The 110279-nt window shown below is 47.8% G+C and overlaps 9 protein-coding genes and 2 pseudogenes across 10 annotated transcripts in view; 10 read left to right on the forward strand and 1 right to left on the reverse strand.

Annotated features, from left to right (window-relative positions):
• The first annotated feature begins 20228 nt into the window (after positions 1-20228).
• On the forward strand, positions 20229-28584 carry si:ch73-233f7.1 (uncharacterized protein LOC100537710 homolog). Its single transcript, XM_061686297.1, has 4 exons — positions 20229-22748; positions 27211-27269; positions 27378-27505; positions 27787-28584. Exons 1-4 carry the CDS (start codon positions 20232-20234, stop codon positions 28116-28118), a joined length of 3036 nt encoding a protein of 1011 aa, XP_061542281.1. The 5' UTR covers positions 20229-20231; the 3' UTR covers positions 28119-28584.
• Positions 28585-33521: 4937 nt separating this feature from the next.
• On the forward strand, positions 33522-35933 carry pcdhb (protocadherin b). Its single transcript, XM_061686632.1, has one exon. The coding sequence runs from the start codon at positions 33522-33524 to the stop codon at positions 35931-35933; it is 2412 nt and encodes an 803-aa protein (XP_061542616.1).
• A 2640-nt stretch (positions 35934-38573) lies between these two features.
• LOC133408128 (protocadherin-10-like) lies at positions 38574-41215 on the forward strand. The gene has a single exon (XM_061686633.1). It carries the CDS (start codon positions 38747-38749, stop codon positions 41213-41215), a length of 2469 nt encoding a protein of 822 aa, XP_061542617.1. The 5' UTR covers positions 38574-38746.
• A 251-nt stretch (positions 41216-41466) lies between these two features.
• LOC133408129 (protocadherin beta-16-like) lies at positions 41467-47737 on the forward strand. Its single transcript, XM_061686634.1, has 2 exons — positions 41467-44058; positions 47661-47737. Exons 1-2 carry the CDS (start codon positions 41604-41606, stop codon positions 47735-47737), a joined length of 2532 nt encoding a protein of 843 aa, XP_061542618.1. The 5' UTR covers positions 41467-41603.
• A 311-nt stretch (positions 47738-48048) lies between these two features.
• On the forward strand, positions 48049-50712 carry LOC133408130 (protocadherin alpha-C2-like). The gene has a single exon (XM_061686636.1). It carries the CDS (start codon positions 48247-48249, stop codon positions 50710-50712), a length of 2466 nt encoding a protein of 821 aa, XP_061542620.1. The 5' UTR covers positions 48049-48246.
• A 3057-nt stretch (positions 50713-53769) lies between these two features.
• On the forward strand, positions 53770-56458 carry LOC133407991 (protocadherin alpha-C2-like). The gene has a single exon (XM_061686414.1). The coding sequence runs from the start codon at positions 54032-54034 to the stop codon at positions 56456-56458; it is 2427 nt and encodes an 808-aa protein (XP_061542398.1). The 5' UTR covers positions 53770-54031.
• Positions 56459-59667: 3209 nt separating this feature from the next.
• Positions 59668-66679, forward strand: LOC133407990 (protocadherin alpha-C2-like). 2 transcript variants are annotated; one of them, XM_061686413.1, is made up of 3 exons: positions 59669-62518; positions 63497-63533; positions 64768-66679. In XM_061686413.1, exons 1-2 carry the CDS (start codon positions 60098-60100, stop codon positions 63506-63508), a joined length of 2433 nt encoding a protein of 810 aa, XP_061542397.1. In that variant the 5' UTR covers positions 59669-60097; the 3' UTR covers positions 63509-63533; positions 64768-66679. The 2 variants fall into 2 exon arrangements, with proteins under 2 accessions (XP_061542396.1, XP_061542397.1); XM_061686412.1 differs by lacking the exon at positions 63497-63533 and having other exon boundaries at positions 59668-62518.
• Positions 66680-69830: 3151 nt separating this feature from the next.
• Positions 69831-71528, forward strand: LOC133408131 (protocadherin alpha-8-like; annotated as a pseudogene).
• Positions 71529-72530: 1002 nt separating this feature from the next.
• LOC133408135 (protocadherin alpha-8-like) lies at positions 72531-75126 on the forward strand (annotated as a pseudogene).
• A 3215-nt stretch (positions 75127-78341) lies between these two features.
• On the forward strand, positions 78342-81658 carry LOC133407522 (protocadherin alpha-8-like). Its single transcript, XM_061685510.1, has one exon. It carries the CDS (start codon positions 78888-78890, stop codon positions 81258-81260), a length of 2373 nt encoding a protein of 790 aa, XP_061541494.1. The 5' UTR covers positions 78342-78887; the 3' UTR covers positions 81261-81658.
• A 28187-nt stretch (positions 81659-109845) lies between these two features.
• Positions 109846-110279, reverse strand: part of LOC133408136 (protocadherin beta-14-like) — a 2028-nt gene continuing 1594 nt past the window's right edge. The window contains exon 2 of the mRNA XM_061686643.1: positions 109846-109916. Within this exon, the coding sequence (XP_061542627.1) occupies positions 109846-109916 (71 nt within the window). The remainder of the gene's footprint in view (positions 109917-110279) is intronic.

Here is a 110279-nt window from a genome sequence, read left to right on the forward strand (position 1 = left end):
CGTTCTTGGGGTTACAGTAAAACAAGCGTCTAATGACACCCACTGTAACCACAGCAAAAGAAGGAAAAGGGAGGGGAAGTTGGGGGGTGCGGAAGGAGGGGTGGGGGGGGGGGGGTGGGGGCAGGGGTGCGCGCGTCACTATAGCACTATAACCCAGGAAATGCTTTGGTTGGCCACAGGGTAATTGGGACTGTCCCATGTAATTTAGGCGGAGAGGCAGGCAAGTCTGGCCGCACGCTCGCTGCACTTGTCTCCGACTGGCTGTTGGTCAACCGCACGGCACCGCAGATGTGACAAAAGGACGGAGGGGGGGGGCACAGGGAGGGGGGGCGTGTGGAAAAGGAGATAAGGCTTCAAGTCTGCCTGCAAGAGTGGAAGCAAATGTGTGTGAAGAAGGGGAAAAAAGCAAGCCGAGTGAAGTGAAAATGTAGCGGTCAAGAGTAAGCGCGTGTGTTTGCGCGCGTGTCGCAGTTTGAGCCGTGAAAGTGTGACATGTGCATTAGTTCTCCCCCGGTGCAGGTTCTCCTATGCTGAGGCAGATGGAAAATAGGAAAGGGGATCAGGGCGAATTCAGCTTAGTCAGGTCTTCTGCTCCAGCAGTGTACTCATCGCAGTACGCGAGTGTGTGTTTTCTGTCGGCTCCTCTTCACAAGCCGAGCTCACTTTAAGTGGGACAGACAGCTCAAAGACCAAAGACTTCTCTGTTTCGTGGGCCCAAACCACAGGTGTATGTTTGCGTGTGTCTACTCTCAGTACATTTCTGTTTTGGTGTGACTAAGTTCAAACGCGGTGCCGAAGCATCTGTACGGTACGCGTGTCGTTTTGGGGGGACTGCGGTGGAGCAAGTGCGTGAGTGGTAATCACTCGGCGTGTGTAGCGTGCTAGGAAACATGTAACCGGGCCCTGCGGCGCCTGCGACGTCTGCCTTTGTGTTTGTTGTGGCTGCTGTGTCCTACCTGTCTGTCTGTGAAGATTTTTGGGAATTAATGGGATTAGATGGCTTGTCCCGCATGTCGTCTCCACGTGTGGGTTCTGTCTGACTGTGTTTTCTTGGCGGGTGTGCGCGTCTGAGGGTGCGTATCGAAAGTTACAAGAATGCGTGTCTGCGTGTGTGTGCGTATGGCAGGCTGCGGGGTCACCGGCAGGTCCTCATCTCTCCAGACCAGACCAGACGAAAAGGAGGGGAGCGGCGATGCGAGCGAGGCGGTGCGATCCGGGACATGGCCTTGGGCTGCGACTAAATGAAAAACGAAACGGCACGGGGCCTTAAATCTTTGTAAATCGGAGACTGACTTTACTATGCTAATTCCAAAACACACACGGAGAAGACTCGAAACAGATCTTCCTCTCAACAGTACCCGCTGACCCGCTTTCCTGATCAGGTTCAAACTCAATCAGGTAAGCAGTCAGGTAAGCAGCGAAGGCGATCTCTCCACCGGTGGCCCGTTGTGGTTTATTTGTCTTTCCGATGCAGCTCAGTTTCTGTGATGAATCGGTGACGACCTCTCAAGCGCCACAATTTACTGCACTTTTAAGTTCAATAAACACATTATTTAGCGAGTGTTGTTGTCCCTTGCCCCAGATTCTTGTGCAACAGTAATATGTCTAACAAAGCACAGATGCTGCATCAGCCTGGAGACATACTGTAGGTCTGACTTACACAGGGAAAGACAGGGTGTGGGGGGGGAGACTTTTAAAGAATGTCCCATCTTTACTCCGTGCTTGCTGCTGTTGCGCGTCCTCACGTAGCTGCTGCCAAAGGCCGGACCAAGCCAAGAAACACTGACCTTCCTCTCCCTATCCCGATTAGCTACTCTCAACATGCACTCAAAACGAGGCACCAGGACAAAAGCCAAGCTAAGAACCACCGGCCTAAGTGTGGTGTGCCACGGTCCACAGATCTGGAACCGTCGCCATGCTACTCTACAAACCGGCCCATCTCTCTCCATCTTCAAGAGGAACTATTGCCCATGTATTTGTAATTTGCTTGAACCTACTGACTGGGATCGATGTCCTGTTTTGTTTTGCTTTGTCTGTGAAGTTTTCATTGCATGCGTATCTATTGTTGTTTTGTCTTTTTTGTTCTGTGTTAAATGTCCTGAGCCCCGAACCCAGTAAGCCTTGAGTCGTGTCTTTTTTTTTTTTTGTTCTGCAGTATAATTTTGGGCATAGCCTGGTGCTGATCTGTGTGCAGCTGTATTGCTTGACGTGTGTGAATAAACTGAAACTGAACATTTTGTCTATCCTACTGAGTCCGTATCCAGTTTTCGGGGCAGAATTTCAACTGTGTGCACGATACAAGATGAAGAAAGACAAATGAAAGGGCTACAGCCAATGGTAACGTGGCGGTTGTAGTGGCAACCCTTCCCACCAATTCATGATGTTAAACGGCAGACAGTCTGACTAGCTGGTGATGATGAGTCCGAGTTGAAGTCAATCTTTTGCGCTGAAAAGTCAATTCAGATATTTGTTTATAAATACAGTACATTATACATTTTGGAAGTGAATTGCAGGACACGTGCAAAGACTGACAGCTACCTGTATGTAGTACTCCATTGTTCTTCATCATTTCAGTTTTCCTGCTATTTTTGGTGTGGCTAAAACGCTTTTCGCTGGCCTAGCCGTTTAGAGCGCCTCGTTGTCACAACATGAAAAAGCCCCGAGACGATCCAGTGGAATATATTCCAGCCACTGGAAGGCATTAAGTGGATATGTTTTCGCAACTCAAACATGTAGTTATGTGGAGGCGTGAGAAAGATGCTTGGAGAAAGATGATCTGACGCAGCGTGACGCTAGAGCGGCTGGGTAACCATCAGGCTAAGTAGCCAGCGGGCTAGCTGGAAAGGCGGAAGCTTGGTCTGGTGCGGCACCGACAAGTGCAAAACAGACCGGGCAGGATTCCACTTGTGGCCAAGGTACGGCGAGGGATCCTGGCTAAAGTAAGCCATTTTAATCTCAAAAGAAAAACCTTTCTGTACGGTGACGCAGCAGCTAAAATGCATCAATCAAAATGTGCCAGTGTAATTTCTCACCGGTTCAACAGATAATCGAAGTAATCAAATTGGATTTTTTATTTTTTGAACAACTATTTCAGAATAGCGCAAGGAGTAGCGATTTCATTGTGATTCGTTAGTGTCGGTACGGATAGCGGATGGGGATTTTCAGAGGACGAGTCTGAGCGCTAGATACAAATGACAATTCTTGTTGATCGGTCAATGAAATGCAGTGTATCTCTCTCCACCCGATAGGGTACTATAAGAACAGTTAGTGTTACTGCCCAGCAGGGATTGCCAAAATGTAATTCATAGTTTCAGTTATTTTAGTTCTCTTCACATCTTTTGACAATGAAAACACCCGGAAAAAATTCAGGACATACCAAAGTGCAGTGCCTGGTGGAAACAGGACTAAGCAGACTTGCGAGCCCATTGGGCAGAAGTTACGGTTACGTGTTATTTCAATAAAAGACAGACTCTCAAGAGATAAAAATTCCAATGTAAGTGCACCAGTCGAGCAAACAATGCCAAACCTCAGCACAGCTGGGAAAGTCCAATCTGACTCATTTGAAAGTCGACAGAGGGAGAAATAGTGCTTCAGTGTAAACATGACTGGAACTGCGCTGGCCAGTTGCTCTCATCCAATAGGATGGTTGCATGATTTATGTTACAAGGTTTTCCTTTTTATAGGTAAAAAAAAAAAAGGCTAGTTTATGGACCAGACAGAGTTATGACAAGGTAGAATAGAACAACTTTTATTCAAGACATAAAAGGCATAACTTTCCACAATTTAGTCACAAGGCTCAAGTGGCACTAAGTTGCAGACATAGACAAAAATACTGATGCAAAATCCCGAGTTGAGAAAAGAACAACATGTGAAGCCAAAAAGGTTTCTGGTATGACCCGAAGAAGAGGGAAGTAAAGGAAGACAACGTATATGGCGGGTTGAAGTTGTGGCGAGCAGAGGCACTTGGATTTTGGAAGCATTATGGCCCTGAGTTATGGAACAGCCTGCCAGAGAACTTCAGGACTGCAAGAGACTGTTGAAGTTTTGAATGTATGATGAGGCTTAAGACTCCATTTTTTTTAGTTTGGCTTTGAATTGATTTCTTATATTCTTTTGAATCACCTTTTCTTGGGATGTTTTTAAAAAGAGGCTTGAGATGAAGTTTTTTTTTTTAAATTTATTTATTCGTGTAATCAGCATTTCTTTTTGGCTCCAGTGTTTTCCTCTAGTGGGCCTCCAAACTGGGTGGTGGTCCACCTGTGGAAATGTTGTCCTGGGGCAGGGGCTGGGGGGGGGGGGCGCTGCACAATGTGTCGGGTCGACCCAAGTCCTTTGTTGTGGTTTGGGTGACAGTGATGTGATGTTTGCTTAAAATGTGCAATTCTCTTTGTTTTATGTTTAGTTTTCCAGTAAACTTTGCGAGGAGTGGCAATAAACAGCTTGACGCTGTATAAAATCAAAAAAGCTTGACGCGAGCACATGGCCTTTTTTTGTTCACAAATTTTTCACTATCTGCCAAACTGCTGCTTGTTGTAAAGACAAAAAAAAAAAAAAAAAAAGGAAATGGTCGAAGACAGCTCGCACCCCGAAAAACTATCCAGTCGAGGTACCACTGGATATGTATATCGGACGGAGGATTTCATACATGCAGAACTAGTAGCAGCATAACTGCGCGAGCGACTTTACGTAGTTACATAGTAACGGTAAGTAGGATTGGTGACACGGTTCATTTTCAAATGTGTTAATGTTTTTACTGAACTGTGGGCGTGCCTTTCCACTGTCGTCTAGTCATTCAGAGCAAATGTCAGCACGTTCCCCCCCCCCCCACCCTTGTTCAACTTGGCGAACAAAAGCCTCAGTAATAGTAAAGTTTGCGGCACTGTGCGACGCACAAAGTGTTGCCATCCATCCCCCTGTGGAGGCGTTCCTTCTCATCTCTCGCTCCCTCTACTTCATTCTATGTCCTCTTCTTCTTTCTTCTCACGCCAAACATGCCCAACTGTGGCCAATTAGCATTTTTCACCCTTTCTTCTCTTTCATTTTGTCCTCTTTTCTCGCCTCTGTTGGTTGTGTAAATTAGAGTTTGAGACACATTTTGGGCTTTTTCTCACTCGGTCCCTCTCAACATGAATAAACCTGCTGGCAATTAAACATTTATGACACTGGCATACCCTTGTTTATCACATGGCACTTAGAAGTCTCTTTCTCGCTCTTTCCCACACATTCTCTCACGTCCGTTCGCCTCTCACCTGCCTTTATCTCGTTCTCCTCCACCCGTTGAAGCTTTGACGCTGTCATCATGTTTGCTCTCTTCTTCCTCTCCCCATCTTTCCCTCGAAGCGGAATAGGGGAATGATTAGCGAGAACACATTCCGATTTTCCTTCCACATGTTGCGGAAATAAAACGCCCGGGTGCCCGTAGCATGCAGGACAACTATGCCAGAGAAGAAGTGATGTGTGTGAGTGATGTGTTCAGAATGATGAAAGAGAACAGGGGTTAAAACGCAGAAGACAATTAGCGGCCCTCGCACAGCTTCAATCCGAAACCATGTTCCGTGTGAACAATGTTTGCAACTGTTTGTCGGACACACACTGCGGTTTATCAATGTGTGGGCAATCGTGTGTGCTGCGTGTTTTCGGTTGCGGGAACAGATGTGCAACACGGTGCGATGAAACCCGACGCCCCCACCCCCCCCCCCCCACCCCCCCCCCACCCACCCACCCACACACACACACTTCAGCATCAACGACGGCAGCCCCCGCTCCTCTATTCTTGTCCTCCAAACCCGCCCAGAACTCTGCTGTGTTATAAGACACATGTGGAAACAATTCCGTCAATGCCCTGAGCAGGGTAGCCCTCTCTCTCTCTTCTCACACACACACACACACACACACACACGGGGGAAAACGCACACACATGCAAGATACACATTTATTTCACACTCTCATACTGTGCAGACATACCATCATACATGTGACTCTCATCCATCCCCAGTGGAAGTGCTCATTGCGGGGCATTTGACCATGTGTCTACTCTGCTGTGATCCTAAACTGCTGTCAGCTTGTCGACACTCAGTTTGTAGCCCTGAGGGTTTTTTGGGGTTTTTTTTTTTGGGGGGGGGGGGGGGGGTTTCTGAGAAGGTGAGCGTGACTCTCAGAACAAAATGTGCAGCATAGCGGGGACATTAGCCAGATTTGGGGGACGCTGTAACGTGCTAACGCTTGCCGAGGACAAAAGTAGATAAAAGGCTCCTTGATGTTCAAGGTGTGTTGACACGCACACATTTAGCTGTCAAAATAAGAAGACTTTCTTTTTTCTAAGGTTCACCAACAAGCAAACCTTTTCATATCAACGCAGAGTATGCAGACGACAAAAAAAAATGATTGTCTGTCTGTGCAATGAGGGTTGGTCCAACCAAGGCAGACGGCTCCTCATTCATCAAATGCAATGAAATTCCATCCGTTCATTTTCTATACCACATATCCTATTCAGTCACAAATAGGCCAGAGCACATCCCTGACATCCCGGTTTCAGCTTGGACTGATGACCAATTAATTGCGCCACTTGTCCACTTTTACTCGGCTCACTTTCAGGAAGGTTAGTCCATCGCTTCATAATTGCACATTGCGAAAATTGCGACAATAACGTAGGACTGAACACATCCGATGGACTAAGACGCTCTAAAAAAAAAAAAAAAAACGGAGGAGATGGAGGCGCTTCTGTAATTACGTCGCAGAATGCGAGACAGTTGGTCGCCGTTGAAGATCCATTCGATTCCAGATGAGACTGAGAAAAACAAGAAAACAAGCAAAGGGGAGACTGTGGAGTATATTACTGCAGATTGTGGACACATACGCAACATGGTAAGATACTGTCTTTATTTTCGTCATTTGTCATATATACACTTGTACATCTCCCACGTCGCAACACCGTTCACCAGCAAAACTAGCGGCCAAAGGTCGACTACCCATGAAAACGGGTTGCAAAACGTTCAGTCAGGTGTGTCGGCGTCTCAGTGTGCGGAAGGCCAAAGGGTTCAAACACTATACTGTACACAGAGCAGGTTTACCAGCGCACGCTTTACACATTAAAGAGACGCAAACGACCCCGACAGCAGCAAACACTCCAACTGAACCGCGGTTCCATTGTTGAGCACGCGAAGGTGCGAAAACGTCCTTTCTGATCAAAGTTCCTAGTCGGGGCCGGCTCGGGCTTGTTCTGGATCATCCCTAATTATGTCGCAATAGACCGAGACCTCTGGGGGATTTTCCCATGATGTTTTCGCCTTGTCCATCACTTGTTATACGTGCATGTCCCAATAATGACGCCGCTTCGCTTAGCAGGTAATTCGACCTCCCAAGAAACAATAAATCCCACCGTGTGAATTATTACGACTGTTATCACCCAGGTTCGTCGCTAGGTTTTATGGACAGGCTTGCTGAAGGCCCCATATGAGGCGGCCTCGCGACGCTACACTCATCACCTGTGCCAAGAACGAGGCTGATGCTTGTGTGTGTACTGTATTTGGTGGATTCTTGGTTCATTTGGAAGACTATGCATAAATTGCGTTACCGATTTCTTTGCGGGAAGAATGAACCCTGTATTATTTGGTGGAGTCCAGATAATGGTGTGAAATCCAGAAATGGATCAGTGGAGCGGTCCACCTCAGATTCAAATCGGCAGCCATCCATATTCATAAATGTCATCGACTGACATAATGATCTGTGAACCATGACGTAACCAATCAAGAACGATGGAAAATCAAAGTCAACTAGAGTGTGCTGCACTTTGTTAACAGTTGGCCTTGGCGGAGGTCTGGTCCCTATTAAGTGACCTTCTAACAATCCCTTTTATTATTGTTGTTGTATCCTTTGTTTGGAATCTGCTGTGTGCGTGTGTCTGTAAATGACACTCAAATGAAGAGTACGGTTCTCGAGTGCAATATATTAAAATATGGACATATATATGGTTCAGTCAGAACTTTGTCACGCTGCCCTAAATTTGTCTCATCTGTGCAGCTGAGAGTTAATGCTGAGGTCATCAGACATGTGAATCGGTCCACATGTCCTTGACTTATACTTACAGCTAAGACTGACATTAACGTGCTAACAGCAACACAATGAAAAGGGACAAAACCTGTTTAATGCCACGCTTGCATTCCAGAATGTTTCCAACAATCGTAAAACACCGACACAGATTTCATTATTCCACGAAACGTAAATGTCCTCTTTCAATGCCGAGCAATTACAACTGTTTCACATTACAACATTGGATGCTACGTTGTGACGTTTAGCGAGATGGTTTACAAAAGCACAAGGTTAAAGCGCATAGTTACACAGAAAATGAAAACATTCACTCAAGCGGTAAGGCGCATGATTTGAGTAGCAGTACTTGCATACAATAGTATTAGAAATACAATAATGTGTAGACTGCAGACCTCCGACAAGGTTGAAAAGTTAACAAGAGTGGGAAAACATGGAGTTGTTTGTCGGTCCATTTGTCTGTTTGGCGGTCAGCTGCCGTAATTCCTGTGTCCGAAAATCAAATTGCTTCTTCGCTGATCCCCGGTTTAGTGACGCTAGCGCCATTTGGAAGCCAGAAGGGTGGAATGGGTCGAGAGCGCAAATTCTTTGAACTCATTCACTGTCGTGCACATTCATATAATATTCATCAGCTGGAATCCAACCGTTTACTGCCACCGACGTACATATTCGTCAAGTAAAATTTCAACGCGTAGGTCTGGGAAGAGGGTCTCCACCAGCTCGTCTGTGAAATTCGGGTTTGTAAACCAGTGTAATGACTAACAGATTACCTGTAGATGGTAGCATTGCATCGCTTTGCATTTGAGATCAGCACAGCTTTTGAGTGCAAGATAAGGATGAGAGGGGGAATCTCATCTCGTCACGACAGTTACGAGGGAGGAAAATGGCAACGTGAGAAGTCGGACAGGTTTCGGCTCCTCAGCCTCGAATAGAGTATGTTACAAAGAGAGTACGTGCCACGGTAGGCAGTAGAAAGTGTGCGTTGCGATTGGGAGAAAATATGTCATAGTTCATCAAGTGAATGAGTAACGCCATGTAAAAAAAAAAAAAAAAAAAAAAAATCACTGATGTTCAATTCGAGCCAAGCATTTCATAGTTTTATATATGTAAATAAATGATTATTTTGCCATCAAAAGCCCATTCTCAGTCTTGCTTTTTGTTGTTTTATAGTGTGAAGTGTCATAAAAAGCAAAAACTATTAGCCTCAAAGTCACTGTCCTGCCTGCCATGTTTCTTTTCTTTTTTTGGTCAAACCAATCTATGTTCGACTGCTGATTACTAACAAACAGAAAAAGGTGGACACAAACTTGTTTTTCTGGTGGGAGTGCTGACTCCCTCTTTGCTAGATTGGTTGCGTATATCATCACAGAGTACAATATTCTGTGAGTCTTGAAAGACGATCGTAAAACGGCTGCCAAAATGTGACGATTTTTGGCTTGGTACGCAAGCTACACCTCCAAACTTAGTGTCGATTTTTTTGGGGGAATCCTGCTAAATAACAAACGCAATCAAAGCAATACTTCCATTCCATTTCACATTTGGCTGAGGTCATAAAAGAGAAACATGAAGGTTGTTTAACATTAACCACAACAACACTCATAAGATTTTACAACATCATGAAACTTTACGTGGCACAACTATTGGATATTTTATTTTTGCGTTTTGTGTTTTACGTAATAAAATGGAAACCACTAACGCACTAATTGAAATGAGATTCCTTTTTATGTTCAATTAGAATTTACTGTTTGGTTCTGTTGCCGCTGTGACAATAGATTTCCTGATTCCAGCCAAGAGTGGCCTAAAAGCGCTTACGCAAGAGCGGCCGGATCCCAGCTGTGCGGAAAGCAAGCCCGTGGGCTGGTGCTTCCAAATAAATGTTGCCTTAAATTTAAAAATAATGAGTTGGACAGGAAAGTGCGTGACACCAGGCAACTTTCAACACAAAGGCAAAGTACATGAGATTGCCTGTAAAAGAGGCAATCAAGTGAACGGTAATGTCCACGTATGGTATCAAGTGTTAAACGCGGTCAACGTCCCATCAGGAGAGCGCAAAGGCTGCTGGCTTGTTGTTGATATGGCCAAAGTGCAGAAACAAGCCCATTTCTGTAATTTAATATTTTGCTGCCTTCACATCTGGAGCTGCATGTATAAATGGAAAATAGAGGGGTGGGATATGACACGGAGAGAGGGGAGGAGGAGAGAGAAAAAAATAAACCCTCTTCTCCAGTGCACACATTTCACTCACTCACTACTCACACTATGACCGCATGTAACGTCGACAGTACACGCGCACGCGCACCACGCACGCAAACACACGCACCAGGCATAGTTGCTGCGTGCACATGTACTTCTTGTCTTTCATTTTCTCTCTCTCAATCAGACTCTTTCTCAAACACACACACGCGCGCGCGCACGCACGCACGCACGCTCTGGGGTGACTGGTGCTGTAAGTTGGCGTGAGCGTGGAGGTGATCTGGGTGTGATTACTGCTTGGCTCCCCGACAGCTCTGATGATGACATTCAGCGCTTTGAGCTCCTCTGGCCTGGGCGAGCTCCAAACACAACCAGGCCGTACACTCTCTCTCTACCTCGCAACCATGCAGACATGTAGCCTGGATACTGCAGCAACACACACTGACTCCGGTGGAACTCTGTTGCGGGTGTCTTTGCAGCAGGAAGTACTCCTAAAGTACGGAGGGCACACACTGCATGCTGCGTAGTCGCCAACGTGTGTCGTGTGCAATCCCAATTAGCGGTGGGCCCGACTCCCCAGATCGTCGTCATCATCGTCTTTGTCCTCGACGGCCATCAAGTCGTTCCTCGCCGCTTTGATGAAGGCGTCCACACCAACACGCGCGCAGCCTCGCTACTCTCCATCATTAGCATTCTTTCAGCTGGAGAAGAGTCAGCGCTTTTGTTTGCAATTACAGGGGTTTGAAGTGAAGAATTTTCAAGAAGGGAGATGATGATGGATGGGAAAAGGAGGGGAAAAGCAGAGGAGGTCAGAAGAAAAACACCAAGCGGCATGTCCGTGACATATTAGTCACATTTTACCGTAATTGTTGTTCGACCCCATTCCACACTTGTTTAAAAAAAAAAAAAAAAAAAAAACGATGAAGAAAAAAGAACTAGTTTGGGAATGTGCTCTGCCGTGGATGCCTTCCAAGGTTTTTTTTGTCTGGTGAGTTCTGTACAAAGGGCAAAAGGAGCTTTGTGGCTGGCTGGTGTGGCTTTGAAAACATGAGCACTGTGGGCAGAAGAACGGTGCGCCTCGTAAGCCCGGAGCTTCGGCGAGGATTGACCCCATCAAAGCCGTGAGCCGCTAAAGAGCCGTTTCCGTTTCCCTCAAATCGCAACAAATCCCTTCATGCAAAATCGAAGATAACGCTCACGGGAAAGCAACACCTTCCTTCTGGACCCGAGTATCTTCGCAAAGAAAAACACCTGACGGACGCAATGGCTTATTTCTTTCTAGTCCGACCTGAGGAGGACACATGAGGAAGTCACCACCTGTCCGGCAAAAAGACGACATTTGTTGGCGTGGCATTTGGCACCCTCAAGGGTAAAAAAACAAACAAACAAATAAAAACACAACACAACACAATACCTCGTAGACGTCTGATACCCAAGTGAGCAAGGTGAGGTCAAAGTTGAAGGATAAGGTGACATTGGGAGGAAAGAGAGACACAACACCTGACCTGTCAATGACCTGTCATTTCCATCTTGCCGCCCATTTTCATTTCCTTTTTATTGAACTGCAACGGCTGGACAAGCGTGTTTTCGGAGAGCGGGGTGAAGCACCCGGAGAAAGCCACAAAAGCACGTGGAGAGAACACGGACTCTCCACATCGGAAGGTCGGAAGCCAGGTTGACCAGCAAAAACGTCTGGAAGCAAAATGCCTCGAAAGTCACGCAAACCTTCAGGACCTCAGTTCGGCAAGCATCTAATGATTAACGCCGCGAGCGTCGCTTTTCTTTGGGTTTTCGCTCTCGCTTATTCCAAAAGATGGAGCGTTTCCATGTCTGACGTCGAGCGAGACGTCAACGTATCGCGTACCGTCCGTACGAGCTCAGTTCGGCAAACATCAAGGGAGCCACTCTTGCAAGATACTATTGTTTTTCTTTGGATTTTTCTGGGTTTTTTTTAGCTCATTCCAAAAAGAAGGAGAAGCCCGCACAAGTGGTTTTTGAGAGACGAACAAGGTGATAACAGAGGAAATCGGGAGAACCTTTGAAACCGTGAAACGCTTTACAGTGGTGAAACGCAATCACTGACCAGCGGGGAATTTCAACGGCGACGTTGAAACGGTGACCTTGATGTCGCCACTGAGCCGCCAAAGATGACAACATTCAATGTCTTGGCTTTGTTCGTTTTTAGATATACCATATTATATTTTATACATAATTCACTTTTGCCCGGAGACACCAGCCATCAAGAAAACAACATTTTAGAAAGAATCATGCCATCAAACTGTAGACATGCTCGTTAGCGTAGCAACACAGGAAGTCCGCTATCTCGTATTCTGCGTTGGTCACGTGACGTTCCACTTGGAGCGGATTCATCAAAGGTTTCGGGATGGCGACACTTTGACCCCTTCATGGAAACGATCATCGCTACTCCCACTCTTCACTTTTGAGAAATTGTCGAGAGCAAAATCTGAACAAACCGCAGGCCGACCATCGTTCGACCTTGGAATTTCTGTCGTACTTGATTACGCCGACCATTTCAATCGGAGAGCACTTCGACCGTATAGAATTGTCCAATTTCTGTAAAACCATGACACAACTGTCACTCCCGTAAAGCAAAACGCGCAAACACGCTCGCTCGTGCGAGCGTTGCGCGCGACCCACGTACGTCCTCTCCTGACTCGCCGTCCTGCCCAACAGGGAGTGTTTTTACGGTATCCAAGGGCAACGGCAAGCCAGGGCGGGGGTGGCTGATGTGGAGAGGCGGGGCTGCAGCCACACTTTCGACTCCTATTTGTTTGCGCGGCTGATTGCTATGCGTGCGTGTGCACGTGTGCGTGTGTGTGTGTGTGTGTGTGCGTGTGTGCGTGCGTGCGTGCATGCATACGTGTGCGTGCGTTTGTAGCGTCCAAGCAACGCTTGGAAAGTGTTGTTGTCAACAGGCTAACTGTTGCTGACAAGCACACGCTGACTACTGGAGTCAAAAAGTTAAACGCACTCTATGCTCCTTTCACTCCCCTGAGGCCCTCTTTCTTTCTCTCTCTCTCTCTCTCTCTCTCTCTCTCTCTCACTCTTCCCATTTTTATTTTCTATATTTTTCTCCTTGCTGTCATTCCCTCCTGCTTTTTCTCTCCTTCCTGACGCTTTCCTTCTTTCTGCGCCCTCCTCCCTCCTTTCGCCATCTCTGATGATTTTAGCAGAGGTGTGACTCATTGGGCATGGAGCCACAATGTCAGGTAGTGAGGGGGTGGCAATGAGGTGGGGGGAGAGAGAGAGAGAGAGAGAGAGAGAGAGAGAGAGAGAGAGAGAGGGGTGAAGAGTGGCGTTTTTTTTTTGTTTTTTTTTTGAAGTGGTGAGGAATAGTGTTGGGGGGGTCATAGATATGTAAAACTGGGAGGAATGTGCAAGAGGGAACGTGTGAGAGAGAAAGAGGGAGACTTGGGAGAGGGAGGGGTGTACAGTCAGCACAAGGAAAACATAAAAAAAAAGGAGGGAAATGAATAATTTGATGGTTTCCGTCACATTTTAATTCCCCCCCCCCCCCCCCCCCCCCCCCCCCCCCCCCTCTTTTTCTTGCTCATGTTTTGGCCTCGGGGCACATTCTGTGAGCTGACCGATGTGTTTATTTGAAAACCTCTTCATGGGCACAACCTCATTCATGACTTTTTTTGGGCTTCAGAGACGGTAATTAAGTGGCGAGTCATTAATAAACACCAGAGAGGTGTGGAGGCAAAAAAGACAGCCGGGATGAGTGAGGAGGTGGAGGAGGACAATTTGCTGAAGATGGGATTACATACAGGCACATTCATGTTCATGTAACGTGTCAGTCAAGTGCGTTGTGGCCCCCAAGGCCGGGATTCTCCGCCTTGGCCCGCACACCAAACGCGCACAAGCACACACTTTTGACTCATATTAATAACAATGTTCCATTTTTTTTTTTCTCCTTGTGATGAAACATTATAATGAATGATTTGCTCTTGCGTGCCCCAACATTAAGGTCGTCCTCGGGACACACACAGACACACACAGACACACACAGAGCCACACACGCGAAACAAACAAAATCGCTTTGGATCATTTCCTATGCGACAAAAAACATTTTGAAATTGGAGCCACTTGAAAGTCAACCAGTGATGTTGTTACACTGTGTTGTATCGCAATAAAAACAATTTCTGCGGATTTTCGATGATCTCAGTTTGCTAGTTCGACCGATGTTGCCTCCAAATCAGTGAAGTTCAAAGCGTGCCCAAGTACAGTTCAGTTGTATTTAACTTAGGACAGACATGCACATACAGTATACTGTGCCGGGAACTCGGCTCCTCCCTCAGCTTCTCAGTACGGCATTAATATTAGTTGTTCTTCGCAGAGGATAAAGGATATACGCCTGTGAGTTTTGTTAGATTATCTTTGTACATGTGTTTGCGTGAGGATATCTGCTGCTTAGGTGACAACGCCGTCAAATACATGCTAATTGTTAGCCCGTCTTGCTGTGCTGTTTCCCATTGGATGTCAGCATTGAGTTAGCTGCAGCTATGTCACTGTTTTGAATATACTGTGGTTTGCAGCGACGGCCTTCAGAATCTTCTCTGCTGGCCTAAACATGATCAAAAGCACTGACCTACAAGTACCACTTCATGAAGTTATTAATGAATTGTTATTCATATTTATTACAACATAGTATTGTGCAACATATGTCATTTCTTTAATTTATTTCCAACAGTCTTTTGTCTTCATTTCATAGCGTGTGTCTTGGCTGCCGAGTTTCCAGTGGCGTACAGTACCGGTATAGGTCAAATGTTTTTGTCCAATCAGATCACAGTTTCACACGCATCCACAAACAGACACACACAGACACACACACACACACACACACACACCATTGAAATGGTCATTTCATTTTTGAACCAATCAGATTTTAGATTCAACACCGTGCGCGTTTTTCCGTCCTCTGATTGGTTCAGCCAAATAGTCTGTTTGCCCTTCTGATTGGTTGAGCAGAAGAAGCGCATCAGATCGATTATCTGGGGAAGACGATGTCATGCATGATTAAAAGAATCAAGATACAATTGACTTTGTGAGGCTCATTGAAGCAACATAGTCGCTGTCTTGCTTGTTTCAACGTGGAAAATGATTTTTTGGGGGCCCACTTTCAGAGGAGTGCGTGAATTCAACATTTATCTAAGTGCAATTTTTTTATTGGACGTTGCATGTGCAAATACAGTTGAATTGTATCTGAGTCAAACGGCATCGTTTTTACAGTGGCTTACGGTAATATGAAACACACTGAAGGAATGAAACATCCGTCTCGTTTGGGAAGAACACTTGGGCCTACTGTGCTACCGTACTTTATGGTGCAGGTTCATGGAGAGGCAAGTGTTTTTTGTCGTAGTATTGGGTGTCAAAAGGTCGAGAAGCTTTTGAACGTCCCTACATCAGACTCCTTGATTATTCCTCGTCACCCTGCATGAGAAGCAGAGAAAATGTTGAGAAGGATGTGAGGCATGATGACTCAGGTGTTGCAACTCTTGACGATATTCTCTCACTACTGCCCCCATCAGGTCATCTTCTCCACACCGAAGGCCACACCGGGCGTCTTGGCTCCCTGCTTCGGACAGAACACCGGCGGGGGTCAACGGTCAGCACTGCATAAGGCCGGTAGGCGGGTCACCCAAATACGAGGCTTTTTCACTGGCTTACGTGCGTGCGTGCGTGCGTGCGTGCGTGACGGAGCGGGGAACATCCTGATCTGGTTATGACGCAGCCAATGAGGAGGATCAAAGTCATCCTGATAGATTGCCATCACCACTCCCACCTGTTTCCTCTGGAATGCGCTCCTCTCGCCAGCGTGCGCGTGCACGCGCGGCGCGCACGACTGTTATGTCTATCAGACTGTTTAGGTTTCCGCATGTGTGCCCGACTTTTGCATCTGTTACCTGCTGGAGGAGAAAAACTTGTGAATATTTCTGTGTGTGTGTGTGTGCGCGCGGTCTGTTTCAACACGTCTGCAATTTGCGGGAATTTTATAATCTGGAGCTGGAATATGTGCTCATGTCTGTGTCTGTCTCGCCCTCTTCCTCCTCGTCCTCCTCGTCCTCCTCGTCCCCGTCCTCGTCCTCGCTCTCGCTCCCTGACAGATCCAATAAGTGCGGCGGCTCGTACGCGCCAACTCCTTCGTGTTTGTCTCCTCTTTCCCCCGATTCCATCTTGTGCCCACAAGCGCGATGCCAGCTCGGCGACGGACGCTCACACATGGCAGACATACTTCGCAGCGGCGATGCACACGACATGCGCACACACTGTCTCTGTAGGCCTCTCGGGTTGCTGACATTTTCCATTTTTGCGCATATAAAGTATCCTAATAATAAGAATATGAGTGGGTGTGACAGAGCGAGCAAGGGTCCATATTCACTGCCACTGCCAGCCTCCTATTCATCTCCCCCCTTCTTCGAGGGAATCCGACCTTCAGTTTACACAGCTGAGGTGCATGTGGCCCAAAGCCTCCACGCTCTCTCTTTTCCTCCCTTTCCTTTTACCCAGTGCGTCCTTCATTTTCCTATCACCTCGCTACTTGCTCTGCTGCTGGCTCTTTCACAATGTCCTCTCCACGTTTCTTTTCTGCTGGTCTCCTGTCCTCCACCTTCGAGAACCATTTCACGCTTTTCTCGGCGGCGATGCGTGGGCCTAGCTTGCTCTCTTCTCTTTTGATTAAGGCAGATTTCCGCTGTTTATTCCCCCCCCCAAAAAAAAAACAAACAGATTTGCATGTCATCCCCCTTCTCTCTCTCATACGGTCCGCCAAGGGCATCCAAATAGTCTCTGAGTGACACCCGCAGCACTTTAAGCGCTGGACAAAAACACGAGGACAAGATAGTGCGTCTGCTCACCAGATGTGAAGCTCAGCCAGTGTTCAGCGGGACTGAAGCAGACTTCCCTTCCTTGGTCTTTAGCTCCCTCTAGCGTATCGTCAGCGTCATCGCAAACATTCTTCACCGCACCTGGGAAGAAAGGTCAAGGTTCAACCTACCCTCAATCTACGATAGTTTTGAAATGAGTTGGGAAATGTTCAACAGAACACTTGAGGATTTAAATGGGTCTGGTTTGTTACACGAAGTAGGCATTTAATTCAAAGACGCCAAGCCTTTTTCAGCATTATTTCTTCGAAAACAAGCAATGTGAGGTCCGACTACAATTCTGCAGGTTGATAATGAACACATATACGCTACATAATAATTAGCCAGCAGATTTTTTTCAATAAAACGTTGCCTTGGAGCAACATTGTACCCTAAAGTTGTCAAGGTGCTGTTGTATCACATTTTTGGTTGAAAATCTATGTGATTAAAAAAAGGGGGGAAACGCCCAAAAAAAAAAAAACGTACCCGCCCTGACGTTACCTCGAGATTCGAGGGGATTGACGATGACGAAAGAGCATGACGTCATCGAGTAAGAAGTGGCTATGTCCATTAAAGCCAGAAGATGGCGGTCTTGCATCACGGATGAAAACAACGTCAATACATTTTATTTCGTAAGATTCATTGAGGAGTACACACTTTTCTTACTGACGAATGGACATTGGATAGATAGATAGATAGATAGATAGATAGATAGATAGATAGATAGATAGATAGATAGCTAGCTAGCTAGCTAGCTAGCTAGATAGATAGATAGATAGATAGATAGATAGATAGATAGATAGATAGATAGATAGATAGATAGATAGATAGATAGATAGATGGATAGATAGATAGATAGATAGATAGATAGATAGATAGATAGATAGATAGATAGATAGATAGATAGATAGATAGATAGATAGATAGAAGCAACGTTCACACACATGAAATCCGATTACCAACCAACAACGTAAAAAAACAAACATTGCATGTTGGGAAAGTAAATATTATAGTCCAATTATGTTACAGTAATAGTTCCTTCGTCATCATACAAGTAGTCTACCGTGACTTTGGTTTGGACTGTCTGCTTTGAGTCAAGTAGCTACACGACAGTGCAGTGCAGTGGAGTAAGTAGTACTTCATTTGCATGTCAGTTCCAATGAAGGCCGCTAGGGGGGGCCATAGGATAAATAGAGCCACTCGGGCTCGCGCACCGGTCAGACAGATGAACTATGAAGTCTGTAAGGAAGTAACTTCGTGAAGAAAATGACCAAACAACGCAATCTGATTTTGAAATGCTTTCGGGGGGGCGTCGCACTCGTGTGTGGCCACCTGACAATGGTTCCGTCCCGGTACCACATGAGTTCTGGCGTCGGCCAGGTGCGCGGCTGCGCGGATCCCGGGAAAGTCATGCCCGTGTTTGTGTGCCACAATGCGTCTGAGAGCGGCTTAACGCTCCGCGCAACGCATGCTAATGGGAGCGCCGCTCGCAGCGCTTCGGGATTATTTATCACAAAACATTTGTATTCTTCCGTCGGAGGACCCTTGATCCCGGATAGCTGCGCACTAATCCTTCACTCCGGTAATTAAAAAAAAGAAGGCACAGCAACGGAAGCGGTGCTTTCCTCCCGCTCTCCCGCTCCTCTGTTTGCAGAAATGTAATCATTTCTGGAGAAGCTTAACCATCTGCTTGAGGTTAAGTCTGCAAGCTGATTGTGTGTATATATATATATATATATATATATATATATATTATTTTTTATTTTATTTTTTTGTTGTTGCTTATTTAAAACTGGGGATTGGAGAATTTCACGAAAGGGAGGGCTGGAGGGAAATCGCTCCAGGATATCTCCCGCTGTCATTTGTTTGAAAGCAGCCGCAAGTCATTGTGTTGAGCACTTGAGGTCTGTGTCGCGATACTAGTGCACGGACGAGATGTGCCCTGATAGCAAATCCTTGTGAATTTGCTGCCCTTGACCTTGCATCTCGCTCGGGGCCCAGCCGGCCCGAGGAGAAACTTCCAGATTGGAAGCCACGAATGCACATTTGCATTAGGATGCCGCTCGTGTCCGTGTTGATCCACAACGGCGTCCTTTTTTTTTTGCTTGGGCTCTTTGCTTCAGTGCTTCTCGAAGTGGCCGCCAGCATTACACGACCAAAGCATCCCTGCAAATGTGGACGCACAGCATTAGTGTCTTTTTGTTTTGTTTGGTTTGTTGGTTTGTTTGGCATTTGTTGTGAACAACATGAACCTACACGTCAACACGACATCGCTGCTAACACGTCATCTAGGAATGTTGGAAACCAAACAATAATACCTGATTAGGGACAAATATGATTAAGGCTTCATGACAAGGCTTTTATGTTGATTATGTTGATACATGTCCAAGCCTGCTTATGTGGATTAAAATCTTGTAATGCGCATTTGTAGCGCTCGATGTAATAGAAGTAGCTCCCCCTCACTGTCACTTTCACGACATCCCAAAAGAAGCTCAGACGTGTGATTAAAGTGCAATATCCCTTCGTAACCGTTTGCCGTGATTGCGGGTGGGGGGCTTGATTCATGAAAGGAACGATGGCACTTTTGGTTGAAGGCAACGCTTTGTGTCCTCCGTAGACAATTTGCCCTCCTTCATCCGAATCTGGCTCTGACGTCTGCTGTCAAATTTCCGCCTTCTCGTCTCTTGAATGGGCCAGTGGAAGTGACACGAGGGTGGGAAATGGCTAAACGTCGACTCGACAGTCATTCGAGTCGTAACAGTCCGCGTCCGCCAATACGGAGATGCCCGCGACCCCCCCTCGCCCCTTCTTCCTCTCTCTTTGTGTAACACCCCCCCCCCCCCCCCCCCTCGCACGCCTCCCAGCCGGGTGTCTAACATGCACAGTGGAAAATCAAAGTGCGAGCCTTCCCAGTTCACACAGCTCCCGTGTCGCGCGTGGTGCGCCGTCTTGCCTCACGCGATCCGCGGAGTCGCTTGCAAATATGTTACAAAGTTGCATCTGAAGACCACGCCGGATTATAATTGTTTTCTTTTAAATTCAAACACTTCATAATGCGTATTTTCTATGACGTCCGACTGAGGTGACTTTTTTTTTTTTTTTTTTTTACTAATGGATCCCTGCAGGCTGTCCAGATGCAGCTGGGCGCCGGTGACCGGGCTGGCGATCTGCCTGCTCGTGTGCGCCTGCGTCGTGGACCTGGTGCTGGCTCAGATCCGCTACTCCCTCCCCGAGGAGCTGGAGCACGGAGCCTTCGTGGGCAACATCGCGGAGGACCTGGGCTTGGATGTGGCCAAATTGTCCGCGCGTCGCTTCCGACTCGTGTCCGGAGCCAAAAAGCAATATCTCGAAGTGAACTTGGAGAACGGGATTTTGTTCGTCAACGAAAAGATCGACCGAGAGGAGCTTTGTGAGCGCAGCCCGAGCTGTTTTCTGCACCTCCAAGTTGTCATCGAAAACCCCTTAGAGCTGTACAGAGTGGAAGTGGAGATTTTAGACGTGAACGACAACTCCCCCGCTTTCCCTTGGAGCGAATTCAACCTCGACGTCACCGAGTCGGCAGCGCCCGGCTCCCGCTTTCCGCTGGAGAGCGCGCAAGACCCGGACGTGGGCAGCAATGCTCTGCGCTCCTACCAGCTGGGCGCAAACGAGCACTTCCTTCTCAACGTCCAGACGCGCAACGACGGCAGCAAGTTCGCCGAGCTGGTGCTCGACGAGCCTTTGGACCGGGAGCGGCAGAAGAAGCACCGGATGGTTCTGAGCGCTTTTGACGGGGGGTCGCCGGAACGCTCCGGAACCGCCGTCGTCACCGTCACGGTGCTCGACGCCAACGACAACGTCCCCGTCTTCGATCGCGGCGTGTACCGGGCCAGACTGGTGGAGAACGCGCCGAGGGGGACGCCGGTGCTCAAACTGAACGCCACCGACTCGGACGAGGGCTCCAACGGGGAGGTGACCTACGCCTTCAGCGGACACGCGCCTCTGAAAGTGCGCGAGCTGTTCAGCGTGGACCCGTACACGGGGGAGATCCGCGTCAAGGGCGTCGTGGACTACGAGAAAGCCAACGTGTACGAGCTGTACGTGCAGGCGAGGGACCGGGGCCCCTCGGCCGTGGCCGTGCACAGCAAAGTGCTGGTGGACGTCGTGGACGTCAACGACAACAGCCCCGAAGTCATCCTCACGTCCGTGTCCACGCCGGTGCAGGAGGACGCGCCGCCGGGCACCGTCATCGCCGTCATCAGCGTCACGGACCGGGACTCGGCCGAGAACGGGAACGTGGACTGTCAAATCCCCAGCGACGTGCCCTTCCAGCTGCACTCGTCCTTCACGAACTACTACACGCTGGTGACCAGCGAGCCGCTGGACAGGGAGGCGGTGTCCGAGTACAACATCACGCTGACGGCGCGCGACTCGGGCTCCCCGCCGCTGTCCACCAGGAAAACCGTCCCGGTGCAAGTGTCTGACACCAACGACAACCCGCCGCGGTTTTCCCAGCCCTCCTTCACCGTCTACGTGACCGAGAATAACGCCCCGGGCGCTTCCATTTGCACCGTGACCGCCTTCGACCCCGACTCCGACCAGAACGCCTATCTGTCTTACTCGATCGTCGAGGGTCAAATCCAGGGCATGCCCGTGTCCACGTACGTGTCCGTGAACTCGGACAACGGCAACATTTACGCACTGCGATCCTTCGACTACGAGCAACTTCGCAACTTTCAGATTGTGGTGCGCGCTCAGGACGCCGGTTTCCCCCCGCTGGCCAACAACGTGAGCGTCAACGTTTTCGTTTTGGACCAGAACGACAACGCGCCGATTATCGTGTCCCCGCTGCCGAGAAACGGCAGCGTGGCCACGGAGGCGGTGCCGCGCTCCGCGGATGCCGGTTACCTGGTCAGCAAAGTCACGGCGCTGGACGCGGACGCGGGGCAAAACTCGCGGCTGTCCTACCAGGTGGTGCAGGCCACGGATCCCGGACTGTTCAGCGTGGCGCTGTACACGGGCGAAATCAGGAGTTTGCGCCGACTGGCGGACAAAGACGCGTCCAGACACAGACTGGTGATACTGGTGAAGGACAACGGGCAGCCTCCCCTCTCCGCCACCGTCTCCGTTGTGCTGACGCTGGTGGACAGCGCGCCCGAGTCCTTATCCGACCACGGGGACCTGACGCTCAGCCCTCAGCCCCCCTCCAACCTCGCCCTCTACTTGATCGTGTCTCTCAGCACCGTGTCGCTCATCTTCCTCGCGGCCATCATCGTCCTGGCCGCGGTCAAGTGCTACAAGGACCGGGAGACCCCGAGCGGCTACAACCTGCCCCCCTTGGCGCGCTGCTGCTGCGGCGGCTTCCAGCCCGAGCCCCCCCCGGAGGTCTTCAAAAAATCCAACCTCAACCTGCAGATTTCCTCCGCAGCCAACAAAGTGCCCACCAACTGCGTGGAGGTCAACGGAAGCGGCGGCCTGACGCAGCCTTATTGTTACAAAGTGTGCTTGACCCCGGAGTCGTCCAAAAGTGACTTCATGTTCTTGAAGCCGTGCAGCCCGGCGAGCACGCCGCGCAACAACGAGGCGAAGAGCGCGGAGCACGCGTGGGGCGCGTCTGTCAACAACGGAGCCCCTAACCCCCCGAATGAGGTATGCAAACAAAAACATCGCAAAGGTCGCGTTCAGCACTCGGATCGTGCGTCGTTAGACATTTCACAAGAGCTGCGTATGGATATTTATTGCAACATCGGCGCGACTAATCGTTGCCTGCGTTTGAAATATTTTACACGCAGAAATAAAAGGAGACGAAGATGCCCGATTAGCTTTGAATGGACACGTTAATGCGCCCTGATCTCAATTAGCCTGCTTGTGACGTCGGTATATGGGCTGGAAATGAAGTCGGGGCAAGAAAAACATGATTCATTTCATTTAAAAAAGAAACACATACATCATTCTCAATGCCTCCTCCACCAGTGTGACCGCTCTGGATAAGGGAGGAGGGGAGCAGGGTAAACTAAATTGCTTCCCGAACACCAAGTCAAGGGCAACGGGCAAGGTGAACGACAATTTTGATGTATTCGTCCGCCGTTCTGTCCATTTTGGCGCAGGCAAGGCGGCGACGGCTCACAATTTATATGGGACAAATCTCCCCTCCGGCCATCCCTCAAGGGCACCGTGGACACAAAGAAGTATTATACTACACCCAATGTGGCGTGTTCACCATGGGGGGGCTGCTGTCCATTATTGATGAAAAATGGCAAATGTTCTGTTTTTGGAGAGGACACCGGGAAGGGAAGGGAAGGGAAGGGAAGGGAAGGGGGGTGGGGGGAGCAAGGACACGGCTGGACTGAGACGTGGCCCGCCTGTAGATGGGTCCCTGCCATGTCCTGCGGGTGCAAGGAGAGACTAAGATGTGAAGTCATATTTATCAGAAGGGGAGGGGGGGAGAGGCGTTCGGGTGGAGTGGGGGCGCAAGCAAGGACAGAGGGAATTCAAGGAGCCAGGATGTACTGTTTTCTAATTCCAGCAGACGGGGCAGGAGACCGTTAACGTGTGCGCGTGTGGTCATCACGCGCGACACCAGACTCCACCAGGCAGGCACACTGACAAATGTCATTTCGGTCACGGGCACAGCAGTGCTGGCCACAGGAAGGGGCGGGGGGGATGGGCCGACGAGGTCACAGGGGGGTCGTTACGCAGGTCCCCGAGGAGAGCGCGTCCCTCTGTAATCGTTAATTGGCTCCCTGATTCACTCAGCCGGGCACGCGCGCTCGGCCAAAAAAACCTACGCGCGCACACGCAGACGTAGGTCGGCAGGACGCGTCGTCCGATGACGAGCTCAAGTGTCGGGCGAGGCGAGCGCACGGAGCGCAGAGACGGCAGATTGATGGCGCGCACGAGCGTCGTCGGTCCGGACGACCTCGAGTGACCGCCGAAGGCTCCTCGTTATGGCAAAGCTTGCTAATGCAGTCGAATGTTCGTGTAAAGTGCGTGCACGCGGAAAGAAGCAAAACAAGGATCGTTTTTCTTCATTTTCTCTTTGGCGAGCTTCCCTTTGATGATTGAATCGTGTTCCCTTCCATCCCGCCGGGCTTCTAATTGGTTTTCTTGCTTGCTTGGCAAGGGCCACGCTTAGAATACAGATTCTAAGAATAATTATTGTTATATCAGCACGGTTTTATGTCCCATTCTCCATGTTACAGCAACTTTCAGTGAATTAATAGAGTCGGGGGAAAACAAGTCTACACACCCCTATTTAAATGCCAGGTTTTTGTGAAAATGAGACCCAGATAATTAACTTCGAACCTTTTCCCACCATTTATGTGGCCGATAACCGCCGCTACTCAACTGAAAAAAATGTCAATATTTTCAAGAATTGGAAACAAACCACTGATCTAAGGGACGAGTGTGGACACCCGCTAATCGGGGATGTTCAGAATGGACCGATCACGTTCAAATTCATGTTAAGCACACAAACCCCAAATAAAGTTCAGATGTTCCGGTCGGCTTTCCCTGACATTTCGGCACAAGCCGCGGTTGGGGGGGAAAAAGGCCTTTGAATTGATGCATTTCTGAACATTTCCATTCATCCAGGTCATTTCATTCTCAGGGCATTGAGTCGACCGCAACTGGGCTGTTCTGTTTGTCTTAGAAGATGTTTCGCCTCTCATTGGAGCAGGCTTCATCAGTTCATGCAACGAGGTTTGGTAGTCAGCTAGTACGTCCTAACTTCTTCTAAGACAACACAATCCTTTGAATTCGCTTAAATCGAACGTGTACATCGATTGCACGTGACTGAAATCTGTTAAAATAAGATATATTACGTATATATACGTTCATTCAAGGATTGCTTGAGGTATGTTCACGTAGTTTTAATACGATACGGCTCGCAAGCAGGCCACAAAACGTTATCTAGCCTAGCAGGCTAGCGCTAGCGCTTAACGATTGTAGGTAAACATGACGGCGTTCTGTCGAATCGTGCTCTAAAGGTTCGGTACACATTGGTCTGTGCGCGTGAATAAATGTTGACAACAGCTTCCAAGTACGTTGACAGCAGCAAGTGCGGGAGGCGAAGCGCCGGTCACAAGACGCAATCCGATTGGTCGATGTCAAGGTGCGCTGTCGGAGAGTTGTCGTTGATATGTCATACTGCACGGAACATATCCCAAAAAATCAAACATGCGAGACTTTTCATTTCGGCGTCGTCGTGCAAATCATCGGTCGTGCGTTAGGTCACACGACAAGACGTTTTGCCGTTCCCGATCTGGGAAATCGGCTGCAGTAGCTCATCGGGCCATTATCGGGGGTTAAAATCCTGTCGTCCGATCTAGGCATGAGACAAGTTAGATTTGACAACGAAGGATGTACAGTTGGAAACAGCATTCAAGCCTTTAGACCAAAAAACAAAAAACAAAAACAAAAAGGCAGGAAAAGCCTACTCGAACACCAACTTCATTTGGGGTAAATTCTGTCGATGGTGTGTGGCCACTCCCATTTATCATGAATTTGAATGCGATTGGTTAATTCTGAACGCAGCCACTTCCCAAATGAAAAAAGGGCATAATGTAAATAGTTTAAACATGACGTATCTCGGCTGCATTTCTGTAGATCACAAAAACCTGGCATTTTGTGTAGACTTTTTATATCCGATGTACATAATTAGAGACTCAGACCCGTAAAAAAAAAAAAAAAAATCACATGGGTGCCCTATTTCTCCGATCCCGCAGCGCCACAGAGGACACAAGCAAAACGAAGTGACGGACAAAAAAGCTGAAGGCAAAATTGCGCCGCCTCGTCTTTGAAAATTAACTTCTAGCAGACGTCCACACGAGGGCAGCATTTGTCCATTTACCATTTTCAATGCCAGCTGAAAAACAGACCCTGGACTAGTTTCTCGTCAATTACAGGGCACATACAGAAAGAAACAAACATTCACACCGTCGCCGAATAGGAACTGAAATCACCTAAGTGAACCACTGCACCATCAGTGACGATGAGTGAGCAATAGAAACAAGGATGCTCTTTGTTTAAAGACCCACCAAAGACGCCCACAAAATGTTTTGTCATTTTGAACACAGAGAAGTGTCTGCCAAATTTGAATGAATACAAATATCAACAGTATGTTAAAAAAAAAAAAAAACAACGCTGCGAAATGATGAAAAATAAGGCCCTGCCTCGAGCTGCAGGAGCGTGTGGGCGAGTCTGCTGAAGGCGCTGGAGACAAGCCCTTCACCTGTCCATCAAATGCGTTCACTGTGCGTGCCTGTAGTCAACTACCGGATAAATAACACGTGCCTCTGTAGTTAGGGTTCAGAAACGGTTAACTTGGCCGTGTGTCTACTATGTGGGGAGACCCACACGTAACGACGGAGCTCCTCAGTTTGCTAGCTGACGGGCTAGCGAACGGAATCAAAGTTAACCGTGTTGTGTGGATCGACTTCTGGCTTCTGGAATGCGGACGCCGCGGTAAAAACAAAACCAAAACTGGAGAAACAGGAGAAAAAAATGTCATACAATGAAAGGCAAACATATCTTATCCTGGTTTGTGATTATTTGAGATATTGTATCGTGATGATGATGACGACGATTACGTTTTTGCTCAGTCAAACATTTTGAAATTGGAATGAATACCTCAAGCCGAACCGACGCTGACTTTGCTGCTCGCTCAATTTTGTGACTTTGCGCAGAAAACTTGACAGCTTTTATTGCGTCCTGAATAATGCAAACTAACACGCCGACAATCGCTTTGTCATTCCTCCTCATCGACTTTCTCAAACGAATAGAGATGAAAATACAAAATCAGCCAGAGGTTTTCATTCAACGATGTTTATTATTCTTTGCTGTCGTTTGCAACGTTGTAGAACTGCACCGCATCATACTGACAGCTGTTTAACCCTTGAGTTGCCGAAAAGGCGAAAAAAAAAACATACATAAAAATAAATAAAAAATACTAACATCAAATTGCAAACAAGGCGTGTGGAATGTTGTGACCGATAAGTGGACGATTTTAAAAGGACTTCACCATTTATATTACAGTACACGGCAGTATCTTATTATTATTATTATTATTATTATTATTATTATTCTTTCTTTTGTTTTATTTTTTTTACAGCTGAAGCAGCCAAACACAGATTGGACCCTCACAAAGAATCAGAATTCTTCCATCAAAAGGTAACATTGTTATTTTGTTGTTGTTGTTTTTGTTAAACCATAAACGTATTATGTGTGTGTAGCCAATAGATATTGAACTCAATCATTAAATGTCCATCTTGTCTCCAGTTACAATTCGATCAACATGGATGGAACGCTAACGCGGAAGGCCATGCACGCCGACCCGGAAAACTACGTCACGTCCGCGGCGCCCGGACAGTACTGGACGTGGGGCACTCGCACGAGGGCCGCGAAGGGTACGACCAGCCAAGTTGAATGAGAGGAAAACGTTCAGTGTGGAAAACACTCGGCAACAGTCGGCCCCGCCGTACAATCGCACACCTGCGCCAGAGCTGAGAGCTGGTTGGAATATTTTGCCAGTCTCGGACTGCCAAATAAAGAAAGTTGAATGAGTTCCTCCAGCTGAATTGCGCATTCTTAGCTGACGTAGTATTGGTATCGCATTAGAATGTGAGTGCAAATGAATACTGAACTGCAGAATCGCTCCTAATTCCTGGCCACGTATCTTGTACCGCAGACTATAAGATGTCTCCGTCGCCCGGTGGTGTTACCTCCCGGCCGTGGACTCCTCGGCGCACCCCTCCGCCCCAGCGGCAGCAGCAACCTACGAACCCCCCGCGGCCGCATCCGCATCCGCATCCGCATCCGCAGCCGCAGCCGCCGCCTGACTACCACCACAACGTCTACATCCCCGGGACGCCGTCGGGCTTCTGCACCCTGAGGCCCGCGGCACAGCGCAGTGACTTGGACGTCCGTAACTCTTTCTCCACCTTTGGCAAGAAGCGGCGTCTCCAGATGTCCCCCCAGGGGGAGGCCGCCATGATCAATAACGACCTGTACAATGACTGACGTCCCACGGGCTGCCCGAGCGGCTGATCGGAGCGATGGATCACCCGAGATGAGGCTCGTCTGTCAAACGAACGGCTCGTGAGTGGCGTGATATGCGAGCGCAATGCGAGTTCAGGACAAGGACAAATCGTGAGCGAACATCTTGAATGCTGAAGGGAAGTGGATTTTTGTGCTTATTTATGTGACGACCTGTCTCGATGTCTGTTTTAATTTACTCTTATTATTGCTGTTAATTTTTAGACAATCAAACAGGAGGTGCAGATGTGACTTCCAAATTAGAGAATATGATAAGCGTCAGTCGGCAATTGCTTTGCACATCTTGATGTATGGATTCATATCGTTGGGTTTTAAGAATATAGAAAGTGTTTTTTTTTTTTTTTGTATGTATGTTCATCTGCTAACACGTGACACACAAACATCAAAAGATGAGGAAGACTCCTCACACATGTACTGTAAATACATTTAATGGAAATAAAGTATTTTTTTGCATTCCATTTCTTTCCCAAAGGACGATAAACAGGAGAGTTTTGTTCGTCGAGGTTTCATTTCCTGGGGTCAATTATTTTCAGGGGGAATCTTTTCGCCTTGGTAAGCTGTTTTCCGCCTAGATGAATAAATACACTAACATGCTAACATATGCTAATTGGAGCGCTTGCATTTCCCTTTGCCCACAGAGGACGACGGGGCTTCATTAACGGAACAAACAAAAAGTCCTCTCTTGAAAATGTCGCTTTAGTGAAGACGTACGAGTGGCGCGAGCGCTCCAAATGCCACACCTGGATGGGAGTTGAGGGGCCCACAGCTGCTTTCTCTCCTTCCGTGTTGCCCTTTTTACTTGTTCATTCTCGGGGAAATTGTTCCGCAGATGACACACGGCTACCGGCCAGGAACAAAGCAGGTTTAATTAGGTCATCGTGTGGCTCAGACTGAGAATAATTCCGTTAATAAGGAAAAGGGAGTCCATGGAGAGCCGCGGAAGGAGCCGGGCGACCTTCCCTGGTGGGAGGCGATTCAGAAGGGGCATTCGATGTAGGTCAGATATGATGACTGGATATGCAGTAGGGTTTCTGATGCAAGATATCCCTTTCACCTTGAGTCAATGCGTTCATTAACTATTAAAACTACCGACATATTTCCCTTTAAGGATCACGTCACTGACATTTTCCAAGGGTCGTGAAAAGTCGAACAAATGCCGAATAAAAATCAAACAAAATCGATGACCGCGTCGGTGGAGAAAAGCTGTCCGTTGCAGTGGTGCTGAACTTGCTCGTGGCCGTTGGCCGTTTTCCTCTCGGCACACGCAGCGCCCCCGCTCGCCCACCAGAGGGCGTATGTGTTCAACGTTCGATCCAGAGCGGGAGCAAGCGACGTCAGTCACGTGACGAGCGTCTCCGTCTGTCGCTCACATGCGCGCAGAGGAAAAAAAAGGAAAACCGTGTCGGCAGTGAAACGTAATACGGCAGAAATGTACAACTAGCAGCGCGTTTATTTGACTGCATTCGCTATCGTGTGTCATGCAAGAACAACTATTTAAGATTAGTTCAATTTAACTACTAAGGCTATTTTCTATGTGAACATAGCGGGTTGAGGAATACAGGCTCAAACACGGCACTTCACGCATTTGTCACGTTGCTAAAAGTGCACAGCACGTAACATTGCATTAGAAAGGTACAGCCAAGTGAACAGCAGATGGCGCCGTTGAGTAAGAATCCCGAACCACAGCGCTTGCAGAAGAGCCAAGGGGAGAACTGATCTGTTGCGCTCACGCTCATCATTTGACTTGCTCAAAGTATTCAAGTTCAGGTCGGGTCCGTGCAAATCCGATTTTATTCGGCTCTCGTAACACACATCAGGCAAACTGTTATACACCGCAACAAAATCGCAACGCTTGAGTTGGGGGATGGCGACCCTCACGCCTGAGCCGCGCTGCCCACAACTCAACACATAAATATAGAGTGGAACCCAGCATTTATTCAAAATAACCAACAGTCACCTCACTATGGTGAAAAAAACAAATAAGTAAAAATAAATAAATAATAATAATAATAATACAAATAAAAGGATACCTCAAAAAATGTCTGTCTAAAACAAAAGTATCAACTCAGCGGTCACACGGAGAAAAACAATATAAATGCGACCAAAGAAGCCTAAATGTGCACACCTGCATGCACCCAAATATACACTTATGTCAAATAATCATCAGAATAATTTGACTGCAATGATTTCTTCAAATTCTTGTTCACTTTAATTTCTGGTACCACTCAAAGGTATATTGCCGAGCAAAACAAAAATCAACCTGAGCCCATAATACTTTTTGTCCTATTCGACATGCTCCAGCTTTATTGTCTTTGGGGTGATTTGAGTTGCTCTTGCGAAAACCATGAAAAATGGCGAGAGCTCAGCTTTTAAATTCAACTCTTAGGAGCTATTTTTGCTTTCATCATTACATTTGTACAAACACATTTTGTTTGTACCACACATGAAGGAACAAGAAACAAAATAAACAATTGGGTGGCGTAATCATTCCCCCCCCCCCCCCCCCCCATGACTGTCTATGGACATTCACATGGTGGATATAAAAAGTCAACACACCCTTGTTCAAATAACAGGTTTTTGCGATATATATATAAATATATATATAAAACAAACTTTTCTCACCAATAATGTGACCTCAAACCTGCACAACTCAATTGACAATTGGTTTTTAATCTTTTTAGAGGGGGAATTAAAAATAAACTACTTCAATAATGTAGTTGCATAAATGTGCACACCCTCTTCACAAATAGCCAATCACAATCAAATCCATGTTAATCGGGAGTCAGTACCTTCCCGCAGGTGGTTGGACCGGCATGGTCGCGCCTTTGGCCACCCCCCAGCTGCAGGAAGGTGAAAGGTCACTTCTGTGGCAGGGAAAGAGCCAGAGCTGCTATGTGAGCTCAGAGACCTTTTTTATTTCAATGACAGGGATCCAAATGTCGTGAGAATTTCCATATTTACTGGGCAATGCAACAGAAACACGATGTTTTTGTTTTCTTTTTTGGGCTAAAATAGACACAAGGCACATTAAGGTGAAACTGCTCTCCGAGTAGTTTGGAGACTAGACTGGACTTTGTTTCTCTTTCTGGATTGACTCCAATGAAGTGGCCGGAAAAAAAAACACGGCAGGAAAAGTCGCACAGTAGTCGTCAAGTCTGCTCTTATGTTCAGAAATGTGATTTCGAGGTACGAACCCCAATTCCAATGAAGTTGGAAATTCGTGTAAAACGCAAATCAAAACAGAATACAATGATTTGCAAATTCCTTTCCACCTATATTCAGTTGAATATCCTACAAAGACAGACTATTTAATGTTCAGACTAAAAAAAAAAATCAAAAAAAGTTCCTTTTTTTGTGCAAATATTCCCTCATTTTGAATTTGATGCGTGCAACATGTTGGAAAAAAGGTGGGACAGGCGCGTGTTTACCACTGTGTTAGATCATCGGTCCTTTTAACAGCACTCGATAAGCGTTTGGGAAGTGAGGACACGAATTGTTAAAGCTTTGTAGGTGAAATTATTTCCCATTCTTGCTTGATGTGCAACTTCAGTTGCTCAACAGTCGGGTGTGTCTGTTAGCTTTCGCTTTGCATGTTAGAGTTTTAACTTGCATTTGGGGATGGAGCAACCAACTGTGTTAACTGACAATGTTTTGGTGAAGTGTTCCTGAGCACACAGGCAGGCAATTTCCTTTACACAATAATGTTGTTGTCTTTTTGTTTTTTTGTTAATGCGGTTCCACCTGAGGGGTCAAAGGTCACGGGCATTCAATGTTGTTTTTCAGCCTTGTCGCTTCCGTGCAGAGATTTCTCCAGATTCTCAGAGTCGTTTGATGATATTACGGTCAGATGATGAAAGACAAAGTTTATCAGCATTGTCTTTGTAGTGTATTCAGTTGAATAGTTGAAAGGGATTTTCCAACCATTCTATTCTGGTTTTATTTACATTCTACACAATGTGCCAACTTCATTGGAATTGCGGTTTATAGATGATGCATGTTACTTACCATTTCCAACTATGTTCATTTAAGACATCTTTAGATGGTTAATAAAATAATGTAAGGACAGAGATACTATTTCATGTACTGTATTTTGAATAGTCTAATCTTCGAATGTTCACCCTGGTGTTCCATCTAAACCGTTTAGCTTTTTTAAGTCAATGCTTCAATATTGTCAGTAAAGTACAGTGGACATAGAAAGTGAATTGACACAAGGTGTCGGCAGTTTGTCTCGGGGCTGTTTTGTCTGTTCGCTGGTCAACTGTCGCACCAATTGACAACACACGTTATTTCAAGACTTTATGTTCACTTTTACTGTAAATGTGACCTGAATTATTATTTTTTTTTGGGTTGGGTCACCTGTCAGTGTTGTACTTTATATGTACATTGTATGAACTCTAAATTCGAAATGACACAACGTGAAGCTTACGTACTGGGACTGCTCAAGCACCTAAAAAGGAATTAGCATTTGTATTAATAGCCTGTTAGGTAAACATAACCCTAACGTAACGGGTTGATAGGATTTGTTTCCATTTAAATCAGCCATTGCTTTGAATCAGCCCATTTTAGCTGGAGCGAGCTTTTCATACACACACTCAAAAAAACACACACATTAACTTAGTACACAAAAGTTGGTGTTTAAAAATGGTAGTTTATCATCATAACTTGACTCTAGTGGATGTTTGAGAATAGGACATACAGGTTACGATCCTAAAACTTCCACACACGTAAAAAAGCAGAAAGAAAGTTTGCCGTCAGCCAAATAGTTTTTCTCTTTGGTGTTCCCTCCAAAAGAATGATGCCACATTCAGAAAGTGGATTGATGGGAACTATTTTTTTGGGAGGGCAAAAAAAAAAAAAAGACTGCCACAAACTAACGGGCTAGAATGCGGGAAAATGGGATCATGTTTTTCAATAATAATCATTTGAGTTATTTTAACTCAAGTATTACGTTTTTTTTTTGGAAAAGGCACCAATAACTAGGAATGACCCCTATTAAAAAGCATTGCCTTCATTCCAAAAGGAGACATTTCATTTCGTCAAAAGGAGTAGCAGAAATGTTCAATTTCAGCAGCAAAAGGAATTACAGCTGTGGAAAGGAGCGGAAATGTCAACTGTTAAGCTGGGCCCTCGTACCGCTACAGTGGGCCTTTTCAGCCACATGGTGTCGCTGTTACCCTGTACTGTACTGTAGAAGCAGAATACATCTGAGCCACATACACATCTCCACACACCCGTCGTAAAGGGTGGACACATGTCTTTCTTTTGCATCCGATGTTCCTATTTGGAACAGTTGTGCTGCTCTTGATAATATCTTCTCATATTTAGAAACATAAAGGACATTATTCCCCCTCAAAAAGGACGCCAGTCATGCGTGATGCGGCACAAAGGATGGATTTTTGGACGGGGGTCTTTGTGTTGTGTGCGGCATGGCCGGCTGCTTTGTCCGTGACACGCTACTCCATCCCCGAGGAGATGGAGAGGGGCTCCGTGGTGGCCAACCTCGCCGCCGATCTGGGACTGGAGCCCGGAGGCTTGGCCCAACGACAGGTAAAACTCGATATTTTCCACAACAAAAAATATCTGGATGTCAATAAGAAGACGGGGGAGCTGCTCATCATGGAGACAATGGACAGGGAATATCTTTGCCCCTCCAAACCAGTCTCCTGTCTCCTCAAGCTTGACGTGATAATAGAAAGTCCATTGCGCATCTTCAACATTGAGCTGGAAATAACCGATATAAACGATAACGCGCCGCATTTCAGACGAGATAGAGTACAACTGGACGTGTCTGAGTCGGCGACGCCCGGCGAGAGATTCTCCCTCCCCAATGCGGTGGATCCAGATGCGGGCACGAATACGATCAAAACCTACAAACTCAGCCCCACTCAGCATTTTACCATTGAAATCCAGACGGGCACAGACGGAAGTCAATATGTAGATTTAGTGTTGACCAGATCTTTGGACCGGGAGGAGACCGCGGTCCATAATTTAATACTCACGGCAGAGGACGGCGGTAGTCCAGTACGTTCCGGTACCGCGAATATTATCGTGAGAGTGCAGGATACCAATGACAACCCGCCTCGATTTGACGCGCAGATTTATACAGTAAACATGACGGAGAATTCGCCGATCGGGACCACGGTGATAAAGCTCAACGCTACAGATCTCGACGAGGGGCCAAATTCCGAGCTTGTGTACTCCTTCACGCTTTACACGTCAGAAAAAACCCAAGACGCGTTTGCCATGAACCCCAGCACGGGCGAGATAACGGTGAAGGGCGCCGTGGACTACGAAGACATGACGTTTTATGAGATGCACATCGAAGCGAGGGACCGAGGCTCGCATCCGCTCCTGGGCCAGTGCCAAGTGGTCGTCCACGTCACGGACATGAACGACAACTACCCGGAAATCACGCTTCAGTCTGTTAAAAACACAGTGAAGGAGGACGTGCCTGTCGGAACTGTCATCGCCCTGGTGGCCATCGGCGACAGAGACACAGGTGACAATGGGAAAGTCGATTTATTCATTCATGACTCGATCCCTTTTGTTTTAAACAAGTCATCAGACAGACCAATGCATTACCAGCTAATTGTGTCCAAAACTTTGGATCGTGAATCAGTGCCGGATTATGACATCACACTCATCGTGAGAGATTCGGGAAGACCACCATTATCTGATAACGAAACGATAACTGTGCATCTGCTGGACGTGAACGACAACGTGCCGCACTTCCCTCAGTCCTTCTACAGCATCCGCGTGCCGGAGAATAATGCTCCCGGCGCCTTGCTCACGTCCCTCAGCGCCTTCGACCCCGACCTCCACGAGAACCAGTATCTGGTTTACTTCATTGTGGAGAAGGAGATCGCCAACACCTCCATGTCCATGCTGTTCTCCATCAACCCGGAGAACGGCAACCTTTACGCGCTCAAGACCTTCGACTACGAGATGGAGAAGGACTTTCTTTTCCACGTCGAGGCCAGAGACTCGGGTTCGCCTCCGCTCAGCAGCAACGCGAGCGTCCGCGTGGCGGTGGCCGATCAGAACGACAACGCTCCGGTCATCGTCTCTCCGTGGCGGGCGCACGGCTCGGCGGTGGAGGAGAAGATCCCCAGATCCACGGATAAAGGCTCTCTGGTGGCCAAGGTGATCGCCTTGGATGTGGATTCCGTGCACAACTCGCGCATCACCTACCAGTTCCTGCAGGTGAGCGACGCCTCCTTGTTCAGTCTGGACCAGTACAACGGCGAGATCCGCACCACCAGGATGTTCAGTTACAAAGACTGGCGCCACCAGAGACTGGTGGTGGTCGCCAAGGACAACGGGGAGCCCGCTCTCTCCGCCACGGTCACCATCAAGCTGTCCACGGTGGAAACGGCCGCCAAGGCCTACTCGGACGGCGGCGGGGCGCCCCCGGAATACGACATCTTCTCCGACCTCAACCTGTATTTGCTCATCGGTCTGGGCTCGGTGTCCTTCCTGCTGCTCATCACCATCTCGGTCACCGTCGTGCTCAAGTGTCAGAAGGTCGAGCCCGGCAATATGGCTCCTCCGTGCAGGAACAGCGTGATCAGCGAGAGGAACTCCACCGTGGCGGATTCCACTCTGGTGTCCAACGACGCCTACTGGTACAGTCTGTTTCTAGCCGAGACCAGGAAAGGAAAGCTGGTGGTCAGGCAGCCCGCGCCCAAGGGCTCCAGATACTTCGTGTCCAGTATTCCCAGGAGCGCGGCCGGGTCCGCCACCAGCGACTCCGCCCCTTCCACCTTGCAGGTAAATTAATTTTGAAACTTTTTATATGCTGTTTGAACTGAGGCAATGGATAGACAAATAAGGTACATAGTTTTACCGTCCAGGTACAATTTCTACTTCTGAGAAACAAAACAAAAAATATCACACCAACCCGAAAAACACTACCAATAATAACAATAAATGGGAAATGGACTGCACTTATACAGCAAGTGGCCAAAGCATTTTACAAAGCCTCACATTCACCCATTCACGCAAACATTCATCCACCAATGGGCAACTGTTGCCATGCAAGGCGCTGCCAGGCCCACTGGGAGAAAACTAGGGTTCAGTGTCCGGCCCAAGGGCACTTCGACAGTGGACTGTCAGAGCTGGGATTCCAATCGGCCACCGTTTGGTGACTGGACGACCCGCTCGAACAGCTGAGCCACAGACGAACACTAACAAAAAATAATCAATAAATGAATAAATAATAATCAAATAATCAACGATAATCATAATAGGTCACTGATAGCGTGCAGCGATTCTCGACTGGTGGGTCGAGAGCCAATAGTGTGTCACAAACCCATATTGGGTGGGTCCGCGACACATGCGACGCATTTAGTATAATATTATGTATTCTTATTTAACGTTTTCTGCTATATTACAGATGTACCAAATTCCCACCGGGAACATTTTAGGTACGAGGCAGGAAGTGTCGCTGCCTCGTGCTTTTGCCACTAATTTACGCCGCAAACAAATACGGTCGCAGCTCAACCTCGGCCAGCGGACGTCATGGCGAGCAAAGTGCTTTTGGTGGTGCGAAGTCATTGGAAACGACTTTTGAAAACATAAAATGCTCGATGTGTTGTCAGAGACTCTTTTCATACAAAACACGTGCACTCTTGTTGTCAGCTGGGATAAAAGTGGGTGGCAACTTTGCAACAAAAGGAAATTGCAGCGGTGAGGGATGCCGTCAAGCTGAAGAAGGAGTCCTATTGGGCCTTTTTGGCCTGTGGGACACCTGAGGCAGCTGACGGGTACCGGCTGGCCAAGCGGAATGCAGCTTTGGTGGTCTCTGAAGCAAAAACTCGGGTACGGGAGGAGTTCGGTGAGGCCACGGAGAAAGACCTCCGGACGGCTTCGAGGAAATTTTTGTCCACCGTCCGGCGTCTCGGGAGGGGGAAGCAGTGCGCCATCAACACCGTGTATAGTGGCGATGGGGCGCTGCTGACCTCGACTCGGGACGTTGTGAGCCGGTGGGGAGAATACTTCCAAGACCTCCTCGCGGCCACCGACACGCCTTCCCGTGAGGAAGCAGAGTGTGGGTTCTCTGAGGCGGGCTCTCCTATCTCTGGGGTTGTGGTCAAAAGCTCCTCGGTGGCAAGGCCCCGGGGCTGGATGAGATTCGCCCGGTGTTTCTCAAGGCTCTGGATGTTGTGCGGCTGTCCCGGTTGACACGCCTCTGCAACATCGCGTGGACATCGGGGACAGTGCCTCTGCATTGGAAGACTGGGGTGGTGGTCCCCCTTTTTAAGAAGGGGGACCGGAGGGTGTGTACCAACGACAGGGGGATCACACCCCTCAACCTCCCTGGTAAGGTCTCTTCAGGGGTGCTGGAGAAGAGGGTCCGTCGGGAAGTCGAGTCTCACATTCAGAAGGAGCAGAGTGGTTTTCGTCCTGACCGTGGAACAGTGGACCAGCTCTCCACCCACAGCAGGGTCCTCGAGGGTGCGTGGATGTTCGCCCAACCAGTCTACATGTGTTTTGTGGACTTAGAGAAGGCGTTTGACCGTGTCCCTCGTGGGTCCTGCTTCGTGAGTATGGGGTACCGAACCCCCAGATGAGGTGGCTGGGGCATCTGATCCGGATGCCTCCCGGACGCCTCCCCGGTGAGGTGTTCCGGGCACGTCCCACCGGCAGGAGACCCCGGGGACGACCCGGTACGCGCTGGAGAGTCTCCGTCTCTCGGCTGGCCCGGGAACGCCTCGGGATCCCCCTCGGACGAAGTGGCAGGGGAGAGGGAAGTCCGGGCGTCCCTGCTGAAGCGACCGCCCCCGCGACCTGATCTCGGACAAGCGGAATAAAATGGATGGATGGAAATTGCAGGTGCCAGGGTGACAATAATTGCGAACAACTGGTGCGGTCGGCCATTGGTCTCACTTCCGCGTATGTTCCGTTCCACTCGGTGATGGCGTGAATGTGAATTGTTTTTCTGTGTCTACATCCGGTGTGCCCTGTGACTGAGTGGCAACCAATTCAGGGGGTCGTCTGCCTTTTGCCCGATGGCAGCGAGGATTTAGGCCACACCTCCTCTCGACCATGAACACAAAAAGCAGGAGAGAGAGAACGGGTGGGTGGATGATGATGATGAGGATGATGATATTTACATGGCCCGCAAAAATGCAATTGTGACCTGCAAGTCATGAATAAAAGTCACTAAAATGTAACGTGGCGAGTATCCATTCAAAAAAGAGGTCGATTTTTTTTTTAAATGATGAAAACATCACCGAAGTCATTCAAGAAAGACAACTTTGTCTTATGAATTCAACAACCGCTGCCCGTTATACCCGACACTGTCCATAAAGATCCAAAAGGTGGCGCTGTGCTGCCTTGTTGTTCTGCGCCATCCTTCCAGTTGCCAAATGCGGTGCCAGCGATCGTTGGCATTTTTGGAAAGAGGGAATGGGAAAAGAGGAACAGCTCCGTGGTGCTGAAATCCGCACGGGAAACGCACACGCGCTGGATCGGCTCCATCTCCGATGAAACCTGTTTTCACCGTGTTTGCGTGAACATTGTGGCGCGTCTCGGCCATCAACTTCCGAATCACGTGCCGTGGATAGGAAATCGGGGACTTTTCCGAGACAATGGGGCCACACAAAAGGTACGTGCACCTCATCGTGTTGCTTTACACGGTTCGCGTTTTGGCTTCCGTGACGCATTATTCCATCCCCGAGGAGCTGAAAGAGGGAACCGTTGTCGCCAACCTTGCGAACGATCTCAGCTTGGACGTGACGAGTCTGATGAGAAGAAAGGTGCGCGTCGATATCATCGCAAATAAAAAATACCTGGATGTGAACAAAGAGACTGGAGAACTGTACATTTTGGAGAAGATTGACAGGGAACATATTTGCACGACTAAATGGACATCATCGTGCTACCTCAAACTGGAGGTGACGCTGGAAAATCCACTGCGGATTTTCAACATCGAATTAGAAATACTCGACATGAATGACAACGCCCCGCAGTTCAGACGAGACGCCATTCATTTGGATTTATCCGAGTCCACTTCAGCGGGGGAGAGATTCTCTTTAAGCAACGCAGTCGATCCGGATGTCGGAAGCAATTCAGTGAAAACATATCATTTGAGTGAAAGTGCACATTTTAATATTGAAGTCCACACTGGCAGAGACGGATCCAAATTTGCAGATTTGATATTAAAGAAGACATTAGACCGGGAGCAGCAGGCTGTGCACAATTTAATACTGACGGCAGTAGATGGCGGTGCGCCCCCGCGTTCTGGCACAGCGAGTATTATTGTTCATGTTTTAGACAACAACGATAACGCCCCTTTGTTTGACAAGTCGATCTACAGTGTCAAAATCATGGAAAATGCTCCCATTGGAAGCCTTGTTATTGATCTGAATGCGACTGACTTGGATGAGGGCTCCAATTCGGATTTAACGTATTCCTACAGTTTATACACGCCTGAGAAAACACAAGAGACTTTTCATTTAAATCCTTCGACGGGTGAGATTACTGTGAAGGGAATGTTGAATTACGAAGCGTTTCGGATTTATGATATGGAAGTCATAGCAGCAGACAAAGGAGTCAATAGTTTATCAGGCCAGTGTACAATCAAAATTCAAGTCGAGGACATGAATGACAACCACCCCGAAATATCGATAAAGTCATTCCGAAGTCCGGTCAGTGAGAATATCGCCGTGGACACGGTGATAGCAGTGGTCAGCGTGAGCGATAAGGACTCGGGCGACAACGGACTGGTGGATCTGCACATTCCACCAGATACGCCTTTCCGACTGAGGGAGTCCTCCGACGACTATTACCAGTTAGTGGTTTCGGAGCCCTTGGACCGCGAGAAGGTTCCGGAATACGACATCACCTTCACGGTGACCGACAGAGGCTCGCCCCCGTTAAGCGACAACGATACCGTGACCTTACAGCTGCTGGACGTGAACGACAACGTGCCGCACTTCCCTCGGTCCTTCTACAGCATCCGCGTGCCGGAGAATAACGCTCCCGGCGCCTTGCTCACGTCCCTCAGCGCCTTCGACCCCGACCTCCACGAGAACCAGTACCTGGTTTACTTCATTGTGGAGAAGGAGATCGCCAACACCTCCATGTCCATGCTGTTCTCCATCAACCCGGAGAACGGCAACCTTTACGCGCTCAAGACCTTCGACTACGAGATGGAGAAGGACTTTCTTTTCCACGTCGAGGCCAGAGACTCGGGTTCGCCTCCGCTCAGCAGCAACGCGAGCGTCCGCGTGGCGGTGGCCGATCAGAACGACAACGCTCCGGTCATCGTCTCTCCGTGGCGGGCGCACGGCTCGGCGGTGGAGGAGAAGATCCCCAGATCCACGGATAAAGGCTCTCTGGTGGCCAAGGTGATCGCCTTGGATGTGGATTCCGTGCACAACTCGCGCATCACCTACCAGTTCCTGCAGGTGAGCGACGCCTCCTTGTTCAGTCTGGACCAGTACAACGGCGAGATCCGCACCACCAGGATGTTCAGTTACAAAGACTGGCGCCACCAGAGACTGGTGGTGGTCGCCAAGGACAACGGGGAGCCCGCTCTCTCCGCCACGGTCACCATCAAGCTGTCCACGGTGGAAACGGCCGCCAAGGCCTACTCGGACGGCGGCGGGGCGCCCCCGGAATACGACATCTTCTCCGACCTCAACCTGTATTTGCTCATCGGTCTGGGCTCGGTGTCCTTCCTGCTGCTCATCACCATCTCGGTCACCGTCGTGCTCAAGTGTCAGAAGGTCGAGCCCGGCAATATGGCTCCTCCGTGCAGGAACAGCGTGATCAGCGAGAGGAACTCCACCGTGGCGGATTCCACTCTGGTGTCCAACGACGCCTACTGGTACAGTCTGTTTCTAGCCGAGACCAGGAAAGGAAAGCTGGTGGTCAGGCAGCCCGCGCCCAAGGGCTCCAGATACTTCGTGTCCAGTATTCCCAGGAGCGCGGCCGGGTCCGCCACCAGCGACTCCGCCCCCTCCACCTTGCAGGTATGTGTCAATTTTCTTAAAAACTGGCTGTCATTTTTTAAAGTGCAAATGTATTTTAGTTTGCAATTGTATCACAAATGATCTAAAAAATACATATAACAGGTATCAGCAGATTATAATAATTTTAATTTAAAATACGGTACGTTAGCATCAATTTCACTTTCCCAATTTCACTTATTTCACTTGTTAAGTGTTGGGAAAACAAAGGGAGGCGCTGTTTGACCAAGAGAACGGCCCGTGACGCCATGACACTGATGCGTCTCTGTCAGGGCGGACGGGGAGAAAAAAAAAAAAAAAAAAAACACCGCGCAGTTGTTCACTCTGAGATCGGACCCATCGGAAGAGGAACGAGACAGTTACGTTCAAGCCGCTAATGAGGGTGAAATTTAAGGGTAGTGCAGTTTAAGACCGTGTGAGCGAAATGACATTATAAATGGGATTCCAAATAATTTGTCTGAGCTGAAGTCATATGGAACGGCACGCAACAATGGGGTCCGTTTTACTGATGCGTTCTCTGAAGAGGTACGTGCTGCTCTTTGTGCTCTTTGCCTTTGTTCCTCGCGCACCGGCTTCAGTCACCCATTATTCCATCCCTGAAGAAATGAAGGAAGCAACAATAGTTGCCAACATTGCAAACGATCTGAGCTTGGACGTTAAAACACTAAACAAGAGGAAGATGCGGCTGGATATTATTGCAAATAAGAGATATCTGGACGTGAAAAAGGAGACTGGTGAGCTGTACATTGTGGAGAAAATTGACAGGGAAATCCTTTGTCCTACTAAATCATCAGCCTCATGTTATCTTAAACTGGAGGTGATTTTGGAAAACCCTGTGCGAATCTTTAACATCGAGGTGGAAATAATGGACATTAACGACAACGCCCCTCAATTTAGGAGAGACGCCATTCACTTGGATGTATCTGAATCTACTCCGAAAGGAGAGAGATTCTCTCTCAGCAATGCCGTCGATCCCGACGTTGGCAGTAATACAGTTAAAACATATCATCTGCGTGAAAGTGATACATTTGACATCGAAGTTCTAACAGGGAGAGATGGGTCCAAATTTGCTGAATTAATATTAAAAGACACATTAGACCGAGAGCAGCAGGCTGTGCATAATTTGGTATTAACAGCAGTAGATGGCGGTAAACCTCCGCGTTCTGGGACTGCCAAAATTATAGTTCAGGTATTAGACAACAACGATAACGCCCCTTTGTTTGACAAGTCGATCTACAGTGTCAAAATCATGGAAAATGCTCCCATTGGAAGCCTTGTTATTGATCTGAATGCGACTGACTTGGATGAGGGCTCCAATTCGGATTTAACGTATTCCTACAGTTTATACACGCCTGAGAAAACACAAGAGACTTTTCATTTAAATCCTTCGACGGGTGAGATTACTGTGAAGGGAATGTTGAATTACGAAGAGTTTCGGATTTATGATATGGAAGTCATAGCAGCAGACAAAGGAGTCAATAGTTTATCAGGCCAGTGTACAATCAAAATTCAAGTCGAGGACATGAATGACAACCACCCCGAAATATCGATAAAGTCTTTCCGAAGTCCGGTCAGTGAGAATATCGCCGTGGACACGGTGATAGCAGTGGTCAGCGTGAGCGATAAGGACTCGGGCGACAACGGACTGGTGGATCTGCACATTCCACCAGATACGCCTTTCCGACTGAGGGAGTCCTCCGACGACTATTACCAGTTAGTGGTTTCGGAGCCCTTGGACCGCGAGAAGGTTCCGGAATACGACATCACCTTCACGGTGACCGACAGAGGCTCGCCCCCGTTAAGCGACAACGAAACCGTGACCTTACAGCTGCTGGACGTGAACGACAACGTGCCGCACTTCCCTCGGTCCTTCTACAGCATCCGCGTGCCGGAGAATAACGCTCCCGGCGCCTTGCTCACGTCCCTCAGCGCCTTCGACCCCGACCTCCACGAGAACCAGTACCTGGTTTACTTCATTGTGGAGAAGGAGATCGCCAACACCTCCATGTCCATGCTGTTCTCCATCAACCCGGAGAACGGCAACCTTTACGCGCTCAAGACCTTCGACTACGAGATGGAGAAGGACTTTCTTTTCCACGTCGAGGCCAGAGACTCGGGTTCGCCTCCGCTCAGCAGCAACGCGAGCGTCCGCGTGGCGGTGGCCGATCAGAACGACAACGCTCCGGTCATCGTCTCTCCGTGGCGGGCGCACGGCTCGGCGGTGGAGGAGAAGATCCCCAGATCCACGGATAAAGGCTCTCTGGTGGCCAAGGTGATCGCCTTGGATGTGGATTCCGTGCACAACTCGCGCATCACCTACCAGTTCCTGCAGGTGAGCGACGCCTCCTTGTTCAGTCTGGACCAGTACAACGGCGAGATCCGCACCACCAGGATGTTCAGTTACAAAGACTGGCGCCACCAGAGACTGGTGGTGGTCGCCAAGGACAACGGGGAGCCCGCTCTCTCCGCCACGGTCACCATCAAGCTGTCCACGGTGGAAACGGCCGCCAAGGCCTACTCGGACGGCGGCGAGGCGGCCCCGGAATACGACATCTTCTCCGACCTCAACCTGTATTTGCTCATCGGTCTGGGCTCGGTGTCCTTCCTGCTGCTCATCACCATCTCGGTCACCGTCGTGCTCAAGTGTCAGAAGGTCGAGCCCGGCAATATGGCTCCTCCCTGCAGGAACAGCGTGATCAGCGAGAGGAACTCCACCGTGGCGGATTCCACTCTGGTGTCCAACGACGCCTACTGGTACAGTCTGTTTCTAGCCGAGACCAGGAAAGGAAAGCTGGTGGTCAGGCAGCCCGCGCCCAAGGGCTCCAGATACTTCGTGTCCAGTATTCCCAGGAGCGCGGCCGGGTCCGCCACCAGCGACTCCGCCCCCTCCACCTTGCAGGTATGCCTCAACTGCATACATTTTGTCAGTGGAAGATTTAGTCTCAATGTTAACAAGTTTTTTTGGAGAGTTTCACCTTGCTGGTTTCTGGTTGTATGCCTCAACTGCATACATTTTGTCAGTGGAAGATTTAGTCTCAATGTTAAATGGTTTACTTGTCTAGAGTTTCACCATGGTAGTTTCATAACCTGGCACTTAAAATTCCTTCTCCTTTCAATGCTACGTACATTTGATCGTTGACCTCCGCATGAAACTCGTCAAATATGTGAACGCAGCAAACATACAGTTTGAGTGACACCCCAAAGTGATGCGTTTTCTTCTCTGGCCAGAGGAGAATGGGATTTCCATGAGTGCCTTGTTCAAGGGCACCTCTCTTGAGTTTTCGCCACTTACTCGTATTTCTACAGTGAATAAAAGGTCTCCACACCCCGGTTCAAATGTCAGGTTTTTGTCATTTTGAAAATATGAGACCAAGATGGACGGAAACAGTAATTACCAAACATTTTACACCATTACTATGATATTTAACCTGTACAAGTCAGTCAAAAAATGAATTATATTTGAGTGGGGAAGTAAAAATAAACACCTGCGATAATGTAGTTGCACAAGTGTTCGCACCCACATAATGCAGTCCCGTCCAAAAGCATTGGAACGGCAAAGTCAATTCCTTTGTTTTTGTTGTATTCTGAAGACATTTGGGTTTCAGATGAAAAGATGATCATGAGACAAACGTTCAGAATTCCAGCTTTCATGTCATGCTATTTACATCTCAATGTGTTAACCAACTCAGGACAGAGCACCTTTTGTTCGAAGCCACCCACTTTTCGAGTGAGCAAAAGTATTGGAACAGACATGATTGAATGAACTTCAAGTGAATAACATTCACTATTTGGTGGCGTAACCCTTACTTGCAATAACTGCATCAAGCCTGCCACCCATTGACTTCACCAGACTGTCGCATTCTTCATTTGAAATGCTTTTCCAGGCCTTTACTGCAGCCTCTTGCGGTTCTTGTTTGCTTCTGGGGGGTTTTCCCTTCAGCCTTCTGTTGAGTAGGTGAAATGCATGCTCTTTTGGGTTAAAGTCTGGTGATTGACTTGGCCAGTCAAAGACCTTCCACTTTTCCCCCCTGATGAAGTCCTTTGTTGTGTTGGCAGTGTGTTTTGGGTCATTGTCTTGTTGCATGATGAAGCTTCTCCCGATTAGTTTGGATGCATTTTTCTGTAAATTGCCAGACAAAATGGTTTTGCAGACTTCAGAATTCATTCTGCTGCTCCCATCACATCACCACCATCGTTACATCATCAATAAAGACTACTGAGCCCGTTCCAGAAGCAGCCATGCAAGCGCAAGCCAGGACATGACCTCCACCATGCTTCACAGATGAGCTTGTGTGTTTTGGAGCATAAGCAGATCCTTTCTTTCTCCATACTTTGGCCTTTCCATCACTTTGGTAGAGGTTCATCTCGGTCTCATCAGTCCAGAAAACTTTGCTCCGAAACTTTTGTGGCTCATCTCTGTACTTCTTTGCAAAATCCAATCTGGCCCTCCGATTCTTTTTGCTGATGAGTGGTTTGCATCTTGTGGTACGCCCTGTATATTTCTTCTTTCCAAGTCTTCTTGTCACAGTGGATTGTGATACCTTCACCCGTGCCCTGTGGATGTTGGCAGTGATGTCACTGACGGTTGTCTTTGGGTTTGTCTTCACAGCTCTCACAATGTTTCTGTCATCAACTGCTGTTGATACCCTTGGCCGACCTGTTCGATGTCTGTTGCTCAGTACACCAGTAGTTTCTTTCTTTTTTAGGACATTCCAAATTGTTGTATTGGTATTGTCCAATGTTTGTTCAGTAGCGCTCATCGATTTTCCCTCTTCTCTCAGCTTCAAAAGGATTTGCTTTTCTCTCACAGACAGCTCTGTGGTCTTCATGTTTGCTGAACAGCAAATGCAGTTTTCACAGGTGAAACCCAAAGCCAAAAACGAGCCCTACCTAATGGTTAAGCAATCGATGGAAAAGGCAACACCTGAGCAACGAGAAACACCCATCAGTCACATGTTTCAATACTTTTGCTCACTTGAAAAGTGGGTGGCTTCAAACAAAAGATGCTCTGTCCTGAGTTGTTTAACATCTCGATGTAACTACCATAAAAATAAAAGCTGGAATTCTGAACATTTCACATATTCATCTTTTGATCTGAAGCCGGCGGCACGGTGGCCGACCGGTTAGAGCGTCAGCCTCACAGTTCTGAGGACCCGGGTTCAATCCCCAGTCCCGCCTGTGTGGAGTTTGCATGTTCTCCCTGTGCCTGCGTGGGTTTTCTCCGGGCACTCCGGTTTCCTCCCACATCCCAAAAACATGCATTAATTGGAGACTCTAAATTGCCCGTAGGTGTGACTGTGAGTGCGAATGGTTGTTTGTTTCTATGTGCCCTGCGATTGGCTGGCAACCAGTTCAGGGTGTACCCCGCCTCCTGCCCGATGACAGCTGGGATAGGCTCCGGCATGCCCGTGACCCGCGTGAGGAGAAGCGGCTCAGAAAATGGATGGATGGATGATCTGAAGCCCAAATGTCTTCAGTATACAAGAAAAACAAAAGGAATTGACCTTGCCGTTTCAATACTTTTGGAGGGGACTGTAACTGGTAATGTTGCTGTGTTCAGAATTAACCAATCAGGTTCCAACCTCATGTTAAATGGGAGTCAGCGCACACCTGCGACCATTGAAAGTGCATCTGCCTAATCCCAAATAAAGTTCAGCTGCTCTCATATTTTGGTCACAATCTTGATGGAAAACGTTTTAAAAGACACAAAAATGTGGCATTTGAGCAGGGGTGTGTCGACTTTTTATAGCCAGCGTCATTCTTTTTCGTAGTGTGTCAGGTAAACATCGCCTGAATGCGAGGTCAGGGTTGTTCTGCAACTTGACTGCGAGTCCCACGCCGTTGCTGCAAGTGGAGCACGACTTCACAAATTGAATAGTTCGGCCCTCATTTTTGTCATTTATGGTTTTAGTTTAAATGTGCACCTTTTGCAGACTTTCTATTGCCCCTAAAAGAAAGTTTCAAGGATCATCCACGTGTTTTTTTTTTTGCAATTTGCCAATGTTTGGAATGCAAGTCATTTCACTTTATTTGTTGCATGACACACAGCGACGTCTCAATCTCACAAGTCAGTCCCAACAGGCGCTGCAAATGAGGTGCGTGCGTGGCCGGCGTTGGGGATGGAGGCTGGAGAAGCCCGCTCACAATCATCTCAGGAACAGGCACTGACAGGAACATGCAGTTGGAGTGACGCTGTTGATCATGTTTCACGTGACTCGAATGACACTTCAAACATAAAGCATACAAGTGGACATGTGCTATGATTTCAAAGATTCAGAAACGGAGCAGACTGATTTGGGAGACGCCAATAATTGTCTTCATTTTGACTTGATGTCTCTGTAAAATGACACGGCAGAGCGAAACTGATTTCCCTATTTCGTCAGTGAACGTCAAATATTGTGAGGATTACAGTGGAATGTTTACTTAAAATATCGGAGGGATGACTTGGTTTCTTGTGGAGCTTCACCATGTTGACATCGTAACATGGCATTTCTTTTTTGTTGTTGTTGTTGTTGTTTCCTTTTCAAAGTTGTGGACCTACTTGCTCACACTGCGGAAGCACACGACGACTGCGGCTGGACTGTGTCGTGCCGCAGCTGCCCCTAGTGGTCAAAATATATTTCGGACTTTGCGCAACTCAACCGCAGTTTTGATTTATAAGGCACTTTAAAAACAAAGCAGCTGAAACAAAGCGCTGCACGTCAATACGAATCGAACAAAAACACGAGAAAGTTAAAGATAACAAGTATAAACAATCAAAAAATAAGTTGAAAATGGAAAAACAAATAGGACATTCGCATTTGATCAGCACAGAAGATGTGCATGAAAGTAGTTGATCGTGGTCGTGATGAATCAGAACAATCTCACGGCGGCGCTGTTTTTTTCTTTTTCACATTCACATCGTCATCACAGACCCTCGATCGCCATTGGGCGGTCCTTCAATAAGCTGGACGACTTGACAGTGGTGAAAAGCACCTCCGTCAGTGCGGTCGTTTTTTCCTGTCGACTATTATCTGGACTACATTTGCAAAGCCGTGTTTTGGACTCTTTTCGACGCCGAAATCGGAGTGGCCAAAAGGCGCATTCGGACGTCGACCGAGGTGCAGTGAGCGCGCATGAGAACAATGAGGTCCATTGTCTTAACGCAGCCACGGCAAAGGTGCGTGCTGCTCGTTCTTCTTTTCCTTCTCTCTTCCGTTCACCAAATATCCACCTCCGTGACCCATTATTCCATACCGGAGGAAATGAAAGAGGGATCGGTTGTTGCCAACCTCGCAGCCGATCTGGGATTGGATGTGAAAACGCTGACGCAGAGGAAGATGCGCCTGGACATTATTTCGAACAAAAAATATCTGGAGGTCAACAAAGACACCGGGGAGCTCCTCATCGTGGAGAAGATTGACAGGGAACACATATGCCCGACAAAGTCGTCAGCCTCATGTTATCTGAGACTTGAAGTGATTCTGGAGAACCCGTTAAGAATTTTTAACATCGAAGTTGAAATCATGGACATGAACGACAACGCCCCTCAATTTCGGAGAGACGCCATTCATTTGGACATTTCTGAATCGACATCAAAAGGAGAGAGATTCTCTCTCAGCAATGCAGTTGATCCGGACGTTGGAAGTAATACAGTGAAAACATATCATCTGAGTGAAAGTGAGCATTTTAATATCGAGGTTCAAACGGGGAGGGAAGGAACAAAACTCGCAGATTTGATATTAAAGAAGACATTAGACCGGGAGCAGCAGGCTGTGCACAATTTAATACTGACGGCAGTAGATGGCGGTGCGCCCCCGCGTTCTGGCACAGCGAGTATTATTGTTCATGTTTTAGACAACAACGATAACGCCCCTTTGTTTGACAAGTCGATCTACAGTGTCAAAATCATGGAAAATGCTCCCATTGGAAGCCTTGTTATTGATCTGAATGCGACTGACTTGGATGAGGGCTCCAATTCGGATTTAACGTATTCCTACAGTTTATACACGCCTGAGAAAACACAAGAGACTTTTCATTTAAATCCTTCGACGGGTGAGATTACTGTGAAGGGAATGTTGAATTACGAAGCGTTTCGGATTTATGATATGGAAGTCATAGCAGCAGACAAAGGAGTCAATAGTTTATCAGGCCAGTGTACAATCAAAATTCAAGTCGAGGACATGAATGACAACCACCCCGAAATATCGATAAAGTCTTTCCGAAGTCCGGTCAGTGAGAATATCGCCGTGGACACGGTGATAGCAGTGGTCAGCGTGAGCGATAAGGACTCGGGCGACAACGGACTGGTGGATCTGCACATTCCACCAGATACGCCTTTCCGACTGAGGGAGTCCTCCGACGACTATTACCAGTTAGTGGTTTCGGAGCCCTTGGACCGCGAGAAGGTTCCGGAATACGACATCACCTTCACGGTGACCGACAGAGGCTCGCCCCCGTTAAGCGACAACGAAACCGTGACCTTACAGCTGCTGGACGTGAACGACAACGTGCCGCACTTCCCTCGGTCCTTCTACAGCATCCGCGTGCCGGAGAATAACGCTCCCGGCGCCTTGCTCACGTCCCTCAGCGCCTTCGACCCCGACCTCCACGAGAACCAGTACCTGGTTTACTTCATTGTGGAGAAGGAGATCGCCAACACCTCCATGTCCATGCTGTTCTCCATCAACCCGGAGAACGGCAACCTTTACGCGCTCAAGACCTTCGACTACGAGATGGAGAAGGACTTTCTTTTCCACGTCGAGGCCAGAGACTCGGGTTCGCCTCCGCTCAGCAGCAACGCGAGCGTCCGCGTGGCGGTGGCCGATCAGAACGACAACGCTCCGGTCATCGTGTCTCCGTGGCGGGCGCACGGCTCGGCGGTGGAGGAGAAGATCCCCAGATCCACGGATAAAGGCTCTCTGGTGGCCAAGGTGATCGCCTTGGATGTGGATTCCGTGCACAACTCGCGCATCACCTACCAGTTCCTGCAGGTGAGCGACGCCTCCTTGTTCAGTCTGGACCAGTACAACGGCGAGATCCGCACCACCAGGATGTTCAGTTACAAAGACTGGCGCCACCAGAGACTGGTGGTGGTCGCCAAGGACAACGGGGAGCCCGCTCTCTCCGCCACGGTCACCATCAAGCTGTCCACGGTGGAAACGGCCGCCAAGGCCTACTCGGACGGCGGCGGGGCGCCCCCGGAATACGACATCTTCTCCGACCTCAACCTGTATTTGCTCATCGGTCTGGGCTCGGTGTCCTTCCTGCTGCTCATCACCATCTCGGTCACCGTCGTGCTCAAGTGTCAGAAGGTCGAGCCCGGCAATATGGCTCCTCCGTGCAGGAACAGCGTGATCAGCGAGAGGAACTCCACCGTGGCGGATTCCACTCTGGTGTCCAACGACGCCTACTGGTACAGTCTGTTTCTAGCCGAGACCAGGAAAGGAAAGCTGGTGGTCAGGCAGCCCGCGCCCAAGGGCTCCAGATACTTCGTGTCCAGTATTCCCAGGAGCGCGGCCGGGTCCGCCACCAGCGACTCCGCCCCCTCCACCTTGCAGGTATGCCTCAACTGCATACATTTTGTCAGTTTGAAGATTTAGTCTAAATGTTAACAGGCTTACTTGTTTTTTTGGAGAGTTTCACCGTGGTAGTTTCATAACGTGGCATTTAAAATTCCTTCTCCTTTCAATGCTACGTACATTTGATCATTGACCTCCACATGAAACTCGTCAAATATGTGAACGCAGCATACATACAGTTTGAGTGACACCCCAAAGTGATGCGTTACCTTCTCCGTTCTGAGGAGACCGTGAGGTCCATTCGTGCCTTGCTCAAGGGCACCTCACTGAGTTTTAGCCATTCACTCACGTCTTTACATCATGTCTTTACAGTGGATATAAAAAGTCTAGACACCCCTGTTCTAATGTCAGGTTTTTGTGATTTATTAAATATGAGACCAAGACAGATACACTTTATTGCCAAAAGTATTCGCTCACCTGCCTTGACTCATATATGAATTTTAGTGACATCCCATTCTTAATCCATAGGGTTTAATTTGACATCAGTCCACCCTATGCAGTTGTAACATGTTAAACTCTTCCTGAAAGGCTTTCCGCAAGGTTTTGGAGTGTGGTTTCGGGTATTTATGACAATTTTTCCAGGCGTGCATTTGGGAGGTTACACACTGATGTTGGACAAGAAGGCTTGGCTCTCAGTCTTCACTGTAATTCATCCAAAAGTGTTCTATCGGGTTGAGGTCAGGATTGTGCAGGCCAGTCGAGTTCATCTTCATCAAACTCTCTCATCCGGGTCTTTATGAACCTCGATTTGTCCACTGATGCACAGTCGTGTTGGAACAGCAAGGGGCCGTCTCCAAAGTGTTGCCACAAAGTTGGAAATGTCCAAAATATTAACTCCTGAGTTCCAGTGAAAGGAACTATGAATGCTTCAGCATACTGAGAGGTTCTGGACAGTCAAATAGTTTGGGGATTATCCCTTCCTGTTTCAACACGTCTGTGCACCAGTGCCCAAAGCAAGGTCCATCAAGACATGGATGAGACATTTTGGTATGGATAAACTTGACTGGCCTGTACAGAGCCCTGACCTCAACCTCATAGAACACCTTTGGGTTGATTTCGAGTGGACAGTGAGCCAGGCCTTCTCGTCTAACATCGGTGTGCGACCTCACAAATATGCTCCTAGAAGAATGGGCAGAAATTCCCATCAACTCATTCCTAAACATTCACTTGAAATCAGATGTGAGTTCAGAAAGGTGAGCGAATACTTTTGTCAATATAGTGTAATTTCAAAACGTCTTCTACCAAAAACCTTTTTCTTTACCGATACAACACGGTTGAAATTTTGTTTATATTTTTTAGTGGGCAAATAAAAATAACTGCGATAGTGTGGTTGCACAAGTGTGCACACCCTCGTATAACTGGGGAAGTTACTGCGTTATTAAGTAGCCGATCAGGTTCCAACTCATGAAATGGGAGTCAACACACACAATGCCACCGTTGAAAGTGCCTCTGCTTCATTTCAAATAAAGTTAATCTGTTTTTATAATCCAGGTCACAATAGTGATGGAAAACATTTTGAAAGACACAAAAAAGGGACATTGGAACAGGGGTGTGCAGACTTTTTATAGCCACCGTCATTCTTTTTCGTAATTTGTGAGGTAAACATCGACTGAATGCGAGGTCAGGGTTGAGTCCCACGCCGTTGTTGCTTGTGTCATGCTGCACATCATGAATACTTTGCTTCTGGGTGGATCTCACGTCTCGGAATTGCAACCTTCCTTCGCCCTTCGCTCTTCGATGCGTCGACCGCGACCCCTAAATTGTTCTCACCCCGACATATGAAGGAAAGTCTCAATAATCATAAGGAACATCGAGGAGCAAGGATCAAGCATGGAGGAGGTTGCACGGAAGCGCAATAATCGAGGACTTTCTGTTGCCTTTGCGGAAGTCTTTCAGTTTCACGACAGTGACGTATAAAATGAACTGGAGCGCGACTTCACAAATTGAATGGTTCAGCCCTCATTTTTGTCATTTATTATTTTATTCTCTAATGTCACCAAAAGAAAGTTTTGATGATAGGACACCCTTTTTTTTTTTTTGCCTTGCGCGTAAAAAGTATTTTTCAACAGAAAATTGCTGTTGAATTTTGTGTCCATTTTAAGAACGTCCCACTTGTAATATATCTCATGTTCAATTTGTCATTGTTTTAAATTCAAGTGTTTTCCCTTTACTCGTCGCGTGATGCACAGCAACACATCAACACTTGAGACAACTAACTCCAAACATGCGCTGCCAATGAGTCGCGCGCACGGCGGGCGTCGGGGAATCGAGGATGGGGACGCCCGCTCACAACCGCCTTTGCTCGTAACGCTAATGTGCATAAAGTTGTGCCGTCTTGATCGTGTTTTCATGTAACTCCACTTGAAATACAAAGCATAAAAGTGGACGTGTTGCGATTGTAATCGTTCAGACAGAGAGCGGATAAGTTTGTGAGACATGTCACTCGCGTGACCTCATCTTGAATTGATCGTATCTGTGTAAAATTATGACAATTCATTGCGAAACTTAGGCCAGTGGAATTTTTACTGTACATTTGATCAGGATGACTCGATTTTGTTGTTGTTTTCTTTTTGAAGTTGCGTCCATGCATATGTTTTCATTGACTTTCACATGGAACTGTCACATATGTGAACACAGTCAGCACACAATACAAGAGTGCCACATCTTCTGGCCTGAGGAGAATGTGGGGGACTTCAGTGCCTTGCTCAAGGGCGTCTCACCGAGTTGCAGCCCCTTTCTCATATCTCAGTGTGTCAATGAGTGCGTTCTGGTCAAAGTTCACATTGCTGACCACACGACGACTGTGGTCGGAATGTGTCGTGCCACAGCTTCCCCTAGTGGTCAAAACATATTTTTTGACTTGAGTACTCAACTCCGTTTTATTTTTGAGTACTTTAAAGATAAAGCAGCTGAAACAAAGCGCTGCACGTCAATACGAATCGAACAAAAACACGAGAAAGTTAAAGATAAGTATAAACAATCAAAAAATAAGTTGAAATGGAAAAAACAAATAGGACATTCGCATTTGATCAGCACAGAAGATGTGCAGGAAAGTAGTTGATCGTGGTCGTGATGGATCAGAACAATCTCAGGGCGGCGCTGTTTTTTTCTTTTTCACATTCACATCGTCATCACAGACCCTCGATCGCCATTGGGCGGTCCTTCAATAAGCTGGACGACTTGACAGTGGTGAAAAGCACCTCCGTCAGTGCGGTCGTTTTTTCCTGTCGACTATTATCTGGACTACATTTGCAAAGCCGTGTTTTGGACTCTTTTCGACGCCGAAATCGGAGTGGCCAAAAGGCGCATTCGGACGTCGACCGAGGTGCAGTGAGCGCGCATGAGAACAATGAGGTCCATTGTCTTAACGCAGCCACGGCAAAGGTGCGTGCTGCTCGTTCTTCTTTTCCTTCTCTCTTCCGTTCACCAAATATCCACCTCCGTGACCCATTATTCCATACCGGAGGAAATGAAAGAGGGATCGGTTGTTGCCAACCTCGCAGCCGATCTGGGATTGGATGTGAAAACGCTGACGCAGAGGAAGATGCGCCTGGACATTATTTCGAACAAAAAATATCTGGAGGTCAACAAAGACACCGGGGAGCTCCTCATCGTGGAGAAGATTGACAGGGAATATTGTCCGACAAAGTCGTCAGCCTCATGTTATCTGAGACTTGAAGTGATTCTGGAGAACCCGTTAAGAATTTTTAACATCGAAGTTGAAATCATGGACATGAACGACAACGCCCCTCAATTTCGGAGAGACGCCATTCATTTGGACATTTCTGAATCGACATCAAAAGGAGAGAGATTGTCTCTCAGCAATGCAGTTGATCCGGACGTTGGAAGTAATACAGTGAAAACATATCATCTGAGTGAAAGTGAGCATTTTAATATCGAGGTTCAGACGGGGAGGGAAGGAACAAAACTCGCAGATTTGATATTAAAGAAGACATTAGACCGGGAGCAGCAGGCTGTGCACAATTTAATACTGACGGCAGTAGATGGCGGTGCGCCCCCGCGTTCTGGCACAGCGAGTATTATAGTTCAGGTATTAGACAACAACGATAACGCCCCTTTGTTTGACAAGTCGATCTACAGTGTCAAAATCATGGAAAATGCTCCCATTGGAAGCCTTGTTATTGATCTGAATGCGACTGACTTGGATGAGGGCTCCAATTCGGATTTAACGTATTCCTACAGTTTATACACGCCTGAGAAAACACAAGAGACTTTTCATTTAAATCCTTCGACGGGTGAGATTACTGTGAAGGGAATGTTGAATTACGAAGAGTTTCGGATTTATGATATGGAAGTCATAGCAGCAGACAAAGGAGTCAATAGTTTATCAGGCCAGTGTACAATCAAAATTCAAGTCGAGGACATGAATGACAACCACCCCGAAATATCGATAAAGTCATTCCGAAGTCCGGTCAGTGAGAATATCGCCGTGGACACGGTGATAGCAGTGGTCAGCGTGAGCGATAAGGACTCGGGCGACAACGGACTGGTGGATCTGCACATTCCACCAGATACGCCTTTCCGACTGAGGGAGTCCTCCGACGACTATTACCAGTTAGTGGTTTCGGAGCCCTTGGACCGCGAGAAGGTTCCGGAATACGACATCACCTTCACGGTGACCGACAGAGGCTCGCCCCCGTTAAGCGACAACGAAACCGTGACCTTACAGCTGCTGGACGTGAACGACAACGTGCCGCACTTCCCTCGGTCCTTCTACAGCATCCGCGTGCCGGAGAATAACGCTCCCGGCGCCTTGCTCACGTCCCTCAGCGCCTTCGACCCCGACCTCCACGAGAACCAGTACCTGGTTTACTTCATTGTGGAGAAGGAGATCGCCAACACCTCCATGTCCATGCTGTTCTCCATCAACCCGGAGAACGGCAACCTTTACGCGCTCAAGACCTTCGACTACGAGATGGAGAAGGACTTTCTTTTCCACGTCGAGGCCAGAGACTCGGGTTCGCCTCCGCTCAGCAGCAACGCGAGCGTCCGCGTGGCGGTGGCCGATCAGAACGACAACGCTCCGGTCATCGTGTCTCCGTGGCGGGCGCACGGCTCGGCGGTGGAGGAGAAGATCCCCAGATCCACGGATAAAGGCTCTCTGGTGGCCAAGGTGATCGCCTTGGATGTGGATTCCGTGCACAACTCGCGCATCACCTACCAGTTCCTGCAGGTGAGCGACGCCTCCTTGTTCAGTCTGGACCAGTACAACGGCGAGATCCGCACCACCAGGATGTTCAGTTACAAAGACTGGCGCCACCAGAGACTGGTGGTGGTCGCCAAGGACAACGGGGAGCCCGCTCTCTCCGCCACGGTCACCATCAAGCTGTCCACGGTGGAAACGGCCGCCAAGGCCTACTCGGACGGCGGCGGGGCGCCCCCGGAATACGACATCTTCTCCGACCTCAACCTGTATTTGCTCATCGGTCTGGGCTCGGTGTCCTTCCTGCTGCTCATCACCATCTCGGTCACCGTCGTGCTCAAGTGTCAGAAGGTCGAGCCCGGCAATATGGCTCCTCCGTGCAGGAACAGCGTGATCAGCGAGAGGAACTCCACCGTGGCGGATTCCACTCTGGTGTCCAACGACGCCTACTGGTACAGTCTGTTTCTAGCCGAGACCAGGAAAGGAAAGCTGGTGGTCAGGCAGCCCGCGCCCAAGGGCTCCAGATACTTCGTGTCCAGTATTCCCAGGAGCGCGGCCGGGTCCGCCACCAGCGACTCCGCCCCCTCCACCTTGCAGGTATGACGACAATCTCTGTCAACATCTGCAACTTTCTGATCACCTCAGTGAAGTTCAGCCACTTGTGACAAAAGCAGCGCCATCTTGCTATTATTCAAGAGCTTTTTAAATTGTCATGCAATTTAATCTTGAACTACAGTATATATCATATCCATCAATTAAAAACAATAATCCCACCCTTATATGTTGGAAGGGAACTAAACAATATCTTATTTTTATGATCATTTATATGAAAATGAAAGGGAAAAAAACTCGGTAAGCAACAAAGGCTGAGGAGGAATGTTATTGCATTGGTGTTCCTTTACACAAAGGCCACATTATTTAAAATGGACTTTTTGACTGTATCGACATGTTTAATTAAGGTTTGACCAATCTTAAAATAATCTGCTGTGCGTTTACAACTTTATTTGCACCAATGCACCCATTTGACATGAGAAAAATCTCATGTCACACCACCAAGCAAGAACGTCTCAAAACGTGTGAATTGTCAGATAATGATGATCTCGTCTAAATTTGCTGACAATTTTTCTTACTCTGGATGAAATCTGGGCCTGTTTATCTGAACACAGAGTTTACAGTAAACACTCGCTGGAAGCTGCGACGTACTCTTTTTTTTTTTGAATGAATGTCAACAGGGGGGCACACAGGTTTATTGTACCTTCTGCCATGGAAAAACAAAAAACTGTCACTATATGTCACTGGCATAGATGGATGAACGAACATATTTTGTAACATTCAGACAAATGAAGCGATGCTGGATCTTTTCCCACGGCGCCCGCCTCTGCGCTAACCGCACACGAGCGTGCCATGGAACCCAGCCGGGTTCGGAATCACTCTTCTGCAATGGAAACGGCAGAAACACTCATTGTCGTATGAAAGTTGTAAAACGTGACGCAAACGACGAAACAGGACGAGTACATATTGTTCGTAACGCATGTTTGCATTGTTGCAGGTCAAAACCAAAACAAAAAAAGAAACAAAATCCCAATAAGGAAGTTGAATATTATGTGGTTGTGGCACACTGAACTCCTTTGTCACTCAAACAAAATAGTGCTTTACAGATGTTTTGGAAAGGACAAATAGTTCGGAATATCTCATTCTGCACTTGACATATTCTAGATTGATATGAGATATTCATAAGATTAGCCTCCATCCAAGTAGATGGACGGTTTAATGGCTTGAATTTGGCTGATACCGACAACAAGTTGAAACGGAAACTCTTACTCTTTTGTTCGCACTGTGTGGCCTTTCGTATGACTGAAGCGTATTTTTCGATGCAAACACAAGCACGATTGAGGTCGCACAGGGGAACGCTTGACGTTTTACACACCGTTACACGCTTGTTTATTCAAGTTTATCGTGCGTCTGAGTTTTGGGATATAATTGAAATATTAGCACACAAGTGCAATGGCGGCGGCACGGTGGCCGACCGGTTAGAGCGTCAGCCTCACAGTTCCGAGGACCCGGGTTCAATCCCCGGCCCCGCCTGTGTGGAGTTTGCGTGTTCTCCCCGTGCCTGCGTGGGTTTTCTCCGGGCACTCCGGTTTCCTCCCACATCCCGAAAACATTGCATTCATTGGAGACTCTAAAATTGCCCGTAGGTGTGACTGCGAGTGCGAATGGTTGTTTGTTTGTATGTGCCCTGCGATTGGCTGGCAACCGGTTCAGGGTGTCCCCCGCCTCCTGCCCGACGACAGCTGGGATAGGCTCCAGCACGCCCGCGACCCGAGCGAGGAGAAGCGGCTCAGAAAATGGATGGATGGATGGAAGTGCAATGGCCTTTAAGCTATTCTTCAGATTAGACTTCATAAAAATGGATGGATGGAGGATTGGACGATTGGATGATTGGATAGATGGATGGATGATTGAATGGATGGATGGATAATTGGATGGATGGATGGGCAGACGGCTGGATGGATGATTAGATGGATGGATGGATGGATGGATGATTGGATGGATGGATGATTGGATGATTAGATGGATGGACAGATGGATCGATGATTGGATGGATGGATGATTGGATGATTGGATGGATGGATGGACAGATGGATGGATGATTGGATGGATTATTGGATGGATGGATTGATGGATGGACAGATAGATGGATGATTGGATGGATGGACAGATGGATCAATGAATGGATGATTGTATCATTGGATGATTATAGGGATGGACAGATTGATCGATGATTGGATGGACGGATGGATGGACGGATGGATGGGTGATTGGATGGATGATTGGATGATTAGATGGATGGACAGATGGATCGATGATTGGATGGATGGATGGACACATGGATCAATGAATGGATGATTGGATGGATGGATGGATGGATGATTGGATGATTAGATGGATGGACAGATGGATCGATGATTGATGAATAGATGGATGGATGGATGATTGGATGATTGGATGGATGGATGGATGGATGGACAGATGGATCAATGAATGGATGGATGGATGGACGGGCGGACGGATGGATGGATGATTGGATGGATGATTGGATGATTAGATGGATGGACAGATGGATGGATGATTGGATGGATGGATGATTGGATGGATGGATGGATGGAGGATTGGATGATTGGATGATTAGATGGATGGACAGATGGATCGATGATTGGATGGATGGATGGACGGATGATTGGATGGATGGATGGATGGATGATTGGATGATTGGATGATTAGATGGATGGACAGATGGATCGATGATTGGATGGATGGATGGATGGATGGATGGACAGATGGATGGATGGATGATTGGATGATTGGATGGATGGATGGATGGACAGATGGATCAATGAATGGATGATTGAATGGATGGATGGATGGACGGATGGATGAACGATTGGATTATTGGATGGATGGATGGACAGATGGATCGATGATTGGATGGATGAATGAATGAATGGATGGACGGACGGATGGACGGACGGACGGACGGACGGATGGACATCTTCGGCCCACTCACAGCCAAAGTTTTCTGCATGGTACAAACCGCAAAGTGTGTCAGTTTTTTTTTCTGAAGTCGTATTCCCTTTTTTATGGGATTAACTTTTCAAGTACCGAAGGGAATATTGTATCTCACATTAGTTTCTTTCTTGATGGTTATTACCCCGACATAAAAAAAGGTCTAGTCGTTTAAAGGTTACTCAACGACAATGGGACGAATTAAGCTGAACAAATCTCAAATTTAAACGAGTTGCAAATTGAGATGAGCACATTATAATGTTACTTTTGGGATGCAATTTTTCAGCATTCTGAAGTTTAATCGTTAAAATGAACTTTAGATAAAGAGTGGATCTGAAAACATTTCGTTATTTCTTCATGAAAAATAGTCAAATGACTCAGTCGACTTTTGAAAAGTACAAATATGACTATCACTTGTTTTTGAAAATGTTGTACGGACTCATAAGAAACGAATTTCGTCGCTGCTGTCCACAAAATGTCACACACCGGTGAGGTCACCGGTTTCGCGAGGTCTCATTGGAGGAGGATCAGACAGACGCGCCAATAGTGAGACGTCACTCGGCCAAACGAGTGAAGAAGAAAAAAATACCGAACGCGTTTTATGACCTCCGTCGTTGTGCGTCTTCGTGTGACAGGAGAGCGACTCGTCCACCCTTCGCCGCGTTGAAAGGATTTATGATCAAGATGACGCGCCGCTTCTGTAAGTTAGTCGCCACGCGCCCAGTGGCCACGCTTGTCTTTCTCTGCGCATTCGTGGACGCGGTGTCGCCTGTCACCCACTACTCCGTGCCCGAAGAAATGGAGGAAGGTTCCGTCGTCGCACATTTGGCGTCCGATTTGGGCTTAGACGCGAGGACGCTGCACAAGCGGAAAATGCGCATCGACGTGGTCGCAAATAAAAAATATCTTGAGATCAACAAGGACACGGGGGAGCTGTTTATTTTGGAGAGAGTAGATAGGGAGGAGTTATTGTGTCCTCTAAAAACGACCACGTCCTGTTTTCTGAAATTGGACGCAGCGATTGAAGATCCAATTCGCATGTTTAACATTGAAGTGGAAATCACGGACATTAATGATAACGCTCCTCATTTTCGACGAGGCACCATGCATTTGGACATATCCGAGTCGAGCCCGGTTGGAGAGAGATTCTCCCTGAATAATGCGGTGGACCCAGACGTCGGCGTCAATTCGGTGCAGGACTACCACCTGAGCTCCAGCCAACATTTTAACATCGAAATTCAGACGGGCAGAGACGGCTCCAAGTTCGCCGATTTGATTTTGACAAAGGTGCTGGACAGAGAGCAGCAGGCTGAGCATCATCTCATCCTCACTGCTGTGGACGGTGGCGTGCCCACGCGCACGGGCACGGCCAGCATCATCGTTCGAGTCCTGGACGTCAATGACAACGCCCCATCATTTGAACACGGCAAATACTTTGTGGAAGTGATGGAGAATTCCCCGATTGGCAGTCTGCTCATTCAGTTGAACGCCACCGACTTCGACGAAGGCTCCAATTCGGATGTATTTTATTCTTACAGTTTGTACACGTCCGAGAGAACGCAAAATGTGTTTAATTTGAATCGGGAAAATGGGGAAATCAGAGTGAAGGAGATGATTAATTATGAGGACTTAAAAATGTTTGAAATGGAAGTCATTGCAAGTGATAAGGGGCGAAAATCGTTATCTGGTCAATGTAAAGTGACGATACGGGTGACAGACATGAATGACAACCACCCCGAAATATCGATAAAGTCTTTCCGAAGTCCGGTCAGTGAGAATATCGCCGTGGACACGGTGATAGCAGTGGTCAGCGTGAGCGATAAGGACTCGGGCGACAACGGACTGGTGGATCTGCACATTCCACCAGATACGCCTTTCCGACTGAGGGAGTCCTCCGACGACTATTACCAGTTAGTGGTTTCGGAGCCCTTGGACCGCGAGAAGGTTCCGGAATACGACATCACCTTCACGGTGACCGACAGAGGCTCGCCCCCGTTAAGCGACAACGAAACCGTGACCTTACAGCTGCTGGACGTGAACGACAACGTGCCGCACTTCCCTCGGTCCTTCTACAGCATCCGCGTGCCGGAGAATAACGCTCCCGGCGCCTTGCTCACGTCCCTCAGCGCCTTCGACCCCGACCTCCACGAGAACCAGTACCTGGTTTACTTCATTGTGGAGAAGGAGATCGCCAACACCTCCATGTCCATGCTGTTCTCCATCAACCCGGAGAACGGCAACCTTTACGCGCTCAAGACCTTCGACTACGAGATGGAGAAGGACTTTCTTTTCCACGTCGAGGCCAGAGACTCGGGTTCGCCTCCGCTCAGCAGCAACGCGAGCGTCCGCGTGGCGGTGGCCGATCAGAACGACAACGCTCCGGTCATCGTGTCTCCGTGGCGGGCGCACGGCTCGGCGGTGGAGGAGAAGATCCCCAGATCCACGGATAAAGGCTCTCTGGTGGCCAAGGTGATCGCCTTGGATGTGGATTCCGTGCACAACTCGCGCATCACCTACCAGTTCCTGCAGGTGAGCGACGCCTCCTTGTTCAGTCTGGACCAGTACAACGGCGAGATCCGCACCACCAGGATGTTCAGTTACAAAGACTGGCGCCACCAGAGACTGGTGGTGGTCGCCAAGGACAACGGGGAGCCCGCTCTCTCCGCCACGGTCACCATCAAGCTGTCCACGGTGGAAACGGCCGCCAAGGCCTACTCGGACGGCGGCGGGGCGCCCCCGGAATACGACATCTTCTCCGACCTCAACCTGTATTTGCTCATCGGTCTGGGCTCGGTGTCCTTCCTGCTGCTCATCACCATCTCGGTCACCGTCGTGCTCAAGTGTCAGAAGGTCGAGCCCGGCAATATGGCTCCTCCGTGCAGGAACAGCGTGATCAGCGAGAGGAACTCCACCGTGGCGGATTCCACTCTGGTGTCCAACGACGCCTACTGGTACAGTCTGTTTCTAGCCGAGACCAGGAAAGGAAAGCTGGTGGTCAGGCAGCCCGCGCCCAAGGGCTCCAGATACTTCGTGTCCAGTATTCCCAGGAGCGCGGCCGGGTCCGCCACCAGCGACTCCGCCCCTTCCACCTTGCAGGTAAAAATATTTGCTCATTTCACAACAGTGATGAAGAGCAACATCCAGGCTGCAGTTAGATTGCAGTATTTTTCCAGTGATGCCAAATTTAGTAGCTTAATTCAAATTTTAAAAAGTGTCAAGTCTTAAGGCTCGTCACAAGATGAACTATAATCCAATTAATGTTTGTGATCGTAACATCGTTCAAAGTGCGAGTGGCTAAAATGTGTTTGTTTTGATCAACGTCTTGCAGTATGTCGAAACCAAACCTTTCCTAAGCAACTGCTGTCCTTGAACCTCCTGCCGATGATGTCATGACATTCCATCCTGCTTCATTCCATCGATAACCTTTTCTCAGATTTTTCGCAAGCAGCACTCACTGAAGTAAACTCAATCCATTAAAACTGCTTTGCAGTCGTTCTTTCGTTGTCTGTTGTCTGCCGACTTCTATCCAGGGAAGAGTATGAGCAACTCGAACAGGGGTCACCTCGCGGTGCCCGCGGACACCAGGTAGTCCCCAAGGACCCCGTGAGTGGCCTTGTCGGCCTGTTCTGAAAGTAGCTCACCGGCGATGGCACATTGTGATGTCCTAGGAATGTGTTAGTCGTGATCATTTGAAATTGTAAGCACTGGCAGACATTTATCGAAATAAAACATTGCATCTTGATATGTGTCTGTTTCCTAACTATCGCGAGAAGTTAGAACATATTTCTTTCAAAAGTGTTTGACCTCCGCATGAATCAGTCCCCAAGAAGTAGCAGTCAGTTTAAAAAAGGTCGGTGACCCCTGAACTAGAAGCGATGCTTTTCCGAACTCTTAAAATGGTTTTGTGTTTTTATTGATGCGCATCTGTACTTCAGGGCCACAGCTGCTGAATCTTTGGTCATATTGTGTCGTCGCTAACACACTCGTCGCAGGAGACGTTCATGAGCAATGAATTGTTTTTATGTGCCATGCAGTGACCTCGCCTCACCCTTTCCTTTTCTCCTCCCTCTCAAGTATCCGAAATGAGGGAAGTCCACTCTGCAGCTTGGAGGTATGCAGGACTCGCGCTCCCTGTCAGCGGATGCGCATCTTCCGTTTGAACTGTTTGGTTTCTGTTTGGCTCTTCTCAGCCGTTGCTTCAATGTTCTGTTTCATTTCTCTTCCACCCCGAAGCCACATTGTTCACCTCTTCATGTCCACGTTTTGTCTGCACTTGATCACATCACAGTCTCATCCTTAAAGCAAACCAAATGCATGCAAAAAAAAATAACAAAATCTATCAGCTATAACAGTTGGCTTTCTATTCTATCAATAAGTGCACATTTGAAAAAATGAACGCCAAGATTTGTGGTCACAATGACACCGTTGTCGTCTCATGTGACAATTTGCAATTAAGATAATTCACCGGATATGTAAAGTGTCATGGATATTATATGCGGACAAAGTTATGGGTCCACTGCAGCCAGTGGACCCATAACCCGTAATTTATATACTTCTTAAACTATACTGAAAAATACATACAAACGCCACAGTTGCTCAAGTATTACATTTTAGAGTGTCCTTTTTTTGGGATTTGACACACCTCAGAGGTGGAGGGATGATCTCGGCAAAGGCGAAGTGCCCGCCGACATCCGTCCATCCGTCCATCCATCCATCCATCCGCGGGCGTGCGTGCTGGCGCCTATGCCAGCTGATGGCAATGGCAGGGCACACCAACACGTTTAGACACATTTGTGAACAATACTTGAGAGAAATAGAATTTTTGTGTACGTACAAAAAAAAAAAAAAAAAAAAAAGTCTTTCAATCTTTGAGTGAAGCTCATGCAAAATGGGAACAAGAACAAAAATGTTGCGTTTATATTTTTCTTCAGTGTACTTTTTGCTGCACAAGTCACGGCAAAATATTTACATTGTGCATGCTATGTTTTTTTTCTCTCTGTATCCTTCATTGTTAACTTGCTAGCCGTCTCACTTCTTACAATGATAAACAAACTCAAATTGTTGACACGTTTCATGTCTGACCTATTTATTGATTTATTTATTTTTTTGGGGGTGCAGGAAATGTACAAAATGAACCCAGTCGCGCAGTTTCCTAGCAACCACGCTCCTCCTCATATTTCCACAAGCATGGTGTGTTCAATGACAGCGTGCACATTTAAGGATCCGCCCAACCCTCTTTGTCTTCCGCCTGCAGCCTCCCCATCTTAGTGGCCGAATGCATGCCAGTTTGACCGGTCACAAAGTTGTCTCTGGTTGTTAAACGTATCTTTTTGTCTCCTCGACAGGCGTCCACGACCCGCAGCACTCGATCCACATAAGGCCAGAACTCCCCCAGCTGCATATGGGACCAATCCTGATGGGAGAGCTCCGGAGGGAAAGCGGGAACGCTGAATTGAGATCACGCTCTCGCCCGGTTCCTCATAATCGAGACCCAAGTGAATTTTGTGGTTGGTTGAGGAACTAACACCCCCTTCCTCTCGCTACAACCTCTTCTATCTATTCTTTAAGCACATAAAAAGCCAATCTAAGCCTTTTTCTTTTTAAATCTTTTTTTTTTTTTTTTTTTTTTTTTTTTTCCCGTGTGCACGGTATGACTGCATGGCTTCAACCACTCTTCATTCCCCAGAGAGAGGGAAAAAAAAAAAAAAAAAAAGTTACAAGAGATGTTATTTGCCAAGAAACAGACTGGAACATGTGGATAGTCAACGAAGCCAAAAGAAGGGGCCAACGGAATGTTGGAATCGCCTGCACGAGACTGTCTTGCCTCTTGAAAAGGAACCCTCGTTATGTGGACAGTATTTTACTTTTGTATCAACTTTGTCTTTCTCATTTTCTGCATTCATGAAAGTGGAAATGACACAGTTTACTAGATGTCTCAAAGCAACAACTTTTTTTTTATTTTTAAAAAGGATGGAAGCGGTGTTGGATTTTATAAACTGTGATACGAAGTTTTGTAAACGACATTGCGAGCGAGGCACAATGTTCGCAATGATGAATGAGTGGGCAGAACGATTCGACTGACTGATTTATTTGGATGACTTCAAATATTTGAGGTGAAAGTAATAACCTGTTACCACACTTGCTGCCAAGTCCAAACTGCTTTGAAATAATGGCCAAATAATAATAATAATAATAATAAAAAGTACATTCAGCCCATGTACATTCCAATGGTGAAAAGAGGCCACTTTACATGAAATGCCGTGTCTACTTTTTTACTTTAAAATGATCTCATGTTAGCAACTGGGGTCGTTCTAGTTTGACGAACACAAAAAGGCGAGGCCTTTAGTCCACGTTCACCTGCTCTCACTTGTTTTGAATGAAATAACAATAATAGTTTGAGGTTGTGTACAGTTCATTTTCGCTATGATCCACGTTTATCGTCACAGAGCGAGAGAGTAGAAGTGCGCGGCAAACAGAAAAGAAGGGGAAGGGGACAATTGTGTACATGCGGTGTCACGCTTATCCCTTCTTCTGTTCGACAACACTTGTGCGCTCGGATGTAAATGACTGAAGATGGTACAGACTCTCATTGTAGATACCACAAAATATTTATCATATTGTTTACTCCCCCTCATTAAGAAGACAAACAGCGGATGCCCCTTAATATCAACGTCAATGTCACGTTGTGTAACAGTGTGCAATATGAGATACAAAATGTTCACAGCACTGGAATGGTTTTATTTTTGCGCGCAGGTGTATCACTGACAACTTGAAGTGCAACACAACACGCGAGTACACACACGTGAAGGTACGACTGCAAATTAGGACGCGCGTGTTCTCCGAACGCAGTCATGATGCTGAAGTTATTCTTCCACTTTTGTGCTGAATATAAATGTCGATATTCGAGACTGCAATCAACGACGAGGACACGTTTGACTTTAAGGTGCCATGAACTCCAATTCGTAAATAGAGTACTCAGAAGAAAATACAGCCGACGAAACGCCTTTGATCCTAAGTATTTTAATGCCGCTTCAATAATGCTGTCATAACTTCTGTGCAGTGCCAATACAACATACAGTAAATATTCAATCTATCGTACAGTAAAAGCTTTAGCACAGCTCACATTGCATTACATGTTTAAAGTTGTGATGTTTTACAGGCAAATGTATAAAATCAGTGCATTTGTACAGTGGTGCTTTGACAGTGAAATATATACTTGTGCGCGTGTGTGTAACGTCATCTTGAATAAAAACACAATGGAAGCTCATTTAATATTTGTTTGATATGGAAATTCTATTTTGAGATGATTTGTTTTGAAATCAATGATGCACATTCTTCTTCTTCTTCTTTGGATCTGACCAAGCGGCACATCGGACCGAAGGTGCGGAATTGGAAGGCTGCCACATCGAAGGACAAAGGCGGGGCTGCCTTCTTATCAATATGTTTCCATGGAAGTCAAGTCAATTGGACACTTCTCATCCAAATCTCCCACACTGGTCCAGTGACCAACTGTCACTCATCAGAACAAAGCAAACAGGGACACACACACACACACACACTAAATATTGGCCTCCAGTTTCCCTTAATTGGGATGTTGCAGATGATTGTTTCAGCTAAAATGCTCATGAGATTCAGACGAACGCAATCTGCAAGAACGGAGTCCAGATTGAAGGGAATCACTGCGCGCATCATCTTCACAGCATCCTCCCCCATCGCCTTCCTCAACAGCCCAAAGGAGCTGCGTTGCCATGACGACGAGCTGCCTGCTCCCTGAAGGGCGTTGCGCCGGGTGCTCTGACGCAGCCCGTCATTTCCCATTCCAGCACACACACACACACACACACACACACACACGGGGCTCGCGCGCGCAGACCGCGTGGAAATTAGTCGCAATGATGCAGTCGGTGGGAATTGGTGCAGTGTGGAGGGGCGCGGTTTTACGTCTGCGCATGCGCGCCTACATCCAGAAGCATGACGCAATCATGGGGAGTGGTGTGCCGATTGGATGTGTTTTTTTGTTTGTTTGTTTGTTTGTTTTTTGCCATATACAATTATCATATGATCTATAATGATACAGTGTTGTGCGCCCAATTTAACAGCTACTTTCCAAGTCATTATTGAGAGAATACATGCACAGAAATGAATAAACGGAGCTGCACATGTAGATATTGTCCACAAGAGGTCAATGTTCTCCTCCGCAGCAGACGCAAGATGGGAGTGCACTGGCTGAAGCGCGCGCACGTGCACGCGAGCGCACACACACAATAAAAATAAATCATAATGCACTGTATGCCAGATGAAATTCTCTGGTCCAGCAATTTTGATGGAATCACTTGTTGTCATATTTGTTAAAACGGTTGCTCTGACATGACAGAAGCACACGACAAATATGCTGGTCCCAGCATGCACCTGGAATTTGATATACGAGAAACCACCGCGCCTGAGGTAAAACAACCAATGACAGACAGACGGCGTGAGTTCTGAGATGTAACTAATTCGTCGCACACCTGTGGCCAAACTCATCGCAGCGTCGCAAACATCAAAACCTCGAGCCCACAACATTTAGTAATACTCCGTTACGTATAAGGTGCTTTTATTGGGTAACGAGGTAATGATTGACACTTCGTTAGTCTAAGGTCGTAAATAATAATCCATCCATCCATCTGAGTCGCTTCTCCTCACTTGGGTCGCGAGCGATCCCAGCTATCATCGGGCAGGAGGCGGGGTACACCCTGAACCGGTCGCCAGCCAATCGCAGGGCACATACAAACAAACAACCATTCGCACTCACGGGCAATTTAGAGTTGTCAATGAACCTACCACGCATGTTTTTGGGATGTGGGAGGAAACCGGAGTGCCCGGAGAAAAGCCACGCAGGCACGGGGAAAATATGCAAACTCCACACAGGCGGGGCCGGGAATTGAACCCGGGTCCTCAGAACTGTGAGGCCGACGCTCTAACCAGTCGCCCACCGTGTCGCCCTAAATGATAATAATAACAATAATAATAATAATAATAATAACAACAACAATAACGATGATGATGATGATAAAAAATAAATAAATATAATAATAATAATAATTTCCATATTAACCAATAACTAAATTGTTTTGTTGTTTTAGGATTTGAATCTGTATGTCCTACTTTTATTTTTTTTTTCCACCCTGTTTGGCTAAATTATGAGGAAAGGGGAACAAAATACAATGAAAACTTGTTTGATATAGTACTGTGTATACCAAAGTATTTATTTTTATTTTTTGTTTGTATGTGAACAGCTAGCGCACTAAAATTTGCTTATTTACTGAGCAATGGTGGATTTTAATGAAACATAACAGAGTGGAAATTATATCACAGAATGGAAATTCTGTATTCTCTACTAATTTTCTTCTTATACAATATATTCTTATACATTTTTTTTTTAGGCGCTTGAGTTCTACCGAGCCAAGTTCCTGATGTTCTTTAAGCAGGGCATCTCTCTGATAGACGTACAGGGTGATTGAAAAGTAACTCCCTACTTTTAAGTACTTGTAAAAAATACTTCTGAACTCTAATTCGTATAATATATGAACATGAGAAAAAAGCGTATTGCATTGGAGTTTTATTTCAAATGGGATATGAGCAAACAGTTTCTCTGCGTTCACGAGAAACTTCAAGTTCGTTGCTTTGGTAGAATAAACTTGCTCTTTTAATCATGGAACATACACAAAAGAATGGAGAAAAATATTACTATATATATATATATACATATATATATATATATATATATATATATATAGGTATCACACTGAAAAGTCATCAAGAGCCAAAAGTGACCCATACGGGCTTTAATATTTTGTCACACAGTGTTGAAAAATGGACCTCTTAGATGTCAGCAAGCATTCATTATCACCACAGTGTCCAAGAACAGTCCATATTTAAGTCAACCATAATAATAAAAACATAAAAAGCTCATTCCAAGGAAGGGTCAAATTGGGCTCATGATAAGAAGAGTCTGTTATGTCAAGTCAGAATGGAATCAGAATCAGAATCATCAATCAGAATCATCTGAATGTCAACGATTCCATTTTGACTGCCATTTACTGAACTCCTCTATGTTTAAAACTTAATCAAAAGAATGTGGAACGTGTGTGGCTTCTATGAAAAATAAAAGTCTTTATCGTCACACTTATGCTTGAGCGTGTTGCAGTAACGTGTTGTGGACAGTAGGCCGCGCTGTAAGACTATCTAATAAGAGCGCGTGTGAGGCGCGTCATTTTTCTCAGCTCGAGCTTCAGCGTCAGCCGACCAGAAACTGCCCATCGTTGTCCACAACAACGATTACTCTCCCGACTGTTTGCCGAAGACCGTTAGAAAAGTTTGAAAATAGACAAAGTAGATTTCACAGCTGTTGTGAGAAATCGTCCGTGCAATGGCAAGATGCGGCACGGGAGGACAATGGCCGCAGACATGGATTTCTTTGTGTTTGCCGCTGCTGACGGTTCTTCATCCGGAGGGAATCTCCGCTCAAATAAGATATTCCATCCTGGAGGAAGTCAAAGCGGGAACAGCGGTCGGAAACGTCGCCAAGGACCTCGGACTGGATGTCGGCGGGCCGCTGGACAGAAATCTCCGTGTGCTGTCGGGAACAAAGCAGGAGCGGTTCAAGGTCAGTCAGAGCGATGGCGTTCTATCTGTCGGCCAGAGATTAGACCGGGAGCGACCTGTGCGGGAACGCCGTTCCGTGCGTCACTCATCTCAAAGCGGTGGTGGAAAACCCACTGGAGATGCACCGAGTCCTTGTCGAGGTCCTGGACGTCAATGACAATTGGCCGAGATTCCTCGATGATAAGTGCACTTTCGAGGTGCCGGAATCTGCTGTCGTGGGATCCAAATCGCAAGTGGAGGGAGCCCAAGACTCGGACGTCGGCTTGAATTCCATCCAGACGTACCGACTGAACCGCAACGCCTTTTTTCACCTGGAAACTGAAGACTTCGGAGAGGACGGGAAGGTCCCTTTCCTTGTGTTACAGCGGCCTTTGGACAGGGAAAACACAGCCCGGCACCGCCTACGTTTAACAGCCGCAGATGGGGGCAAAGCACCCAAAACAGGTACTATGAACATCACGGTTATTATATCTGACGGAAACGATAACGCGCCAGGGTGCGAGCGTCAGAAGTACTCGGTTGCCGCAGCGGCGGGTACATATCTGCTGACAGTGAACGCCTCCGACTCAGACGAGGGACGAAACGGCGAGATTGAATATTCTCTGCGAAGCAAACTCAGAGGACTCCACAGCGTGCCGTTTGATTTGAATACAAAAAGTGGTGAGCTAACAGTCAAAGAGGATCTTGATTTCGAAGAGAGGCAAGTCTACGAGATGACGGTTTTGGCTGCGGACAGAGGCGCGGTGTCGCTGTCCACGCGATGCAACGTGGCGGTCCGCGTGGAGGACGTGAACGACAACCCAACCAAAATAGACATCACATCGTTGGCGAGTCGCATCGCGGAGGTACCGTCGTGGCGCTGGTGGCCGTTCACGATTTGGACTCAGGTGTGAACGGACAGGTGGGCCGGAGCCTGCCCGAGGGCTCGCCCTTTGCCCTCAAGTCGTCCCCAGATGGACAATCGTACTCGCTTGTCACCAAAGAATATTTAGACAAAGAGAGCGAGCATGCGTATGATATCACCATCACAGCAAAAGATTTCGGGACGCCCTCGATGTCCTCTACGAAGGTAATACATGTCGATGTACTGGATGTTAATGATAATAGGCCGCTCTTCACCGAAAGCCCTAATACGTTTTACGTGCTGGAAAACAACAAAGCAGGAGCATCTTTGTTTTCTGTGAGCGCCACGGACGCCGATGGGCACGAGAATGCAGCAGTGACGTACTCATTCCAGCGGAAAGGTGAGAGTGTGACATCCTTTTTGAATATAAATGAAGTCACTGGCGACATCTCGGCGCTGAAGAGTTTTGACTTTGAGACGCTGAAAAGCTTCCAGTTCCAGGTGTCGGCCGCCGACGGCGGAAGTCCTCCGCTGAGCGGCAACGTGACGGTGAGCAACATGTCAGCAACATTAATCGAGAATGCCAGATGGAGTTGTACTGATTATAATGTGGTGTGATTGCATTTTGTTGTTATTTAAGTTTTGACAGGTGGATTCAAACTGAGTCAACAACATCCAACAAAATGACCATAACCCGAGGACAAAAACTACAAGAAAACGACAACTCAAGCACGAATGACAACAAACCAGTTCAACATTAAAAACCATCAGGCACAGACAATAACTCGACACATAACCAGTTTGGGGGAAAGTCCAAACACTTGAGGAGCAGAACGGGGCCGACAAAGCCAGAACACGCAAGTGACACTCTCGAGGAAGTCATCGAAATGGAGCAAATGGTGGTGAACATGAATGTTAATGTTCCCCATTTGTCAAGTGTTGTTGAACTTTTCTCAATTGCCTGGTGTGTAAGAGTTGCCGAACTTGCCAGCGTCCCTCATCGCCGAGACCGCTAACAACGACCCAGCGACCTATTTAACCGCCCGTCACTATTTTCACCACTGTCCGCGGTTCGGAAAGATTTTGGACAACAATGTGATGATGCTGTTGACTTGGTGGAAGCGACAGATGAGGGTCCAGGGGACGCTTTCATTTTGCCAATGTTAGATACATTTAAACATTGATTGTATCACTTACTCTAGTATTTTGGAAAAAGTCGTATATATTGTTCTGAGGGCAGGAATCTATTGACTTAAAATATGATTCGAGAGAGATAAAAGTCAAATGGATCTCCTTTCGAATTAAAAAAAAGTGTGCCTTGGTCGCTGAGGGATATTTATTTCAGGGCAACCATAACATATGAAGGAAATTAACTATGACAGACAGCCTCTATGAGGTGTGTCATATACATACAGGGAAAGTAACCATATTTTGAAGGACAAGATCTTCGAAACAGCAATTTACCATCACGCTGATACATATTTTTGTGTCCTGTTTAATACTCTCCATGTGCAAAGGAATTATTACCACTAGGTGGCAATGTCATCCCAGTATACAGAGATGAGCATTCGGTGGTCCTGCCCCTTCTGGAATGGTTTTGTTCAAGTCATCAGAGGAGACGGAACGTTCACGAGAGACGGATGTTGCTGTCGTTTCGTTCCTGTTTTGCCTTAGGTTTTGGGATGAATTCAAGATACATATTGTGTCCGTTTGGAGGTTTCAATCTTCTGTGGAATTAGGACTCGAGTGCTGTAATCCAAGCTGGGAGGATGGGAGCAGCAGGACAAAGGCGAGGACTCTGTCTCTGCGTCATGTTGGTTTGTTTGGAGCAGGTTGCAGCACAGATCAAATATTCCATCGCGGAGGAAGTCAAAGTGGGAACCGTGGTGGGAAACGTGGCCAGGGATCTGGGACTGGACGTGGGCTCGTTGGCGGAGAGACGTTTTCGCATTGTTTCAGGCTCAGAGGGGGCTCAGTTTGAGGTAAATGCAAACAATGGCGTTCTCTTTGTGCGGAAAAGCGTCGACCGAGAGGAGCTCTGTGAGGGCGTCTCGCCGTGTTTAGTGAGGCTGAAATTAGTCGCAGAGAATCCCATGGAAATACATCACGTGGGCGTCGAAATTTTGGATATTAATGACAATTCGCCCACTTTTCAAGAGCGAGAGAAGATTTTTGAAATCCCAGAGACCACTCTGCTGGAAAACGCTTCCAATTACCAATCGCACATGATCCAGATGTTGTCGTGAATACGGTGCGTGCGTACAAATTAAACACAAATGAATATTTTAATATACAAATTCGAGAGCGAGGCGATGATAAGATACCCTTTTTAGTCATACAAAAATCTCTAGACCGAGAAAAACAGGCTGAGCACAGACTTGTTCTCACTGCAGTTGACGGTGGAAATCCACCAAGATCTGGAAGTCTTAATGTCACCGTTACCGTGCTTGACTCTAATGATAACGCTCCACAATTTATGCAAGAAGTATATTCTGTAACTTTATCTGAAAATGTGAAAATGGGAACAAGCGTAATCAAGGTGGAAGCAACTGACCCGGATGAAGGATTAAACGGCGAAGTTGAATATTATTTTGGTGGAGAACTTGACTCTGAAATCTATGAAATGTTTAGTTTGGATAAAAACACGGGTGAAATAAAAGTAAAAGGTCAAATTGATTTTGAGAAGGTTGACGTTTACAAATTAGACGTCCATGCTACAGACAAAGGACAACCTCCTTCGACAACCGATTGCAGGGTGATCATTAAAATCATTGACGAAAACGACAACCGGCCCGAAATCGACGTAACATCTTTGTCAAAAACCGTAGCGGAAGATTCCAAACCTGGGACTGTCGTTTCTCTTATAAGCATCACAGACAAAGACGTCGGACTGAACGGCAAAGTCATATGTAGTCTTTCACAAAATGTCCCGTTCGAACTAAAACCTTCCTTTCAGGATAACATGTACTCGTTGGTTCTGAAAGACAGACTGGATCGAGAATTAGTGTCGGATTATGACATCACAATCACAGCGACAGACTGCGGTCAACCTCCTCTGTCCACTTTTCAAATTCTGCACGTGGACGTGTCAGACGTTAACGATAATATTCCAACATTCTCGCACGATCCAATCCAACTTTATTTGCCGGAAAATAACGTGCCGGGGAACTCCATCTTTTCCGTCACCGCATTCGATAAAGACCTGAATGAAAACGCAGCGCTGACGTATCACATTAAGAGAGGACAAGGAAGTCAAGTGGACATGTCAACATTTTTAAACATCAACCCTGAGAACGGCGACATATCGGCGCTGATGAGTTTTGACTTTGAGACGCTGAAAAGCTTCCAGTTCCAGGTGTCGGCCACCGACGGCGGAAGTCCTCCGCTGAGCGGCAACGTGACGGTGAAGGTGTTCATTCTGGATCGGAACGACAACGCTCCGGTCATCCTGTATCCGCTCGGCTCCAACGGTTCCGCCCGAGGCGCGGCGGAGATTCCCCGCGATGCCAAAGCGGGAGACTCGGTGACTAAAGTCCGAGCCTACGACGCCGATACGGGATATAACGGCTGGTTACTGTTTTCGCTGCGGCCGCTCGGCGAGCGCGCTCTCTTTTCTTTGGACCGCTATACGGGCCAGATCAGAACACTTCGCCCGTTCACGGAGACGGACGAGGCCGAGCATCGACTGCTCGTACTGGTCAAAGACAACGGCGACGTTTCGCTCTCGGCGACGGCGACCGTGACCGTCAAACTGGCGGAGCCCAAAGAGGCTTTCGCGGCTTCCGACCACGCGGGAAGCGCGGCCGAAGAGGACGAGCGCGAGGACCGGGTGACTTTTTATCTGGCGCTGACTTTGGGCTCGGTCTCGCTGCTTTTGGTCATCAGCGTGGTGGTGCTGATCGCCATGCGCTGCTCCAAATCCGCAGAGTCCACTTCCAAATATCTACAAGACGCTCATTACGACGGCACGCTGTGTCACAGCATCCAGTACAGATCGGGAGACAAACGCTACATGTTAGTCGGACCCAGAATGAGTATTGGTTCCACCGTCGCCCCGGGCAGCCACGCCAACACGCTGGTTCTGCCCGACGCCAGACGTGCGGCCGCAGGGGAGGTAAGACAGAAAAAAAACTGTTTTACTATCGTCTCTGATGTTTCTTGGATGTTATCGGCAGAGCTTCACTTAAACACTGGCCAATTAGCCAAATGCCGGTGAATTTCAGCAGTGGCTAGTAAGATTGCTAGCCACTAGCCACTTTTGCAGGTGTAGTTTGATATGAACTACGGCATGTGTCATGGAGGCAACCGAGAGGCATTGTGGTTTTGATGATGATATTCTTCATTTCAAAGGGCAATGACATGCATTACCCACTAGACTGCACAAGTGAGGGAGAACGAGGCAGGTCATTCATCACAAAAGGAAACTCATGGTGCTTGATAAACCAGCAGTTGGTGAACAATATTAAACAAAACAGGGCGGGGGAAACACACATAAGGTCCTAAACTAATGCTAGGGAGTAATTCACATCTAACATCAACAATAAAGTCAATCAATAAGGCAACTATTGTCACAAAGCTGCTCAGCATGCTGGGAATTCCAGCGTCATTTCCCTTCGACAATACAATATATTTAAGTCTAGTTTTCTCAATCTGCATCCGACACAATAAACCAGGCCTATTTTACGAGTGGACCATTTTAAATTAAATTTCATATGGCCCGCCAGACTTTACTATTTTGATTTGATGCAACGTGTGTGTTTGCAGTGCTCAATAAAATCATGGCGATACAAAAACTCTGATGATGACAGGTTTTTCCAAGTGGACTTGCTGTAAATCGTTGCTTGCACATGTACACAAAAGATCTACTGGCTCGCACCAAACAAGATGAGACACTACAAACTTTGAGAAACAAGAAAGGCACCAAAATGTTTTTCTTTCTGATATGACTGGTGGTTCTTGTCCCGTTAAAAATGTGTGTAGTCCTTGCTTGGTTGTGCAAAGGGGACAAATACATTTAAAAGGGTTGACAATCTACTTTCTTCAATCTACTTCACTCGCTGAGTGGCAAGGAACTCTGGGAAACCACTCGCCACAGTGGCCGGTGAGCAAAAAAGTTCATGTCAAGCCTTGTGTACAACCCAATGACTTGGGTGCACAGGCGGAATTTGATCCACGTTAAACTTTTGTCTGTTGAGAACAACCATGTTGACATCTTAACATTAATGGAGAATTTTTGTTGTCTTGGACAATCTATCTATCCATCCATCCATCCATCCATCCATTTTCTCCCGCTTATCCGGGTCGGGTCGTGGGGGCAGTAGCTTTAGCAGGGACGCCCAGACTTCCCTCTCCCCAGCCACTTTATCCAGCTCTTCCAGGGTAGATCCCGAGGCATTCCCAGGCCAGCCGAAGGACGTAGTGTCCTGGGTTGTCTCCGGGGTCTCCTCCCGGTGGGACGTGCCCAGAACACCTGACTGGGGAGGCGTCCGGGAGGCATCCGAATCAGATGCGCCAGCCACCTCATCTGGCTCCTCTCGATGTGGAGGAGCAGCAACTCTACTCTGAAGATCCTCCCGGATGACCAAGCTTCTCACCCTATCTGTAAGGGAGAGCCCGACACCCTGCGGAGGAAACTCATTTCGGCCGCTTGTATCCGGGATCTCATTCTTTCGGTCACGACCCACAGCTCGTGACCATAGCTGAGGGTAGGAACGGAGATCGACCGGTAAATCGAGAGCTACGCCTTTCGGCTTAGCTCCTTCTTTACCACAACGGACCGATACAAAGTCCGCATCACTGCAGCCGCCGCACCGATCCACCTGTCGATCTCCCGTTCTATTCTTCCCTCACTCGTGAACAAGACCCCAAGATACTTGAACTCTTCCACTTGGCGCAGGATCTCATCCCCGACCCGGAGAGGCCACACCACCCTTTTCCGACTGAGGACCACGGTCTCAGATTTGGAGGTGCTGATTCTCATCCCAGCCGCTTCACACTCGGCTGCGAACTGCTTCAGTGAGAGTTGGAGATCACGGCTTGATGAAGACAACAGAACAACATCATCTGCAAAAAGCAGAGATGCAATACTGAGGCCACCCAACCGGACCACCTCTACGCCTCGGCTGCGCCTAGAAATTCTGTCCATTAAAGTTTGGAACAGAATCGGTGAGAAAGGGCAGCCTTGGTGGAGTCCAACCATCACCGGGAACGAGTTCGACTTACTACCGGATATGCGGACCAAACTCTGACTCCGGTCGTACAAGGACCGAACAGCCCGTATCAGGGGGTTCGGTACCCCATACTCCCGAAGCACCCTCCACAGGACTCCCCGAGTGACATGGTCGAACGCCTTCTCCAAGTCCACAAAACACATGTAGACTGGTTGGGCGAACTCCCACGCACCCTCGAGGACCCTGCCGAGGGTGTCGAGCTGGTCCACTGTTCCACGGCCAGGACGAAAACCACTCTGCTCCTTCTGAATCTGAGAATCGACTTCCCGACGGACCCTCCTCTCCAGCACCCCTGAATTGATCTTACCAGGGAGGCTCATGAGTGTGATCCCCCTGTAGTTGGAACACACCCTCCGGTCCCCCTTCTTAAAAAGGGGGACCACTAACCCAGTGTGCCAATCCAGAGGCACTGTTCCCCATTGTCCACGCGATATTGCAGAGGCGTGTCAACCGGGACAGCCCCACAACATCCAGAGCCTTTAGTAACTCCGTCCGAGGAGCTTTTGACCACAACCCCAGAGATAGGAAAGCTCGCCTCCGAGAACCCAGACTCTGCTCCCTCATGGGAAGGCGTGTCGTGTCTTGGACTAACTTCAATTTATATGACCTTCTCGTTGAGGAAAACATATTGTGATACACGTTACGTTACATATGTTCCCACTTGTGTCAGTAGTGCCGACTTCTGAAGATCATCTTGATGACGAGCTCTTTGCGACGATGATGTTTGCTTATTGTTAAAGTTCACATTGATAATAACAATTAACAAGCATCTCATTCTACACTTGTCAATGTTTTCAAGAGGTACGGTGTATGCCGATCTGTTGCTGCTGCCGTGAATCTCTCAAAGTCGTTGCACTGATCATAATATGTTGCGATTGGACTGCTGTGTGTTGTGTTAAAAGTGGTGACAGGTGGATCCACATGAAGTCAATAACGATGCAAAAAGTAGCAGCAACGAAAGCACAAAACTCCAGACACCCATCGACTTCTTCATGACAACAATGAAGTTCAACATTCAACACTGCCAGGGCTCCGTCATATCTGACCAATACTGTAACATGCGAGGGGAAAACACGAGGCAAAACCCTGGAGGAACAGCACAGGGCTGACATACCAACAGAAAGCAAAAAACAACAACTCACATATGATACAATTGAAAACTATAAAAAAGGACACAATAGGCACATGGAAGTAGATTGGGGTTAACTCTTTCCCATTTGTCAACTGGCAACGTTTCCATTTGTCTTTGACCTTTTCTCAATCCTTGTGCGTATAGCGGCTGAGCAGGTGAACTTTCCTCATGACCAAACAAGTGAAGAACTGCATACCGTATCTATGTACATCCCAGCATACTTCTCTCCTTGCATTATGTCATATACATTTAGCGTATGAAGAGAAAGTAACTATATTTTGTTGGACAATAACTGTGTGAAAGCAATGTACAATCAATCAGATACACATTTTTGAGTCCTGTTAATACTCTCCATGTGCTAAGGAATTATCACCACTAGGTGGCAATGTCATCCCAGTATACAGAGATGAGCATTCGGTGGTCCTGCCCCTTCTGGAATGGTTTTGTTCAAGTCATCAGAGGAGACGGAACGTTCACGAGAGACGGATGTTGCTGTCGTTTCGTTCCTGTTTTGCCTTAGGTTTTGGGATGAATTCAAGATACATATTGTGTCCGTTTGGAGGTTTCAATCTTCTGTGGAATTAGGACTCGAGTGCTGTAATCCAAGCTGGGAGGATGGGAGCAGCAGGACAAAGGCGAGGACTCTGTCTCTGCGTCATGTTGGTTTGTTTGGAGCAGGTTGCAGCACAGATCAAATATTCCATCGCGGAGGAAGTCAAAGTGGGAACCGTGGTGGGAAACGTGGCCAGGGATCTGGGACTGGACGTGGGCTCGTTGGCGGAGAGACGTTTTCGCATTGTTTCAGGCTCAGAGGGGGCTCAGTTTGAGGTAAATGCAAACAATGGCGTTCTCTTTGTGCGGAAAAGCGTCGACCGAGAGGAGCTCTGTGAGGGCGTCTCGCCGTGTTTAGTGAGGCTGAAATTAGTCGCAGAGAATCCCATGGAAATACATCACGTGGGCGTCGAAATTTTGGATATTAATGACAATTCGCCCACTTTTCAAGAGGAAGAGAAGATTTTTGAAATATCTGAATCCATAACTGCTGGAAAACGCTTCCAATTGCCAATCGCACATGATCCAGACGTCGTGAATACGGTGCGTGCGTACAAATTAAACACGAATGAATATTTTAATATACAAATTCGAGAGCGAGGCGATGATAAGATACCTTTTTTAGTCATACAAAAATCTCTAGACCGAGAAAAACAGGCTGAGCACAGACTTGTTCTCACTGCAGTTGACGGTGGAAATCCACCAAGATCTGGAAGTCTTAATGTCACCGTTACCGTGCTTGACTCTAATGATAATGCTCCACAATTTATGCAAGAAGTATATTCCGTAACTTTATCTGAAAATGTGAAAATGGGAACAAGCGTAATCAAGGTGGAAGCAACTGACCAGGACGAAGGATTAAATGGGGAAGTTGAATATTATTTTGGTGGAGAACTTGACTCTAAAATCTATGAAATGTTCAGTTTGGATAAAAACACGGGTGAAATAAAAGTAAAAGATCAAATTGATTTTGAGAAGGTTGACGTTTACAAATTAGACGTCCATGCTACAGACAAAGGACAACCTCCTTTGACAACCGATTGCAGGGTGATCATTAAAATCGTTGACGAAAACGACAATCAGCCCGAAATCGAGGTGACAACTTTGTCAAAAACCGTAGCGGAAGATTCCAAACCTGGGACTGTCGTTTCTCTTATAAGCATCACAGACAAAGACGTCGGACTGAACGGCAAAGTCATATGTAGTCTTTCACAAAATGTCCCGTTCGAACTAAAACCTTCCTTTCAGGATAACATGTACTCGTTGGTTCTGAAAGACAGACTGGATCGAGAATTAGTGTCGGATTATGACATCACAATCACAGCGACAGACTGCGGTCAACCTCCTCTGTCCACTTTTCAAATTCTGCACGTGGACGTGTCAGACGTTAACGATAATATTCCAACATTCTCGCACGATCCAATCCAACTTTATTTGCCGGAAAATAACGTGCCGGGGAACTCCATCTTTTCCGTCACCGCATTCGATAAAGACCTGAATGAAAACGCAGCGCTGACGTATCACATTAAGAGAGGACAAGGAAGTCAAGTGGACATGTCAACATTTTTAAACATCAACCCTGAGAACGGCGACATATCGGCGCTGAAGAGTTTTGACTTTGAGACGCTGAAAAGCTTCCAGTTCCAGGTGTCGGCCACCGACGGCGGAAGTCCTCCGCTGAGCGGCAACGTGACGGTGAAGGTGTTCATTCTGGATCGGAACGACAACGCTCCGGTCATCCTGTATCCGCTCGGCTCCAACGGTTCCGCCCGAGGCGCGGCGGAGATTCCCCGCAATGCCAAAGCGGGAGACTCGGTGACGAAAGTCCGAGCCTACGACGCCGATACGGGATATAACGGCTGGTTACTGTTTTCGCTGCGGCCGCTCGGCGAGCGCGCTCTCTTTTCTTTGGACCGCTATACGGGCCAGATCAGAACACTTCGCCCGTTCACGGAGACGGACGAGGCCGAGCATCGACTGCTCGTACTGGTCAAAGACAACGGCGACGTTTCGCTCTCGGCGACGGCGACCGTGACCGTCAAACTGGCGGAGCCCAAAGAGGCTTTCGCGGCTTCCGACCACGCGGGAAGCGCGGCCGAAGAGGACGAGCGCGAGGACCGGGTGACTTTTTATCTGGCGCTGACTTTGGGCTCGGTCTCGCTGCTTTTGGTCATCAGCGTGGTGGTGCTGATCGCCATGCGCTGCTCCAAATCCGCAGAGTCCACTTCCAAATATCTACAAGACGCTCATTATGACGGCACGCTGTGTCACAGCATCCAGTACAGATCGGGAGACAAACGCTACATGTTGGTCGGACCCAGAATGAGTATTGCTTCCACCGTCGCCCCGGGCAGCCACGCCAACACGCTGGTTCTGCCCGACGCCAGACGTGCGGCCGCAGGGGAGGTAAGACAGAAAAAAATCTATCGTCTCTGATGTTTCTTGGATGTTATCGGCAGAGCTTCACGTAAACACTGGCCAATTAGCCAAATGCCGGTGAATTTCAGCAGTGGCTGGTAAGATTGCTAGCCACTAGCCACTTTGGCAGGTGTAGTTTGATGTGAACTACGGCATGTGTCATGGAGGCGACCTAGAGGCATTGTGGTTTTGATGATGATATTCTTCATTTCAAAGGGCAATGACATGCATTACCCACTAGACTGCACAAGTGAGGGACAACGAGGCAGGTCATTAATCACAAAAGGAAACTCATGGTGCTTGATAAACCAGCAGTTCGTGAACAATATTAAACAAAACAGGGCGGGGGAAACACACATAAGGTCCTAAACTAATGCTAGGGAATAATTCACATCTAACATCAACAATAAAGTCAATCAATAAGGCAACTATTGTCACAAAGCTGCTCAGCATGCTGGGAATTCCAGCGTCAACTTCCTCGACAATACAATATATTTAAGTCTAGTTTTCTCAATCTGCATCCGACACAATAAACCAGGCCTATTTTACGAGTGGACCATTTTAAATTAAATTTCATATGGCCCGCCAGACTTTACTATTTTGATTTGATGTAACGTGTGTGTTTGCAGTGCTCAATAAAATCATGGCGATACAAAAACTCTGATGATGACAGGTTTTTCCAAGTGGACTTGCTGTAAATCGTTGCTTGCACATGTACACAAAAGATCTACTGGCTCGCACCAAACAAGATGAGAAACTACAAACTTTGAGAAACAAGACAGGCATCAAAGTCTTTCTTTCTGATATGACTGGTGGTCTTGTCCCGTTAAAAATGTGTACTCCTAGCTTGGTTGTGCAAAGGGGATAAATACAATCGACTTTCTTCAATCGACTTCACTCGCTGAGTGGCAAGGAACTCTGGGAAACCACTCGCCACAGTGGCCGGTGAGCAAAAAAGTTCATGTCAAGCCTTGTGTACAACCCAATGACTTGGGTGCACAGGCGGAATTTGATCCACGTTAAACTTTCGTCTGTTGAGAACAACCATGTTTACATCTTAACATTAATGGAGAATTTTTGTTGTCTTGGACAATCTATCTATCCATCCATCCATCCATCCATCCATTTTCTACCGCTTATCCGGGTCGGGTCGCGGGGGCAGTAGCTTTAGCAGGGACGCCCAGACTTCCCTCTCCCCAGCCACTTTATCCAGCTCTTCCAGGGGGATCCCGAGGCGTTCCCGGGCCAGCCGAAGGACTTAGTGTCCTGGGTTGTCTCCGGGGTCTCCTCCCGGTGGGACGTGCCCAGAACACCTGACTGGGGAGGCGTCCGGGAGGCATCCGAATCAGATGCGCCAGCCACCTCATCTGGCTCCTCTCGATGTGGAGGAGCAGCAACTCTACTCTGAAGATCCTGCCGGATGACCAAGCTTCTCACCCTATCTGTAAGGGAGAGCCCGACACCCTGCGGAGAAAACTTATTTCGGCCGCTTGTATCCGGGATCTCGTTCTTTCGGTCACGACCCACAGCTCGTGACCATAGGTGAGGGTAGGAACGGAGATCGACCGGTAAATCGAGAGCTACGCCTTTCGGCTTAGCTCCTTCTTTACCACAACGGACCGATACAAAGTCCGCATCACTGCAGACGCCGCACCGATCCGCCCGTCGATCTCCCGTTCCATTCTTCCCTCACTCGTGAACAAGACCCCAAGATACTTGAACTCTTCCACTTGGGGCAGGATCTCATCCCCGACCCGGAGAGGGCACACCACCCTTTTCCGACTGAGGACCACGGTCTCAGATTTGGAGGTGCTGATTCTCATCCCAGCCGCTTCACACTCGTTTGCGAACTGCTCCAGTGAGAGTTGGAGATCACGGCTTGATGAAGACAACAGAACCACATCATCTGCAAAAAGCAGAGATGCAATACTGAGGCCACCCAAACGGACCACCTCTACGCCTCGGCTGCGCCTAGAAATTCTGTCCATTAAAGTTAGGAACAGAATCGGTGAGAAAGGGCAGCCTTGGCGGAGTCCAACCCTCACCGGGAACGAGTCCGACTTACTACCGGATATGCGGACCAAACTCTGACTCCGGTCGTACAAGGACCGAACAGCCCGTATCAGGAGGTTCGGTACCCCATACTCCCGAAGCACCCTCCACAGGACTCCCCGAGGGACACGGTCGAACGCCTTCTCCAAGTCCACAAAACACATGTAGACTGGTTGGGCGAACTCCCACGCACCCTCGAGGACCCTGCCGAGGGTGTAGAGCTGGTCCACTGTTCCACGGCCAGGACGAAAACCACTCTGCTCCTTCTGAATCTGAGAATCGACTTCCCGACGGACCCTCCTCTCCAGCACCCCTGAATAGATCTTACCAGGGAGGCTGATGAGTGTGATCCCCCTGTAGTTGGAACACACCCTCCGGTCCCCCTTCTTAAAAAGGGGGACCACCACCCCAGTCTGCCAATCCAGAGGCACTGTTCCCCATTGTCCACGCGATGTTGCAGAGGCGTGTCAATCGGGAAAGCCCCACAACATCCAGAGCCTTTAGTAACTCCGTGCGAATCTCATCCAGCCCCGGGACGTTTGCCTCCGAGGAGCTTTTGACCACAACCCCGGAGATAGGAGAGCTCGCCTCCGAGAACCCAGACTCTGCTCCCTCATGGGAAGGCGTGTCGTGTCTTGGACTAACTTCAATTTCTATGACCTTGTAGTTGAGGAAAACATATTGTGATACACGTTACGTTACATATGTTCCCACTTGTGTCAGTAGTGCCGACTTCTGAAGAGCATCTTGATGACGAGCTCTTTGCGATGATGATGTTTGCTTATTGTTAAAGTTCACATTGATAATAACAATTAACAAGCATCTCATTCTACACTTGTCAATGTTTTCAAGAGGTACGGTGTATGCCGATCTGTTGCTGCTGCCGTGAATCTCTCAAAGTAGTTGCACTGATCATAATATGTTGCGATTGGACTGCTGTGTGTTGTGTTAAAAGTGGTGACAGGTGGATCCACATGAAGTCAATAACAATGCAAAAAGTAGCAGCAACGAAAGCACAAAACGACAACTCCAGACACCCATCGACTTCTTCATGACAACAATGAAGTTCAACATTCAACACTGCCAGGGCTCCGTCATATCTGACCAATACTGTAACATGCGAGGGGAAAACACGAGGCAAAACCCTGGAGGAACAGCACAGGGCTGACATACCAACAGAAAGCAAAAACAACAACTCACAAATGATACAATTGAAAACTATAAAAAAGGACACAATCGGAACATGGAAGTAGATTGGGGTTAACTCTTTCCCATTTGTCAACTGGCAACGTTTCCATTTGTCTTTGACCTTTTCTCAATCCTTGTGCGTATAGCGGCTGAGCAGGTGAACTTTCCTCATGACCAAACAAGTGAAGAACTGCATACCGTATCTATGTACATCCCAGCATACTTCCCTCCTTGCATTATGTCATATACATTTAGCGTATGAAGCGAAAGTAACTATATTTTGTTGGACAATAACTGTGTGAAAGCAATGTACAATCAATCTGATACACATTTTTGAGTCCTGTTAATACTCTCCATGTGCTAAGGAATTATCACCACTAGGTGGCAATGTCATCCCAGTATACAGAGATGAGCATTCGGTGGTCCTGCCCCTTCTGGAATGGTTTTGTTCAAGTCATCAGAGGAGACGGAACCTTCACGAGAGACGGATGTTGCTGTCGTTTCGTTCCTGTTTTGCCTTAGGTTTTGGGATGAATTCAAGATACATATTGTGTCCGTTTGGAGGTTTCAATCTTCTGTGGAATTAGGACTCGAGTGCTGTAATCCAAGCTGGGAGGATGGGAGCAGCAGGACAAAGGCGAGGACTCTGTCTCTGCGTCATGTTGGTTTGTTTGGAGCAGGTTGCAGCACAGATCAAATATTCCATCGCGGAGGAAGTCAAAGTGGGAACCGTGGTGGGAAACGTGGCCAGGGATCTGGGACTGGACGTGGGCTCGTTGGCGGAGAGACGTTTTCGCATTGTTTCAGGCTCAGAGGGGGCTCAGTTTGAGGTAAATGCAAACAATGGCGTTCTCTTTGTGCGGAAAAGCGTCGACCGAGAGGAGCTCTGTGAGGGCGTCTCGCCGTGTTTAGTGAGGCTGAAATTAGTCGCAGAGAATCCCATGGAAATACATCACGTGGGCGTCGAAATTTTGGATATTAATGACAATTCTCCCACTTTTCAAGAGGGAGAGAAGATTTTTGAAATCTCAGAATCTTCGCCTATTGGAAAACACTTCCAATTACCAATCGCACATGATCCAGATGTTGTAGTGAATACGGTGCGTGCGTACAAATTAAACACAAATGAATATTTCAATATACAAATTCGAGAGCGAGGTGATGATAAGATACCTTTTTTAATTTTACAAAAGTCTCTGGACCGAGAAAAACACGCTGAGCACAGACTTGTTCTCACTGCAGTTGACGGTGGAAATCCACCAAGATCTGGAAGTCTTAATGTCACCGTTACCGTGCTTGACTCTAATGATAATGCTCCACAATTTATGCAAGAAGTATATTCCGTAACTTTATCTGAAAATGTCAAATTGGGCACAAGCGTTATCAAGGTGGAAGCAACTGACCCGGACGAAGGATTAAATGGCGAAGTTGAATATTATTTTGGTGGAGAACTTGAATCGAAACTCTATGAAATGTTTAGTTTGGATAAAAACACGGGTGAAATAAGAGTAAAAGGTCAAATTGATTTTGAGAAGGTTGACATTTACAAATTAGACGTCCATGCTACCGATAAAGGAAACCCTCCAATGAGCACCGATTGCAGGGTGATCATTAAAATCGTTGACGAAAACGACAACCGGCCCGAAATCGACGTAACATCTTTGTCAAAAACCGTAGCGGAAGATTCCAAACCTGGGACTGTCGTTTCTCTTATAAGCATCACAGACAAAGACGTCGGACTGAACGGCAAAGTCATATGTAGTCTTTCACAAAATGTCCCGTTCGAACTAAAACCTTCCTTTCAGGATAACATGTACTCGTTGGTTCTGAAAGACAGACTGGATCGAGAATTAGTGTCGGATTATGACATCACAATCACAGCGACAGACTGCGGTCAACCTCCTCTGTCCACTTTTCAAATTCTGCACGTGGACGTGTCAGACGTTAACGATAATATTCCAACATTCTCGCACGATCCAATCCAACTTTATTTGCCGGAAAATAACGTGCCGGGGAACTCCATCTTTTCCGTCACCGCATTCGATAAAGACCTGAATGAAAACGCAGCGCTGACGTATCACATTAAGAGAGGACAAGGAAGTCAAGTGGACATGTCAACATTTTTAAGCATCAACCCTGAGAACGGCGACATATTGGCCCTAAAAAGTTTTGACTTTGAGACGCTGAAAAGCTTCCAGTTCCAGGTGTCGGCCACCGACGGCGGAAGTCCTCCGCTGAGCGGCAACGTGACGGTGAAGGTGTTCATTCTGGATCGGAACGACAACGCTCCGGTCATCCTGTATCCGCTCGGCTCCAACGGTTCCGCCCGAGGCGCGGAGGAGATTCCCCGCAATGCCAAAGCGGGAGACTCGGTGACTAAAGTCCGAGCCTACGACGCCGATACGGGATATAACGGCTGGTTACTGTTTTCGCTGCGGCCGCTCGGCGAGCGCGCTCTCTTTTCTTTGGACCGCTATACGGGCCAGATCAGAACACTTCGCCCGTTCACGGAGACGGACGAGGCCGAGCATCGACTGCTCGTTCTGGTCAAAGACAACGGCGACGTTTCGCTCTCGGCGACGGCGACCGTGACCGTCAAACTGGCGGAGCCCAAAGAGGCTTTCGCGGCTTCCGACCACGCGGGAAGCGCGGCCGAAGAGGACGAGCGCGAGGACCGGGTGACTTTTTATCTGGCGCTGACTTTGGGCTCGGTCTCGCTGCTTTTGGTCATCAGCGTGGTGGTGCTGATCGCCATGCGCTGCTCCAAATCCGCAGAGTCCACTTCCAAATATCTACAAGACGCTCATTACGACGGCACGCTGTGTCACAGCATCCAGTACAGATCGGGAGACAAACGCTACATGTTGGTCGGACCCAGAATGAGTATTGGTTCCACCGTCGCCCCGGGCAGCCACGCCAACACGCTGGTTCTGCCCGACGCCAGACGTGCGGCCGCAGGGGAGGTAAGACAGAAAAAAAACTGTTTTACTATCGTCTCTGATGTTTCTTGGATCACTTAAACACTGGCCAATTAGCCAAATGCCGGTGAATTTCAGCAGTGGCTTGTAAGATTGCTAGCCACTAGCCACTTTTGCAGGTGTAGTTTGATATGAACTACGGCATGTGTCATGGAGGCGACCTAGAGGCATTGTGGTTTTGATGATGATATTCTTCATTTCAAAGGGCAATGACATGCATTACCCACGAGACTGCACAAGTGAGGGACAACGAGGCAGGTCATTCATCACAAAAGGAAACTCATGGTGCTTGATAAACCAGCAGTTCGTGAACAATATTAAACAAAACAGGGCGGGGGAAACACACATAAGGTCCTAAACTAATGCTAGGGAGTAATTCACATCTAACATCAACAATAAAGTCAATCAATAAGGCAACTATTGTCACAAAGCTGCTCAGCATGCTGGGAATTCCAGCGTCAACTTCCTCGACAATACAATATATTTAAGTCTAGTTTTCTCAATCTGCATCCGACACAATAAACCAGGCCTATTTTACGAGTGGACCATTTTAAATTAAATTTCATATGGCCCGCCAGACTTTACTATTTTGATTTGATGCAACGTGTGTGTTTGCAGTGCTCAATAAAATCATGGCGATACAAAAACTCTGATGATGACAGGTTTTTCCAAGTGGACTTGCTGTAAATCGTTGCTTGCACATGTACACAAAAGATCTACTGGCTCTCACCAAACAAGATGAGACACTACAAACTTTGAGAAACAAGACAGGCATCAAAATGTTTTTCTTTCTGATATGACTGGTGGTTCTTGTCCCATTAAAAATGTGTGTACTCCTAGTTTGGTTGTGCAAAGGGGATAAATACATTTAAATGGGTTGACAATCTACTTTCTACAATCTACTTCACTCGCTGAGTGGCAAGGAACTCTGGGAAACCACTCGCCACAGTGGCCGGTGAGCAAAAAAGTTCATGTCAAGCCTTGTGTATAACCCAATGACTTGGGTGCACAGGCGGAATTTGATCCACGTTAAACTTTTGTCTGTTGAGAACAACCATGTTGACATCTTAACATTAATGGAGAATTTTTGTTGTCTTGGACAATCTATCTATCCATCCATCCATCCATCCATCCATCCATCCATTTTCTACCGCTTATCCGGGTCGGGTCGCGGGGGCAGTAGCTTTAGCAGGGACGCCCAGACTTCCCTCTCCCCAGCCACTTTATCCAGCTCTTCCAGGGGGATCCCGAGGCGTTCCCGGGCCAGCCGAAGGACATAGTGTCCTGGGTTGTCTCCGGGGTCTCCTCCCGGTGGGACGTGCCCAGAACACCTGACTGGGGAGGCGTCCGGGAGGCATCCGAATCAGATGCGCCAGCCACCTCATCTGGCTCCTCTCGATGTGGAGGAGCATCTACTCTGAAGATCCTGCCGGATGACCAAGCTTCTCACCCTATCTGTAAGGGAGAGCCCGACACCCTGCGGAGGAAACTTATTTCGGCCGCTTGTATCCGGGATCTCGTTCTTTCGGTCATGACCCACAGCTCGTGACCATAGGTGAGGGTAGGAACGGAGATCGACCGGTAAATCGAGAGCTACGCCTTTCGGCTTAGCTCCTTCTTTACCACAACGGACCGATACAAAGTCCGCATCACTGCAGTCGCCGCACCGATCCGCCTGTCGATCTCCCGTTCCATTCTTCCCTCACCCGTGAACAAGACCCCAAGATACTTGAACTCTTCCACTTGGGGCAGGATCTCATCCCCGACCCGGAGAGGGCACACCACCCTTTTCCGACTGAGGACCACGGTCTCAGATTTGGAGGTGCTGATTCTCATCCCAGCCGCTTCACACTCGTTTGGGAACTGCTCCAGTGAGAGTTGGAGATCACGGCTTGATGAAGACAACAGAACAACATCATCTGCAAAAAGCAGAGATGCAATACTGAGGCCACCCAAACGGACCACCTCTACGCCTCGGCTGTGCCACGAAATTCTGTCCATTAAAGTTAGGAACAGAATCGGTGAGAAAGGGCAGCCTTGGCGGAGTCCAACCCTCATTGGGAACGAGTCCGACTTACTACAGGATATGCGGACCAAACTCTGACTTCGTTCGTACAAGGACCGAACAGCCCGTATCAGGGGGATTCGGGACACCATACTCCCGAAGAACCCCCCACAGGACTCCCCGAGGGACACGGTCGAACGCCTTCTCCAAGTCCACAAAACACATGTAGACTGGTTGGGCGAACTCCCACGCACCCTCGAGGACCCTGCTGAGGGTGTAGAGCTGGTCCACTGTTCCACGGCCAGGACGAAAACCACTCTGCTCCTTCTGAATCTGAGAATCGACTTCCCGACGGACCCTCCTCTCCAGCACCCCTGAATAGATCTTACCAGGGAGGCTGATGAGTATGATCCCCCTGTAGTTGGAACACACCCTCCGGTCCCCCTTCTTAAAAAGGGGGACCACAAACTCAGTCTGCCAATCCAGAGGCACTGTTCCCCATTGTCCATGCGATGTTGCAGAGGCGTGTCACCCGGGACAGCCCCACAACATCCAGAGCCTTTAGGAACTCCGTGCGAATCTCATCCAGCCCCGGGGCGTTTGCCTCCGAGGAGCTTTTGACCACAACCCCAGTGATAGGAGAGCTCGCCTCAGAGAATCCAGACTCTGCTTCCTCATGGGAAGCCGTGTCTTGTCTTGGACTAACTTCAATTTATATAAGACCTTGTAGTTGAGGAAAACATATTGTGATACACGTTACGTTACATATGTTCCCACTTGTGTCAGTAGTGCCGACTTCTGAAGACCATCTTGATGATGAGATCTTTGCGACGATGATGTTTGCTTATTGTTAAAGTTCACATTGATAATAACAATTAAAAAGCATAGCATTCTGCACTAGTCAATGTTTTCAAGAGGTACGGTGTATGCCGATCTGTTGCTGCTGCCGTGAATCTCTCAAAGTAGTTGCACTGATCATAATATGTTGTGATTGGACTACTGTGTGTTGTGTTAAAAGTGGTGACAGGTGGATCCACATGAAGTCAATAACAATGCAAAAAGTAGCAGCAACGAAAGCACAAAACTCCAGACACCCATAGACTTCTTCATGACAACAATGAAGTTCAACATTCAACACTGCCAGGGCTCCGTCATATCTGACCAATACTGTAACATGCGAGGGGAAAACACGAGGCAAAACCCTGGAGGAACAGCACAGGGCTGAAATACCAACAGAAAGCAAAAAAACAACAACTCACATATGATACAATTGAAAACTTCAAAAAAGGACACAATCGGAACATGGAAGTAGATTGGGGTTAACTCTTTCCCATTTGTCAACTGGCAACGTTACCATTTGTCTTTGACCTTTTCTCAATCCTTGTGCGTATAGCCACTGAGCAGGTGAACTTTCCTCATGACCAAACAAGTGAAGAACTGCATACCGTATCTGTGTACATCCCAGCATACTTCTCTCCTTGCATTTTGTCCTGTACATTTAGCGTATGAAGAGAAAGTAACTATATTTTGTTGGACAATAACTGTGTGAAAGCAATGTACAATCAATCAGATACACATTTTTGAGTCCTGTTAATACTCTCCATGTGCTAAGGAATTATCACCACTAGGTGGCAATGTCATCCCAGTATACAGAGATGAGCATTCGGTGGTCCTGCCCCTTCTGGAATGGTTTTGTTCAAGTCATCAGAGGAGACGGAACCTTCACGAGAGACGGATGTTGCTGTCGTTTCGTTCCTGTTTTGCCTTAGGTTTTGGGATGAATTCAAGATACATATTGTGTCCGTTTGGAGGTTTCAATCTTCTGTGGAATTAGGACTCGAGTGCTGTAATCCAAGCTGGGAGGATGGGAGCAGCAGGACAAAGGCGAGGACTCTGTCTCTGCGTCATGTTGGTTTGTTTGGAGCAGGTTGCAGCACAGATCAAATATTCCATCGCGGAGGAAGTCAAAGTGGGAACCGTGGTGGGAAACGTGGCCAGGGATCTGGGACTGGACGTGGGCTCGTTGGCGGAGAGACGTTTTCGCATTGTTTCAGGCTCAGAGGGGGCTCAGTTTGAGGTAAATGCAAACAATGGCGTTCTCTTTGTGCGGAAAAGCGTCGACCGAGAGGAGCTCTGTGAGGGCGTCTCGCCGTGTTTAGTGAGGCTGAAATTAGTCGCAGAGAATCCCATGGAAATACATCACGTGGGCGTAGAAATTTTGGATATTAATGACAATTCGCCCACTTTTCAAGAGGTAGAGAATATTTTTGAAATTTCAGAGTCCACTCTGCCTGGAAAACGCTTCCAATTACCAATCGCACATGATCCAGATGGTGTTGTCAATACAGTGCGTGCGTACAAATTAAACCCAAACGAATATTTTAATTTACAAATTCGAGAGATGGGAGATGACAAGATACCCTTTTTAGTCATACAAAAGTCTTTAGACCGAGAAAAACACGCTGAGCACAGACTTGGTCTCACTGCAGTTGACGGTGGAAATCCACCAAGATCTGGAAGTCTTAATGTCACCGTGATCGTGCTTGACTCTAATGATAACCACCCGACATTTAAACAAGAGTTGCATTCCATCACTTTATCTGAAAATGTCAAATTGGGCACAAGCGTTATTAAGGTGGAAGCAACTGACCCGGATGAAGGATTAAATGGGGAAGTTGAATATTATTTTCGTGGAGAACTTGACTCTGAAGTCGATGAAATGTTCAGTTTGAATAAAAACACGGGTGAAATAAAAGTAAAAGGCCAAATTGATTTTGAGAAGGTTGACGTTTACAAATTAGACGTCCATGCTACAGACAAAGGACAACCTCCTTTGACAACCGATTGCAGGGTGATCATTAAAATCACTGACGAAAATGACAACCGGCCCGAAATCGACGTGACATCTTTGTCAAAAACCGTAGCGGAAGATTCCAAACCTGGGACTGTCGTTTCTCTTATAAGCATCACAGACAAAGACGTCGGACTGAACGGCAAAGTCATATGTAGTCTTTCACAAAATGTCCCGTTCGAACTAAAACCTTCCTTTCAAGATAACATGTACTCGTTGGTTCTGAAAGACAGACTGGATCGAGAATTAGTGTCGGATTATGACATCACAATCACAGCGACAGACTGCGGTCAACCTCCTCTGTCCACTTTTCAAATTCTGCACGTGGACGTGTCAGACGTTAACGATAATATTCCAACATTCTCGCACGATCCAATCCAACTTTATTTGCCGGAAAATAACGTGCCGGGGAACTCCATCTTTTCCGTCACCGCATTCGATAAAGACCTGAATGAAAACGCAGCGCTGACGTATCACATTAAGAGAGGACAAGGAAGTCAAGTGGACATGTCAACATTTTTAAACATCAACCCTGAGAACGGCGACATATCGGCGCTAAAAAGTTTTGACTTTGAGACGCTGAAAAGCTTCCAGTTCCAGGTGTCGGCCACCGACGGCGGAAGTCCTCCGCTGAGCGGCAACGTGACGGTGAAGGTGTTCATTCTGGATCGGAACGACAACGCTCCGGTCATCCTGTATCCGCTCGGCTCCAACGGTTCCGCCCGAGGCGCGGAGGAGATTCCCCGCGACGCCAAAGCGGGAGACTCGGTGACTAAAGTCCGAGCCTACGACGCCGATACGGGATATAACGGCTGGTTACTGTTTTCGCTGCGGCCGCTCGGCGAGCGCGCTCTCTTTTCTTTGGACCGCTATACGGGCCAGATCAGAACACTTCGCCCGTTCACGGAGACGGACGAGGCCGAGCATCGACTGCTCGTACTGGTCAAAGACAACGGCGACGTTTCGCTTTCGGCGACGGCGACCGTGACCGTCAAACTGGCGGAGCCTAAAGAGGCTTTCGCGGCTTCCGACCACGCGGGAAGCGCGGCCGAAGAGGACGAGCGCGAGGACCGGGTGACTTTTTATTTGGCGCTGACTGTGGGCTCGGTCTCGCTGCTTTTGGTCATCAGCGTGGTGGTGCTGATCGCCATGCGCTGCTCCAAATCCGCAGAGTCCACTTCCAAATATCTACAAGACGCTCATTATGACGGCACGCTGTGTCACAGCATCCAGTACAGATCGGGAGACAAACGCTACATGTTAGTCGGACCCAGAATGAGTATTGGTTCCACCGTCGTCCCGGGCAGCCACGCCAACACGCTGGTTCTGCCTGACGCCAGACGTGCGGCCGCAGGAGAGGTAAGACAGAAAAAAAACATGTTTTACTATCTTCTCTGATGTTTCTTGTGTGTTATCGGCAGAGCTTCACTTAAACACTGGCCAATTAGCCAAATGCCGGTGAATTTCAGCAGTGGCTAGTAAGATTGCTAGCCACTAGCCACTTTGGTAGGTGTAGTTTGATGTGAACTACGGCATGTGTCATGGAGGCAACCGAGAGGCATTGTGGTTTTGATGATGATATTCTTCATTTCAAAGGGCAATGACATGCATTACCCACGAGACTGCACAAGTGAGGGACAACGAGGCAGGTCATTAATCACAAAAGGAAACTCATGGTGCTTGATAAACCAGCAGTTCGTGAACAATATTAAACAAAACAGGGCGGGGGAAACACACATAAGGTCCTAAACTAATGCTAGGGAATAATTCACATCTAACATCAACATTAAAGTCAATTAATAAGTCAACTGTTTACACAAAGCTGCTCAGCATGCTGGGAATTCCAGCGTCATTTCCCTTCGACAATACAATATATTTAAGTCTAGTTTTCTCAATCTGCATCCGACACAATAAACCAGGCCTATTTTATGAGAGGCCCATTTTAAATTAAATTCCATATGGCCCGCCAGACGTTACTATTTTGATTTGATGTAACGTGCCTGTAGTTGCAGTGCTCAATAAAATCATGGCGATACAAAAACTCTGATGATGACAGGTTTTTCCAAGTGGACTTGCTGTAAATCGTCGCTTGCACATGTACACAAAAGATCTACTGGCTCGCACCAAACAAAATGAGACACTACAAACTTTGAGAAACAAGACAGGCATCAAAGTCTTTCTTTCTGATATGACTGGTGGCTCTTGTCCCGTTAAAAATGTGTGTACTCCTAGTTTGGTTGTGCAAAGGGGATAAATACATTTAAATGGGTTGACAATCTACTTTCTTCAATTGACTTCACTCGCTGAGTGGCAAGGAACTCTGGGAAACCACTCGCTACAGTGGCCGGTGAGCAAAAAAGTTCATGTCAAGCCTTGTGTACAACCCAATGACTTGGGTGCACAGGCGGAATTTGATCCACGTTAAACTTTTGTCTGTTGAGAACAACCATGTTGACATCTTAACATTAGCGGAGAATTTTTGTTGTCTTGGACAATCTATCTATCTATCCATCCATCCATCTATCCATCCATTTTCTACCGCTTATCCGGGCCGGGTCGCGGGGGCAGTAGCTTTAGCAGGGACGCCCAGACTTCCCTCTCACCAGCCACTTTATCCAGCTCTTCCAGGGGGATCCCGAGGCGTTCCCGGGCCAGCCGAAGGACGTAGTGTCCTGGGTTGTCTCCGGGGTCTCCTCCCGGTGGGACGTGCCCAGAACACCTGACTGGGGAGGCGTCCGGGAGGCATCCGAATCAGATGCGCCAGCCACCTCATCTGGCTCCTCTTGATGTGGAGGAGCAGCAACTCTACTCTGAAGATCCTGCCGGATGACCAAGCTTCTCACCCTATCTCTAAGGGAGAGCCCGACACCCTGCAGAGGAAACTCATTTCGGCCGCTTGTATCCGGGATCTCGTTCTTTCGGTCACGACCCACAGCTCGTGACCATAGGTGAGGGAAGAACGTAGATCGACCGGTAAATCGAGAGCTACGCCTTTCGGCTTAGCTCCTTCTTTACCACAACGGATCGATACAAAGTCCGCATCACTGCAGACGCCGCACCGATCCACCTGTCGATCTCCCGTTCCGTTCTTCCCTCACTCGTGAACAAGACCCCAAGATACTTGAACTCTTCCACTTGGGGCAGGATCTCATCCCCGACCCGGAGAGGGCACACCACCCTTTTCCGACTGAGGACCACAGTCTCAGATTTGGAGGTGCTGATTCTCATCCCAGCCGCTTCACACTCGTTTGGGAACTGCTCCAGTGAGAGTTGGAGATCATAGCTTGATGAAGCCAACAGAACCACATCATCTGCAAAAAGCAGAGATGAAATACTGAGGCCACCCAACCGGACCACCTCTACGCCTCGGCTGTGCCTAGAAATTCTGTCCATTAAAGTTAGGAACAGAATCGGTGAGAAAGGGCAGCCTTGGCGGAGTCCAACCCTCATTGGGAACGAGTCCGACTTACTACCGGATATGCGGACCAAACTCTGACTCCGGTCGTACAAGGACCGAACAGCTCGTATCAGGGGGTTCAGTACCCCATACTCCCGAAGCACCCTCCACAGGACTCCCTGAGGGACATGGTCGAACGCCTTCTCCAAGTCCACAAAACACGTGTAGACTGGTTGGGCGAACTCCCACGCACCCTCGAGGACCCTGCCGAGGGTGTAGAGCTGGTCCACTGTTCCACGGCCAGGACGACAACCACTCTGCTCCTTCTGAATCTGAGAATCGACGTCCCGACGGACCCTCCTCTCCAGCACCCCTGAATAGATCTTACCAGGGAGGCTGATGAGTGTGATCCCCCTGTAGTTGGAACACACCCTCCTGTCCCCCTTCTTAAAAAGGGGGACCACTAACCCAGTCTGCCAATCCAGAGGCACTGTTCCCCATTGTCCATGCGATGTTGCAGAGGCGTGTCAACTGGGACAGCCCCACAACATCCAGGGCCTTTAGGAACTCCGTGCGAATCTCATCCAGCCCCGGGGCGTTTGCCTCCGAGGAGCTTTTGACCACAACCCCAGAGATAGGAGAGCTCGCCTCAGAGAACCCAGACTCTGCTCCCTCATGGGAAGGCGTGTCGTGTCTTGGACTAACTTCAATTTCTATGACCTTGTAGTTGAGGAAAACATATTGTGATACACGTTACGTTACATATGTTCCCACTTGTGTCAGTAGTGCCGACTTCTGAAGACCATCTTGATGATGAGATCTTTGCGACGATGATGTTTGCTTATTGTTAAAGTTCGCATTGATAATAACAATTAACAAGCATAGCATTCTACACTCGTCCCTGTCAGCTGTGCCGTCTGTGGAGCTAATGACTGTTTTCAATGGTTTCAAGAGGTACGGTGTATGCCGATCTGCTGCTGCTGTCAATCTCTCAAAGTACTTGCACTGATCATAATATGTTGTGATTGGACTGCTGTGTGTTGTGTTAAAAGTGGTGACAGGTGGATCCACATGAAGTCAATAACAATGCAAAAAGTAGCAGCAACGAAAGCACAAAACTCCAGACACCCATAGACTTCTTCATGACAACAATGAAGTTCAACATTCAACACTGCCAGGGCTCCGTCATATCTGACCAATACTGTAACATGCGAGGGGTAAAACACGAGGCAAAACCCTGGAGGAACAGCACAGGGCTGACATACCAACAGAAAGCAAAAACAACAACTCACAAATGATACAATTGAAAACTATAAAAAAGGACACAATAGGCACATGGAAGTAGATTGGGGTTAACTCTTTCCCATTTGTCTTTGACCTTTTCTCAATCCTTGTGCGTATAGCGGCTGAGCAGGTGAACTTTCCTCATGACCAAACAAGTGAAGAACTGCATACCGTATCTATGTACATCCCAGCATACTTCCCTCCTTGCATTTTGTCATATACATTTAGCGTATGAAGCGAAAGTAACTATATTTTGTTGGACAATAACTGTGTGAAAGCAATGTACAATCAATCTGATACACATTTTTGAGTCCTGTTAATACTCTCCATGTGCTAAGGAATTATCACCACTAGGTGGCAATGTCATCCCAGTATACAGAGATGAGCATTCGGTGGTCCTGCCCCTTCTGGAATGGTTTTGTTCAAGTCATCAGAGGAGACGGAACCTTCACGAGAGACGGATGTTGCTGTCGTTTCGTTCCTGTTTTGCCTTAGGTTTTGGGATGAATTCAAGATACATATTGTGTCCGTTTGGAGGTTTCAATCTTCTGTGGAATTAGGACTCGAGTGCTGTAATCCAAGCTGGGAGGATGGGAGCAGCAGGACAAAGGCGAGGACTCTGTCTCTGCGTCATGTTGGTTTGTTTGGAGCAGGTTGCAGCACAGATCAAATATTCCATCGCGGAGGAAGTCAAAGTGGGAACCGTGGTGGGAAACGTGGCCAGGGATCTGGGACTGGACGTGGGCTCGTTGGCGGAGAGACGTTTTCGCATTGTTTCAGGCTCAGAGGGGGCTCAGTTTGAGGTAAATGCAAACAATGGCGTTCTCTTTGTGCGGAAAAGCGTCGACCGAGAGGAGCTCTGTGAGGGCGTCTCGCCGTGTTTAGTGAGGCTGAAATTAGTCGCAGAGAATCCCATGGAAATACATCACGTGGGCGTCGAAATTTTGGATATTAATGACAATTCTCCCACTTTTCAAGAGGTAGAGAAGATTTTTGAAATGTATGAGTCTACGCCTGCTGGAAAACACTTCCAATTACCAATCGCACATGATCCAGATGTTATTGTTAATACAGTACGTGTGTATAAATTAAACACAAATGAAAATTTTAATATTCAAATAAGAGAAAGAGGCGATGATAAGATACCCTTTTTAGTCATACAAAAGTCTTTAGACCGAGAAAAACACGCTGAGCACAGACTTGTTCTCACTGCAGTTGACGGTGGAAATCCACCAAGATCTGGAAGTCTTAATGTCACCGTTACCGTGCTTGACTCTAATGATAACCTTCCAATATTCACACAAGAAGTATATTCCGTAACTTTATCTGAAAATGTCAAATTGGGCACAAGCGTTATCAAGGTGGAAGCAACTGACCCGGACGAAGGATTAAACGGCGAAGTTGAATATTATTTTGGTGGAGAACTTAACTCTAAAATCTATGAAATGTTCAGTTTGGATAAAAACACGGGTGAAATAAGAGTAAAAGGCCAAATTGATTTTGAGAAGGTTGACGTTTACAAATTAGACGTCCATGCTACCGATAAAGGACACCCTCCAATGAGCACCGATTGCAGGGTGATCATTAAAATCGTTGACGAAAACGACAACCGGCCCGAAATCGACGTAACATCTTTGTCAAAAACCGTAGCGGAAGATTCCAAACCTGGGACTGTCGTTTCTCTTATAAGCGTCACAGACAAAGACGTCGGACTGAACGGCAAAGTCATATGTAGTCTTTCACAAAATGTCCCGTTCGAACTAAAACCTTCCTTTCAGGATAACATGTACTCGTTGGTTCTGAAAGACAGACTGGATCGAGAATTAGTGTCGGATTATGACATCACAATCACAGCGACAGACTGCGGTCAACCTCCTCTGTCCACTTTTCAAATTCTGCACGTGGACGTGTCAGACGTTAACGATAATATTCCAACATTCTCGCACGATCCAATCCAACTTTATTTGCCGGAAAATAACGTGCCGGGGAACTCCATCTTTTCCGTCACCGCATTCGATAAAGACCTGAATGAAAACGCAGCGCTGACGTATCACATTAAGAGAGGACAAGGAAGTCAAGTGGACATGTCAACATTTTTAAGCATCAACCCTGAGAACGGCGACATATTGGCCCTAAAAAGTTTTGACTTTGAGACGCTGAAAAGCTTCCAGTTCCAGGTGTCGGCCACCGACGGCGGAAGTCCTCCGCTGAGCGGCAACGTGACGGTGAAGGTGTTCATTCTGGATCGGAACGACAACGCTCCGGTCATCCTGTATCCGCTCGGCTCCAACGGTTCCGCCCGAGGCGCGGAGGAGATTCCCCGCAATGCCAAAGCGGGAGACTCGGTGACTAAAGTCCGAGCCTACGACGCCGATACGGGATATAACGGCTGGTTACTGTTTTCGCTGCGGCCGCTCGGCGAGCGCGCTCTCTTTTCTTTGGACCGCTATACGGGCCAGATCAGAACACTTCGCCCGTTCACGGAGACGGACGAGGCCGAGCATCGACTGCTCGTACTGGTCAAAGACAACGGCGACGTTTCGCTCTCGGCGACGGCGACCGTGACCGTCAAACTGGCGGAGCCCAAAGAGGCTTTCGCGGCTTCCGACCACGCGGGAAGCGCGGCCGAAGAGGACGAGCGCGAGGACCGGGTGACTTTTTATCTGGCGCTGACTTTGGGCTCGGTCTCGCTGCTTTTGGTCATCAGCGTGGTGGTGCTGATCGCCATGCGCTGCTCCAAATCCGCAGAGTCCACTTCCAAATATCTACAAGACGCTCATTATGACGGCACGCTGTGTCACAGCATCCAGTACAGATCAGGAGACAAACGCTACATGTTAGTCGGACCCAGAATGAGTATTGCTTCCACCGTCGCCCCGGGCAGCCACGCCAACACGCTGGTTCTGCCCGACGCCAGACGCGCGGCCGCAGGGGAGGTAAGACAGAAAAAAAACTGTTTTACTATCGTCTCTGATGTTTCTTGGATGTTATCGGCAGAGCTTCACGTAAACACTGGCCAATTAGCCAAATGCCGGTGAATTTCAGCAGTGGCTTGTAAGATTGCTAGCCACTAGCCACTTTGGCAGGTGTAGTTTGATATGAACTACGGCATGTGTCATGGAGGCGACCGAGAGGCATTGTGGTTTTGATGATGATATTCTTCATTTCAAAGGGCAATGACATGCATTACCCACGAGACTGCACAAGTGAGGGACAACGAGGCAGGTCATTAATCACAAAAGGAAACTCATGGTGCTTAATACACCAGCAGTTAGTGAACAATATTAAACTAAACAGGGTGGGGGAAACACACATAAGGTCCTAAACGAATGCTAGGGAATAATTAACATCTAACATCAACAATAAAGTCAATCAAGAAGTCAACTATTGAAACAAAGCTGCTCAGCATGCTGGGAATTCCAGCGTCATTTCCCTTTGACAATAGAATATATTTAAGTCTAGTTTTGTCAATCTGCATCCGACACAATAAACCAGGCCTATTTTACGAGTGGACCATTTTCAATTAAATTCCACAAGGCCCGCCAGACTTTACTATTTTGATTTGATATAACGTGTGTGTGTCACTGTTGGTGTAGTGGTACATTTGCCAGACTTTGGTGCAGGAAGCGTGGGTTCAGTTCGCACTCAGTGACGGTGTGAATGTGAGTGCGAATGGTTGTCCGTGTCTATATGTGCCCTGCGACTGACTGGCGACCAGTTCAGGCTGTAGTCCGCCTTTCGCCCGAAGTCAGCTGAGATAGGCTCCAGCGTCCCGTGACCCGAATCAGGATAAGCGGTGTTGAAAATGGATGGATGGTAACGTGTGTGTGTGTTTGCAGTGCTCAATAAAATCATGGCGATACAAAAACTCTGATGATGACAGGTTTTTCCAAGTGGACTTAATATAAATCATTGCTTGCACATGTACACAAAAGATCTACTGCCTCGCACCAAACAAGATGAGACACTACAAACTTTGAAAAACAAGACAGGCATCAAAATGTTTTTCTTTCCGTTATGACTGGTGGTCTTGTCCCGTTAAAAATGTGTGTACTCCTAGCTTGGTTGTGCAAAGGGGACAAATACATTTAAAAGGGTTGACAATCGACTTTCTTCAATCGACTTCACTCGCTGAGCGGGTAGGAACTCTGGGAAACCACTCGCCACAGTGGACGGTGAGCAAAAACGTTGATGTACAACCCAATGACTTGGGTGCACAGGCGGAATTTGATCCACGTTAAACTTTTGTCTGTTGAGAACAACCATGTTGACATCTTAACATCCATCCATCCATTTTCTGAGCCGCTTCTCCTCACTAGGGTCGCGGGCGTGCTGGAGCCTATCCCAGCTATCATCGGGCAGGAGGCGGGGTACACCCTGAACTGGTTGCCAGCCAATCGCATACAAACAAACAACCATTCACACGCACAGTCACACCTACGGGCAATTTAGAGTCTCCAATTGATGCATGTTTTTGGGATTTGGGAGGAAACCGGAGTGCCCGGAGAAAACCCACGCAGGCACGGGGAGAACATGCAAACTCCACACAGGCGGGGCCGGGGATTGAACCCGGGTCCTCAGAACTGTGAGGCTGACGCTCTAAGCAGTCGGCCACCGTGCCGCCCATCTTAACATTAATGGAGAATTTGTGTTGTCTTGGACAATCTATCTATCCATCCATCCATCCATCCATCCATCCATTTTCTACCGCTTATCCGGGTCGGGTCACGGGGGCAGTAGCTTTAGCAGGGACGTCCAGACTTCCCTCTCCCCAGCCACTTTATCCAGCTCTTCCAGGGGGATCCCGAGGCGTTCCCGGGCCAGCCGAAGGACGTAGTGTCCTGGGTTATCTCCGGGGTCTCCTCCCGGTGGGACGTGCCCAGAGCACCTCACTGGGGAGGCGTCCGGGAGGCATCCGAATCAGATGCGCCAGCCACCTCATCTGGCTCCTCTCGATGTGGAGGAGCATCTACTCTGAAGATCCTCACGGATGACCAAGCTTCTCACCCTATCTGTAAGGGAGAGCCCGACACCCTGCGGAGGAAACTCATTTCAGCCGCTTGTATCCGGGATCTCGTTCTTTCGGTCACGACCCACAGCTCGTGACCATAGGTGAGGGTAGGAACGTAGATCGACCGGTAAATCGAGAGCTACGCCTTTCGGCTTAGCTCCGTCTTTACCACAACGGACCGATACAAAGTCCGCATCACTGCAGACGCCGCACCGATCCGCCTGTCGATCTCCCGTTCCATTCTTCCCTCACTAGTGAACAAGACCCCAAGATACTTGAACTCTTCCACTTGGGGCAGGATCTCATCCCCGACCCGGAGAGGCCACACCACCCTTTTCCGACTGAGGACCACAGTCTCAGATTTGGAGGTGCTGATTCTCGTCCCAGCCGCTTCACACTCGGCTGCGAACTGCTTCAGTGAGAGTTGGAGATCACGGCTTGATGAAGCCAACAGAACCACATCATCTGCAAAAAGAACAGATGCAATACTCAGGCCACCCAACCGGAGCACCTCTACGCCTCGGCTGCGCCGAGAAATTCTGTCCATTAAAGTTAGGAACAGAATCGGTGAGAAAGGGCAGCCTTGGCGGAGTCCAACCATCACCGGGAACGAGTCCGACTTACTGCCGGATATGCGGACCAAACTCTGACTCCGGTCGTACAAGGACCGAACAGCCCGTATCAGGGGGTTCGGTACCCCATACTCCCGAAGCACCCTCAAGGACCCTGCCGAGGGTGTAGAGCTGGTCCACTGTTCCACGGCCAGGACGAAAACCACTCTGCTCCTTCTGAATCTGAGAATCGACTTCCCGACGGACCCTCCTCTCCAGCACCCCTGAATAGATCTTACCAGGGAGGCTGATGAGTGTGATCCCCCTGTAGTTGGAACACACCCTCCGGTCCCCCTTCTTAAAAAGGGGGACCACCACCCCAGTCTGCCAATCCAGAGGCACTGTTCCCCATTGTCCACGCGATGTTGCAGAGGCGTGTCAACCGGGACAGCCCCACAACATCCAGAGCCTTTAGGAACTCCGGGCGAATCTCATCCAGCCCCGGGGCCTGGCCTCCGAGGAGCTTTTGACCACAACCCCAGAGATAGGAGAGCTCGCCTCCGAGAACCCAGACTCTGCTACTTCATGGGAAGGCGTGTCGTGTCTTGGACTAACTTCAATTTATAAGACCTTGTAGTTGAGGAAAACATATTGTGATACACGTTACATTACATATGTTCCCACTTGTGTCAGTAGTGCCGACTTCTGAAGATCATCTCGATGACGAGCTCTTTGCGACTATGTTTGCTTTTTGTTAAAGTTCACATTGATAAAAACAATTAACAAGCATTGCATTCTACACTCGTCCCTGTCAGCTGTGCCATCTGTGGAGCTAAAGACTGTTTTCAATGTTTTCAAGAGGTACGGTGTATGCCGATCTCTTGCTGCTGCTGTGAATCTCTCAAAGTAGTTGCACTGATCATAATATGTTGTGATTGGACTGCTGTGTGTTGTGTTAAAAGTGGTGACAGGTGGATCCACATGAAGTCAATAACAATGCAAAAAGTAGCAGCAACGAAAGCACAAAACTCCAGACACCCATCGACTTCTTCATGACAACAATGAAGTTCAACATTCAACACTGCCAGGGCTCCGTCATATCTGACCAATACTGTAACATGCGAGGGGAAAACACTAGGCAAAACCCTGGAGGAACAGCACAGGGCTGACATACCAACAGAAAGCAAAAACAACAACTCACAAATGATACAATTGAAAACTTTAAAAAAGGACACAATAGGCACATGGAAGTAGATTGGGGTTAACTCTTTCCCATTTGTCTTTGACCTTTTCTCAATCCTTGTGCGTATAGCGGCTGAGCAGGTGAACTTTCCTCATGACCAAACAAGTGAAGAACTGCATACCGTATCGATGTACATCCCAGCATACTTCCCTCCTTGCATTTTGTCATATACATTTAGCGTATGAAGCGAAAGTAACTATATTTTGTTGGACAATAACTGTGTGAAAGCAATGTACAATCAATCTGATACACATTTTTGAGTCCTGTTAATACTCTCCATGTGCTAAGGAATTATCACCACTAGGTGGCAATGTCATCCCAGTATACAGAGATGAGCAGTCGGTGGTCCTGCCCCTTCTGGAATGGTTTTGTTCAAGTCATCAGAGGAGACGGAACGTTCACGAGAGACGGATGTTGCTGTCGTTTCGTTCCTGTTTTGCCTTAGGTTTTGGGATGAATTCAAGATACATATTGTGTCCGTTTGGAGGTTTCAATCTTCTGTGGAATTAGGACTCGAGTGCTGTAATCCAAGCTGGGAGGATGGGAGCAGCAGGACAAAGGCGAGGACTCTGTCTCTGCGTCATGTTGGTTTGTTTGGAGCAGATTGCAGCACAGATCAAATATTCCATCGCGGAGGAAGTCAAAGTGGGAACCGTGGTGGGAAACGTGGCCAGGGATCTGGGACTGGACGTGGGCTCGTTGGCGGAGAGACGTTTTCGCATTGTTTCAGGCTCAGAGGGGGCTCAGTTTGAGGTAAATGCAAACAATGGCGTTCTCTTTGTGCGGAAAAGCGTCGACCGAGAGGAGCTCTGTGAGGGCGTCTCGCCGTGTTTAGTGAGGCTGAAATTAGTCGCAGAGAATCCCATGGAAATACATCACGTGGGCGTAGAAATTTTGGATATTAATGACAATTCGCCCTCTTTTCAAGAGGTAGAGAAGATTTTTGAAATATCTGAATCCATAACTGCTGGAAAACGCTTCCAATTACCAATCGCACATGATCCAGATGTTGACGTGAATACGGTACGTAAGTACAAATTAAACACGAATGAATATTTTAATATACAAATAAGAGAGCAAGGCGATGATAAGATACCCTTTTTAATTTTACTGAAGTCTCTGGACCGAGAAAAAAACTCTGAGCACAGACTTGTTCTTACTGCAGTTGACGGTGGAAATCCACCAAAATCTGGAAGTCTTAATGTCACCGTTATCGTGCTTGACTCGAATGATAATGCTCCACAATTTATGCAAGAAGTATATTCTGTAACTTTATCTGAAAATGTGAAAATGGGAACAAGCGTAATCAAGGTGGAAGCAACTGACCAGGACGAAGGATTAAACGGCGAAGTTGAATATTACTTTGGTGGAGAACTTGACTCTAAAATCTATGAAATGTTTAGTATGGATAAAAACACGGGTGAAATAAAACTAAAAGGCCAAATTGATTTTGAGAAGGTTGACGTTTACAAATTAGACGTCCATGCTACAGACAAAGGACAACCTCCTACGACAACCGATTGCAGGGTGATCATTAGAATCGTTGACGAAAACGACAACCGGCCCGAAATCGAGGTGACATCTTTGTCAAAAACCGTAGCGGAAGATTCCAAGCCTGGGACTGTCGTTTCTCTTATAAGCATCACAGACAAAGACGTCGGACTGAACGGCAAAGTCATATGTAGTCTTTCACAAAATGTCCCGTTCGAACTAAAACCTTCCTTTCAGGATAACATGTACTCGTTGGTTCTGAAAGACAGACTGGATCGAGAATTAGTGTCGGATTATGACATCACAATCACAGCGACAGACTGCGGTCAACCTCCTCTGTCCACTTTTCAAATTCTGCACGTGGACGTGTCAGACGTTAACGATAATATTCCAACATTCTCGCACGATCCAATCCAACTTTATTTGCCGGAAAATAACGTGCCGGGGAACTCCATCTTTTCCGTCACCGCATTCGATAAAGACCTGAATGAAAACGCAGCGCTGACGTATCACATTAAGAGAGGACAAGGAACTCAAGTGGACATGTCAACATTTTTAAACATCAACCCTGAGAACGGCGACATATCGGCGCTGATGAGTTTTGACTTTGAGACGCTGAAAAGCTTCCAGTTCCAGGTGTCGGCCACCGACGGCGGAAGTCCTCCGCTGAGCGGCAACGTGACGGTGAAGGTGTTCATTCTGGATCGGAACGACAACGCTCCGGTCATCCTGTATCCGCTCGGCTCCAACGATTCCGCCCGAGGCGCGGCGGAGATTCCCCGCGACGCCAAAGCGGGAGACTCGGTGACGAAAGTCCGAGCCTACGACGCCGATACGGGATATAACGGCTGGTTACTGTTTTCGCTGCGGCCGCTCGGCGAGCGCGCTCTCTTCTCTTTGGACCGCTATACGGGCCAGATCAGAACACTTCGCCCGTTCACGGAGACGGACGAGGCCGAGCATCGACTGCTCGTACTGGTCAAAGACAACGGCGACGTTTCGCTCTCGGCGACGGCGACCGTGACCGTCAAACTGGCGGAGCCCAAAGAGGCTTTCGCGGCTTCCGACCACGCGGGAAGCGCGGCCGAAGAGGACGAGCGCGAGGACCGGGTGACTTTTTATCTGGCGCTGACTTTGGGCTCCGTCTCGCTGCTTTTGGTCATCAGCGTGGTGGTGCTGATCGCCATGCGCTGCTCCAAATCCGCAGAGTCCACTTCCAAATATCTACAAGACGCTCATTACGACGGCACGCTGTGTCACAGCATCCAGTACAGATCGGGAGACAAACGCTACATGTTGGTCGGACCCAGAATGAGTATTGCTTCCACCGTCGCCCCGGGCAGCCACGCCAACACGCTGGTTCTGCCCGACGCCAGACGTGCGGCCGCAGGAGAGGTAAGACAGAAAAAAAACTGTTTTACTATCTTCTCTGATGTTTCTTGGATGTTATCGGCAGAGCTTCACTTAAACACTGGCCAATTAGCCAAATGCAGGTGAATTTCAGCAGTGGCTAGTACGATTGCTAGCCACTAGCCACTTTGGCAGGTGTAGTTTGATGTGAACTTCGGCATGTGTCATGGAGGCAACCTAGAGGCATTGTGGTTTTGATGATGATATTCTTCATTTCAAAGGGCAATGACATGCATTACCCACTGGACTGCACAAGTGAGGGAGAACGAGGCAGGTCATTAATCACAAAAGGACACTCATGGTGCTTGATAAACCAGCAGTTCGTGAACAATATTAAACTAAACAGGGCGGGGGAAACACACATAAGGTCCTAAACTAATGCTCGGGAATAATTCACATCTAACATCAATAATAAAGTCAATCAATAAGGCCACTATTGTCACAAAGCTGCTCAGCATGCTGGGAATTCCAGCGTCAACTTCCTCGACAATACAAGATATTTAAGTCTCGTTTTCTCAATCTGCATCCGACACAATAAACCAGGCCTATTTTACGAGTGGTACAATTTTCAATTAAATTTCATATGGCCCAAGAGACTTTACTATTTTTAAATGATGTAACGTGCGTGTCGTTGCAGTGCTCAATAAAATCATGGCGATAAAAAAACTCATATGATGACAGGTTTTTCCATGTGGACTTGCTATAAATCATTGCTTGCACATGTACACAAAAGATCTACTGGCTCGCACCAAACAAAATGAGACACTACAAACTTTGAGAAACAAGACAGGCATCAAAGTCTTTCTTTCTGATATGACTGGTGGTTCTTGTCCCGTTAAAAATGTGTGTAGTCCTAGCTTGGTTGTGCAAAGGGGATAAATACATTTAAAAGGGTTGACAATCTACTTTCTTCAATCTACTTCACTCGCTGAGTGGCAAGGAACTCTGGGAAACCACTCGCCACAGTGGCCGGTGAGCAAAAAGGTTCATGTCAAGCCTTGTGTACAACCCAATGACTTGGGTGCACAGGCGGAATTTGATCCACGTTAAACTTTTGTCTGTTGAGAACAACCATGTTGACATCTTAACATTCGCGGAGAATTTTGTTGTCTAGGAAAATCTATCTATCTATCCATCCATCCATCTATCCATCCATCCATCCATCCATCCATCAATCCATTTTCTACCACTTATCCGGGTCGGGTCGCGGGGCAGTAGCTTTAGCAGGGACGCCCAGACTTCCCTCTCCCCAGCCACTTTATCCAGCTCTTCCAGGGTAGATCCCGAGGCATTCCCAGGCCAGCCGAAGGACGTAGTGTCCTGGGTTGTCTCCGGGGTCTCCTCCCGGTGGGACGTGCCCAGAACACCTGACTGGGGAGGCGTCCGGGAGGCATCCGAATCAGATGCGCCAGCCACCTAATCTGGCTCCTCTCGATGTGGAGGAGCAGCAACTCTACTCTGAAGATCCTCCCGGATGACCAAGCTTCTCACCCTATCTCTAAGGGAGAGCCCGACACCCTGCGGAGGAAACTCATTTCAGCCGCTTGTATCCGGGATCTCGTTCTTTCGGTCACGACCCACAGCTCGTGACCATAGGTGAGGGTAGGAACGGAGATCGACCGGTAAATCGAGAGCTATGCCTTTCAGCTTAGCTCCTTCTTTACCACAACGGACCGATACAAAGTCCGCATCACTGCAGACGCCGCACCGATCCACCTGTCGATCTCCCGTTCTATTTTTCCCTCACTCGTGAACAAGACCCCAAGATACTTGAACTCTTCCACTTGGCGCAGAATCTCATCCCCGACCAGGAGAGGGCATACCACCCTTTTCCGACTGAGGACCACGGTCTCAGATTTGGAGGTGCTGATTCTCATCCCAGCCGCTTCACACTCAGCTGCGAACTGCTTCAGTGAGAGCTGGAGATCACGGCTTGATGAAGACAACAGAACCACATCATCTGCAAAAAGCAGAGATGCAATACTGAGGCCACCCAAACGGACCACCTCTTCGCCTCGGCTGCGCCTAGAAATTCTGTCCATTAAAGTTAGGAACAGAATCGGTGAGAAAGGGCAGCCTTGGCGGAGTCCAAGCCTCACCGGGAACGAGTTCGACTTACTACCGGATATGCGGACCAAACTCTGACTCCTGTCGTACAGGGACCGAACACCTCGTATCAGGGGGTTCGGTACCCCATACTCCCGAAGCACCCCCCACAGGACTCCCCGAGGGACATGGTCGAACGCCTTCTCCAAGTCCACAAAACACATGTAGACTGGTTGGGCGAACTCCCACGCACCCTCGAGGACCATGCCGAGGGTGTAGAGCTGGTCCACTGTTCCACGGCCAGGACAAAAACCACTCTGCTCCTTCTGAATCTGAGAATCGACTTCCCGACGGACCCTCCTCTCCAGCACCCCTGAATAGATCTTACCAGGGAGGCTGATGAGTGTGATCCCCCTGTAGTTGGAACACACCCTCCTGTCCCCCTTCTTAAAAAGGGGGACCACTAACCCAGTCTGCCAATCCAGAGGCACTGTTCCCCATTGTCCACGCGATGTTGCAGAGGCGTGTCAACCGGGACAGCCCCACAACATCCAGAGCCTTTAGTAACTCCGTCCGAGGAGCTTTTGACCACAACCCCAGAGATAGGAGAGCTCGCCTCCGAGAACCCAGACTGTGATTCCTCATGGGAAGGCGTGTCGTGTCTTGGACTAACTTCAATTGATATGACCTTCTCGTTGAGGAAAACATATTGTGATACACGTTACGTTACATATGTTCCCACTTGTGTCAGTAGTGCCGACTTCTGAAGATCATCTTGATGACAAGCTCTTTGCGACGATGAAGTTTGCTTATTGTTAAAGTTCACATTGATAATAACAATTAACAAGCATCTCATTCTACACTTGTCAATGTTTTCAAGAGGTACGGTGTATGCCGATCTGTTGCTGCTGCCGTGAATCTCTCAAAGTAGTTGCACTGATCATAATATGTTGTGATTGGACTGCTGTGTGTTGTGTTAAAAGTGGTGACAGGTGGATCCACATGAAGTCAATAACAATGCAAAAAGTAGCAGCAACGAAAGCACAAAACTCCAGACACCCATCGACTTCTTCATGACAACAATGAAGTTCAACATTCAACACTGCCAGGGCTCCGTCATATCTGACCAATACTGTAACATGCGAGGGGAAAACACGAGGCAAAACCCTGGAGGAACAGCACAGGGCTGACATACCAACAGAAAGCAAAAACAACAACTCACAAATGATACAATTGAAAACTATAAAAAAGGACACAATAGGCACATGGAAGTAGATTGGGGTTAACTCTTTCCCATTTGTCTTTGACCTTTTCTCAATCCTTGTGCGTATAGCGGCTGAGCAGGTGAACTTTCCTCATGACCAAACAAGTGAAGAACTGCATACCGTATCTATGTACATCCCAGCATACTTCCCTCCTTGCATTATGTCATATACATTTAGCGTATGAAGCGAAAGTAACTATATTTTGTTGGACAATAACTGTGTGAAAGCAATGTACAATCAATCTGATACACATTTTTGAGTCCTG

The sequence above is a fragment of the Phycodurus eques genome, chromosome 9 (genome assembly GCF_024500275.1).
Source record: "Phycodurus eques isolate BA_2022a chromosome 9, UOR_Pequ_1.1, whole genome shotgun sequence".
NCBI lineage: Eukaryota > Metazoa > Chordata > Actinopteri > Syngnathiformes > Syngnathidae > Phycodurus > Phycodurus eques.

What these genes read in the sequence shown, in the direction of transcription:
- LOC133408128 (XM_061686633.1), top strand. Translation starts at nt 38,747, where the DNA reads ATGGGGCCACACAAAAGGTACGTGCACCTCATCGTGTTGCTTTACACG.
- pcdhb (XM_061686632.1), top strand. Translation starts at nt 33,522, where the DNA reads ATGCGTGATGCGGCACAAAGGATGGATTTTTGGACGGGGGTCTTTGTG.
- si:ch73-233f7.1 (XM_061686297.1), top strand. Translation starts at nt 20,232, where the DNA reads ATGGATCCCTGCAGGCTGTCCAGATGCAGCTGGGCGCCGGTGACCGGG. An exon ending in CCCCTAACCCCCCGAATGAG is followed by an intron (nt 22,749 to 27,210) that starts GTATGCAAACAA and finishes TTTTTTTTACAG; the next exon opens with CTGAAGCAGCCAAACACAGA. An exon ending in TCGCACGAGGGCCGCGAAGG is followed by an intron (nt 27,506 to 27,786) that starts GTACGACCAGCC and finishes CTTGTACCGCAG; the next exon opens with ACTATAAGATGTCTCCGTCG.
- LOC133407522 (XM_061685510.1), top strand. Translation starts at nt 78,888, where the DNA reads ATGGGAGCAGCAGGACAAAGGCGAGGACTCTGTCTCTGCGTCATGTTG.
- LOC133408130 (XM_061686636.1), top strand. Translation starts at nt 48,247, where the DNA reads ATGAGAACAATGAGGTCCATTGTCTTAACGCAGCCACGGCAAAGGTGC.
- LOC133408129 (XM_061686634.1), top strand. Translation starts at nt 41,604, where the DNA reads ATGGAACGGCACGCAACAATGGGGTCCGTTTTACTGATGCGTTCTCTG. An exon ending in CAACTGCATACATTTTGTCA is followed by an intron (nt 44,059 to 47,660) that starts GTGGAAGATTTA and finishes TCCTTTTCAAAG; the next exon opens with TTGTGGACCTACTTGCTCAC.
- LOC133407990 (XM_061686412.1), top strand. Translation starts at nt 60,098, where the DNA reads ATGATCAAGATGACGCGCCGCTTCTGTAAGTTAGTCGCCACGCGCCCA. An exon ending in CCGCCCCTTCCACCTTGCAG is followed by an intron (nt 62,519 to 64,767) that starts GTAAAAATATTT and finishes TCTCCTCGACAG; the next exon opens with GCGTCCACGACCCGCAGCAC.
- LOC133407991 (XM_061686414.1), top strand. Translation starts at nt 54,032, where the DNA reads ATGAGAACAATGAGGTCCATTGTCTTAACGCAGCCACGGCAAAGGTGC.